We start from the raw sequence: 121,896 nt of genomic DNA, 5'->3' as shown, positions 1-121,896 counted from the left end.
AAAGCAAAAGTGAAGCTAAAAAATATTGCCTGTCACTGTTGAAGATATAGTATCACGTGGTACCACTACCATCTGCGAGAGAAAAATACATTCTTTGAACTTTGTGTTGTTTAGGTTCCCATATCTCCTTGTGAATGCATACCACACATTTTAAAAATGTTATAATAAACTACTAGTTGTCTAGTTAGCTAGCTGGCTACATATCATTTTTTGAAACCATGGAATGTGTATTTTGATTATTGTTTTTACATACTCTTGTATACACCTCCCATCTAGTTCCATAGTAGAGGGGCCTAATAATTGAATCTGATTAATAATAATCAGATACCCTGCTGGGATGGCAAAAGGAGGAGATAGAAACCACTGACATCAAGAGAAGGAAGCTCCTTACTATGGAGGGTTTCACTCCTATACCAGTATCCTGAGACTGTACTGTAAGCGGAAAGAAGGAGGCTTACAGTACAGTACTAGTGAGTGTCAGAACGACTATCCAGGATGAAACAAGAAAGATCATTGTGACAGCAATCATGGCAGTACTGGATGTATAAAGATGCTTCTGCGACAATCAAGCATATAACAGCTGAGTGCAAGTGCAATGCTAGCAGGCAGGGCATACATGGAGCACCATAAAAGCTGTCTATCATAGTATACAGGAACATCTGTGCCTGGAAGTCCCAAGGTCAAAATAAGATACGCTCTCTAGGGTGGTTGAGAATGATGGAGCTAAGATCCTGTGGGACCTCCAGATACAGACAGACAAACTGGTGATGGCTAACCAACTGGACATAGTAGTGGTGGACAAGCAGAGGGATATGGGCACAGTGACAGATGTAGCTATAACAAGTGATAGCAACATTAGAACAAAGTACCACAAGACAATAGCAAAATACAAAGGCCAGAGAAAAGTGCTAAATAAGGTGTGGAAGTCGAAGGCAACAATAGTCCCCATGGTAATGATTGCAGTCAGGGCTTTAAGCCCCAAACTGGGTGAGCAGCTACAGCAGATCCCACAAATGATATCTGAGATCTGCACAACAGAGGACCTGAGCTTGAAGGATGAAGACTGCCCACAGGACGAGTGGGGAATTTACACACACACACACGCACACGCACGCACGCACGCACGCACGCACGCACGCACACGCGCACACACACACACACACACACACACAGGCACTGTTTAGCTAAAACTGAATTTAAAGTTAAGTTACAGTCGCCACAGCATGCAGATTTACCTTTTTTTTTTTTTTTTGATCAGTGCCCAAATCTGCTGGTGTTAAAGTAGCATATAAAAATGTTAGCAGTAGATGTATGCATACTATCAGCTAAAGTAATTTAAATGTGTTTTTTAAGTGAAAAGGCTTAAACACAAAGATTGTTGAGTGGAATAATTAAAGGTAAGGAGACATTTACCTCAAATGTTGACCAAAAACAGAGAAAAACAAAGCACAACACATGATATGCATGTTTCTTTATTTCTTAAAGAGAAATGGTGTCTAGACAAAAAAAAAATCATTTATATAACACTAGCAATAGAAATGAATGAAAATGGGGTTCTCACAATACCGTATTTACAATGGTTATTAAGTCATTTAATTAATTAGGGTCATGTAGCATTTAAAATTAGGTAAGAACTCTTAGTAGAGAATAAGCAAATGACAGTAATTTCAAATTGACAATATTAACACAAAACAGTCATTTAGAAAAATGAGAGAAAAAACAACACCTACAAGCTTAAGAGCTATTACATTAAAAATGATGCACCTACTAATACAATAATCCATATAATCTGTGTAAAAAGCATGTAGAAAAAACACCTGATGCAGTTTGCTGATACAGTCATTGACCAGTTATGAGAGGTATGAAGGATTTCACAGGTAGATAAGTGTGAGAAAGTCCGCACTGGTGACTAAGGGATGGGGGCTCAGGCCCTTGCATACACTCGCTTCACTTAAATGTGAACTATGGCCTCTGCAAGTTCTAAGGCAAATATTGGAGGTGCACTTGTATCCATGTAATGCTGACCCATCCCAATAGTTGGATTAAAGACAAGGTGAGGAAACTCATTCTGTCTCTTCCACAACACCAAGAATCGGTTCAACTGAACCGAGCAAGTTTTACATGGCAAAAATTGATCAAATGTGACATGACACCTATTTGTAAACATATTCTATATTTATACTCTACTCAGTGATCTCAACCTGTGCACTCGACCAGGAAACCAGAATTTTTTTCCTTTTTTTTTTTTTCAAGAAAGTTGAACAATCTGTGAGAAAGGCATGTTTTTGTTCGTATTCTTCAATAGAACAACCTTTGGAGTTAAAAAGCCAGTGTTTGTTTCAGAGAAGCAATGACAACAAACCCCCAAAACAAAACAAATCCAAAATTAAAAAACAACCAAAAAGAGCTACAACAACAGCAAAATTGTGCACATAATTAAAAACTGATGTAATGGCAATAAACACATTGTTTGACTGTAAAAAATATACAGGAAAAGTTCATTTAGCAAAATATCAAATTCATAATTCATTTTACTTGTGTTCAATCACTTTAAAGCTGCACTAATTCATATTTTTTGTGAACATGCAGAGAATGATCGACTGTGCATCTGCCTTTGTTCTGCATAGTTTAATTCATTGTGTGCTATTAGCCACAGAGGGCTGAAATAGACCGTTGGCCACTAGCTGGACAATGGAGCATCAAAGAGAGTGGCTATGTGTGTGTGTAAGTGTGTGTGAGTTTTTAAATTGTGGAGGTGGCGGGGCAGAGTGGTGTGGGTTTCAATTAGCACTGAAGGTTAAATGATATCAAAACCGCTTGAAGGAAATTTTGGTTTGATGCACAAACAAAGCAGGTAAAAACAAACAAAGAAAAAAAAATAGTCTGCTTCAGTACAATGCAGAGAGCAGGTGTAAATGCTTGGCACCCTGAGATATTAAAGGGATGGTTCACCCAAATAACAATAAAACATTTCCCAATTCTACAGATAGCTTTGGTTTGACATGTCAGTGTTTGAGAGTTTATCATCGCATTATTATCATGCAATGAATGACTGAAATTTTGTTTCCATTATAGTTGAGTGCAGGAAAAAGCACATGCACTAAAATCTGGACAAAATTAAACCAAAACCATCTGTGTGGGTTGATACCAGTAGAGGCAAGACAGCATTTTTTTTTGTTGTTGTGGCATTTTAAACAGCAGTGTTAGCGATAGCAATGGTACAAACTGTGCTGCGTTGATGTTAAATAAAGATGTTTAAATTATCTCACCATTTTTGCTGAGGATGCCCATAATTTGGACCATGCACGGGGAGTGTTGTGTCATCATTCATTTTCCCTCTATGGGAATGTCAAGTTAAATTAATAACACAGAGAAATTCTGTGATAATATTGGAATTAATCGTCTCCCATGAGACAGCTGTTTGAATTCATTGTGTGCAAACAGCAATATAAAGAGGTTTCCTCAGTTTCTAAACAAATCAAAAGAATTAGAAAAAGAGTTGCATAATGTTTGTAGAAAATGTCAAAATGTCGATTATTTCGCTTTAGTTCTCTTGTTTGAATGTGACAGAATGCTAACATGGGAAAATACTGCTCTGCTTTAGTAAATATGTGCACGCAAATAAAAGAACAAATTAGAAATAAACTGTTCAACAAACAAGAAACAAGCTCAGTTGTAGAGGAGTCACTATTGCTCCACACTCATTCTGTGCCAATACGTGTACGTGTATGTGATCATATGTGTGCATGTGTGGGTCTTTGTACAAAACAGGGACGATTGAACAATTTTAAAACAGGTTTTTAAACTACAGTTACACTTTCTCTGTCTGGCTGTGAAACAGAAATTATCTTACAAACAAGGTCATCATTCAAACTACATCTAGGATTTACATCAGTAAAGGTCATGGGGAGAACTCCGAAAAATGTCATGCAATCTTTAAAGCCCCAATCCTCGAAACATTTGGGTAGAAAACAATAAAAAAACCCTCAAAATCAGCAAAAAGGCTAGTATGGCTAATTGCTATGCTTGGTATATTAACATCCCCCAAATGTCATGCTAAAATTCTGTTCACTAAAGTAAATTAAAGTGACATTAGAAATGACTTTTGCGATTAAATGAATAAATGAATGAATTTCCTGTCACCTCTAAAATTGAAAAAAGAAAAAGGTTAAGAAAATGAATAAATCACTTTAGTTGTACAAATTTAAATGACATGTTTTAGTCAATTCAATTATTAATATTATTTACTTTTCTTGATGTCAAATGATATATTATTACAGTTTACTCTTCCCCTTTCTGTGTTTTTATTTTATATTGTTAACTGGAATATCTATCCATTCTCTCAACTGGTTAGCCCATTCATTGTTGCAGCAGGGCTGGAGCCCATCTTAGCTGTCAGAGGGTGAGTGGGATGTACACCCTGAAAAGGTCACCAGTCTTTAAGGGCTTTCACAGTTCATGCCCACATTTTAACTGAGGAGGAATCTAGAATACCTCAAGAAAACATACGGAGCCACGGGGAGAACAATTGAAACAAATCGTTAGAAACATGTCGAAGCCTTCCTGATTTTCTAGTGTTTTACATATTTGTCACACTTGTTTCAGATCATCAAACAAATTTTAATATTAGATAAAGATAACCTGAGTAAGCTGAATGATGATTTCATTGATAGAGGTAGAAAAGTTATCCAAAATAATTGCCCCTCTTTTTAAATCATGAATTAAAAGTGATTTACCACATTTTTTGAAAAGCTGAATTCAGTTTCATTAAACACACTCAGGCCTGATTACTGACAGACCTGTCTGACAAGGTGAAGCTGGCTAAAAGACTGTCAAGATCTAAAGAAAATGGTGAAAAACAAAGTAACTGACGTCTGTCAGTCTGTTAAGGGTTACAAAGCTATTTTGAAGCCTTTGTAACTACGGTGAAAGCCATCATACACAAATAGAGAAAACATGGAACAGTAATTAACTGGAGTGACAGGCCTACCAGTATGACTCCAAGAGCAGATCTGTGACCTCCCAGCACTCATCCAGGAGGTAACAGAAGAACCCAGAACAACATTAAACATGTCCATCACATGTTCATGATTCAATAAGAAGAAAGAGACTGGACAAACATCTCATCTTGTGTTATCTTTGTCTAATATTTAAATTTGTTTGATGAGCTGAAACGTGTAATTGTGACAAACATATATAAAAAGGAAATCAGGAAGAGGGCACCACTGTATAACCTGATAAAATACATTTCATATACCTTTTACAGCACTATCAAAAGCTACTGGCCCACTTAAATAGGTTCAAATGATCATATAAAATGGACACTAATATTTATTTAATTTTTGATAACCTAATAAGGAAATGTTTACGGATGGCAAATTAGCTATAGATTCTTAAAACCTGGAACATATTTTTATTAAGTAAAATTATAATCTATTTCTTTAGCATCTTGTATTACAGGTTATTTGAAAAAAACAAACAAAAACAAAACAGAAACACGTTTTATTAATAAAAATGTAAAGCTTTAAAGTAAAGTTTTAAAATGACTTAATTTACTTCTTACATAACTATTGCATTTTCACACATGCATGGAGGAAATTAGGTTTCTAGTATGACAAAGCCAGCTGAATGGCTTTCAGCTAGCCTGGAAGCAGTAAAATAGGGCAATACTGTTTAGACAACAGAGAAAACTTGAAAACGTGAGAACATCAGTGGCTCATAAAAATTTCAAACAAGTATATTTTGTTCAAGTAAGCTATTAAATGCAAATAAGCTTGTGTGTCTCCATAATGTTACTGATTGTACATTTGCGTGAAAGGTCGCTGGCCGGAGACACGGATCCTCTTTGAGGTTGTGTGCGGCGCTACCTGTTATGGTGACCCCTTGTGACAACAGAGCAGCTTTTCAACTATGCTAATAAATGAGTTTAACATTAAGGTTTAGCTTTTAAGGAATTTCATTTTCAAAGTACTGTATTAGATACTCATCTGTTTTAACATAAGCATAGCTTTTTTATAGGAAACATTTGAAAGAAACTACAGTAAAAACATGAACTTCAGCCCTGTTAGGCTAATAGGGAGTGCCAATTTGGATTGGAGCTTTAAAGTGCAATGAACATTTTCATTCAACCTTTGCACTGGAGTGTGGAGCTCTGCTACTTCTGCCTCTAGCAAGGGTTGACATATTTCAGATTCTTTATATATAGAAATGTGAAAATGCATTTTTATAGCAGAATGTTCCAGAGAGAATGCACAAAGCAAAAAAAAAAAAAAAAAGCTAAACCAACTAACTAGGTTTATAGCTATTAGGTAGCATGCATGCACATTACAAAGTAGGGTGTTTAAAACAAATGCACAAGTAGGTTAAACACTTTACTATCTTATATGATTGCTACTCAATCATCTGAACAACACACACACTGCTTTCACGTCAAAGGAACTGAATTAGCTTATTCAATTTCTAAAGAAATAAAAATGTAAGATGAAATATTAGCTTCCTTCGGCATATTTTCATATTCTTCATAGATATTTTTTGCCAATTTAAGTGCTCCAGTCTCTGACTTTTAAGCAGTCTGAAGTAAAGACCCTTACTTGGGGCCAGGAAAAAAGTGCGTGATTTATGTTTGTATGCTTTTTCATTTTTTCATTAGTCAATTTTATCGTAATCAACATAAATTTGAAAAAAAAAAAAAAATCGGAGAGGCTTTTTGCTGTCTCCTATCATCAAATGACAACATTGTGTATAAACAAATAGGATATATTAAAGTTCTGGGAACAAATACGTTTCCTTAAAAAACAAAAAGAAAACACAAGGATTTTTTTTTCACATTTAAAGAGGTGTCGAAGATTTAGAAGAGCCAGCCTGAGCCACGCTCTCGAAAACACATCTTCAATTATACATGCAAGGGGCTCAAAATGTGTGTGTCGATGTGTGCGTGCCTGTGTGTACTGTGTCTAAATGTGTATCGAGCTGATCTCCTGAGTATAAGAACGCTCCCCTCGTTCGTTAGGCAGGACAGGAAACAGCAAAGCAACAATTTTTCCCTTGTTATAACCCCGGTGAAAAAGAAACATCTAGGCGTCTAGCTGTACAAAATCACTGTTACAGTCATCATGCTATATACACTTCTGCCAAACAAGCACTTGAAAGTCACCAGTACAACATCCAAATACAATGGTATTGCTGATGAGTGGGAAATAAAAATAGCCATTTAACTGCCTGCAAAAGCCTTTTTTTTCTCCTTTCAATTCCACGTGGAAGGCATAGGAGGAATGTTTTCGGTTACAATCTGTACAAATTTCTTCTGTACAGCAATACAAATGAGAGACGTTTGAAGACATTTTTGCATATGAACATTTTACAGTTTGCAACTTCCGTGTGTACAGAAGCCGTTTTCTCATTTTTCATGAATTAGGTTGAACATTCAGAGGATTTTTTTCTTCCTGAGTTTGAATTGCTGTGACCAAAAGTGTCACTCAGATATAGTGAAAGAAGAAACAGACAGAGAGAGAGATGCAGAGTGAGACAGAAAGAGGTAGAAGAGATTGAGAGAGACAGAGTGGCAAGGAGAGAAGAGGAAAAGACAAAGGCAGGAACTGACATACTGCTGGTATGCAGAGAGACAAAGCGAGCTGCAGTTTAGGTCCAATGAGGTTTGACTTTGAGTTGTGATGTGTGACACATGAAGAACAAAGTCTCCACTGTAGAGGTTGCTGCCGGGGCAAGTATAGCACCATCGTAAGGGTTTGGTGAGAAGTTCCACTCTGTCACGGTAATAGGAGAATTCCTGGAGAACAGTATTGCTGTTGTTAAGACAACTTTAGTGTCGACCGTCAAAAAAGATATAAATACAAACAAAGCTTGTTTTTCACTGAACACTGGCAGATGCTGACTGTCTCAACAACCCTGAGAGAGGGTTTGTCAGAAGAGCAAAATTAAATAATGAAAAAGAAAACAAAACAGAGAACGACCACTACTGAGTACAGTCCTTCCTCGGCTGCTCGTCAGTTGTACATTTGTCAGTCATTTCCTGGCAAAAATCCACCGTTACCGTCTGGTTGGATTTTTCCACCGGTGGCCCTGACTTTGTATACAAGCTGGTGGCGTCTTGGCCGTTTGTATCTTTGTCTGCCCTGTTTCTGACAGCCACGTCACGGTCGCTCTCCGAGGGCCCGGGTGAACCGTGAAAGGTTGGTTCTGGTGTGGCTGAACCCGAGTGGGTGGTAAGGTCAATGCTGGTGGTGGTGTTGGTGCTGAGGGAGGCCTTGGGCTCGTGGGCAGTGTTGTTGCTGGCAGTGGAGATGGCGGGGCGCAGCATGGGACAGTAGTGGTGTAACGACTGGACCTGCTCGGGGCTGAGCTGAACATCCCTGCACACCTCCTGTGACAGGCAGGAGAAGTTCTCCCACAACTCACCCATACATGCCTTTAGCTGGTTCCTCTCAGTCAGCAACTTCTCCTTCTCACACACCTACACACAGACACACATACATAGGTTATGACTCATTTCAAGATGCAATCGATAAGTCTGTGCACAAGAGTATAGCACTACAAAAAAGCTTTCCACTCATTGCCTGTTGAACTTTCCATTCATTCTTGTGCTTTTTACAAACTACTTTTTTCTCTTCTGTGCATTTTTGCCCAGCACTCCTCTTAGGATTTCTGTTTCAGTAAGGCAAATAGATGACAATCTCAGCCAAAGTCAGTCACTTAAACCTACAACTACAGCAATGAAAGACTGTGTCTTAAGTCAACCCCAACTCACCATGGCTTTTGGGCTGCTCCAGTCAGGCTTGGGAATGTTAACACTGATTTAACGCAGATTAGTGTGCTAACACAGAATGAGTGAAGAACAAATACACACTCTGAGACAGGATGTTTCTAATTCTAGAGATATTGCCAAAATAGAAGAAAGCAGTCCTACATATTTGTTTAATATGCACACTGATGGACATATCCATATGGTCCCCTCAAAGTCTTCTTTTTGTGTTTCTTTATTTTGATCCTCAAACAAATCCAAGATTCCTCACGGTGTTCCTGGAGGCCAAGGTACTGCCATCCAGAGTAAGCCTGGTTAGATATTTAGGTACAATAACCTCAGTTTTATCTGAATTTAGATGCAGGAAATTAAAGGTCATTATGTGTGTTATCTGGCTTTGTTGATAGATACTCTGCACAGCAGAGAAAATGTATGCTATGCCTTCTATTGATAGAGTTTAAGAGAAGCATTAACGGAAGTCTATCATTAATTTTAGTATGTAAAGATAACACTCTATTTCTATGAAAAAATATAAGTCTGTTAGATAAGTATGATTTAAAACATTGCAGTCTGGTACCTTTAATACCAGCATGCTCTAATCACTCTAATAGGATATTATGGTCAATAGCATCGAAGGCTGCACTGAGGTGTAGCAGGACAAGCACAGAGACGAGTCCAATGTCAGGAGATAGATATCCTATCTGTTTGTGTGCGGCTACATTACATGATTTTGAACACAAGAAATGGTATTATGTGTTGTAATAGATGAACACAGAACCATAATTCATCTGTGATTTTGCTGATAGTTAATTATACTTCATTCCGTAATACTGATCTGGGGTGTCTGTAGGATAGCAGTGAGCGACACCAAAGAGCCACTGATCCAAAAGAATGTCTGACCTAAATGTATGATTTAATAAAAGAAATTGCACTGAATACATTGTGAACAGCAAACAAGGAGTTTTGAAGAGAACAATGTATTTGAATCAAAAGAGAATATGTAAAAATCAATGTAAGAATTAGCTAATGAAATCTAAGTAAGATTGCATAAACTGCATGAAAAATGAACTATATTGATATGTGACTGAATGCTCATATGTAACGGAATCTATAAATTTGAGAATAACATAGAAAAGATAAAAATATGATAAAGTGGTTTTCATGAAGTAACCTTTACCCTAGTTAAAAGTGGGTGAAAGGTTGGAGATGGAGAAGCTGATAAGGTGTGGCTGGACATCAGGTGATTATATGTAAACAGCGTGATTGGATGTCCAGAGAGGAGGAAAGAGAAAGGGAGACAAATGGACAAAAAAGTATAAAAGAGGGTGCCTAGGAACATCTTTTTTCGGGGAGTGGGGTGGGGGGGGTGGGGGTTGTATAGTTAGTAAGTCAACACAACAAACATTGTCGTTAGAAGTGACACCCAGAAGGATGGCTTCTGTAGAAGAGGGATCCCTTGCAGAAGAACAGGATCAGCTCAGTTTAAGCATCAGAATAAATAAACAGAAAGAAGACGGGGGACCACCGCAATCTGACTGCACAGAGAGAGTACAGCAGGGTTAGGGCTCCAGTGAACAGTCATTGGAGAGCAATGGTTTGAAAGTGCTGAGGAGAATAAAATGTTACTGATTATAATGAAATGGTTATAACTAAGGTGAGTCCGTGTCCAAAGAAGAGAGCAGCTTCTCACTGGGTGACGGCTAATGACAGTGTGTTAGAACAATCAATCCACTCACCAGCTTTCTTATCTCGCACTCCAAGTTGAGGATGCAGTCGAGCTTCCTCTTGCGACAACGCTGTGCTGCGATGCGGTTCTTACTCCGCCGCCTGATGTCATGAATAAACTCAAGTTGCTCTGAAGTCAGTTTGTGCATTTTCACCAGCATTTGGAAGTCATTCCTTGGAAGATTTGTGATTTGATCTACAGGAAAAGGAAGCTTGACCTGGCAAAATAAGGAAAATAAAAACACTGCGTAAAGGATAAGCATTTTTTCAGCTTTAAGACCAAAGACTTTCCAACTGTTGTATGGAGTCTGATATGTACCAAATTAATTATTTAACATTAGTTCTACATTCAGTTTTATTTTAAACTAGTATAAACTGACTGAATACTTTATGACTTTAATGAACTCATTTTAAACAAATAACCAAAATAGAAGAAAAGGCACAAAAAAAGCTACTTTCAGCTGCTTCATTGCGACAGATGTTTGATTTGAGAGTTTTTACACCGAATGCCATTACTGATAAAACTCCAAAGGGGATTTATCTCGCTGGCTGGAATCAAATCAGCAACCTTTGCTTGCTAAGCAAACATGTTAATGACTACACAATTAAACAAATAACTAAGATTAAAGACTAAAATGAATGGATATGGGCAATGTTAGTTTGAAACAAATGAATTGTGAAAGAATATTATGCAGCCAACCTAATGAGTGCCATCTACTACAGAGACATTATATATAAACAACATAAAAAGTGTTACAGAAACATGCACCACTGTGGTAAAAAGGAGAAGAAATGAATGCTCTAGCAAATCGCTGTCTGTCTGAGTGGTGTCCAAAAAGCGATGTGGGCTTTATAGATAATTGTGAAACTTTCTGGAGGAAACCTGGTCTTGTTAGGAGAGACGGCATTCATCCATCACTTTGGATGGAGCAGCTCTTATTTCTAGAAATCTGGCCAAATTTATTAAACCCCCAAAACGTGACTATCCAGAGTTGGGACCAGGATGCAGAGTTGCAGCTTCTCTCCTCCTGTTATCCCCCCAAACCCCATCCCCTTAAAGACTGTGTCAGCTCCCAAACAGACAAAAAACAAACAAACAAAACAACAACAACAAATGATTTAAAGATTAATAAAAATCACAAAGAAAGAACAATACAGTATCCACATCTGCACCACAGAGTAAAACAGTGAAATGTGGATTATTAAACACTAGGTCTCTCTCTTCCAAGTCTCTGTTAGTACATGACTTAACAATTGATCAACAAATCAATTTATTCTGCCTTACAGAAACCTGGTTACAGCAGGGTGATTATTAGAATTAGAATCAACACCCCCGAGTCATACCAACTATCAGAAACCTCGAAGCACAGGTCGAGGTGGCGGTGTGGCAGCAATTTTCCACACCAGCTAATTAATCAACCAAAGACCAAAACAGACTTTTAATTCACTGGAAAGCCTGATGCTTAGCTTTGTCCACCCCAGCTGGAAAACTCAAAAACCTATCGTCCACCTGAGCATTATTATTAGGATGTACTAAAAACTCCTTGAAAAGCCTTCAGTTAATCCAAAAGGCCGCAGCAAGAGTCCTGACAGGGACTAGAAAGAGAGAGGATATTTCTCCTGCCTCGGCTTCCCTTCATTGGCTCTCTGTTAAATCCAGAATTGAATTCAAAATCCTGCTCCTCACATACAAGGTCATAAATAATCAGGCCCCATCTTATCTTAATGACCTTGTAGTACCACATCACTCCATTAGAGCACTTCGCTCTCGCTCTGCAGGCTTACATGTTGTTCATAGAGTATTTAAAAGTAGAATGGGAGGGAGAGTCTTCAGTTTTCAGGCCGCTCTTCTGTGAATCCAGCTTCCAGTTTGGATTCGGGAGACAGACACTATCTCTACTTTTAAGATTAGGTTTAAAACTTTTTGCTTCCTTTTTGCTAAAGAATATAGTTCTCACTCACTATGTGTTAACAGACCTCTGAATCACTGAATCATACTTGTTATTAATCTCTGTCTCTCTTCCACAGTCTTTAATCCTGTCTTCCTTCTCTCACCCCAACTGTTCGCAGCAGATGGCCCCGCCCCTCCCTGAGCCTGGTTCTGCTGGAGATTTCTTCCTGTTAAAAGGGAGTTTTTCCTTCCTGCTGTTGCCAAAGTGCTCACTCATAGGGGGTCATATGATTGTTGGATTTTTCTCTGTATGTAATATTGTAGGGTCTTACAATAACATTTTATTTCTAGTTAATTATATCAATAATAAGGGCGCCCTCTGTGATGCTGTTTGTTTCTAAGGTGATGGCTTAGAAATATGACTTAAAGCTCTGAAACTTTAAAATGGATCCATTGAAACATTTAACGTTGATGTGTCCTAGCCTATTAATGTAGCTGTGGAAATTGCTTGCTTGATTGTCCCAGATCAAAGTGTTCTTGCTGTCTTCTGGATTTGAGGAGCCGCAGCTTCGGCAGTGTAAAAGGGACTTTCCAACAGATTTTCTGTTTCCTTAATCACCTAATTAGTACATCCACATTTCCCTGACAATGTTAAAGAGATCTCAGATGGGATCCAAACTAGAGCAACTTGATGTTTCTATCACTTGGTATAGTTAGATCTGTCACTGGTCCTCTGCTTGTCCACTATCACTATGTCCAGTTAGTTAGCCATCAGCAGTGTTTCCTTCTCTTAGCTTGGTCATTCTTGGTCATGACCTCATCTAGTTGCAATAACAATTGCTTCTTTAACCAAAGAAACAATCAGAATCCTCAATGTGCAGCAGTGAGCTTTAGTTGTTTATAATATTTTTCTGGATGTTGGGTGTCGAAAAATCCAAAGATGACATCGCCGGAGCTGCTCTCGTCCCCAAAATAAAGGGAGTATTTGGCAGACATGACCTCCCAAAAACAGTTTGAAGTGACAACAGGGCACGCTACAGCTCATGAGAAGTTTGCAGAATCATTGGATTTTCAGCATGTCACAGCAAGTCCTCAAAGCCCCCAGACCAATGCTTCAGCTAAAAAGACAGTTTAAACTACAAATTGGATATGCACAAAACCCAGAGAGGACAACAAAGACCAGTGAAATACCTACAATCCAAGAGTGACCCCTAGAACAAATTGCAAGCAAAGAAAGCGGCATGCCAATGATGCCAGAGGTTTCAGTACAACAAAGATACCAAATCTTTGTTGTACTGAAACCACAAAACTACATGCTGGAGCGCATATCTGGGTACAGGAGCTCCCGCAATGCTTGTCTACCTGGACCCGATCACATCAAGCCCTAACAAGATATGTAATACAAGTAAATAAGTCCTTGATCTATAAATCACTGAAAGCAACACATACACATATAATACATGTTCAAAAAAGGGGGAAAAAAAAAGAAATCAGTTGTATTTGCATGTTATGTTTTCTTGTGATATACTAAGATCAGTATCTGTGCTATGGTGGATCTTACTGTAGCTTGATGCGATAATATAAGGCTGGGTAAACAAAAATGTGTAGGTGTAATAAAAGCTGGACCTGGATTTACTGGATAGACTAGAAGTCATGATACTTGGTGTTCAGTCCTGATGCCAGTCACTGGGACCCAAACCACCCTAAGGCTCCAAACCAGTGTCTGTCTGTGCCTATTTCCTGGAATATAAAACCAAAGAATAGCAAAAAAGCCAAGACTCTACAAAATGGGAGAAGAAAGTTTGTGGATCAAGAGTACCTGACCAAATCTCATGAAAAGAAAGACTCATACCAGCATAAAAAAAACCACTTAAAGAAAACGGACTCCGTTCCCAGATGCTAGGGCTCAGAGTGTTTTTTCATTTACATTGGCACACCTGAGCCAATGGAGGAAAAAATGAAAAAGAGGGGAGTACCTTCAGATTGTCTAGGCGTTAAGAGCAACGTAAAAACTACAACTACGGGGAAACTGAGATATCACTCCTGGGAAACAGAAGATTTGACATCACGCCAGTGCTGATAGAGCCACATCAAGTAGAAGTTACGGGGATTTCAAAGAAACAAAGACACTAAGTGAGTGTTCCCTGTGTCTAACTGACACACCAATCAAGAAGGTTCGACGATTGTAATGTAATGTCAAAGAACATGATCACAAAGAAAGAACGAGAATAGCCAACATTTTCTGCTGTACTTCCCATGGTTTCATAGACCATACTAGACACTGTCAGTGCTACTCCTCAGCCTCCTATTAGCCATATCTATGGTATTAATTTCAGAATTCTATGTCGCCTTGTTCTCAAGTTATCACACTCACAAGGTTTTCGGAAAACTTACCCTGACCTTGAGGTCAAGATCACTGAGATTTGAACGTGTCCAGGAGTTTTAGTAAATGCAACTATGGTATCAATTTGAAGTTGAGTTATTACAATCATAAGATTTTCAAAAAACTTGACCTCTGACCTTTGACTCTTATTTATTTAGTTTTGAACTTGTGTAAGATTTTTTTGTAGATGCACCTATAATAGATGATGTTACGTTGTTCTCAGGTCATTGCATTCACAGAATTAGGTGCCCACGCTGTCCACCCAGCAGGGTGACAACAATAACTCATTAGCCTTTTATGGCTGTGAGGTAAAAATGAATACATTGCCTACACTAATATTTCTTTTTTAAATCATGATTAGCTAATAAACCGCTTATCAGCAATAATTAAAGGAGAAATGACAATTGCGTCCTTTCTGTTATTGTAGGGTCTTTACCTTGAATATTAAGCATCTTGAGGCGACTGCTGTTTTCATTTGGGGAGAGCAAGAATCAAGGATTAAATTTCAGGCATTAGGGCTACATACGGATACAGGGGGGATGTCTGTGCTTTTCATGGAGGATTAGCACAGAGAAGCACAGCTGTGCATTTTGACTCACTGGTGTAACCCTAATTGTGAAGTATTTGTCATGGTCCTGGGCCATGTGGGCCCAGTATTCTTAGTTTTCATGTATTTTTGTATTTTGTTCTTTATTTAGGCCATGCTTCCTGGGTTGATCTGTTACGTTGTTCCTTATGTGTTTTCCCTTCGTGACTCTTACCCCCTGTGTGCCCCTCTGTGTATTTATGAGCCCTCGTCTCTCTTTGTGTTTTATTCTATGTTTTCCCCAGCCCGTTATGTCTGCGTTCTCCCCGTGCTCTCTCTCCTCCTGTTTGAACCTCTGTGTACTTCCTGTTTTACTTTGCCCATCTCCCATCAGTGTTACGTTCACTCCTGCCGTGTCTTGTTATGATTATCAGTGTCACCTGTGTTCCCCGTGTGCATCCACTTCCCCTGATCATCCCTCATGTGTATTTAGTCTCTGTGTTTCATACAGTCTGGGTCGCGTCGTCTGTGTTCCCACCCCCTGTGTTCCGTATTTCCAGCCATAGCCTTTCCATAGTTTGTCCAGTTTAGGTTTCTGTTGAGCTACTACTCATATGCTGCCTTCACTCTGTTTTGTTCCTTTCATCAGCCATAATAAAAGGCTCGCTTTTGTTTAAATCCACTCCTGCATCCTCGCTTGTGTTCGCACCTGGGTCCACCATACACATTCCCGCACGGTCTGCCTCCGCAGACCGTGACAGTATTTAGATCAAAGATAAATAAATATACCTTTCCAGTCTTTATTGGGACTGGAAATAAAAGCTTCCAAGAACTTATCTATCTCCACTGCAACATCTTCAGGCATCTAGTAGAAAGAATTCAATAACTTAAAAGCTGAAAGAAAAGCATGATAATTCCACTGGGTGGCATTTGACACAGTTTACCAGTAAAAATGCATAGATGGGTATTTCTTCACCTAAATGTATAGTATTACATAGTTTACGGTTAACATGGAACACCGGACTGTTTCCTCAGGAGACTTAAGACTGCAAGTACGTGAAAGTACTTGGATATCATACCAGTCTGGGACAGAATACTTAAAAAACTAACTTCCGCTTGTTTGTTCATTATGAATACTATCACCATCTTGTTCTACTTAGGGGCTGGCAATGAGTTTCTGGATAAGAATATTGCCTTTCCCTCTTGAGAGACTTGTCTTTTGATATGACTTATGAGAACCCTCTGAATATCAAAAACAAACAAACAAAAAACGAATGAACAATAAATAAATAAACCAAAGGTGGACACAAATGAACCGTAAACCTTCTGTATAGTTATTTGACTGATGTGACTGACGTTTACTTTCTCTTTGAAAAAGTTTATAAAAATAAAGTAAATACAAAAACAATACAAAAATGCGGAAGAATGCCTTTAATGTTTACGTATGTTAGAACTACAAAATAATATATATCGTGTAGTTCCTAACTTTGCACTGTTTATTTTCTTTAATGATTTAAAAAAAAAAAACAGTTTCAAAATTTTAAAATTGAACGTAATTTAAACCCCACAACAGTTAACAATAAAATCTTTATTAATATCTTAAAACTTGGCTTTTGTTACACATCACGAGATTAATGAAGGATTACATTTTAATTTACTGGTAATTTTGAAATTAATCTACCAGGTAAACGATTCTCTCTCTGGGTTTGCTTGCTGTCAGACAGTTTCTAAATCTGACCACAAGATGGCAAAAAAGCCCCACTCCACACGCCTGAGAATAAGCGACTTGGTGAGATTTCAGCTCTCTGTGCCTCATATTTAACACACAGCACATCCTCAGCAGATGGGGCAAAGGTGATCCAAGAAAAGAGTCCCCCTCCATCTGTCCCCTAGTACCTGGAAGTGTGCCAGTTTGACAGATTGAGAGGGGCAGTGACTTGTCAACCTGATCTAAATCAGTATCAGGTGAACTGTGGGTGCATGAGTATCTGCACTACTTAGCAGCAGTCCTCTTATGCTGCTGAACAAAAGAATTAATGTGCTAAATAGATCTTTAAATAGGCCAGGAGAATCAAATCCAGAAAGCCACCAGAAGCTTGGTCGCTGATATGACAAGAAATCAAGGTTGTATCTGTTTATTCTCTTTCTCTCAGTCTGGAGAGCAACAATAAGGCAGCCTCTCTCTCTTAGGTGATGGCAGACCTTACAATAAGCATATCACAGGCAGATCCACCCCAGTGGTATCTGTCTGCACCAGAGAGCTGTAGCTTTAGGCAGTGAGGGAAAGAGAAGAGGCATAACAAAGAGCCAGAGGAAGACAGCCAGAGAGCTTGGCAGGGATGAGAGGAGTTGCAGCTCTCCCTTTCTCCTCTCCCCTTCCCTTTCTCTCTCTGTGGCTTCCTCAGTGGAGCACAGGAAGAACAAAGTCAAACAAAGGAGGAAGAGACTAGATAGAGATGCAGCTCCATGCTTCTACTATACTTGGCCGATGGGGCTCGTCAGATGCTCCCTTGAGACCTTTGGACACTTAGATGACTACAGACAGAGGTACGGCAGAGGCAGCTCACCTCTGTTTCTCCACCAGATTGTGTACAGCGGTGGCTGAGGCATCACCTGGTGCAAGTGCTGCACTCAGGGGGATAAAGCACTGTGCCTACCCATGACAGAATCAAAGTGACTTCTCACTGAAGAGCAAATTTAGATCTCAGTCTGTCTCTAGGAGAGGAAAAAGGTTTGAGTTTCCTCATTAGAGGTAGAGCCCTCTGAGCTGCCAGGGACCCTCATCTCGACTCGACATCTGCATGCAGACACATGAATAAATAATAACGCAAGCTTTCAAGGCCACACTCAGCTCTGTGTGCTCCTCCAGGGCACGACAACGCCTCAAAGACAAAAACAGACAGACCTATGAAACATCAGGAGCAGCCAGGTTCACACAAAGCCAAGGGCAAGATGACTCCTCGTCTATGATTAGAAGGATTATGTACCATAATGTGGAACGGACTGATATTTCTATGTGGCACACAAGCTATTTAAACTACAAGCCTAATTTAACGATTTAGTGAATTTTTCTATGTTCTTTGTATGTAGACTCAATAATTAACCTGACATTCATGTCTTTGGACCGTGTGCTGATTACTCTAGGATCTTTGGCCAAAACAGGCGAAGAAGAACAAGAGGGAAGGGGATGCCATGACCTTGTAATACTTTCTTTCTCGACTACTCACTAGTACACAGGGGATGGATAAATATAACCACTCCACCGCACTAACGAGTTCAGCAGCACAGCCGGGATGACAGAGTACGCTTCAGCCATGGTCATAAATTCACAGCCAACTGCTCTGGATTTACATTTCTTTGCAGCTCTCCTCCCCACCCTTAGTCTACTTCTCTGGGTCATTATGCTGGAAATGGGGTACAGAGTGAAAAGTAGGGCTCATCTGTTATCAGCAGCGGTGCGGTGCCAGGCATGGGCGACGTGTGCTGTTAAACAATAATTGATGTTCCAGTCTCAAATTCAGGATACAAATATTACTTATGTGATGCTTTCGACTAGAGAAGAGACAAGTTCTCTCACAAATTTGGAGCGTCTGCACACCATGCACTAAAATTTGTCTGACTGCTTATACTGTTGTCTTCAGTGCAACATCACCCTATCTGTCTGCTTCTCTGAATATGAACAATCCAGAACATGAAAACAGCAAGATGAACATGACTCAATGTCTTTTTAATGATGTGAAATGAGGCAGATAAAAAAAATTTAATAAAATAACAATGAGCAGGTGGGTACTCATGTCAGCCTAACAATACTGCCATACAATTGCTGTTGTTTTTTTGTTTTGTTTTTTACATTTGCTACAGATCAGTATCAGTCTCATGCCAGTGCCTTCAGTGTAAAGCAGGATGTGGTAATTTACTTTTTTAATGTTGCAATGTTGAAGCTCTTCATTTGAATAAACACCCCCAACTTCTTAGAGAGTTAACCAGCTCTGTGCCAATGCCAGAATGATAGAAGAAGACAATTACTGTCTGGCCTGTAATATTAAACTGCATTTCCTTTTGTCTCCACTAACTACAGATGTTGCCAATTAAGCTATTTGATTCAATTCGATGCAATTTCATTCATACAGTGCCAAATTACAACTGCCACCTCGAGGTTCTTTATATTTTCGGGTAAAGACCAAACAACATCAGTGGGAAAATCCCAACATTCAGATGACCTCCTATAATGAAGTAAATGACCACAGTAAGAAGAAAAAAAATCCCTTTTAACAGGTGAACGTGAAACATTACACACGCTAAAATGCAATCAGTAGGTAAAATTAGAATTCTTCATTGGTGTGAGTTGTTAATTTTTCCAGAAATCTCTTTGGCTGTAGTGATCTGGACTGAAATAATAATATCTGTATTAAATACATGGGCACGACTGGGGCTCAGGAGGAAGAGCAATTTGTTGGATTTTATCGAGAGCTCAGTGGTTTGGTCCCTGCTTTGTTCAGTTACACTTTGCAGGTCAAAATGTGAATGGGCAAGATACTATACAACAAAAAAATGTCCCCAACGTGTGTGTGTGTGTGTGTGTGTGTGTGTGTGTGTGTGTGTGTGTGTGTGTGTGTGTGTGTGTGTGTGTAGGGAGTTAAAAAAATGGTATAGGATAAAGTTGATTTGATTTCTTTAGTTTCAGCAACACGCAGGTACCATGAGGAGACCTGCCAGCCAAGCTTGAGTGGGACACCTCGATGGATGATCCCCAGTGGGACAGTTCACTGTGGTCTGCGTTCCACCTGCAGAATCCACCACAACCCTCACTTTACTCCTACACAAATGTATTTGCTCTGGAAGTTTCTTTAAAAGATAAAGCAATTTCCTAAAATTGTCTCTAGTTGATACCTCTGGCATAAGTCCGTGTAATATTTGCCTCTCATGTAATCCAAATTAAAATTGGATTTTATACTGGAATGTGCAGTTTATAATTCTGCATGCGTTTAATTAATCCCATCTCACATGCTTATAAATTAGATTGTAGAGTAGAATTTCCCATGCATGCCATTAGTCAGCATTTAATGAAGATCATGATAATGTTGAGACATTCACTGGTAACTGTTCTGCCCCACTCTGAGCACTCTGCAGTGCCACTGCAAATTAAAAACAATATCAGACATTTAACTGTCAAAATAATGAGTTGCAGAGGAAACAGATATAAAGAAATGGGTTGGCAAATAAGAAAAGTGTGTCAAACTTCATCACAGAAAATCCAAAAACAAACCTTGTAGTACTTGACACTATTACTGGGAATGTGGGTACAAAACATCACAACACTGGTTTGCCAGTGGCTAACAAGTCAACATTGCAAGAATTCTGCAGTTTACCATTGGATGCTAAATGTCTCTGTGCTTCCAGGACCTATGCAAAGCCTCAAAGACGAGAGTCACTGGAGTCATTTCTGTGTCCCAGACAGCCCTGTGTTTTTAGATGTATTGCCCGTATGAAGCATGGAAAGCAATAAACAAACATCCTCCTAGTTGAAACAAGGCTCTCCCATTTTTGCCTACGTAGATGTTCTTACCATCATATTTCTGATTCCATTACAACATTAAACTATAATTCCAAAGAGTACTTTATTTCCAGTTGATGCTAATGTACTGCCTACAATTGCCTGGAGATGGTAAGGTAACAAAGGCACCAGTTACAAAAATTTAATGTGGCATCTTATTCATGTACTGGTATCACTATTGCATGCGCCTAAAAAACAGCTCCAAAGATAACATTATGAATGGCAAATCTTTATTTAGACCACAGCCACATCATATCTAGACTAGAGTAAAGTTTCTTTGGCATTTTGCAAGAGGAGCGGAACTGATATTAAGGTCTGTGCATTTCCTGTCCTATTTTATGTGTTGCCTGACAGGAAAAAAAATATCAATGTGCTGATGTATCAGGACTACTTCCTTATTCCTCCCACTAGCTCTGAGATCAATATTTGCACTGCTGTGGCCAGACTATACGCGAGAATGAGCTTTACGCCCACACCACAGCCAGAGCTGGAGGTCTGACAGCTACAAGGAGACAAACTGGGGTACTAATGCTGCTTGCGCCAGATGCATGATACATGCTCAGCTTAGATAGTGCTGCTAGTGGAGATTTGCCTGCACTGTCATAAGCAAGTAGGACTGTGGCAACCAACACAGCATTAGCTATAGATTTGAGTGATCGAAATTCTCAGGTCTCTTTATTAACTCAACTAGTGACTAGTCGCGTGGTTCTGGCACGCATACAGCAAAAGAGCTCAAATCAAGACCACTAATGTGATCGCTGCCAATAAATGCAACAATCAGTGACACAATTTCATTTATTAAATATGCTACGAATCTGGCTATGTTCTCCCTGTGTTTGTATGGCTTTTCTCCAGATCCTGGAAAAAGTGAGTGGTCCTGTGAGAGGCTGGCAACACTGTCAGGGGTGCACCCTGCCTCTCGCCCTGTGGCAGCTGGGACACTTTTGTCATAGATGTTTAAGATCGAGCTCACTTTAAACAGTTTGTATTCTGTTTAGTCTACAGAAATGCATTATATCTCTTAAATGATATGCTTGTAGCGGCTGTTATATGTGGACATCAGCTCAGAAAGACAAGCCTACATCTTGATTTCAAAAGTATTTAAAAATACATTAAAAAATTATCTTGATCATTTATTTCAAACATCACAGTTGAAATAAATGGATTGTGCCCTGTGTGATGTGGTTATTACACTGGACACATTATTAATGAAAAAAAAAAAGGCAGAGTAGTAGTGAAACTGCTGGTTAAACTTTGTATATTTGGTCAACCAAGATATTTTTCATACTTTTGCCATTTTTAATTGATGTTGATTTTTTTTATTTCACTAGATAATAACTGCTTGCTTTGGTTACTCTGATGGTGACAGAGCGCCACTGGTGTGTGGCTAGTTGTGTAGTGCGACTTAAACAACGCCGTACGCTGTATGTTCCAATTTACCATTTGGAATTGAAATGTAATTTTTAGGCTGTTCTTCTGGTTTTATAGCTCAGTGCTATAAATTAATCCCATGTTACAGTGGCATATTTAGCAGGCCCTTCAAAGGCCCATAAATCTGATGGTAGAGGCTGGTATGCATCGTGCAGTGAATGTGATTAACTACTCATAACTGCCAAGCTGCTTTATCTCGCAGCTCTGTTTGTGCAGCAGAACAAAATTCTTTCCACAGTAAAGCACAATCCTGTCATGTAGCTCCAAACCTTGCAACGCACTATCTCGCTCTGTGAAATGAATCACCATGGCAACACTCCACTATCTCTCTCTCTCTCTTTTTGCTCTCAAGTTCAACAAAACCAATTCTGCCTACACTTCAAGCAAATATCAGTGAATGTCATATCATAAGACATGTGCTCTTTTGGAGCCTCCTGGAGCCAAAAGGTCATAAGTTCAAACACTGGAGCAAAAAGACTGTACAATCCAGCTGTCTGGGGAGTGTGTCACAGCTTATTTGAGATATATACAATTTAGTGCTATTAACAGCTACTAATCAAAGGTAAAAAAAAAAAAAAATACAATACAATACAACAAAATATTTAGAAAGAGACACTTTGGAGATGCAATGTTTTCACCTAACACAGACAGACAATCATTTGCACTCAAATTCACACCAAACAGCAATTTGGAATTACCAATTAACCCAACTCGTAACATGCATGGCTTTGGACTGTACCCAGAGCCACGCTAACACGAGGAGAACATGGAAAAGGCCCTGACCACACCGTGGATCTAAGATTCAAAGCGAAAATCGAAATTTTGCTTGTAAAAAACAGCATTTTTAGGCCATAAAGTTTTTCTCTGAGAACTGATTTTATTATCTTTCTCTCAGATGGGAAATCTCCTCCATGTTATTACACCAAGACTGGACTTTTTCTGAGAATTAAAGAGTCTATGAATGATCTTTACCGGGTAAACAACAGTTGTCTACATTTAGGAGTCTGGTAGACTGAGGGAGGAGGATGTGAAGGGATGGGGTGGGGTGATTAGAGGATTTGCTGTTATGCTTGTCAGCACTGTTGAGCTGTGTTACGGCTCCATCATGAATGTCACACCTACTCACTTCCAACTCACTGCAACCCCAGACAATTAAAAATTTACTGACACAGGACATTGTTGTCACGGTCCTGGGTCTTATGACCCAGTGTTTTGAGTTTCAGTTCTTTTGATGTTCATAGTGTATGTTTAAGCTTATCAGGTTTCCTAAGTTTATTTGTTATCATGCCTAAGTGTTTCTAGTTCTTATTATTTCCCCCTCGTGTTCCAACTATGTTAAATCTCCCTTGCCCTTCGTGTGTTTCATGTCTGTTGTCTTATGTTGTTATGTCTGCCTCTCATGTTCCTGTTTCATTTTGGAGAGATCTCGTGTTTTTATATTATGGATTATGTTTTGAGTCCTTTGTGGTACTGTTTCGTGTTTCCCTAGATCTCAGTTATGGTTATCTTAGGTTTTGCTCTTTGGCTTCGTCATATGGCTTCCCTGTGTTCCATGTTATGTCCACTGTGATGGTTTTGTACCATATTTCAGGTTCCTATATTCTGTCTCCCCAGTTGCTGTTAAGTTTGCATGTTTAGAATTCAGTCAGTGTGTTTCCTGTTTTACTTTGAAGGTCCATGTCTCATGTGAGTGTTTCTAGTTTTGCTTCCCTTGCCTCGTCCTGCTTTATTACCCTCAGCTGTTCCTCCATGTGTTCCCACTTCCCCTAATCACCTCCTGTGTATTTAAGTCCTCTGTTTTCAGTGTGTGATTGTCAGGTCGTCTGTTGTCCACGCCATGTTTCCCATGCCATGCTTCCAAGTTTCTTGCCTAGGTTTTTCTTATTGCTTGTTTAGATTCCCCAGTTTAGGTTTGTGTTAATTTTGCTTCAGTTTGCCTTGCCCTTTGTTTGTACCTCTTCTACTAGCCTTATTAAACGGCTCGCCTTTTGTTAACATTTCAAGTTCTGTTCCCTGTTCCTTGGCGTCTGCGTTTTGGGTCCTTTTTCAATTCATACAGTCTGCCCTCGCCAGACTGTGACAATTGTAAAGTAGTGGTTGAAATTACTTTGCAATATGCAAAGCTTGGTAGAAGTGTGGCCAAAGGGGGCCAGGTGAGGGTCTCTCACTAAACCTTTACTGTCCGCTATCGTTATCATATCAGTACCATATCATATAAGTGGGTAAAATTACAGATCAGACAGATCTATAAAAAAACTATTCTGTCCTTACGTAAATGAAACTACAACAAAATAACAATTCAGTTTTAGCCTTTGGGGATGCACAATAGCAACTGGCTCAAGGCCCCTTATAGGTAAAGACATTAATACAGAGAAATCCCTAACAATGGGAAGACCTCCCTGAGAGCAAGCACTTTTAAATTTCATCTGGATTAAACAGGGAGCAAATGCAGAGAGTATGGGAGAAACAAGCTCTCTCTTTCAAGTCCCTGTCAGTACCCTCACTCTAGCATTTTGGATCAACTGAAGGCTTTTCAGGCACTTTTAGAAGCTCTTGTGCTTGTTAATAGCAGATGCAAAACAAAATATCTTTAGTTTTGAATATGGACTCCCTCAAATCTGCCTCAGTGTTAGTACCACTGGTGGTTACTCACTAGACATTGGACGTCGGCTAGATGTGCGGACTTGTCTATATATTGGTTCTGTTGGACTACGACCAATTCTGGACATCTGTACAACATCCAAACCAGGTCCACAATTTGGACGTCCAACCATGGCCCAACTTTGACGTCAGTATAACGTTAACCATTTGAACTTTATACCAGGCCATTTTTTTGGACATCATCTGGACATCCATGATAGATGCAGGGAATTTACATGATTAGTAAATATAATATTTTTTAATTTACAAATATTAACAATGTTGTTATCAACATGATACATATGAATATGGATTATTTATAAACAAACACAATTTATTATGTGTTAGCCTGCTAAATTATTCAGTACCCATGTTTCTTTGTTGTTGTTATTTTACATTTTCCTGTTTGTCTTTAACTGGTTTATTTTAATTAATAGTCCAGTATGAACTGGACTATCTGCTCAACAGTCTTGTTGATACACACATTTTTCAAGCTGCCTGTGAGAGGCTGAGGAGATTTCTATTTGAAACCCACTGTGGAACTGCTCACTTTTGTTTTTAGCTCAGGTGCCTGCCGTATCTTGGAGATGTCCGCTGATCACACCTTTACACATAACTGTTTCTTTACAGAAAACATGCCCTCCACCCTCTGGAAACATGGCACTACAGAGCCTATAGAAGCAGTACAAAAATGACGTCTAGAATGAGTCTGTTTGACTTTGAAAAGACGTCCACAGCCACACTTTAGCCTGTACACAGAGGTCGTACAATAGAGGCACTTTGGACACTAATTCCCCCACCTCTCCCCCCTCCATAGAGCCATCACCACCTTCAAACTGTTCACCTACAACACCCCCCTCCTCACCCCACACAAAAGAGGATTTCACACCACCTCCTCCCACCACAACTCTTCATATTCATGAAGCAGATGTGAGGAAGCAGTTTAAGAACCTGAATGCTCGGAAAGCTCCCGGCCCAGACGGCGTGTCTCCTGCCACCCTCAGACACTGTGCAAATGAGCTGGCCCCAGTGTTTTCTGGCATTTTCAACTCCTCACTGCAGGCATGTCATGTGCCTGCCTGCTTCAAGTCCTCCACCATAATCCCTGTCCCCAAGAAACCTAGGATCACTGGACTAAATGACTACAGACCCGTGGCTCTGACATCTGTGGTCATGAAGTCTTTTGAGCGCCTAGTTCTCTCCCATCTCAGGACCCTCACGGCCCCCCTCCTGGACCCCCTGCAGTTTGCATATAGAGCCAACAGGTCTGTAGACGACGCCATCAACATGGCCCTACACTTCATCCTGCAGCATCTGGACTCCCCAGGAACCTACGCCAGGATCCTGTTTGTGGACTTCAGCTCTGCCTTCAACACCATCCTTCCAGACCATCTCCGAGACAAGCTTTCCCAGATGAATGTGCCTGATCCCATCTGCCGGTGGATCACTGACTTCCTGACGGACAGGAAGCAGCATGTGAGGCTGGGAAAGAATGTCTCGGACTCCCGGACCATCAGCACCGGCTCCCCTCAGGGCTGTGTTCTTTCTCCTTTGCTCTTCTCCCTGTACACCAACTGCTGCACCTCCACCCACCAGTCTGTCAAGCTAATCAAGTTCGCAGATGACACCACCGTTATTGGGCTCATCTCTGACGGGGATGAGTCTGCCTACAGGAGGGAGGTTGAACGTCTGGTGTCCTGGTGCAGCCACAACAACCTGGTGCTGAATGCCCAGAAGACAGTGGAGATTATTGTGGACTTCAGGAAGCACACAGCCCCACTCCCCCCCATCATCCTGACTGACACCCCCATCACCTCTGTGGACTCATTCCGCTTCCTGGGTACCACCATCACCCAGGACCTGAAGTGGGAGCCCACCATCACCTCCGTCATCAAGAAAGCCCAGCAGAGGATGTACTTCCTGAGGCAGCTGAAGAAATTCAACCTGCCAACACGGACGATGATGCAGTTCTACACTGCAATCATCGAGTCCATCCTCACCTCCTCCATCACCGTGTGGTACGCTGGAGCCACTATCAGGGACAAACAGAGACTGCAGCGTGTTGTGCGCTCTGCTGAGAAGGTGATTGGCTGCAGACTCCCATCTTTGCAGGACCTGTACACCTCCAGGACATTGCGGCGTGCAGCTCGGATCTCAGCTGACCCTTCTCACCCTGGACACAGTCTGTTTGACCTGCTCCCCTCAGGCAGGAGGCTCCGGTCCATTCGCACCAGAACCTCTCGCCATAAGAACAGTTTCTTCCCCTCTGCTGTTGGACACATGAACAATAACCATATGACTGTTCCCGCCACTAACACATGACCCTACGCTGTGTTCACTGCAATCATTCCATGTTTGGCACTGATCACCACCTGCACTCATGTATATATCTTTCAACGTAGCACTCTTAATTCTTATTCTCATGTATATATCCCATGCATATCTCATGCACATATCTTTCTACGTAGCACTTTTAATTCTTATCCCTACTTTTATTTTTTTTCATGTCTATTTAAGTGCTATTTATGACACCATGTTTGCACTGAAGCACCGCAGCAATTTCCTAATGTTGTAAACCTGCTCAACATTTGGCAATAAACCCCCTTTCTGATTCTGATTCTGATTCTGATTCGTACAGACGACAACACTAGACCTTCAAGAGATGTTGAACGAAAAAAAGACCTTGCCTGGTGTTACAAAACAACCTCTTCAGTGGACCAAAATTGGATGTCCAAAAATGACTTATAAAAGATGTCACTCCAATGACAGCTCTAAATGTTAGACTCATGACACACATCTCTGAAAATGCATAAAATGCATCTATAATATCAAAGCACGTCTAGGTCAGAGACCGAATGATTAACTAAAGGTGGCAGCTTTATTGCTGGAGAACATTCGAACATAAAATACAAGAAAACTAAACTAGGAACTCAAAACAAGAAGCTCAAACTAGAAAACTGGGAAACAGAGAACCAGAAGCACGGAGGAAAAACACAGCATGGTGAAGGTACAATGCAACAAAGGGCAAGGGAAAACACAAGGCTTAAATATACAAGGGAGTAAAGAGGGAATGGGAAACAGAAGGGAAACACAGCTGAGACTAATCAGACATAACGAGACAAGGGGAAGCAAAACTAGATACACTGACATAGGGCACAGAATTTCAAAGTAAAATAGGAAACACAAGACAAGGACAAAGATGCAGACTAGACACTGAGACAGACACGACTGACTGGGAAGACAGAAGGAACATGGAGACAAGAGTGACAAGACGAGGAACACGAGAAAGGCAAAGGAACAGAAATATAACACAAGCAGAACCAAAATCCGTGAATAACAATAATCAAAGAATACAACTAAAACACACAAAACACTGGGTCACAGACCCACTACCGTGACAGTTTGTGCTGCTGTAAATCTTGCTTGCAACATTCCTTTTACTACACAATGATTTAATGACCGCTAATGGAGAGCAGGTAAATGCAATATAATTAGTGTTGGTGGACTTGAGTATAATAGTTACACTCTGTGTTAGATGTGAAAAACAATGTTTTATACTCACCTCTGATCCTTGCTCCTGCACGTGGCAGGACTCGCTGTCTCCCTCTGAAAAGGAGCCCGACTCGTCACTAGAGTTGGTGCCATAGGACTGCTCACATTTGATCTTGGGCCTCACCTGGTTAAAAACAACCTCCCCTCCTACACTTTGCTCCTGCTGGTCCACATTGAGACAGCGAGCCACATTAGAGCATGGCGAAGAAGAAAACTCAAACTGGGGCAGGCTGCAGGGAGACCCTCCGCTGCCATCCTCTGCGTAGGAGTATGAGGAGCAGGAGCTGGAAGTTCTGGTGCGAGTCTCACAAGGCGGTGAGCGCGGGCATACTTTGATTGGCACTGGGCAGCTGGTGTTGGGCCTAGGGCGGCACAGGACTTGGGGCTCAGAAGAAGTGGTGCTGGGACAATAGGACTGGGAGGTGGGTAGGGAATGGCTAGCTCCAGCCCACAGCCCCTTTGTCATGTGCTCAGAGAGCTCAATCTCCAAAGAGTTCCCAACAGGGTAGGAATGCGCTGGGTTTCCCAGGCGATTGCAAGCCCCTGAGGAAAATATGACACTGCGGCGGTCGATTTCAACTTCCTGTTTGCAAACCCCATCGCAGGAAGTTGATTTGTGGGACAAACTAGCAGGAAAACCATCCACCTCTTTTGGGGATACAACAGATAGAGCCACCTCCCCAGTGAAAGGGCCTAAGTCTTTTGTATGATCTCCCTGAGAGTTTCCTTTGTCCTGTGGGCAGATAAGTCTGTTGGCGAATAGCTGCTGTGACGTGTTGGGCAGACTGGAGATGTCAACTCCTTTCTTGAAGAAGGCTCGCAAGCAGGAAGGGGACTTGGGTCTCTTGGTTCTTTCTACAGATATAGGGTTATCCATCTCCATGGCTATTATGACATCCGTATCCCTGGCGTCCTGCTCATCCCCTGACAGGCACAAAGGAATGGCCTCTTCCTCTGCCTGTGGTTCCACTTTGATCTGTGCCAAAGGCAGTGTGCCCTGATTTGCCACTGCCCCACTAATGGTGGTCTCCTTTAATGTGCTTGGAAAACCTGAGGTACTGGTATGTGAGGAGGAGTCATTATTGTGCTTGTTGCAAGCCCACTGGTATTTCCGGTACTTGGGGCATCGCGGCAGATCCGATGCTCCATGGCGATCGAAATCTGACCGGCTATCTGTGAAGTTACCAGGCATAGCCATCGTTAGCCGATCGTTGTCGGGGTCTCGACACGAAGTAAGGGCATCTGCACAATGTCGGGCCATGGGGGAGGTGGGCCTTTCTGCTTCTGATTGCATGTTCTCATCCTCCAAGTTATTTGCTTCTCCTGCCACCTTGTGGCAAAGCAGCAAGCCGTCCTCCTCACTGCGCAGCTGAGCTTCCAGGAAGCGAAAGCATGAGTCCTCGAGGTTGTGCATGCGCAGGAATTCAGCACAGCGGATGACCTCCTGAATGTTTTCTCTGCTGAGTAACAGCTTAGCAGTGTAGGCAAACTGCAACAATGGGGCGAATCCTCTGGCAGTGACCTGCAAAAAACAGGGAAATTGCCAGCATTACTATCAGCGCAGCTATTGTTCAGAGCACTTGGAGTGTGGTGAGACAAACTGACAGCTCCAATGACATACAAAAACACTGCAAAGTACTGGTTAATCTTTTTATTGGGCCAGCACTGAGCATTCTATACAGAAGTAAAAGAAGATCTGGTGCTATACTGGACGTAGGTACGTTGTGTCCATCTTTGTGCTCATAATACCAATCTGTGGGACATTCCAGCATCAACACGTCTGCTCCACAGTCATACAGAGTTGGCTTTGCCTACAGTCCTGCTACTGCTGTATTTGCAAAATTCTTATTTGCATTGAGATGTATAAACACATGCAGTGGTTTATGTTTAGTTACCTATTTTTACCCTTGACATGAGAACTATAAAACAAAGAGATAGCTGTACTTCAAAGCTATATGATAGTAATTTTTAAAATAATTAGCAATGATCTTCACAAACTGAACAGTAGATCATAGCGAAAGTTTCAATATTGATAATAAATTAATACTTTTTGGATAATAATACATAAAAACACTTTTCCTTTCACATTTTGTATGATTTCCGCCTATTCCCATTGTCACTATGTGGCATTGGCTAATAGAGGGAAGCTTTCCATTCCATGTTTGTATACTTTATGGAGATCAGCATTAGATTCACACTAGGTTGTGTTCAGCTCTTTACTCTGGCTCTACCAACCAATTCCTGCAGGTTTATCCCAGGTTAGGTTAGGTACATGCAGGTTAGGTTACTTCACTGGTGACAAACACAGTGAAGGGAATGTGATAGAAGCTACTTTTGAGTGTCCATTAATGTAAAGTCTTTAGCAGATGCTTGTAGATGAAAAGCATGAGTAACATAATATGGGTTTAATAAGCCCAGTGTTTAGTTGTTTAGCTGTCTTTGCTGGGGGAAGCAAGAAGCTAAATTACCCATGGTATTCGGTGTGCTCGAATAGCAGTAGCTTCCAAAGGTGCTGCAGTCACTGTCAGACACCCCAGAGAGCAGCAGCAACAATCTGTTTTTTATAAGGACTGTTGGGGAAACTGCTTTGACTACCAGTGGCTTAACACTTTACACTGGACTGGTTTTTATATGGCACTTTTCTACTCTTCCTAGCATTCAAAGGGCTTTATACAAGACACCTCATTCACGCCTTTAACACAAGAACCTTTTTTTCTCTTTTTTTAGCTTAAATGCTTTCTAATATTCACACACATTCACACTCCGATGGAAGCATCAGAGAGCAACTTGGAGTCAGTATCCAGCATCTAAGGATATTTATTAGTAGAGTGGAGCAGCCAAGGTTTGAACCACCAACCCTCCGGATTTTGGCTTACCCAGGTAACTTCACCCTGGGTTTTCTGCACTACAAATGTGGTTCACTTCTTACAAGGGTAGATCCCCATGGATTTTTATTCTTTGTTTTCTTTTTTCTTCTGTTGGCGGCGAACAAATTTATAATAATTTTATTGTTCGTTATGATCCAAAAAAATGACTACTGTACTTGCTGACCTCACATCAAATTTGTACTAATTTGGAACTTTATATTTAGTCTTTACTCTCAAACCCTAAAACAGCACATAGTCTGCAAATGAATGAAGAAGAAAATAAAAACTAAAACTGTCCGGAGCCGGTCATGTTCAGAATTTGGATTTAAAATCAGCTGAAAGAACCAAATTTTCTATGATTCTTTAAAAAAAAAAATAACAGTATAAAAATACGTTGTTGCACTTTACCAAAACCACAAAGTGCACTAAATGTGGTATATTAATGCTGTGTTCTACTGAATTCTACTTACCTCTTTCATACTCCTGGCAACAACAATACAGCAATACCTAACCCTCCTAATCAGTCACATTCATTTCACTTTGATGTGCGACAAACCGAGGTGATTTCCATGTCTCTTTTATCAGGCTGTGGGACAGTAAGCTTCAGTGTTTCAGTGGATCCACTTTACATTTTCAGAGCACTTTACATCACCTAAGAACCTAAAGCAACTAAAGCTGTTCATAAAAAGTAGTTCAAACAACTGTAAGAATATCAAATTGACAATGTACTTGTAATATAAACTAGATAGATAGATAATATAATACAATAAATATAATTTACCAGCAAATAATGCCACTCAACTGAGTGTATTTCAGACTAAAAGAAAAAAGACACATAAAACAAAAATATTTAACTTTAGTTGTTCATTATGTCCATTACTCAGTTAGCTACTCTGCAGAAAGAAGTCCAAGTAGGAGCAGTGTAGTATGTACATGTACATATATCTTGAGCTCATTTGTTGTATGGAATGAAGAAGATACAAACTGCCATGTATCGGGGTTTTTATCAGTCCAACAAGTACGAGCTAGCAGAACAAATGTCAGAGAGAGTCTTACTCTTGCTTTGGATTATTTCTTGTTATACTACAGACCAACATATTTACAATTTAAGAACTTCCTAGAGTTTTCTAGAATTTTCCACTGCTCACATCCACATAGTTTAAATTAAAATTAGTGATATCTTTGGCACACATCAGTGATAAATCAGTAACTATTTTAGGTTTCAGGTTCTTAACTAAGGACACTTTAGCATATAGACTGGAAAAGGTAAGTCTACCTCATGAATTACAGCACAAGTATGTATTTTTTTTATTAGTGGGCTATACAAACTTGTAATCAAATGTAATCAAACCTGTAGAAAATATAGAAACCATACTAAATAAAAAAATCAAATGTTTTGCTGGACTTAGTATTGTATGTTTGATTCTTTTCTGTGCTTATTGCTTAGATGGTCAAGTTGGTGTATTCCCTCCGTGTTTTCAATTTTGTTTATTTAGTCTCAGTGTGTTTATTTTATTTACTCAGTGTTCCTGACGTTTCCTTCTACGTCATTCCTCTATGCTAAGATTAGTTTTGCGTCTGCGTTCTCCTGTTTCATTATTGCTTCTTGCTTCCTGTTGTATTTTGGTGCCATTTGTCATTTTTGCATTGTGTTTATGGTAAATGTATGGGTTCTTATACTCATACTTCTCTACTCTACTTGAGACCACATTAACCAGACCACATGCCCAATTAATCCATTCATACCAATTTATACAAGCGCTTTTTTCTACACCTATTTGCTTTCTATCTACATTTATACTCTGATAAAACCATTGGGGAGCAACTCGGGGTTCAGTACCTTGCCCAAGTATACTTTAGCATGCAGACTGGAGCAGCCAGATACTGCACTGCTTGTTACTGGTTTGCGATTGATAACTAAATTTTATATTTAAAAAAAGATTGTAATGAAATGAAATACAGTGTAAAATGTTTATTTCATCACTAAATATATTAATGCAGTGTATGTTTTCAATTAAAGTTTATTACAGGTTTCCAAAAGATAATCCTTATTTGGGATTTTATGGAAGTTACATTTTGACTATTATAACAATAACATTTCATCTTTCATGGATCACTCTTCCTTAATTAAAACAAGTCTCTCTTACGACTAAATGACTTCACACTGTAAAAGCTCAACATTCTTCTCCAGAATTTTCAGCTGCCTTTTGCAAGTTTGACTTGCATAATTAGTTTAACTGAGTTTCTCTGTTGCTGTGACATGATTACAAATAGTCTTGTTTATGATCGATAGATATAAGTGTTTAGAATATGAATACCCATTACTTAGGTTACACCAATAATTTATTTTTAAAGTTTTTTTTTTTTTTTTAAATGTGCACATTATCACAGTTTGCAGAAAAAAAACACTGCCCCAATGGTAAAAATTAGGACCAATCATTTAACTTGGCGGCTCTGCAGCTCTTAAAGATACATGACCAGCTGTCACAAAGTCAGTATAGTAACACATTAAAGCAGCACCTGGAGTATTTTCCATCCACCTGAGGAAGCCTGTACTGAGAACAAGCACAAGTACAATCAAAAGAAAGATACATATACAAAAGATGTGTGAATTCTATAATATTTTAGTTTATCTGGTGACTTCTAAGACAGGTAATGGATGATGGTTTATCCTTTTCAAAAAAAAGGTGTCTGCTTATCAAAACTTCAGCACAGTCCCAGAGTTGTCACAGAACTTTCAAGGGTCCTCAACACTGGATTAATGTAAACAGTTGGTGTAGATGTAGTAATAGTTTTAATAGTTTTAAGAAACAAGAACACATTAGTCAGCATATACCCTTAGTTTAAGAATATATCCTGTACCTGCAGGGTACAATGCAACTGCGTCTGGAAGCTATCCCTGTTTATCCAGTCTCCAGATGCCTCTGCTGCAATGCGCCTTAAAGTGGGTTCCTGCTCAACAGACTTCTGAGCACAATCACTGACATCAGTCATTGTTAAAAGCAAACTGCTGATGCTGTATCTGTGATGGTGAGTGTGCCTCTGCTAGAGTAAGTGTGAGTGCGTTCAACTGTGACAGATTGGGGTGGAGGGAGGGGCTTTGACTAGACTATCTGCTAATAAGCACAGCACAATTAATAAACAACATACTTCTGTATTTATCCAATAATGAACTTCAATAATGACAGACTGTGTGTCTTTTACACTGCTTCCGTTCTTGTTGCATCTTAAATCATCTTGATGACAGTATGTTAATTTCTGCATTATAAGGCTACTTTACAGATTTATTATCATAAAGTCACAATTCTGTAGGATAAGAACTTATCTGCCATTGCAGTGAGATAATTACACTTGTAAAAACTTCAAGGCAACAAAAACAAACCATGAACCCTACTCAAACCTCAAAAAGTAAAATAAAGTGCTATATAGATGTATTGTTAAAATGTTGGTGTACCTCCACTTTTGTGCTTGCTGTCTGCTCTGGATGTGGCAGGATTGATTTCACTTTTGGCCAAATAAAAGGCCAGTTTTTTGTTGGAACAATCTGCCTCTTGTGTCCTGCACCTTTACACTCTGCACATCTGCTGTGATAGTGGCAGCCTAAGTGAGGCTGAGTGGCCGGCCTGCTGCATTAACAGCAAAGTTGCTGGAGGAAAAGTGCTGAGTGAACTAGGAATCTATTTTCAGCTAGTATCAGCAGCTGCTGCCTGCAGGAGCACATCTTTATGTGTGCCCTGCACCATATGTGATTACTCCACTGTTACAACCAGCACAGCCACTTAATGAAGGAATGTGTAAAAGGAGCAACAAAGGATGGATGGAGGGAGGGAATAGATACTGAAGGTATATAGAACTAGCACAGAAGAAATGAGATAAAGAGAGACTGTTACTATTGGTAACTAGCTGTTAAAGGGAGAACAGTAGGGGAGGGAAGAGAGCTTCCTTCTCACTGGTGCTGCTAGCAGCTGAAAGTCATGGTAAGTGTACAACTTAACACAAAGAAACAAATTAATCAGTGCAACAGACTGGGCCCATTTTAGGGTAACAGCCCTGCTTTGCATCAGAAGTGGATAGATCATACATTACAGGGCAGAAAATTACAAGCAGTGACAAATCATACACACACGGACAATTCACATGGCACCTTTAGGAAACCTGCCAAATATCCTTTCATAAACTAACAATAGTACACCGGCTCTCTCTCCTTCTGCCCTCACCCTGCACTTGCTCTTACTTTCCTATAATTTATTCAAATGTCCTCCAGTGAATTCCTGCATGTCATGCATGTTAATGAGGACATGGCATAGCATCACAATGAGTGTTTCCCCTGCAAAAGAGAAAAACACTCCATCTCTATTGGTGACAGTAGCTTTTGAAGGAACCTGGCATTATTCTCTGTGTGCTCAAACAAACAGTAAGAAGCCCTAATGGAAATGAAACAGGCCCTTTACTGTACGCTGAGATGACATAAGATAAATCTGAGAAGTGGGAAATTGAGATGGAGATGGAGCACAAAGCTGCAGCATAAACGAATACAATAAAACTATGCTTGTACCTTGCTTTTAGTTTCACTACCCCTTGTCACATTATGAGATTTAGTTCAGCTGTGTCTTGTTTTCCCACTTCCCCTGATAGTCTGCTCAGAGATACTGAGTACAGCATCTCTGTAATTCTGAGACAACTGGTAGCATAAGGAAAGTGTCATCCTCAGTGGCAACAGAAGCTCAGACGTTCCTGGTGCTGAGCTGTGGGGAAGTATACCTCCCCTGACACTGGATTAAATCAGATAGTGTATGTCTAATCTGCTGCCAGTACAGCTTACAGTACAGGCCAGACACTGGGAGGACATGACCTCACCTCCACTGTTTAAGACACAGCAAGATTGTGATTATAGTGTTGTTTTCTAAAAAAATGTAGAAAACCGAAATAAAATGCTAGGAACATGACATTCAGCAAATGTTGTTTATTCACTATGCTTCTATAGAATACTTGCTTAGCCCAAACTGATGGAATGCCTGGTTATGGAGGTTAAAAACAAAGACCATAAACGTGGGGATTATACTCCTCTACTCTCCCTGGCACACTCAAAACAGCATCTTAGGAATGATACGTCTTTGCTATATCCTTTCTCGTCCTGGCAGAGAAATTGCCCAAAGTGCCAGTGTAGCTTTAGTCCCTTTGCGCGTGTTGCGATGCAGTTAGGCAGTATTCTCCTGAACAATAGGTGTCATCACTCTTTGCTACCACTAGCACTTTGTCCCGTACTGCCTGGCAAAGGACAAAGGACAAAGCTGTTGGCATATTGACTACTTCTGCCGGTTGTGCACCTCTTGATTTTTGTAACTTGACACATTGTCCTGCTGCTATCGTAGCTGGGTTGAATACATGTTGATTTTTACCAGCATTTTAATGATATGTCAATACCAATTGCGATCGTGGCTCAAGAGTTGGCAGTTCATCTTGTAATGGGAAGGTTGCCAGTTCGAGCCCTGGCTAGGACAGTCTCGGTCGTTGTGTCCTTGGGCAAGACACTTCACCCGTTGCCTACTGGTGGTGGTTAGAGGGCAGCCAGTGTCCGGCAGCCTCGCCTCTGTCAGTGCGCCCCAGGTGGCTACAATGTGGCTGCCATCACCAGTGTGTGAATGTGTGTGTGAATCGGTGGATGACTGAATGTGTAAAGCGCATTGGGGTCCTTAGGGACTAGTAAAGCGCTATACAAATACAGGCCATTTTACCATTTACCAAAGCTCAGAGATTCACAGATTAAACAGAGTGAGATGTTGCAGCAGTTTGAAAAGATGAACATTTGTGAATGGTGACACTTCTTGTTGAGGGCAATACTGCAGTGGCTACCTGTGGCACAATGGCGAGCTTAGATTGATTTGTCTGGGTGTTGATGCCTCTGGTGGCATTTGAATACAACGGGGCCCAAATAGAGGCTCCCTGCTGTATCGAGGGGGTTGGGTGAGCACTACTCCCACTGAAGCTCATTCCCGTAAAGCCGCCTCTTCATCTCCTAATCCCCATCTTTAAGGAAGGCAGGGGTCTGTCTCTGGGCTCTTACTACCACCATCTGTCTAACAAGCTATATATGTGATTGTTCAGCGCCGGTGCTTGGTATGGGGTCAGACTGTGTGAGGCACCTTCAGATGCATTTTGCAGATGGAGTCCTTGATCAAGCTGAGTTGGTGGATGGAGTACCTCAAGACATTTTGCCTTGTAAGTGATTTAAAAAAACAAACAAACTGTAGGCAACAACAACTACTTGGTAAAGCTTGGAAAAAGATGACTGAAGAGCTATTTGTAGTCTTATTCATAAGAAGCAAAATCACAGTGGAACATAATGCTTTTCTGTTCCAGAAGTCACACAACACTGATTTCACCAAACATCTGTCTTTGCTTTCATACCAAGACAGTCAGTTATTGGCATTGCTGCAAGAAGTTGCTTTTAAGGACCAGGTGAACAAGTGTCATCTTAGAGGTGGGAAAATACTGTAACAACAAAACATTAATGTAATTTTCTAGCTGATCATATACTGGGGCATAATTATAATGCCATCTTGCCATAGGCTACAGTAGAGGATGAAATATTCTATGAATTTTGATGCGTCCAAAACTCTCTCAGCCACAGACAGAGTCAAATTTAAACTACGCAAATTTATAATTTCTACATTTATAAGCAAACAGACGCTGCTAATTCATTTCATTCATGGCTCAAAAATGACAGAACCAGTAATGTACTTGGTATACTGCTTGTTTTGTTTTTACTCTCCCCTTATTTTACCTTGACTTGCTGGTTAGGTTTAAGTATTAAATTTCAAGTGGCATAATGTGATTTTAGCCAGTGGTTCTTTGGGAGTTTGCATGTGCCGTCCAGGTACCCCGGCTTCCTCCCACAGTCCAAAGGTAGCCGGGATAGGCTCCATTGCCCTGTTTTCTAGTGCTCTATAGGTGGAAATGTGCAATTGAATAATACCTATTTCCCCCCCAGAATTATAATACTGCATTAATCCCAGAGGAAATGATTCTACCATTCTAGCAGAGGATGGTTTCCATCAATCGACCTCTGGGTTATGGGCCCACCATGCTTCTGCTTTTTTATCCCTATGATAAACTAGAGTCACCCATGCAAGCCCACAGTCACATTATTTATAGATGAGAGACCTGGCTACTCCACCTATCATTGGCGGTGGACTTCAATAGCTGAAGAAACACCTGACTGCATACACCTGAGTGTCAGTTAAGTGTTGAACATATGCAGCTAAGCTAAAGGCTGCTGCTTACAGCTGACACAGACAGTGAGGGTTGAGCTAGCAACTCCAGCGACAGAGAAAATGTGGCATTTAAACTAGAGGCAGAGGTGCCTCAGCAGATTTCAGTCACTGAAAGTAAAACAACAGTAATGTAACGTCAAAAAACCCCTGATGTTACATTACAGGAACATCATGGCTGCAGTGTTGGAGAGATATATTAAAGAAGAACCACAGAAAGCTGTTAAAATAAAAAAAAGATGAAAAGACTAAAAAAAAAAACCTGACAAGTGACATTTTGATCTTTTATTGTATACCATTCTACATTACAAATGTGTGTCTTATATCAAAAATACTATAAATACACAAGTTCACAAGTTGACAAATAAAAGAAAAACCTGAAACCCTACAGCGAGGGGATCACCTTTATTCTATAATATTGTCTGATGTTTATATCCTTATTCATAGATTCTCCAGAACAAATTAATGTTCATATATATAAGATTATTCATATTCATGTGTTGTCCTGCCATGTTGATTAAATGTGAATAATATACGATGCGTTATCAAATGAAATAAAAAGGAACAAATTCCCAGTGAGACTCACTCTTTGTGGCACATTTAAGACTGCATTTGAAAGATATTACTTTCTACACTCTGTGTCACACCTGAAACACAAAGCAGCTGGTACATCATTCAAGCATGCAATCATTTAATTACAGGGATGCTGATTTGAACACATGTGAGCTGTTCTCTGCAGTCTTTCTTTGAGTTAAGCAGATAAAAAAAACACAGCTCATTTTTCTTTTTCAGTAAGTGCAGGAACAAAGTCATTTGGCAGGCATTACTTTATTAATGCACGCTAGCACCAGTGAGGAGCTGCAGCACAAGTGGGATGCGCCCCAGTTTTCACAGCACCGCATGTCTATAGGAATATGAATGTGTGACACCAATACATCAGCAAGGTGCTTTTATCATGTGTTTGGCTGAAGAGCTCTGAAGTAGCTCTGTTTAAAGCGACAGTGTGAGATCTGAGGTGAGGAAGAGTGAGAAGTGTTGCTGAACCTGATGAGCACAGAACCCAAGGTGGCACTGATCTCACCTCAAAGTGCTACATGCCTCTAAAATCAGTGCCAGCAGCAGCTGCCAGGTGATAATTGGCAATATCAGCACTTTGTACACCTTTCCCTGAATCTTTATCCTATAGCAGGGGTGATTCTAGGTTCAAACTTTTACGGGGGCTCTGCTTCCAATCATAATGTCATGCATGCAGTGCCTTGTAATTAATATTAATGTCTTAGGCTGTTTGCAGATGTCATCAACATGACAATGGTACCTTCAAAACCAAACCTATTTAGCTGGATGACCTATTGTAGTGTCTACAGGGATGGGTATTGAAACCCGGTTCTTGTTGAGAACCGGTTCCCACTGTTTCAATTCCTTGGAATTGTTTGCCATTTTTGCAAACGATTCCCTTATCGATTCCAGTCACCCGAATGAAGTCACCACGTTGCGGAGCGTCATTTACCTGGCAGGAAACATGGCGACTCAGGGCAATACTTGCAAAGTAGATACTTCATTTAAGGGAGGAAACACTACGAATATGCAAAAGCATTTGCTCACAAAACATGCGATGACCTTAAATGAATGTCGTGTTTTTAATTCTGCTCTGGACTCGTGAATCTCAACCCAGCAGCAGCGGTAACGTTTGCACGTCCTCTCCCGTTAATGCGGCAGGTAAATAATCAACTAACAGTGCATATTATGTTAGCGCGATCTGCCTTATTACAAAACCTGCCATTACTGTGCATTTAGGTGACCATGATGAGTCTGGCTCAGATGCTGGCAGTTCTCGCTGCAGTCTACCGGTAGCGTCTCCTTTCAGGCCAGGATAGATCAATGTCACCAAGCAGAGACTAAGTTTGTGGTAAAAGGCTTGCACCCATTTGCCACAGCAGATGCCCCCGATTTTCAGTAAGTGAATGTGTTTAATTGTAGGCAGGGACATTACTGGATATTCTTGTGTAATTGCTACAGAATAATTTGTTATACTTTGTTATTGCTACAGAAGAATATTTATTTTATTGTTTTAAAATTAACAATTTTTTTCCTGGGGACCCTGTGACACCCCATTGAAGAGCCGTAGGCTGTGGATCTCTTAAGATCTCACTGTTGGGTTTGTAAGGCCATGTTGCTCCTAAATTTCTATCTTGTTCAAAGAGAAGATATAAAACAAAGTTCTAAGCTAATCGACCTTAGTGCTCTCCTTTTTAAAAAAAAAAGAATCCATAAAGAATCGAATTGTTAAACAGAATCGAAAATGGAATGGTGAAAATCTTATCAATACCCATCCCTAAGTGTCTAAGAATAATAATTCAGAGTGAATAAGCAGACATTTAAATCTAATCCAGCCTTTCGAGGGTGCAGCCTTTAGTTATCAAATGCGAGGCAAAGACGCAGTCTTTAAAGAGGTTAATTAACTATTTGCGGCAAACCCAACAAGATGAGAAACATGCACAACACGCTTTTGAATTCATGCAAACTCAGACTCAGCACAGAGCATTGTGTACCCTAATTTCACAAGTGAAGAATAGATTTGTAGTCCATCACAGCAATGTAGTGGCAGCCATGTTTGCAGTCAATCCTGTAAAACGCTCCCATTCATATCAATGTGTTCTCTTCAGAATGGCCAGTGGCATGTTTTAAGTGTGCTACTGGAAAACACACAAAGCATCTGCGAAATACATAAAAAACGACTTTGTGAAAAATAACTTTTGTTTTTCCACCCGACTTCTCTATTTCGTGTATAATCTGTCCTTTCTTCTCCATCCTCATCACTCAACTAGAAACTAGAAAATATCAAAAATATAATCTTACAATAATTATTATAAGCGCAAGCGGGGATTGCACAATCGTTGTGGGTAAAACAGAAGCCAAAGCTTTATCATTTCTGGTGATTTTGACTACGTGTCCACTCTCGCCTGTTTCTTTTGCTCTCTCCGTTTTTTGTGGCATCACCCAAAAGTTAAATGTTACAGTGAATAAAAGACATTAACTGATCCATATCAATTTATAGCTGAATGCAGGCTGCTGCTGGACATAGGTAACATCATTGTGACTTGCTGTCACCTGGATCTGGAGCTGTACTGTAAACAAATGCTGAAGCCCAATTTGATCAGAAAAGGAAGAGAATTTTTTTTAACAAACTAAAATAATAATGTACATCAGTTCCTTGGCTGGCAAATAGCGATGTCCTAGCAGAAGGTTACAATTAGCTAATAATCTCTAGTGATTTAAGCTAAACGAATGTTTAATAATGTTTTTGACGTTATTTTGAGAACAAATAAAAATACGCAGTAATATCTATGTTGCCTATGTTCTACAGCAACAGAACACAGTAAAAAAAACAAGCAAAACAAACAAATTACTTGAAGAGAAAATCAGTACATGTGGCCGAGAAGTAATAAATTATTAAAACAGAAGCAGATGGATTTCAGGTGAAATTCTGGGATATTTGATAGTACCACTGTGAAACCCGAAGGGCTGGCCAAGCCCCTAGAGAGAGGGACCAAGATGAATCCAAATCAAGTGACTACTTCTGATTTTATCTCAAAACATAAAAGAAACCTTCCCCAGACCTCTGCTCTGTCATAATAACTTCCTTCTTTAAATGGCATAAAATAATGCTTTGTTTTTTCCTGTATTTAAACCCAGATGCAACATCTTAAAGAGTAATATCAATTTTTCCTGGAACTGCACTAGAGATCTCCATATTCCTTACTTTGCTATTTGTCCACATGTGCAGCTTCTTTACATGTTTCTGTCATGGAGTCAGGTTTGAAGTATTTTCATTGTGTTTCCTAGTGTTTTACCCTGTGTCTCATGTGAATCTCTCTCTGTGGTCTAATAATGTTTGCCTATGTCAAATTCTTCCTGTTTTATTTTTGGAGTGACTTTCTTTGTGCATGACCATTTGTTTTGCTTCCTTTAGTAATTATCTGCATCAATACAGTCGTGTCCTTTTTTTTACTTTCCAGGTTTCCATGTGAATATTTCTTCAGTCCTTTTTTTCTTTTTGCTTTCCTAAAGTTTTTTGCTTTTGTTCAGTAAACTTTCTTGTTGTGTTTGCATTTGTTGATAAATCTTGAAACAGTATGATTAGCTAGCTGTTGTAGCGTGGCTGTGCTAGACGTGCGATAGCAAATGTTGCATTGTGATAATCAAATACTTCAAACATATACTTTGTGTTGCAATTGAAATGACCTGAATTCAGACGTTAAGGTCACAGACCTCAAGTGTCTTTAAGTTTCCTGACCCTAATAAGTTGCATTTTTCTTGAGCACAACAGCTGAGCCAAGCCACAAAGATGAGATTAGCTCATCTGATCTTGATGCAAGCCTGCATCAGCTGATTCCTCAATAGGTAACAACTCTCACAAAATATGTGCTACTTAAGCGCACATTTGCACATCTGCAAGCCACTTTGCAAGCCACGTCCAGATGCAAGCCACGTCCATATGTCATACTGAGTCTTACTTTGGGGTGGCTGTGGCTCAGAAGGTAGAGAAGGTCATCAACTATTCAGAAGGCAGGTGGTTCAATTAGGTGCTCCAGTCTGCATGCCAAAGTGTCCTTGGGCAATTGCTCCTGATGTATTCATCGGAGTGACAGAAAGTATTTAGATGTTTTCCATGTATGTATGTGGAAGGGTGGGGAGGTCCTGGGACAGATTCGTGTTCACAAAAAAAATGATATATAATGTATTACATAGCTGCTGTGACATATTACAATATGTTTTAAACACGTAGATAACCTGCCCCCACCCTAGGGTCCTGTTTGAATTTATTTAGCATATTTATTTAGCTTTCAGCTTCCTCCTCATGTTCTGAGGGAACTCCAAAGCAGCTCTAAGTGATCTAGATAAGCATAATTATCCACTATATACACACTACAACATCATCAAGATCAAAGAATGGTTTACTGAACGAAAACAGAATCACACCTGGCCATAAATGACCCCTCCCTCTATGAAACACAGTGGTATTCCTAATGAGCCATGTTGTATATTTTGTTCCTTGTTTGGATCTATTGTGCAGGCATAAGCCATATTTGAATAATAACCATAGAAAATCATCACAGTAGTACTCATGTAAGATTTTGTCTTTTATCAGCTTTATTGACAGAGACAGTGAAGAGATGACAGGAAAGCAGAGGGAGACAGAGAGACGGGACTTGAACCCAGGCCAGCTGCTCAACGCACTGAGCTAAACCAGCAACCTTCCTTGTTGATTTTTACGTGATAAAAACACATGAGTTGTTAAGAGCTGTGTGTTTTAGCTTGAGGTGGGAGTAGATAGAAGGCATAGTCAAAGATTGTCTGCAAGTGTGCAAAAGCTATTGCTATTGTTTTTGTATTTGCACCAGCAAGGAGTTTTTATTGTTGCATTGTCTAAAACGCAGCACCCTTTGCACCCTTGCAACCAAAACCTGTCAGGGGAAACAATACGATAGATACACTTACCTCTTCAGGAAGGCTAACAACCAAGCCATTCTCTGCCTGGCCCACCAACGCCTGGAGGAAATACTCGCTGCATGCAGCCAGCACAGCCCGATGTCCTCGGAATTCCTTGCCTTCCACCAGGACAGTCACATCACACAGGATATCCTGCTTCCGCTGGTCGTTGAGGCAGAGGAGGATATTGGTACAATGAACTGTTGACTCATACACATACATGGGGGCTTCAGACTTCTCATCCACGGACATTCCGCTCACGCCCTGGAAATAGAAGCAAAATAGAGGGGGGGTCAGCTTACAGCCAAGCCCGGCAGGCACATACCGCAGGGCTGACATCAGCCCCAGTGGTCTGCTGTAGCCAGCCTCATGACTGACTGCTGTTTCACGTGCTCACTCCTAGTTCAACATTTAAAAGCCAGTGATTGTTGTTGTGCACGTTTCAATACAAAATATGCATATACACCTGAAATTCACAGGTATTCCCTACATTACTGCTTGTCATGTCACATTAAAATCATATCCAGTCAATAACCAGGAAACAAAACCACACTGTACACTTTGATGCATTTACTTTTGAGGTCTATGAGTGTTTGAAATTACCCTTCTTGTGGACATCCACATGCACACCTATTTTTTATGAAGACACTGACTTAAATTACACTGCACAACTAAGTGTACATCTTTCAGGTGGACTCCAAGAAAACTTGAGAAAAGTAGAATAACAGACATTCATCTAATATTTGTACGACCAAACTGCTCCTATGGCAAATGGGGACAGTTTTATTATCAGCTTTTAAAGATTATTTAACACAATAACCTGGCACCAAAATACTACTTTTCTAGTTTAACTGACTGCACACTTTTAACTACAAGGCACATTCACACAGTGCTTTATTCTATACAGTAACCGGGGGAGGAAAACCAACACAGTCACAGCGAAGAGCTCCACACAGAAAAGCCTTGCTGTCCAAGAGGTTTGAACCCCAAACATTTTCGCTTGTGAGAGTGTAATGCTAATGATCAGGTCAAGTCGACCCAGTAAAAAAAGTTGGTTAACTCATTATTGGGGCAGGTCTGTTGTCCCCCAGTCCAGTGTTCTTATTTACCACTACTGGTGGTGCTCCTGTTAAAAAACCTTAATTTATACGCCTTGGAGAGAAAAAATAAATTAAAACATTAGCAGAATATTGTTCTTAATTAGTATATAATGCTATAACAAACAAATCAGTGAACCTTAACACAGTTCAAATAAAAATCCTGGTTCTTTCCCAGTGCTTTCAGTCTTCATTGCTCAGACTGGGTAGATAAGTCCTGATTTCATGCAATAACACAAGGATACACAGTAAGACAGGATTGACTGTCTGACCCTTACAGTTTTAGTTGCCTTTAATCAAACTACCACTAATGTATTCACACAAAGATAACCTGGAGGCAAAGTGGACAGGACAGTCATCCACTGAGCCTGGTTGGTAATCCACGCTTGGATTTACGGGAATAGTTATAAGGGAAGACAGTTACTAGGAAAGCTCTATAGGAGAGCTAGAGAGAATCAGAGTCTTCCACAATGGGTCTTTTGGCCTATCCTATCGCAGTTGCATTCTTAGGTGTGTAAAAGTAAATAGCATCAAATGGGCATGGCCTTTGAGGTTTTGTGCCTGACTGTCATGGCAGTAAGTCTGCCTAATTTCCTATTCAGACCACAAGAAGTTGAACTCTGGGAACATGCACACGCAGCACGTGCCCCTGTGGAAACGTTTTCATGTCAAACGTTCCATTCTGGTCACTCGCCCCAGTGACGACAGACCTAGAGGTATCTTCCTTCACACACACACACAAAAGCAGGAAAGGTGAAAAGCTATCAGACAAATGTCTAAAAAATCTGATTACAGAGAGAAATGCCTTTACGCCTCTGTGTGGAATTGTACTAATTAAAGAGTAATGCATGGTGCTGGACGCTGTATACACTGAGATGCTTTTGACTGACAGATAATGTGCCACAGGGCTGTTTTTACAGAAAAGGGTGCTCAGTGGACTTTTTGCTTCTTTTTTAAAACATATACGTATAAAATATGGGAAAACACACAAACTCCTACTGTTAAAATGGCCAAATAATCATGTAAACACAGAAGGAAACTCTAAGTGCCTTACAGTTTTACATATGAAGACATTTTCTGGCAGAGAAAAAGCGCTAGTGGAGAAAACACAACTAGCATCCTGTAACATTAAAAATCTGCTGATGAGCACCTTCACAATGATTTTGTCTTCAATCACAAATCAGTTTTCTGAGCCTGTTGGATCTTCCCATTCTTTGGGTTATCTCACGGAAAGTGGGAAAGGTGTGGGCAGGTGTAGCTAATTTTACTAGACCTAGCAAGAAAGCACTTTTATGACTTACTCATAAAATACCAAATAACCTATAAACCAACAAAAACTCTAATTGACTTACAGTTTTTTTGAATGAAAACGCTCTCTGGAAGAGGAATTCCACAAACAACTCCTTCTAACCTTATTTATTTTCTCCATTAACATTCTCAAAGCAGCCATCATATCTATCGCTTGCTCTTTCTTGGCCTGAAACCAATAAAGGTAAATGGTAAATGGACTGGTTCTAATGTAGCACGCTTCTACTCTGGTAGAGCACTCAAAGCACTTTACTTTACTAACATGCCTCATTCACCCATTCATAGAAGAGACCTACTCTACCTCCTGAGCTACAGCGATACCTATGCCTATATCATCACCTCACTTCATAACTCTTTCCCACAGCTTCATGGTATGGCTCATGAATGTATTGTTTTGTAGTTACTACAACTCTCCATATCACCCTGGATCTTGAAAACTGGTACGAGTACACAGTACCATTTCTAAAACATCCTCTCACTCTCCAAGAGTGTGCTATACAATCTGTTCCAAAACCCCCGCTCACTTCCGTCTTCTCCATACCTCTGCAGATATGTAGTTGGGACTACAATCTTCATCCTCTTCTTTCTCCAACTAGCCAACAATAAATTGGGCAGTTGAATTTGACAACATAAATAAAGACATAAATAAAAGGGAGGAAGTATTGCAATTATACAAATGAGTTAGCAACTGCATGACCCGTTTTTGACCTCTGGTTTATGAAGAAACTGATTTTGCTTTAAACCATGTTTGAAAATGAGAAATCACAGCCTGGGGTTCTGGTCTTTTGTGCAAGACATCTGAGGACAAAATACTTGTCAATCACCTATTCTATACTTTTTTAAAGTCTATTAGAAATATCTGATACAAACAAATGCATACTGAGCATACACCACAAATAAGGGAAGTGAAAACTGTGAGCTGCCTTTGCAAGAAATCGTTGCATTAAGGTTGTTTGTGGCCTTTGTTGTGACTGAGTTGTAATAATGATTTGACTGGGGTGGTCAAAGCACACAGTAAGATGTGACAGCTGTTCTTGTTGTTGAAGTATGTCAGTCTAGTCTGGTCCAAATGATATATAGTTATGATACTTTCACTAAACACTTCTCAGTTAGTTTTGCAGGATCATGATCTGTCTTCCAAGAATAATGTTTTCAGATGTAGCTGCAAGGTTCAAGGCCATGTGAACGTGATGTTTGCACCCTAGAATTCAATTCACTTGCAGTCGGAGGAAAATGCAATGATAACACAACACAATGATGCAGCATAACACACGTGTCTGCGCGCACACACACACACACACACACACACACACACACACACACACACACACACACACACACACACACACACACACACACACCACAAAATAGCAGTTTGTGGCAGAAGTTTGATTAGATGCACAGATGGATGTAAAAGATTTCTTCCCTTCTACTTAGCTTAAATGTGTCAGTCACATCTATTTTATAATATTACTGGTATTACTGCATTCTTCTCTAACATTAGCAAATGATTATTCTGCTAATATACTACCAGCCAAAAGGTTTTTAAGGCCTGTTTAAGGCTTCCTGCATCATTCTTTCCTCCGTCACACACATCAATTGTAATCTGTTCAGTAGGTCTCATGATTGTTATGGAGAAACACAGCTAAGTTGAGTAACGTTTAGCCCCTGAAGAGAAAAATCACATTTGCATAGAAAATCAGTGAAGTGAAAAGGGAAAAACAGCAGAATGTGTGAGTCAGCTTCAGCTTGATTGTATCACATGACAGGTTTTGGTTTGGGGGATTTAAGAAGGTGGAATTGTAATGTGTGACAGTGTGCTATAATGTGCTCTATAAAGTGTTCCCCTTTCTCTCAGTGTCTCAGCAGACTAGCTAACATGCAGTGTGGGTGGAAGGAAGGAGACGGACTAAGTTATGATTAGACTGAGCCCTAGTGGCAGATGCATGTTTTTTCCTATAATAAAAAACATACTGTTCCAGAGAACACTATGATATCAGTGCACTCCAGCATTTCATGTGAAACTAGCCTCTTTCCTCTTTAGCTGAGTCTCAAACCATGAAGGAGATGGGGAAATATCATCCATTAAGTCCTAGTTTTAAAACATTCAATTCAGTCCTATTTCAATTACATTTCATTATATAATGCCAGTTCATAACAACACAACAGTCACCTAGGTGACTTTATATTGTAAGATCTCTATTTTAGCAGGACGGCAGCTCCAGAGAAAGCAGAATCAGGATCAGGGAGGGGCAGTAATCTGCTACAACTGGTTAGGAGTAAGGGAAAAGAGGAGAGAGCAGAGAGAGATGGGACAAAAGGCAAACTATAGGAGGAAGGGCCAGTTTATTAATTGCTCCACTACTATATTTAGACAGAGAGTGAAAAGAGGTAAGTGAAGAAGAAATGCTCTGCATCGTGAGAAGCCTAAGCCTATTGAGGCATAACTAGTGCATGGTTCAGGATCACTAGTTATCACTAGTTATATATACAAGGGAATCAAGCATCTCTGATTTGTTGCCTTCTTTCTATCTAAAACCGCACACGTTCTCACAGGCCCCATCTTATCTTAATTAAACACCTCATTCTACCACATCACCCAAATTCAGTCATTTGCTCTCAGACTGCTGGCTTACTTGTAGTTCTAAGTAGTTCTTAGGGTTCTTAGGGAGACTGAGCCTTGAGTTTTGAGGCCCTTCTTCTGTGCAACCAGCTCCCAGTTTAAATTTGGGAAATAGACACCCTGTCTACTTTCAACATTAGGCTTGAAAGTAGGCAGGGTGCCCTAACCATAAGCTCTATGTGCTTTATCCTTTTTTGATAAAGCACATAGTTAAGGTTAAGTTCCTTAACTCACTATGTGTTTATACACCAGTCTGCATTTAATCACCTCCACAGTTTATCCCGTCTTCTCCCATCAACCCCAAACGGTTGTAGCAGATGCAACCTCCCTAAACTTGGCTCTGCTGGTGGTTACTTCCCGTTAAAAGGCAGTTTTTCTTTCCCACTGTCGCTAAGTGCTAGCTAAAATGGGATTGTTGAGGTTTCCTCTGTATGATTGTAGAGTCTTTATCTTCCCAAAAAAGGCTTAAGACTATTGTGACTGTGTAAAGGTGACTGTTGTTGTGATGTGGTGTTATATAAATAAAACTATAATGAATTGAATTGAATAAAAAACATGTCAAATTCAGTCAGTAATGGTGCCAAAACTGTACAAGGAAGGCATGGGCAATTTTTATAGTATTAAACCTCTCTGGAATTTACCTTTAAAGTTATCATAACAATTGTCAAGAATATGGAATCAGCCCCACAGGCATGTTCATTAACACCTGCTACAAGTCTGAAAGGAGGCATAGTAGAAAGGCTTTCCCTACAGCTTAGTGTAGGAAGATCATGTCTAATAGGCATTGAGTTGTTGTTTTCTTTCTTTTTATAAAAAATTGTGACCAAGGATGTAAACAACATGACTGTGTCTGAATCCATGTGAGTCTGCACACTGTGGCGTCTTGTAATAAATAAGATTAGTCTCAACTGCTGCTACTACAGTCTAACAGCATTATCTACTGAGGCAGTACACTCAGAGGGAAACTAACATGAAAGCTGTATCATTGTACACAATTAGTGGGGAGCACTCGAGACAGATGACTGTAATCACACTGAGGATAAACACAGTTTTAATTGGAATTATCAAATTAGGCAAAGCGACGGATGCCCCTGGAACTGTTCAAGGTGGCAAATGTCAGCAAGAAGTGTGATGATGATGTTGAGGTAAGTAGAAGCTTCTAATCCAGAGTATGACTATGTCATTAGATAGTCATACTGAGTAAAGTACAAATTAAAATTGCATTCAGTTCTCCTGGAACTCGCAACACTCATCCACATATAATGTCGTTGAATACAACATGCTGATTATTATTGTTATTATTTTAAGAAAGGCTTCACTTCCTTAAATGAAACAGTTTACTTCTCTTTACCCTCATAGCAATAGAGTTTCACTGTCTTAGAAGAGCACATCCATCTATCTGATTTTTAAATACTTCAATTTCTATCTATATCATAGTTAATTGAAGTAAAGGGCAGGGAGGCTGTACACACATTATATTTCAAACGTGATCTATCTGACTGAAACTGTAGATGTTTAACGTTTCCAACCTTTTGTCCTGTTTTGTCCTATTATCATCATTGGAAAATTTTATATAAGATTTTATATAGCTTTTAGAATCTGTTTTAGTTTTGGTGTCACATTAATGGAGTGCCAACCAGGTGCAGTTAGAGTGGATCTAGGATAACACTACAAGCTAGGTTTGGGTCTCAGTTTCAGGCCAAGGCCGATGGCTAGTCTCTTTCAAGCTCCAGAGTGGTCAACCTGCGCACCACTTGAACCACTTCAACACTTCACACATGGATCCTGAAATACTTTGCACTATACAAGCTCAACAGAACCCTAAGAGCCTTCATTGGGAATTAAATGGGGATAAGGAGAACAACCCTAGAGGCCAACTTCAAGCCAGTTGCACAAGTTACCATCGAGTGCAGGATTTATCAAGGAGTGCTCTTTTCCTACTGAACCCCCTTGGCCAGATCATTAGCATGACTGGCTATGGATACTGCCTCCTCTACATGGATGACATCAAGCCAGGAGTGAACAATACATCAATTTTGCTGATCATTCAATGCTGAATGGGAAGAACAACACCTATGCCCTGCCAGTCATCAGATACCTTGCTGGGATAATAGGGCGGTAAAAGCCATTGACATCAAGACAAGAAAGTTCCTCACCTGGTGGGTTTCATCTCAAGTCCAAGACCCTTGCCAAGGGCTGGTGAGTATCAGAACCACTACCCAGAATGAAACATAAAAGATCAATGAATACATCAGGAAGATGGCCACAACCAATCATGTGCTTAGTGAATACTTCACACAGCACAAACCGGGTGATGAATAGAAGCAAGAAGAGGAACCATCGTAGAAGGACAGGCCCCTGCATGGCATGTATGACCAGAAGATAGATGAAGTGGCTGATATTGAAAAATCGTACCAATGACTGGACAAAGCTGGACTGAGGCTGCTACTGAGACAATCTAGCACATAACAGCAGGGTGCAAGATGGTAGCAGGCAGGGCATGGAACTCTATAACCAAGCGGCTGACATAGTAGGTCCCAAGGTCCAAATCGGATATGACCCAAAAGATGGTGTTTATATGTATTAAAAAAATCGAGCCACAATCTCACTGTTCACAACCCACAGAAATGCTGAGATTTTCCTCCAATTTAAATCTTTTTATGAAAGCAAAGGGGCTTAATTAGGATCTCACTACAACAAAGTATGTTGCAGGTCTGCCCTGCGATGTCCAGGGTGTACCTGCGATGAAAGTAAATAAGTGGTCATGGATGAATAGATGAAAAAGTACGCATGATGAGGTTAGAGAGAGCAATTGATCATCTAAAATAAAAGACTCCGCATCTGACCAACTGGACTTCTGTGTGGAAGTGCCTGAAATAAACATTTAAAGTGAGTAATAAGAATAAGATAAGAAGAAGTGCACCAGAAAGGAAACTCCGTGCTCTTTCATACAAATTCCAAATCTCTGGGATTGAACGATTAGGTAAAGACTATAGTTCCAATATGAGCCACATGAGGCCAATTTATTTTGGCTTTAACAGATAGCTTCCCCCTATGTGACATCACAATGTGCTTGTCCATCCAAAAACTCGGACTTGAAGGCTGCAATTTGTGTAGTAGTTAAAACACATATTCAACATGCTCCCTTGATCACAATGATCTGTGTTACTTATGTTCTAACTTCAGTAGGGCTAATCTATGAATTGATAAAACTCTCTGACCTCTATGGCTCATAAGCCTGTTGCATAACCCGTTGAATGCCATTAAATGGTAAATGGCCTGTATTTGTATAGCGCTTTACTAGTCCCTAAGGACCCCAAAGCGCTTTACAGATCCAGTCATCCACCCATTCACACACACATTCACACACATTAAATTCCAGAAATAGTTCAAGAAAAAATACAAATTTATAATTACTCATTCCGTCTTTGAGCTGTTAGTGTCACAGACAAAACATGCTATCTTATGTACTCACAGTAGTGTCTAAACATTTTAAATTGCACTCTCAGTATTCAGCCAACACTGTTAAATCACAAGGTTGATAGCTTTGCAAGCAAACTGCAACACAGGAAGGAACTGAGCATTTAAATGCAAATCCAATTTTTCTTCACACCTTCAAGAAAGATGGATGATTTTAAACAGAACATCCTCTGCATTTTTCATTTGAACACCAACATAAAATCATCCCAGAAGTGAATTGCTTCTATTAAGACTATGAATTGAGATTCTTGCCAAACTGTTTTTTGGGGGCTTTCCACTCTTACCACAGAAAGTTCACAAACATCCATGCCTGAGGTACTGATAAAGCGAACGGCTTTTTATAAGGTCACTAGGCTGCTGATATCGATCCTGAGATAATATATGCAAGACATCCATGTCTGAGACATTCTGCTGATACATACAAATGCTGAGGTATGTGGAAGCGTAATCAGAAAGAAAGACACTTTGCCCTGCTTCCTCACACCTCAGATGTTTCAAAAAGTTGTTTGTGAAATGAATTGATACAACCAAGACAAAAACTGTGGTATTTTACAAAAATAATAATAATGTGTAATTGTGTAACTCTATTAGCAGTGTCCTCCTGAAATGTGCCAACAACATTGAGATTAAAATCCTCATCTCTGCCCTAAATGCTCTCTGGTCGCTATGGTAACACGTAAATATGTCTTTCAAAATAAGACACACAACTACAACACGGGAAAAGACCCAGGGAAACCGAGTTAACGATAAATACCCCGAAAACCATAAATTTCACACCCGATCATCAACTCTTGCGCCGTGGCACCAAACGACTCAGTCACTGAACTAGACTACATCTGCTAGACTACTGATTTCATTTTCTGGGCTGAGGATGAACCTACTTTGTATCCTTCCATTAAACGTCCTCAACAGCTCTTCATCCCAACCCAAGCTCTGCGTCCTCTTGAAGTGTTCTTGCTGTTGAAACTGATTATAGACTACAGACCATAAACCTGCATCAGTCTGCAAACAGCCTCACTAACACCATGACTCTTATCTCTCAGTTTTGGAAAGGTCCTGACAGTGACCTTAGCCACATCACTGAAAAAAACAGACCTTTAAAAGGCCAATAATGTGGAGCCCGAGCTGAATGGAAATCATCAAAGACAATGAGAAGAATCTGATAAGAAGGTCAGCATCTAAATAGAAAGTGCACCGACATCGAGAAAATATTATGAGTGAAAGCTTGAAACATTTGTCTGCTGCATAAAGGCATCTAAACTGATGGTTAACAGTGTTAGCCACATGTTTTCTAACCATATTCTAGACTCTTCTTCAAATACTCTGTGACATTTTGGTTTTATATCACATAAGAATCAAGAAGCTATTTATAGTTGTATTCCACTACAATTGGTCTCGAAAAATCTGCTGAACAAAGTCGTGTAAAGCAACAGAGAATATTATCCAGAGTTATGGCTGCATTTCACCAAAATACAGCAACTTTCACTGAACCAAACACCTGCATAAGAGTTTACTTACTTCTTCTGTCATCTTTTCATTCAACACAAAGACAGAAAAACAGATAATATTCATAACAATAAAGTGGTGCCAGTTGGCATTACCTCAGAAAGGCATCAGCATACATCCAGTCATCTTGTTATTCCACTCTTTGCTCTGACAACTTTGTCAAGTCTCTCACTGTGTGTTACCAACAGAATCTGAGCCTATCAATGTTTGTGGGAGGTGAGTATGACTGAGCAAGTGAGCTATGCGTAAGTGTGTGTGCGTGTGACAGTTGTGTATGTGTTTGTGTGATGGCATGCTAGAATATTTTTGGACTCTGCCTGCTTAAATGCAGCTTGCATGAATCATGACTTCCCACATAGTAGGTCAGTGAGTGGGGTGAGTCATATTGCTGTCTTATATGGTAACACACTGCACATGTGATAGCAGCGCTGGGGTTATCTATAGACTCAGCTTACTGCCTCAAATGTCTGAAGCAGAGCTGCTGCGTCTCAAACCTAATCCCAAGTCTAATCTTTTCTTTTATTGTCAACATTTCAGAATTCTAGTTTTGAGCAATTGCCAAGTATTTTGGTGTGACTCTGACCCACTTTGGTTTCCAGAGGCACAGCTTTATCCTTAAATCTGACGACTGCACAACAAGCACAACAGTTGCCACAGAGCATGTATATGTATATGCACTAAATCTAGAAAGAATATTGCATCTTATGACGATGACAAGGTACACCTGCGCACCCAAAAAATCTGCTTGTCTTAACCTCTTCCTGTGTAATTGAGAAAAACAACAAGGGAACAAGTTTGCAGACTGCTTGCAAGTAACTGATGATGGAATAAAACACCCAAAAAGTGCAGAAAAGAAAAGCAGCCTGTGAGAGATTGGATTAGAGCATGTGCAGAGCTTTCCAACATACATTTTGAGAAGGAACAGATGCACTAATTATGCCAGTGATTGTCAGGAAAAGTGATTGCCCAGAACCAGCCTGTGTTCTGTATTACTAAATAAGCCCAGAAGAACAGATAGAGTGAACAGAAGTGGACGGGCTACATGATACAATAAATTCTATGCGTGCACAAAGAGAAAAAATTCAACTGTCAGGTTCACAAAGACTCATGCGCAAAACCCTCATGGAAATAAAAGCAAGTGGAAAGTCTCCCCACAGGAAAGAGTTGACACAGATGCTTCACCCACGTCAAAACCTTCAAAAGCCATGGCTGGATGCATGTGGATGTGTATGTGGGCGTGTGTACATGTGTGAGTGGGCTAGAGGGCACAAGCATGCTGAGATAGCAGAGAAAAAACATTTTTTCACACATTGCTCTCGCATGTGTGACATCTCGAGCTTTAAGAATACACATAAGTGATGTTTTATAAATGTTAAGCACGGGAAAAAATGTGCAAAACTATAGTGGTACAATGCAAATATCCAGCTGAGATCTGAGGGGTGAAGAAATGAAAGACACCATGTTAATCATGTGACTGATCACTAATATCCTGCTCAGTGAGCACAAAGAAATGTCCGACATTGCTAAAAAGGAGCTGGACACCATATTCTTCCTTGATTATCTACTTTGTGTCATCATCTTGCTTTTGCAATTTCTGAGTACTCAGAAAAGACCACAGGTAAGCGTGGGAGTAGGCCCCACTCAACTGTTGATCATCCATTCACTCAGTTCATTCGTTTCACAATGCATTTTGCAGGTTTTGTATTCATCCAAATTCTTGTCCAGAGCATTAATTAAACGCATTAGAATTCTGACTTCTTTCAGTCCAGTCCATTTAGGGTCTTGCAGAAATAAATTGCTGTGTTTCAAAAGCAATCTTTAAAGCAGGTAATAAAAATGAAGGCCATCCTTTAGCATCTCTGCTCTGATGTCCAGCAGCTCCATAAGACAATTCTGCTTATTCCAGTGATCTGATCTTGTGTCACTAGTTTTTATGCCAACAGAAATATGATGCACATTACTGCAGTGATGTAACTGAGGTGTTAAGACTAACTGGTCTGAATTGTCCACATTAGGAGGCTGCAGAGATTTTGGACTTGTGCACATCAATCAGGAAGCCCTCAATTTTGAGTTTTGTAATAACTGTTTGTCTTTTTTTCTTCTTTTTCAAAATTGTCAGAAGTCAAAACCCAAATTGAAAGTAAAACTAAGTTCATTGCACAGCAAGACTTATATAAACAATAAAAGGTCCAACACAGCTAGCCTCCATATGTTTGGAAAAAGTCATATTTGTGTCACATGAAGACATTACACCCCGGACTGTCTTCTAACCATTTTCCACAATTCAAAGTGACATTTCAGACAGAACAATAGTCTGGAGATTCTTATTATCTTGTGCTTACTTCTTCGCCTTTGACACGCCTACTTCTATGTTATTGGGGTGATCCCTACAAATCTGCTGAACAACCACTGCTGCCAGTTTTCTCTGCCTGCAGTAAAGTCAGTGTGGGGGGAGGCTGCATAACATTCACACACCCACCCGGCGATTGGCCATACCAGGTTAGATGACCTCTGCAGTTTTGTGTGGGAGAGCTAATTTGGGAGGTGATGTTATCCTGAAAACATATGCGCACAAACACACGTGTGCACACGCGCCTTCATGTGCACAAGCACCTTCATGTGCACACACACAAATAAAATTACCACAATACCGCTTACACACAGCTTCTCTGTTGTTAGAGGAGATTCCTTTTTTCTCAGTATGTCTACACAAGAGGTTCATTTTGACTTGGACAGCAAACCACCACTCTTGGTTAGTAAACTAGCTACTTTTTCTAATACTTGTGGTGATAAATAGGTTCACGGACGCACGTCTGAAAGTTGACTTCTTTGATTTTCTTTAGTGGGCTGTGTGCAGACCGATATATTGCGTTTCCTTTACCTTTGCGTTTCCATCTCTGATGTTGATTTTAGATTTTTTTAATCACACGAGTCATGAAAAATGGAATTGGAATTCATTTTCTTGAACAAAAGGAAATGGTACCTTTTGGATAGATCCTGGATTCACTAAACTACTTGATTAAGTTTAGGATTCGATCATTGTTTAGCATAGCAACTCCCCCATATTCTTGGTGCTCTGAAAAGTAGCTGCAGTGGGAAAACAAGAACTTAAAAGAAAAGATTTATTACAAATGTATTTGTGAGTAGTATAAAAAGTAGAAGAAAAAAAAATTTTCCCCTAAAATTTATAAAATAATGCTTTGTTGTATGGAAATGTACTTTTTACACTGGATCTTTTCAGTGTTATATGAAAATGAAAAAAACTGGATACTTGGCTGTGATAAAAAATACGTGTAAATACCTCTGTGGGAAACTCTTGACGCACTCACTAGTGCTTTTCCTTTTTGTTTTCACTTTTAAATGTTAACACGACTCCGCCTGAGTAATCACCATGTGCTGATAGTAGTCTGTCAGAAAACATACTGTGATATTGATGCCACTGCACTGAGTGCAAATGCATTGTAATATATTATAGTATCAATCAGACTGTAGCGCTCACAGCCACTATAGTGCTGCGAAAGTATACTTTTCTCAGTCTTCATATGCAGCATGTATCTGTGGTTTGTGTAACCGCTGATCATATTTCACAGCAATCAGTGATGCTTGGCTGTCTCAAACATATGCAAGATATTGCAGGTTTCACACAAAGCAATCATTAGTCAGCTGATTTGAACGAGTTAAGCTAAGGCATCTCTAAACATGACTGTAAAGTGATGCTGTTGCAGAATGACTCAAAATCTAGCACTGTACTACTTTAGCCTGTGCATACCAAGTAAAAACTAGTAGATACCACTAACAATACAGTATATCCATCTATATATATATATATATATATATATATATATATATATATATATATATATATATGCATTTAGGCAAGTGCAGAGGTGTAACATAGTTCAGCCAGAACTGTCAAAATACGCCAACTCAAGTCCCAATTCCCTCACATCTAATGCTATGGCACAGACTGAAAGGTTATGGTTTGAAGTGTGCGCAGATGTGACACAGAGTGCGGTTTAGTGGCTTTTGGGCAGCAGTATCGATGACTCATACTGAGAAGAGAAAGCAGTGCTTATTGATTAGACCCCTTTGCACAACCAAGCACCACAAGTCACAGTGGAAATAGTCATAGGCTGGAGGAACTGTATCTCCAGCCTACTGTGCGTGTGTGTGATGTTTGAGGTGTTATTTGGTTTTCATCATTTGGTTATGAAATGAAAAAGGGAGATATTGGCAACACTGAGTTATAGATATATCTCTAAATCATGGAAATAAACATAGCCCGTGTTTGTGCAGTTGTGCCTGTGATGTTGTCTGTTTGATAGAGACATTTGCACATTTCAGATCTTTCATAACAAACAGGAGGTAAAGCAGTGGCCTCAGTCATACACCCGTTCCAGAGCAATTAGTGTGTTGGTACCAAACCTGTGATTTATCTGCACAGAGGTGGTCCAGCTGTGTCATGGCGCCATTAGAGCAATCTGTTCAAGCAAACTGTAGCAATCTGACTGCTAATATTTGCTGTGCACTTTCACATTATGTTAGTACACAGTGTGGGTATAGAAAACTGACTGCTACTGTGCACTTTTTCATACAATCGCATAGCATTCAATAAAAAAAAGCCTCTTTGATAAGACATTGAAAAAATGTCAACGTAATCACAATCTATTATCTGAAACAATCTATACAAATAATTATGAATTAATTATGAATTAATGAACCACACAAATTATTAGAAAGTAACAGACTACTGTGTGATTTCAGCTGACACAGTTTTTGTTTCTAATTTTGTTTATATGAAATGACATATTGAAAGCTTTGTTTGAGCCCTTACAAAGACAGATGTGTGTCAAGTCATTGAATTTTCCACAGGTGGACAACAAGTTGTTGTAATATCTGACAGATGAACAAAGGAAACAGGAAGCGTCTGACCTCAGTTTTAAGTTTCATGGCAAAGGTTGCGAATACTTAAATACATGTCATATTTTCTAGTTTTTAAAAAACTAAATTTGCAAGGATTTCACTTTGTCATTATGGGGTATTGTGTAGAATTTTTTAATCCATTTTGGGATAAGGATGTAAAATGACAAAACCTGGAACAAGTGATGTGTGAGTTTTGGGATGCACTGTATGTGGCCTTATAGAAGCAACAGCAGGCTAGATAACTTGGTTATAGTCTTTGCTCTGCAAAGATCTGTTTTAATCTCTATAACTATGAATTTCTGTTTCATTAAACAGGGCTTTGTAACAAGTTCAAGAAGAATCACAGGCTGCAAAAGCAGGCAGGTATATCGCTTGGGCAGCACTTGAGTTCACTACAACAGTGTACGCTCTGTCCACAGCACAGGGGCTGATGGCATATAGGTTGCACAATAAGTGTGATTGATTTTTCCATCATGGCTTGAAATTACTAATCCAATAATTTGTTGAAAGAACCACATCCAGAGGAAACTGCAGAGCTGTGTGTTTTCACACATTGATCATCTTCTGCTGTAATTTTATATATGATGCACTTTTGTTCTCCAGTATAACATAATGCACCCATACAGCCCCAATGACTCTGCAGCTTGTGAGGGTAAATAAGCCAGTGCTATGTCATTTGTTAGTGTTAGTTTTATAGCTGAGAGCAGCAAGGCTGACTGATGAATATCATGTCAAGCTTTGAGTTCACATCTCCACCTGTCAACACATCCCTATAAAAACAAACACAAAACTATATAATAAAAGAAATATCTCCTGATACGAGAAAACACTTACTTTTCTGGCTGTAAATATTCCTTTCACTTTGATATTAATATAATTAATGTATATATAATATTAATGCCATACTATATAGCATTTTGCATTGTTGGAATGGTGACTATAGTGTTTCTAAACTAATGACCAATGGCTCTAAAATAGGTAGCCAGCTAAAGTTAGCTTCAATTAACTTTAACAATCATTTCAATTTCAATTCAATTCAGTTTTATTTATACAGCGCCAAATCACAACAACAGTCGCCTCGAAGTGCTTTATATTGTAAAGTAGACCCTACGATAATACATACAGAGAAAAACCCAATAATTATATGACCCCCTATGAGCAAGCACTTTGGTGACAGTGGGAAGGAAAAACTCCCTTTTAATAGGAAGAAACCTCCGGCAGAACCAGGCTCAGGGAGGGGCGGGGCCATCTGCTGGGAGATTTGTCGTCCTTATTAACTATTCTAGCTAAAAATACATAGAACTGCATTGCTTTGTATGCTTTCAACCAGTGTATGAGGTGCTATTTTCCAAAATATATAAGGTTTGTAAAACATCACCAAAGAGCTCTGGTAGGAATTCTGGTGTTTGTGGTGTTTAAAGTATTGCAGTGTGCGCTGCCACAAATGATAGTGAGGATGATTTCAAGTGTGTTCACATATTTTTGTTGTCTTCTTTTAAGAGATAAGGGCTTAAACATATTCAGTTCAATGTAGTGTCCAGTACTGGAGGAGTTGTTTCCCCCTTTAGAATGTGCAGCTTTTAACCTAACATCCTATAGTATTATGAAACCCACAAAGCTAGCTAGCTGGCATTTGTGGCTTCTGTGCAGATGTGCTGTGGCTGATTTGTGCAATATTGTGTTATATTGGTGCTTTTTCAGTCTGAGACAGTTCTGGGTTAAATGATTCATGATTTAAATTCACATTAAATGACACACATTACACATTAAGTCCACCAGCTTTACACTTAAATCTCTTAAGACTATTCTGTTTCTCAGTGGTCACTCACAAATACTGAAACGTACTGTCCTCCATCTTAAAGGTCACCTTCTGCTGCCACTCCCACTCAGCCTCAAGTCAAGTGCAGAGCAAACACTACACTGATTGATGGAGTAGGAAAGCTTTCCTCCCAGATCAGCCCCGTTGAACCTCTGGGGAAGAAAATGCAGACGCAAGCTGCTGCTATTTGTGGATGAGAGACAGCGCTGGCTAAAATGACATGTTGGACCACAGTCTGCGGGAGGAGGTTAGCTTTTCTAGTGGCACACAGTTCTTGGAAGGCATGATTGATGCACATCTCTGCTCGACCGTCTTAATCGTTTTAGCCTGTCTGTGGCTGTGTAGCCATAGTGTCCATGTAGCCACAGTGTCCATGGCCTGTGAGAAGGCCACTCTTAAGCTCCAAATGGGGCTAAATGGCCCTTCTTTATTCTGCTGCTGTTTCCTGACTGAGGTCAGCCTCTCTCCACACCGCAAATTACTCCCTAAAAAGCTGGCAGACAGGGCTGTGCAGAAATTGCCATTTATTTGTTTATAGGTTGAACTGTGCACTAAGACCCCTATAGTAAAGGCTATTTTTAGCTGCCTAATCCTTCAATAGATTTATAATCACTCAGGCTTGGCCAAACAGCAAAAATAAACACAAATATGTAGACTGGGTTTGTAACTGACCTGTCATCGTTTTTGCACTGCTGCTTTTATTCAAGAAAAAGACCCTTTGCATCATATAGACCTACTTATGAACTGCCAGATGTCAGCCTTATTGTGGAACCCGAGATAATTTCTGGGATATAAACCATGATTCTGAACAATAAGTAACTGGGAAGAGTAGCAGTGTTTGTAATGGAGAGTGCAGACTGTATAAGGTTTACAACTGTTTCATTTTCTCTCATTTTAAATGTATTTGTGATAGATGGAGGCAGTCGAAACCATCCAGTAAAAAACTTAAATACTACTGACTACTGATGCCTTGAGGCACAATGATTGAAATGTAAACTAGTGATGTCATCAGTCAACTCTTAAAGGGAACCCCGACTACTACTAAGTTACTCTAAATATGTTACAAATGATCTCCACTACATACTTGAGAATAACTACAATTTTTTTTTGTTATTCATTAAATCTTTGTTGTTTAAAACTATTTTGGAGCCATGGGAGTGGCCATGTTTTTTCGCACACAATGCATTCTGGGACGATGACGTGTTTTGGTTGTCGGCAGTATAGGTGCTTTCGTTCAGATAACCGGTTTTGTTTTTATAGTGTAGCAACCGTATTAATTAACTTGCCTATTAGTGACCTGGTTACGACTTGGTAGACCAGCACTATCCGGTCTTTGAGTTTGACGTTATTAGCCATGTCTGGGCCCAAACTCCGCTGCAAAAGTCAAATGATCACTGCAGCATTACTGAGAGTTGAAAAACTGTCTAAATGTGTTCATTTGTAATAAAATGATCAGTGTGCCTGCTCTGCCAGGTGTAACAATTAAGTTTAACATCCAGGCATCCATGAAAACTGAATTTTTGACATTTAACTGAGTTAGAAGTTAGCAGGGAGTTACCTCATTTGCTTCCATCTAAATATAATATACCATGTTCTGACTGAGAGATTTATTAAACAAATTAAAACGTACAGCTCTGCTATCACTTCCAACATAAATGACGACAGGAAAGTAAACAGCAGCGACGTTTGTAGGGTTACTGAAGTTGGGCTAGCTGGTATATAATGATGCGCATTGAGCATGCGACTAGCATAACATAAACAATAAAGCTGGAGGACGAATGCTAACGAACGGAGGACTTTTTCCACTCGATAAAAGTTAATGTGAGCGTCCCCACATTAGGGGCAAATGCAATCGCATGGCAGGATGCTGTAAACGGACCAAACGTCAGTCAGGAGAACCACCGAGATAATCCATCCACAATACAAGGTTAGTCATTAATATACTGCTGCATGACTGTAGTTACATCATAAGGGTTTAAAAACTGAGCTTTAAAATGATTCGCGGTAATAAAAACCATGAGAAGCCAACAGTGATCACTGACTGTTTTTAGGGGCTTGTTGAGATTAAATCGAACAAGATACAAAGCATTAAAACATGTTAAAAACACAAAAGTCTTATTAAATGCAGAACACTTTGGGCCCAGAAGCAGGATTCATAATGTTATCACTTAAAGACTGGATACCGGTCATGGAGGCTAACAAGGGCTGCCCAAAGAACATCTGGATTAAGACATATGGCTTCAAAAGGTTTTGGTGCTTTACAACAAACCTTCTCAGTCGTCGTTGCCATTGGCAAGCAGTAGCCGCATAGATACCAGTAGTTTTCCCTGACTCTCGCATCCTCGTGTGACGGATTGTTTTCATCTTCATCTAAACTAAGTACTGATTGACTATTTTCATTCTCTCTCTCGGATTACTCTGGTTCAAACTGGAAAGGTTGAACAGAAGCCATTTCCAGTGCGCTGCTAACTGTGAACTGGATGCGGTGCAACCGTATGACGTCACTACCCAGAGTGCATTGAGAAGTAAATAACAATGGTGGCCTACTGGTAAATCGGTTTTATATAAAATGTGCTTAAAAGGAAAACATTTGGCGTATTTTAATACCACATATGTGTTATTGAAAGCACAGTACATATTTTAGCACAAACATGTCTTAATAGCCGGTGTTCCCTTTAACCTTTTTCAGCCTAGGAGTCCCTACACCAGTCCAGACCAAAAAGTACTTTAATGCATCTGCAGGCCACTACCAAAACAGACATCTACACTAATGATCTACCCTTTTTTGGGTGGATGAGCAGGTCAGAAGAAAGAAGGCAGCTCAAGTTTCACTGGAACTCGAAAGAGGTCATTCATTGGTTTGTGCAGCACACTTTACGGCAAGGTGCCACTTGAAAATTACAAAACCAAACTGTTTGTTGAAGAGATTCTGCACTCAGTCGGTGATTCCAACTCTTCCAGTGTCTGATGGCGTCATTAATTTGCTTGTGCAACTTGTAGAAATGTCTCTCCTGCTTTGCACAAACTATATGAAGCACATTTTCTCCTCTGTAATTGTAACTATTTATCTATGATCAGATATAGACTGTACAAACTTTTATTAGCATCCAGTTTTATCCCTAATTAGTCAGTGTCATCATTCACTGTCAGGAACATTAATCTGCTGGGTATGGTCTGAAAGGACATAACCATTTAAAATTTCCTTACAATGAAACTCCAAAGATACGAGTGTTGTACTGTTGTTTTTCAAGGATGAATGTGTGAGCAAAGTTTACTGCTCACATAGTTTAGCAGTTCCTCACTTGCTTTTTGAGGAATTTTCCACACCCCTCCAGACTATACCTGTCAGAGTAACAGCCCTGAGTGACTCAGAGTCTATTCAACAGACCTCCACTGACTTCAGGTTATTTGAGGGAAGTGCTAATGTGACCTCAACAATAGCTGGAACATTCCATCTTAAATCATCAAATATTTAGAACATGCTTTGCTTGAAAATCTCAGATTTGTCAAAAAATGTTATATTACATAAGTTAAATTATTTATAAGTTTTGACACATGAAATTGTAGCTTCATATATAAAATACTTAAAAAAATGCTACTTCCACCCACTTTGAGAGCAAGTCATGATGCTACAAAAATTCAACATGAACATGACTACTCCTGGATTAAATATGATAACTTGTGCCTGATTCCTGCTTACCTACCTATAGCAGTCACTGCATTATGTTTATACTTGGCTGAGGGAATTCCTTAGTGTGTGTCTATCTATCTATCTATCTATCTATCTATCTATCTATCTATCTATCTATCTATGTATATGTATATGTATGTATATACAGAGGTGTGGACTCGAGTCACATGACTTGGACTCGAGTCAGACTCGAGTCATTAATTTTATGACTTTAGACTTGACTTGAAAAAATGTTCTAAGACTTGTGACTTGACTTGGACTTTTACACCAATGACTTGGGACTTGAATTGGACTTGAACCGGTTTACTTGAAAAGACTTGATATTTCACCCCAAATATAAAATTTAACATGCATATTATATAGAGATTGAAAATGTGACGTCATTCAGGGATAAACCGCAAAGGATTCTGGGAACTCGTGGCAAGAGGTACTAGCGCACGCAGGCTTTCAATTGAAATCAGTCACACAGCGATAAAAAGAAACACAAAAATGTCAAGAAGCTTTTGTATTATTAACTGCAATAGCCGGTCGCATGACAGCCACGGGAAGCCGACGGGTAAAGAGATCGGTTGTTATCGGATTACGTCGTTGAAGAGAAATTGTTCAAGCCATGTTTCCGAAGTGACAAACAGGCGACGGATGGCCTGGATTGCAGCCATTCAAAGATCAAATATAACGTCCCAGAACACTCCAGCTCACAGGTTAGTCTGCTCCAAGCATTTACACGAAGGTCAGTGTTTTTTAGTAGTTAATACGTCATTTTCATAACATAATTGGTGATATAGGTTACAAGGAAGTCTGGCGCTGAACAGAAATTGTCGCGCTATGCTCCTTTATTTATTGTGCATAAATAGTGAATTGTCCTGACACAATATTGCGTTTCGCTTCTGTTATTATGGTACATTGACAAAAACATATACTTTTATTCACAGGATAAAACAGGTTTTTTGTATCACTAACTGCCCAGTACGATTACAGCATACAGTATTATTGTCACTGCTACATTTCTGTGATGGGTACCAGAAATTATTTCCACTACTAATTAATTACCCTTGAGCTCAAAGGTCCTATTAATAAACGGTTAACGAATGTGTATTTATGAAGACAATTTGTGAGACTGGTAAACTTATGATAGGTACGATGGTCTTTCGTTCTACACGGTGCATTTCAAGGTCCTGTACCCATCCGGCGGTAAACTGTACCTGGGCTTGTTGCAGTGACCTGAAGTTACTAAACTTCATGAGTGTATGCACTCACTCCAAGAACCATATAATTATAAATATGCATATAAATATGCTACAATGAGATAGCTGACTTCATCTAACTAGCAAATGTTGTCCAGGCTACGTTGGTGATGCAGTTTTTTTTAATATGTATGATATTTTTGTCATGCGATTTTAAAGCCGGTCCTACAACCGCATCCAAGAATAACATGCAGCTTATCTCAGAACTGTCGGTGAAAATTATTCTTGGAGCTAGGTTTAATTGAGCTGCATTTTAAAGAGGTGCAATTTCACAATTTGTGTATATTTTCTAAGTTCACTATTTTGTCATGTGTTGAGAAAAACACAGATTTAAAAATTACATTGTCTAAGATTTACATTTAGCATATAACTGCAACATGCTTTTTTCGGGGTTTTTTTGTTGTTTTTTTAAAGACTCGAAAGGACTTGAAATTCAAAATTTCAGACTTGTGACTTTACTCGGACTTTTACACCAGTGACTTGAGACTCGACTCTGACTTGCCTGACATTACTTAAGACTTGACTTGAGACTTGAGGATAAAGACTTGAGACTTACTTGAGACTTGCAAAACAATGACTTGGTCCCACCTCTGTGTATATATATGTAGACAATACATATTCTGTTGTATTTTTAAGTTTTGCTATAATTATGTTTACGTGTGAAAACATTTACATTTTAATGCTTTAAAGTATATTTTAACTGGAATGTTAACCTGGATTATCAGACACTCCAGGACCGTGTGTCTTGAAAAGGCTGATAGATTAGGTCTTGGAAAAAAAATATGAACATTTTTAACTCATATTTTCTCAATTATAGTTGGAGTGAAATCTGAAAACTCTAGAATTTTCTTCTATTTGATAGGGCAATCCACTGATAATGTATTTTTTGCTCAGTCTAGGATGACAGTTAAAACATGTTTTATTAACTGTTGTTAGCAAGAATTCCAAGTTAAAAGGTATTCTATATGCTGTATCCCATTAAAGAATTGTCATTGGTTGTAGAGTGACTTTTCTGACTGGTTGGTTGGTATGGGCTCAAAATGTGGTCATAAATATTTTGTACTTGTAAAAAAGATTTGTATGTGTAAAAAAGATTTGTGTGTGCGTAAAAAAGATTTGTATGTGTAAAAAAGATTTGTGTTAGAAAAAAAACCCCTGCAAGTTACAAGTACGGATTTTTGACCCTATTTTTCTTCCCTTCATCTGATTGGTCAATGTCATGTCAATCACAAATGTAACAATCCAATCAGAGAGCAGATGGGTTTGGCTGTCGGAGGGGCGCTTTTTTGAACTGCAGGTCCTTGAAGGGTGATACCGTTTGAAGCTGGAGGATCGCTATATAAATATCCGATAGTAGCTAGGTCCCCTAACTTTCAGTAGCTGTTGAAAGGAAAAAGTTGTGGTATATCAGTGGTTAGAAATAACATTATTACTTTAGGATTAGTTTAACACAAAGTCAGGGCTGACCCAGGACCATTGCTGTGAGTCACAGTGCGCAGCATAAAAGTCCTTTCACATCGGACGCAGGATGTGCTGCTAATGCTAACTGCTAACTAAAAGCAAAGGATCCAGAATTTGTTATGCTGGCTGCTGGGCTCTGTGGGTTTTTGCAGCAGCTCTACCTGTACTAGATGCACCTGCTCCATGTCTTTTCTATCTCTGACTTTATGTCCTCTACAAGACTTTGTTTTTTTTGCTAGTTCTGCAAATGTTCAATAAAAACATGTATGCTAATTCATAACGAAGAAAGCTTTGTAATGAAGACTGTCATTTCCAAAACACTGCCCGCCCCCACCCCGCGGTCCGCAGCGCTGTTGAAAAGGCTGTGGAAGTCCCTGTATTAAACATGTAGACCTGTGACATAAAAATCACCAAACTCGTTTTCCTTCGTGGTGATGAAGGAAAACGCTGGGTTGGCATGTAAAAGGGCATTTATTCCTTTCAAAGACCTGCAGTTCAAAAAAAGCACCCCTCGACAGCCAAACCCATCTGTTCTCTGATTGGATTGTTACATTTGTGATTGACATGACATTGACCTATCAGATGAAGGGAAGAAAAATAGGGTCAAAAATCCGTAATTGTAACTTGCAGGGGTCTTTTTTCTAAGTCCACACACAAATCTTTTTTACACATACAAATCTTTTTTACGCACACACAAATCTTTTTTACACATACAAATCTTTTTTACGCACACACAAATCTTTTTTACACATACAAATCTTTTTTACACACACACAAATTCTTTTTACACATACAAATCTTTTTTACGCACACACAAATCTTTTTTACACATACAAATCTTTTTTTACCAGTACAAAATATTTATGACCACATTTTGAGCCCATAGGTTGGTTCAATGATTGATTGTAATCTGCAACCCACATGGGTACAGAGCCCATGTGGGTTGCAGGGGATCAAATGCTTATTTCAGTCAATGACGTGTGAATCAATTTATAACTTTTACGCAATATTTTTTCCCCTGTACTTTTGGTCAATATTTTGTCTTTGTATTTTAAAATAAAACTATCATAAAAATTACAAAATGTCCATTTCTGTTTCTGTTTCCTTGAGCAAACTCCCCTTCCCTCACTCTATAACTTTAATACATTTTACATCAGATTATTCTGAAGTCTTTCACGTCCTTTGTGTCAAGTCACAACAAACACTTTATTGCGAGGTGGTAGGGCTGGGAGGCAGGGGAGGGCCTTAAAGTTGACTCATAAAACTCACAAAGCACCAGGGTTGCCATATGACATATATCGCCTACCATTCTAACACACAGAGAAACACACATTCACACTGCTCTGAAGGAGGTGGAAGCTGTGGCAGAGGAAGATTAGTTCGTTTGGACTTTATTTCACTTCCCCATTCCCACACAAATAGCACAGTGCAGTTTGAAGACATTTCTACACCCATGCAAGACATCCCTACTGCACTGCAGGAGCAGCCAGTGCAATCAAATCTCTAGGTTTGCATGAAAGAGATAAAATTAACAAATCAATTAAACTTAGTCACTGGAAAAAAAAGCCTTCCAGGTCATTCTTGTACTGTACTTACACAAGTGTAGTCAAATTTTTGTCCATTTCCAATGCAAATCAGCTGGGTTCAACAACTTTGGGAAATAAATGTACATTTCCTAAAATAAAATTGGTTTATCGCAAATAAGGAACACACATGCAGTTCAAAAGAGAAGGTCATAACAAAAACAAATATGATAGAGCTGATTTTTATCATAATGTTGCAAATCACTTTTTGTTTCTTTTCATTTTACATGGCATTGAACAATTTACTATCATAAACGCCTAATTGGGTGTTTATGATAGTAAATTAACACTAGGTGCTAATGTTTAACGCCTAATTAGGTGTTAAACATTAAACATTAGCACTAACAAATATTTATTTGGATATGTCCAAATCGTGGTATTTACAGTATCAATACTACAGTACATAAATTGACATATTAACTCTTGAAGCCAATTTACTGTATTTGGAGACTATATCAAATATTTAATATTGTATAAATGACTTTATAAATGTACCTGAGGTGATTTCCAGCCATGTGAATGGCTTTACACCCGTTTTCTTTAGGTGACAGCTGACATGTTCCCTCAGTCATACATAGATTTAAATGCATTTGCTGTATTTAAATATAAAGTGAGCTCTATGGTTGTTCTTACAGCAAGGGGATTAGGTACATTCAGAAATATATCTTGGGGAGAATGAAGTTGCTGAAACTCTGCATTCCTCAGCCAGTTAGATTATTCTGTAAACTAACCAGATTTTATATCCTCTATTACATGTCTTGTGAAATTCCGAGGATCAGAATGCTGAAAAGAGTGCACACAAATAGCGGAACACACACACACACACGCACAAACACACGGACACACACACACACGCACAAAGAATGCTCTAGTGTCTGAAATGTTTTTTTCACCCTGTGCCTCTGAGTCACAATATGAAGGAGGAAGCCAGGAATGAGTCAGAAAATGTTCCACAATCTTAATAGTACATCTCAGAACTGCATGAATGATTGTTAGGGACTGTTTGTCTCTAGATACAATAAATAACTCCAGTGACGAGACAAAAACTTGCAATCTGTTGACTGGTCATTTTCATTCTTCACTAATGAATGTTGCATAATGCAACAAAAGACAAATACAAATTAGACATGTTGTACAGTGGGATAGAAAAATGGAGAGTTTACAACCATCTATAGTTTAATTGAGCAAATCTGCAGATACAAAGAAGATGCATTGTCTGATGCTAATCCTAAATCACTCTCTTGTGAAAAATCTGCAAAATATATATGGCCCTGTGCGCAACCGCTCTTTGAAATTCTACTCTATGCCATAAATTAATTGGCTTTGCAGATGAAAGAAATGTGCATTGTTAAGTGCTAAGTGCTGAATTGAGAGGCTTAGCAGAGCAGCCCCACTTCAAAGCTCCACCGAGTACATTCGGTATCCTCACTCCGCTGAGAGGGCGAGGCATGCTTTGAGGGGGGATGGAAGCAGGCTTTGACTCATGTCTGTCTGTCCTACTGACACGTCACTTGAGAATTCCTTTTGTGTTTGATTAGATTTCAAAATCACTTACACCTTTGCTATTTTAACTGAATTGCAGTGCAAAATTCAGAGCTAGGAGCTGTTGTTCGTCTCTATACTTAAAGATTAGCTTTACCAGATATAGATTTGTATATTCTCTAAATGTGGTAGAAACTTTGCTTTATAAACGAGTTTAAAATGTGTTTTGTTTGTTTTGTTAATTTTGTTAAAGAGCATTGTTGGGGGCAACACAAAGTAGCGCATAACTGTAGTGACATTACACTTTTAAGTATCACAGTAACGTGATTGGTAATTACATTATGGTTACAATTATGTCCTTACTTACGTCACAAAGGTAAAAGTTGTCTATAGCTAAGCTTGGCACTCGCTTTCAGTTCATGTACAAGAGGACGAAAATGGTGGTGTGGTACAGGAGCGGAGATAAGGACATGACTTTTTTGCACAAATGGACAAGAGCACAACGGTAAACTGGAAACTGCATCGATGACAGAAACAACCAGATTATACTAAACCCAAATAAACATAAAACCACTGAGGAATTTATAAACACAATGCACTGTATGAACCTATTCCCTAAAATTACTAGACCTACCAGGATTACATCACATTGTGCAACTCTCATAGACAACATTTTTACAAATGACATTGAAAATAAGACTGTAAGTGGACTCCTGATTAACAACATAAGTGACCATCTTCCAATTTTTACAATCTATGATAGGAATTACAAGATCAATAAAATGGACAGTAAAAAAGAGTACAGACGAGTAAGAACAGAAGAAAGAATGAATGCATTTAAAAAAGATTTATTGAAGGAAAACTGGGGTGAAGTATATCAGGAACAGGACGTTAATAGTGGTTATAATAAATTCCTTAGAATATTTACATTACTGTACAATACCAACTGTCCAATAAAGCAATATAGTAGGAAACAGAAATATATGGACTGTCCATGGATAACAAAAGGTCTGCAAAATGCATGTATAAAGAAAAATGCTCTATACAGAGAGTTCTTAAGAACGAGAACTAAAGATGCTGAAATCAGATACAAAAGATATAAAAATAGGTTAACTAATATACTTAGATTTAGTAAAAAGGAATACTATAAGAAGCAATTAGATATAAATAGAAATAATAATAAAAGATTATGGGAAATCCTGAACAGTGTTATAAAATGTGGGACTGGACAAAAGAACTATCCCAAGTATTTCATTTGTAATGACCATGAAGAATACAATATGGATGTTGTGGCAAATAGTCTCAATGAATTCTTTGTAACTGCTGGACCAAATTTAGCAAGAACAATCACTCATCCTGGGAAAGCACAGGAAAAACCCGATACACTGATTGACAGAAATCCATATTCTATGTTTCTCACAGCCGTTGATGAAAATGAAGTTCTTGAAATTGTCAAAAAATGTAAAAATCACAAATCTTTGGATTGTAATGATATTGATATGATAGTGGTTAAAAGAGTCATTGAGGCTATTATAAAACCATTTACATACATCTGTAATTTATCATTTCAAACTGGTCGATTTCCAGACAGAATGAAAATAGCAAAAGTTATATCTCTATACAAATCTGGAAACAAACACCATTTCACAAACTACAGGCCTGTCTCTTTACTACCTCAATTCTCAAAAGTTCTTGAAAAACTGTTTAAAAACAGACTGGAAAAATTTATAGATAAACATAAACTACTCACTGAGAGTCAGTACGGATTCAGATCAAGCAGATCAACATCATCGGCACTATTAGAGTCAATAGAATACATCACAAATTCCACAGACAAAAAGCAATATGTGGCTGGGTTATTCATAGACTTGACAAAGGCATTTGACACTATAGATCATGATATATTAATAAGAAAACTGGAACGTTATGGTGTCAGAGGGGTAGTTTTAGATTGGGTCCGGAGTTATTTAAGTGACAGAAAGCAGTTTGTGAAAATAAATGGTGGTTGCTCCTTATGTATGGACATTGCTTGTGGTGTACCCCAAGGGTCAGTTTTGGGTCCAAAATTCTTCAACTTGTACATTAACGACATCTGTAAAGTGTCCAAAGTATTAAAAATGGTTCTCTTTGCTGACGATACAAACATTTTTTGCTCTGGTGATGATCTGCAGAATTTATTGGAGGATATGACTAATGAAATAAGTAAAGTGAAGTTCTGGCTTGATAAAAACAAATTATCATTAAATTTGAATAAATCTAAACTGATGTTATTTGGAAATAGTAGTTTAAATACAAATGCAAAGATTCAAATAAATGGTGTTGATATTGAAAGAGTCAGTGAAAATAAATTTCTGGGGGTAATAATAGATGAAAAACTTAACTGGAGAGCTCACGTAAGATATATTCATTCCAAAGTATCACGAAGCATTGCAGTACTAAACAAGGCAAAACAGGTATTCGACAGAACATCACTTCATATTCTCTACTGTTCACTGGTTTCACCATACTTAAGCTATTGTGCAGAGGTCTGGGGCAATAACTATAAAACCACATTACATTCACTTTTTACTCTTCAAAAAAAAGCAATTCGAATCATCCACAATGCAGGTTATAGGGAACATACAAACTCACTATTTTTGCAGTCTGAAATATTGAAAATTGACGATATAGTGAAATTCCAAACAGCACAAATTCTATTCAAAGCAAAAAATAAAGAACTGCCAGGTAATATTCAGAGTATGTTTTTTTTGAAAGAAGGAAGTTATAATTTAAGGGGTTTTTGTAACTTCAAAACAATGAAGGTACGTACTACAAGAAAAGGCTTTTGTGTTTCTGTTCATGGAGTGAAACTATGGAACAAACTGAATATGGAATTAAAGCAATGTCCAAACATAAAACTGTTCAAAAAGAGTTATAAAAAATATGATCTTCTCGATCTATAAAGAAAAGGAAATTATTTAAATTAAGTGAATGTCTCTATTTAAAAACAAACAAACAAACAAAATATTCATGATGTGATATTATAGTATATAGTATATCAGAAATCTGTTCACTATTTTTATTACAAATTATATCAGTAAGGAAGCTGACTAAATATTCACTGATAATTTATGGCAAAGGGGTGGGATTAAATAAGTGTATACTTCTTCCCACTCCCTTTCAACATGTAAATTAATCAGAATGGTTTTTTGTATGTAATTTGTATAGTATTTTTTTTCTCTCTTATTTCTTTTCTAAATGTACTTGTATATTGTTCACATGTTGAAATAAATTACCAATCAATCAATACTGCTACCAGAATTTAGGCTCTTTGCAATCATCTGCATAGACAGCATGTTAACAGAAAGCTAGCCAAGAACCCAGAGTGATTTTAAAGCTGAGTTCATGCCAACCCCTGGCCCAGCAGCCAGAGCCTGATCTTCAACAGGTAACAAAAGCAGCGATGAGAAGTCAGACTTGTAGCCTCTGTTTCTACCGGTAGGATCACTATGGCAACTGCCTTGATGTTTAATCTTTTCTTATTGTTGTCAGTTTTGTGTTCATGCATAAAAACAAAAACAAAGCTTGTATGTGAGTCCTCATTAGGATAGGGATTTGTGTTGGCGTGTGGGACTGTAGCCTCAGGTTTATATTTTTACCTGGTAATTATGTGACAATGCGCTTCAGCTCATCTTATACTGCAAGGAGAACGTAATGTAATGTAATGCGTAATGAACTGCCAAGGAACTGTCTCTGGTGAGTAATTAAGTAATGCATTACTTTTAAGAAAGCAATGAGTATTATTTAATACGCTACTTCTTGAGTAATGATAACAACAATGTTAAAGAATATAAAACATTAAAAAGTTATAAGAATGAGAAGCAATGCTAGCAACTTGTGGCTGTAATTGAGTGAAATGCTAACGTTAACATGCTAACATGTTTGTTATTGGCAGTGTTAAAATACTAACAATAATATAAAGCTTGAAGTCTCAAGTTGTTACATGTATTTGCTTGAATGGGACCCTTGGCTTTGCATTTTAACAAGGTACACCTAGAGGAATTTTTTTCATAGTTGGTGTCTCATTTGCTGACTGGCATATTTTGCTATTATTATTCTAGCACCAATTAATTATGTTTTGTTTCCAAAGATGTAAGAACTTTGATCAAACTATTCTGTTTGCTGCCAAAACACTGGCCCCTTAGCAGAAGAGACAAATCCTAAATTATTATAATGCAGATAATTTGCAAAACAGTGTCAAACAGAGGTCTTTCACAGACACAGGGATCAACAAATTGAGCACTGATACTCAGAGTATTGGTTCAAAGTGAGTGAATTTATCTACAGTATCTATGTTGGGGACATGGCTGATGAAAACTTAGATGTCAAAGGGTTAACAGGGTATCGGCTCCACCCTTCATCTAATCCCATCCATCACCAATAACCACAATCCGTCAAATCTTCCTCTAGATATTTTACCAAAAATCCAAAGCCTGAACCTTATGATAGAGTTTCAGGGGAAAGAAGTAAATTACTCGTATGGGATGCTCAACAATGCACACTGGCAATGCAGCTGAAGGGACCTATCAATGAGTTTCTTTCTCCCCAGGGAGCTACTGTTTACTCAGCACAGGCTGGGCTGCAGAGCAGCACAATAGGTCTCTGAACCAAGTATTGATGTCATACTACTCATCTCAACATTATCCCTGCTATTGATTAGTCTGATCTCAGCCTGGAGTGCTGGGAAGCAACAAAACACACAGTTCTTTCTCTTCTTTTTTTCCATTGACATCCCACTGACTCCCACATAATCTGCAAAAAACAAAAAATGCTGTAACCCAGCCTCCCTTCTCACACCCCACATTGATCAGCACCACACTGATAGAGCTGAGATTCTAAAGTGTGCAATCACAAAGAGTAAGTAAAAGCTTTTCATCCCTCTTAGCTGAATTGGTTTTGCTGCAAAGCAATCATTAAGGAGACACAACTTGCAGCTCAGAAAGCAGTTGCTCTCAGTCTGCATCATGGATTTTAGAGTAAACCCCTTGATAACAATATTGACATGTTACTGCTTCTGTCAGATTTGATGTTGACTTGAGAAATATAAGTTTGTGCAAAACATTCTAACGGCTTGCAAATTACTCACAGAGAACAGTGAGTTGCCAGAAGATTTACAGTAAGTGGAAAATGTGATTCACCCACTGTGATGCTTCAACCCCTAAAAAAATCAGTGGAAATGTAGGCTGCGCCTACTACCAATCATTGTTTCCACACAGGAAAATGTACAGGGGTTTAACCTATTTAAAAAAAAATCAGTCTGTATCACATGCCTGACTGCAGGATATCTGTCTGTGCTGAGGAGGGATGTGGGCAGAATGATGCTTTCATCTAACTCTATGGTATTTGGTGAAAGGATGTATTGATAGACAACAAGGTTTTCTGCAAATTGTCCTTCTAGTGGCAATTTCTGGATTTTATTTTAACCAGAAAGTGGAGAACAAAATGTCATGTTTTAATAGAGGGAATGTTATTTTATGAGAGATGTTTTGTAGTGTAACATAAAGTCAAATCAAGAGCCATGTTCATTGGATTGTGGAGCTTAGATTCTAGAACCTGTGACATGGGGTAACTATTCCCCAGCTCCTCCACTCAGCTGGCTCTCTGCCTGGACTCTGTCACTCACTCAAAGACAATCTAGGGCGGTGGTGTCGAACTGCAGTCCTCGAGGGCCAGCATCCTGAAACTTTTACAACATGTGTCCCTGCTGCAACACACCTGACTGCATGCTGAGGTGGCAACCCTAACCCTACTCGAGTCAATTTAAAGAAATGCAAGTGTTTGGAAAAGTACTTGTTCATTCACTTTATAAATGTGCTGCTGTATCATGAATCAAATGGCTGAATTGCCACCTCAGCATGCGGATGATCTGATATCCTCGTGTCGGTGTTGTTCCCACATCAACATAATAAATGTTGTTCCAGGTTCAACATTGCAAGTGACCAATCACATTGTTGTGACGTCCCCCTTTTTTGCCTTTGAAAAATACCCCCTTAAAAAAATCGACTTCACTTGTGAGAAGAGAAACCGCTTCTGTGCCAATCCAGGAACTTAAATACTTTGCATTTCAGGATACTTTCCTTTAATAAACGGTAAGCATTATACATATTGTCCTTACAGAGGCGGTTTCTCTTCTCGCAAGTTAAGTAGGCGTTTGTTTTTTTTCAAGGTCGCGGATGACGTCAGGAGAAGGTGATTGGTCACTTGCAATGTTGAACCTGGAACAACATTATATATGATGACGAGGGAAAAACACAGACACGAGGATATCAGATCGTCCCTAGCATGCAGCCACGTTCTACGGAGTCTTGCTAATGACCTACTAATTGTATTCAGGTGTGTTGCAGCAGGAACTCATGGAAAAGGACTGGAGGTTTGAATACACTCATCATGGACCTTCAATGAGAATTCACAATGAGTTTCTTCATGATGTAAGAACTAACAGGAGCCATCTCTGAGCTCCAACCCCAAACTTTGCTACTGTGACGTTGGCTTGTTTGGAGAATTCCTCAAGCAGTTTTCTCTTCCAGATCAAGTTTCCATTTAAACTGCACTTTTTGAGCAATTTTAATTTTGAAACGTCAGAATGTGTTGTCTCGTCTCCTCAAATACCATATACACCTGGCTCACTATTTACATCCCCGAAGGTGGTCTGCAGTCTAGTAGGGGTGCCTGCGTAAGAACCAGTCTTTCATGATTTTATCACTCAAGAATTCGTTTTTCTGGGCACAGAATCAACATCAGACACGTCATCACAATCCTTTTTGGTTTTAGAGGAAGGGAGGGTAGGAAAGGGCTCACAGAGCAGTTCAACTGACAAACCTACTTGGGAGAAGGGGCTAGGTAAAAGAGGCCTCTGAAAGAGGGGTTGGGGTTTAAATACTGGTCTACAAGGTTTGATGGAAACAGATGTCAAACAGGAACTTGTGTGTTTAACGTCTCCTCTGCAACAAGCTTCCTGATCTGCCTCGACAGGCGCCGGCCTGCAAACTGCTGCCTCATACTTCACCTCGGACCGTCTGTGACCTACTTTCTGCTGGGATGTGGAAAGTCAAAACAAAAAAGTAAGAGAAACAAAAGGCTCACTTGCTTGCAGGACGATTTGGACTGATCATTTTAGGGTAGCGTCTTTTCTAGCTCCTCTGTGCCACAGTGTAAAATCACAGCGTTTAATAATGATTTAGGGGAAACACGTAGTACTGAGTAGCCACAAAAATCAGCACGATATCATAAGCAGAAGAAAAACCTGGTGTACAGTAATACAACATCACATCTTGGAATAAGTTATAGAAGTAAAAAGTTTTTCTGCCGTACAATATTCAGCATACTTTGTTTGTAATCCAAGCTAGTGTTAGATAATGAACTAGCTTGCTAAATTTGATATAACGCAAAATCAACTGCTCTGCTAAAGTCTCAGCAAACAGCTTGATTGAAATCTAGATATTCCCTCAGCTCATGACATTTATCTGAGAATTAGGGAGAAGGTCCTATGGGTAAACTTTGATAGCATTTGTGTGGATAGTGTATTCCATGTGTGCATATCTTTCCCATCAGCTCAGCTCCACAAGCTTTTTCTGACTGATAACAGCTGGACAAGCTTAAAGCCCATTTCTCTGGGGTGGTAAACATCTGGGCTCAGACACACCTGGGCCCGGTGAGGCCAGAGGCCAATCTACCGATCTATCTGTCTATCAAATCTGAACACTTTTTGTTTTTCAGAATTCCTCGTACTCTTCTACTTCCAGACAGACAGAAAAAGCACACTATGGAAAAAAATGAAGATGATGTTGTGAAAAATGACACAGCAGAGTTCCTAGCATGGATTGCTTCAGCAATTAACCTCCTGACATAACTCCCAGAAATATTTCTGTTTTCATGTTAGAACAACAATGTTAGCATTAATATAAAGGCTAGTAATGTCACTTTTTCCCATGACCAGACACTCAGCTAATATATTATATTTTCAAGTTGAGACGTCCAAACCAACATAATCTTCTCAAGTGGACAACATTTGTGGGAGAACTTCTAAAGCCACTTACTGTTTTAATACTAACTTCAAAAAATCCTAAACATTTGTTTTATACAGCAGGTGGAAGATTTGCTGGTCAGTTACGAGTCTCTGAGATAGTATGGGTCCCTCATTTATTGCATATGCATTATGTATTCAATCAGCATTTTTCCTTTGTTCTAATATAACTCCTAATGTTTGAGTGCCCCCAAGTTTCACACCAGCAAAGTTCACTTTACATTGCTGTTAACTTTGATTATCTTTATAGACCATCTTTACTGTGCCTTTTACATCTTATGTAAACAGTTAAAAAGAGAAATTTGTTTTGTGCCCACTATTGTACTTGTTTTGTTTTTTTTTTTAATTTAATGAATTACTAAAGTTGTGTGGGCCTGTGTATCTCTCTCTGTGTGTGTGTGTTATAGTTATGTTTTTTTATTCTGTTTTTAAACATGCTTTTTTGTTCAGCAATTTGTGACTGTATGTCTGAAAAGCACCGAAAAGTGAAAAGCGCTATATAAATAAACTTACTTAAAAGGGGATTTTATCTGTCAGTAGGAATAATAAACAGGAATTCCTGCAGAAATTTACATTTTACAAGAAGATCCTGTCTGTAATACTGTTAATTATTGTTCTCTCACTAGATCAGTGGTCAACAATAAATCATAACATCTCCTCCTATGATGTGATGCTTCTCTGTGTCTAAAGACAAGGATTACTTCATTTTATTTAAAAAAAAAAATTCATATATACATATATGGACTTTTAGCCAAAAAGTCTATTGTGCACATGAACCTGTTTGAAAACACTTGGAGGAAGGGGTGAGGTCAGATTCCCTGAAAGCTAAATAATATTTTTCATGGAGCTCAAGTGCGAGTGGTACTTCCTGTACCCTGGCTGTAGTCCACGCACTACTGCTTGACTCACACTCCTGCTGACATTAGTTTTATTACTCATCATGGGATTGTGACCTGAACCTCTGCAGCCTGAGGGAGAGCAACAGGGTGACAGGGGTCAGGTGAGGGCATGATTAGGCTGCTTGAAGCACCTCCAAATAGGACTCCCAGTGAGGAGCCAAAAGCATTTGTCATTAAGGGGCGTGTTGTTGTTGGGGGGTGGGAAAATCAGGAGCATTAGGTTAACAAACAAAACAGAGAAGAAAGTAGGAGGGAGAGGTGGGACAGACTGGCCAGGGTGGAAGTGGCTGACTCAGGCAGGGTTCACCGAGTTCAGCTAGTAAATAAGTGACTGACTCTTCCAACTGCATTCCAAGGCTCCACCTCACCCTCCTTCCCAGCGTCTTCTCGGGGGGATTCCTGGGGTTTCTGGGGCTGCTCTGTATGTCAACATTTCCAGACCCTGCTGCCAGCAGGGAAAGGGGGTGGGGCAGCTGCTGCGTAGCTCATTCACTTTTTGTGTGTTTACAGATGAAGAAGCGAAGGTACACAACTCTTGTCCCCTAACAGAAGCATTTTAACAGCCCCAGTCATACGAGGTTGTTCTCTCAGAAAGCTCTTGTAGTGCTGCTGCTGACTGGCTTTTGAGCTTGTATTTGATTGTGTACCACAGCTCTGGTAGGTAGACGTGGCTGTCAGTTGTGATTAGAAGTTTACGTACACTCATCATGGACATGAATGTTATGGTGATTTGAGGCTTTTAATGATTTCTTTGAACTGTTAAAAAAATATAAAATGAAAAATATCAATTCAAATCTGTCCTCCCGATTCTTGCTGCCATTAAAGATGTACGCTCTATAATCATTCCATCCTGGAGAGAGAACAGTTCAAAGAAATGGGTAAAACCAATAAATACATGTCAGGGTGTACGTAAACCTCTGACTACAAGTGTACAGATTAATATGCCCCCGAAGCAATTCAGATTCTGACTATGGAAGCATCTGCCTCAGCTTTTACTCATCATCTCATCCAGATGAGTTAAAGTTGTTTTCCCATTCAAGTAAGACACAAATCTGCACTCCTTTAAAAAAACAACAACAAAAAACTATAAACAGAAAAAGCAGTATCATGGTCAGTGATCCCAAATGACAGAATACAATTATGCTAAACCATTTGGAGAAACCTATGCTACCATTAAAACACTAAATGGGAATGCGTTTGAAGAAAAAGAAGGAGATACTGCATTGTGAATGAGCCTCAGTTTCCTAATGAATGAGTGTCAGCATAACTGTTCCATGTGAACTCATTTGTTTGTTTTTCTGCCACATAACTAAAAGAACAGTATATGGTTCGGGTTGTTTACATACACTCATCATGGGCATGAATGTCAGGATCATTTGGGGGCTTTGACCCTGGTTGGATTTGAGAAAATCCAAAATAAATTCAAACTTGTGCACCCAATTCTTGCTGTTTAAAGTAATACACGTTGTATGGTTATTCCGCCCTGAAAAACCCCCCAGTTAAAAGAAATCACAAAACAAAAAGCCCAGGATTACCATGACATTCATGTCCATGAGGACTGTATCTAAACTGTAGCTCCATGGTGCAAATGGTTTGTCTGAACACAGCTAAGGTTTGAACGAGTCAACAAAATGACTCATTGTAATTAAGTTTTTCCTATATTAAAATAGAAAATTCAGGGGCACTGGAACCTTACCATTATCACGTCTGTTTATCTGAGATTTCCAGCCTGAGCATCTTAGTTATTGTTTTGGTATCTCTGTGTGGAGAAGGTCTAAAGGTTGAATATTCTTGAGTTCAAGGGCTGAAATCCTGAGAAAACTGCCTGAAGTAAACTAGCTCAGAGACAATAACAACAGGCTGAAGGTGAGAAGAGTTGGGCCTTTGCATCTAGTAATATATTCCAAGGAGATCTGTAAAGTGCTCTGCTGCCAGTTGTCCCACATAATGGTTTCCATGGTGATAGGTCCTCAGAGCTAGGCCTGCAGTACAGAAATGAACTGACAGAACAATGACCCCAACTTTCACCACGTTACAGACTATTTTTCAGAGGGCTCGTTTTCCATTCTGTGTCAGAAGGTAAGTAAACTTTACTTTACAGAAAATAAATTCTGCTTTTTTTCCATCTCTGTTGTTCCCATTATTTCCATGGTCAAAGCACAAACACATGCTAAAGCTTCCAGAGCCATCCTCTCAGCCTATAGTCTTGACAACACAGTTGGAATTTGGGATTTGTATGCATCAATAGTTTAGAAGAAAACAACATTCTTTCCCCAACTCTGAAGAACCATTTCCCTTCAGAGAGTCAATTTCCATTTTAGATAACTGGGAATTTTACAATGTTGATTTGAAGCAGTGCCTTATCTTCCCTATAGTGCAATATAAACTTATTATGAACAAATTTCATCAGTGAACTTTGATAAAGATATTTGTTCACATAGCTGAGCAATCTACAGCAGAAAGAGGAAAAAGCAAATGAAATAATCACACTGAAGAGAAAAGCTCCATAGCTGGTGGCCTATCAGCATGAACATGCGCTGATGTTGGGGTTAGTGTCATGCCTTCTTTGTTTATATTTTCTATGAACAGAATTGACAGTGTGGGTTGACATCACAGACACAGGGGTGCACTATAAAATACGAAAAACCTTTTTCGTATTTTCGTAAATTTTTAAAGTTCTCTACTGTTCTCTGCTGCACTTGTTACTGTGACGTACCATAAATTTTGGGACTAAACCATTCTAGAGACATGAGTGGGTACATACCTAACTATGTAATCATCTACCACATACCATTATAATATTCAAATCTAAATAAGTGTTTATGCAGTTTATTAGGTATAAATGTATTACACCTTCTTAAATGTTAGGTTTTGCTATTAAAAAACAACAACTAATTATTCAGCTATGAAATTAATCATTAATTGCAGCTTATGCCTCAGAGTCATATTAATGATTCAACAATTATTGACAGCCCACCAAGTTTCTAAATGCTCCACTTGTAACTTGCTCGGGTTTTCAAAGGCAAAAAAACCCCAACAAAAAAAACACACAAAAAACACCATATGACAACTTAAGGATACGACAGTCAGCAATTGAATTTAAATAAAAATCTTGCTCAGGACTCCTTAAAGTTGCACTGTGAGTTTGCTCATTAACTCTCCTCTTGAGTGACCTTTGTTGCTCAAGGTGGGCTGGAATGAATTGCAGCCGTGTTTCTGACATCCTTCCAAAGACAGACTGTGCTGATTTATATCCAGTGAGAGCAATGCAGATTTTTATTAACCCACCGAATGTCCTCTAAACACTTTAAATCCATCCACATCAGATAATACCTACTAAGTAAAAAGCCACGGCCTCTTCCTGTTAAGGTAATAGTGCACAGGAAGGAAGTTAATCTATAAATGTACTGTCCCAGCTACCAAACATTAAGTCAACCTGATAGAAGCATCCAGTGACAATTCAACTTCAAAATTACCTTAGATGCAATATTGCTGCATAATAGGTACGCCTGTTCTTTTGACTTGTTTAAAACACCGAAGCAACAGTAGCACCTCTGCAAGCTCTGAGACACAGTGGTGCTTTAAATTCTTATCCCCGATACCCCTTTTTTAAAGCTGAGGCTGTTAGGAAATGGGAATCCCATTTGTGTTGTAGGTTTCTGATCAAAAACCAAAGAACTTTAGGAACTAGCTGCTAATGCTTTGCTAGAACACTATTACTCAGATCACATGCTCTGAGGTACAGAGCACCCAAGAACGTGGTGCTTCAGTTTTGGTGACTGTTCCTTTGCACGAATTGTAGAAAAGGAAATAATTTTTTTTGATCTCCTGCTGAACAAAGAAATTAACACAGCGAAACAGAAGATCTCGGCTCGACCTCTAAACTGAGGATGATTGATAGTCATGTTATAATTCGTACCAAGCTTCTTGCTTCTTGTAGCCGATTGCAGTCTATAATATTGTGCATGATGTCCTTTGAGAGCTGTGCTTGATTGATTGATTGTAATCTGTGCGTCCATGGCTAAATTGTGGGAATGGAATTCTAGCTGGGTTGTAGAGATCAAATATTATTTCACTTCATGATATGCAAATTAATGTATACCTTTTATGTAATGTGCTTTTTTTCTGGATTTCTGTTTTCATATTCTGTCTCTCCTCTTTAACATAAAAATTAAAGAGTGCTTATTTCTGTGTAAGTGAGCAAAAAAAGGGGATCAATGATTATTTCCCCCACTGTATATGTGCGCATTGCAGTACAGTTTTTTAATCCAGCTCACTACCCTGTCAAAATATGGTAACTTCTAGCTCCAACAGACCAACATGGTGTTTCCAAAAACATAACACTATGGTTTCACTATGCAGGTTCCAGAAACAAATGGGTGACATGGATGTGTTTATCTTTTATATAAACCCTACATACTTTTTTTCATGCAAAAAATGATCAGGAAAATTGACAAAGGGAAATGATAAGCAATTTGAACTATACGCATAATCAGTAATGACATTAGCACCAAATCCAGACCTTCCTGTAGTGCAGTGAACACAATGACATCTGATACAGGGGCTATTCTAGCTGTGCGAAGACAGCATGAGAAGAACAAGTGCAAAGAGCATTCGGCACATGGTAAAAGCAATCCAGTCTGATCATGCAGATTAAAAGGTCAAACTCTGCCTCAAACTTGCCTCTTTTCACTGTGTTTTTGTTGCCAGTAGTGGGTTTGCCTACTAAAATGTCCTGTCTTGTCCAAAGTGTGACAGTGGTCCTGGGATAAGCTGGCAGACTCAACACCCCTCCCCCCGCTGGCAGGGCCAGCTGTGTATTAAAATAAATCTGTGCACTTGTCCCACCCCAACACACTCGCTAGACATTACCTTATACAAAGCTAGCTCCAGCATATTCTGCTGTCTGGTGGCCTGTGATCAGATTTTAGCTTCTCCTGCTGCCCCTGGCTTCAACTCTCCAAAGCCCCCCTCCATGTTCAGCCCCACCTCTTGTGTGTTTCTGTGTACACGATCTCACATGACTCAACAAAAGCCCAACCTTGGAGCAGGGCTGTCCAGAGCATTTTTCCTAAGAGGGGAGGAGAAGACTTAGTTTGTGGAAGAGACCTGGAGTGCTGCCCTCAACTTGTCAGGCCTGATGGATTTTGGCTAAAAATAAAAGAAAGAAAGGGGCCCTCGAGATGAATGAACTCAGTAGTGCAGCACTGTTAACCAAGAAGCCACATCATGCAACATCTCCAGGTCCGTGGTGCTTAAAAAACAAGGAACGTTTGCATGGTGGCGAGAGCGCTGGATTTCACAAACAAAACAAACACAACAGCCCAAGAAGCATAGCTAATACAAGATGAACCAAGTCAGTGGGAATTCCTGAGCTCCCCTCTGTTACCCCATCCCACGCACATTCCCCTGCCACATTCTTAACAGCAGAAAAATCAGAGCAAAAAGGAGAAGATAGAAGGATCATAACTGAAACCAAAGCAGGCAAGCCTGCAGGCTTTTAACTCAGGGAGAAGCCCTGATCACTTACTACTACTACTTTTTTTTTTTATCAACCCTTTAACAACATTTTTCAGTTTTTATTTGTCTCAGTGCTTTGCCTGTACAGCAATGCAATGTCACCATTTACAGAACAGCTATTCACAAATGCTGCCAGTGTGCTGTAGACTGTTTTTATCAAGAGAAAACATTAAAAAATAGAGTATTAAGAGTTGGATACAACAAGGAGTTCCTGTTTGCTCTGTAGTGGGTTTACAATTAACAACCATCATTATATTAGATCTGACAAGCCTTAATTAGAGGACAAACAAGCAGATAATCTCAGTTCTGACTGGATTTCTTAGCTAATTATATGCCAATCTTTAACCTTCCTTCCTCCTCCTTCTTGAAAGAGTAGTTATAAAACAGCTAAATGATCTGCAAATGGTTTATTTCAAGAGTTTTAGTCAGGATTCAGAATTTATCACCATTCAGAAACAGCACTAGAGAAGGTTACGGATGATATTCTTAGGGTCTCTGACAGTGAACCCTATGAGAGATGATATTTCTCCCATATTAGCTTCTCTTCATTGGCTCTCTTTTAAATTCAGAGCTGAATTTAAAGTTACCAATACAATAGGCCTAGACTGCCACCAATAATGCACTCAGCATTACACATGAGTGAGTTGGTAACTTTTGAAGCATTTATAAATGAATTAAACTGACACATTATATGGGTTGCTCTTCAGTATTTCTTCTATTTGCTATATGTATGGCCGTGTGTAAAGCTTGTACAAGGACTGTATTGTGTTCCAGACAGACATCTGGATCCTATCAAAGACCACAAATGCAGATGCAGTGAAAGCAGTAAGTACCAACATAGGCAGATCGGGCTAATGAGTTAGTGACAGAACATTTTCAACCCGTGCAACAGATCACATCTCTCCCTCACACACACACTAACAGAGGTTCTACCTTACCTAGCCTGCCATGCTATCCCTCCCAACTCAACAAAGGAACAAAATGGCAAGAAGGGATACATGATACAGCAGGGTTAAAAATAGCCTGCTGACGGAAATAGAGCTGTATTTCATGACCCCTGCATAGTGCTCTTGGTTTACACTTTGGCTACGTTCACACTGCAGGTCTTAATGCTCAATTCCGATTTTTTGATCAAATCCGATTTTTTTGTCTGCTCGTTCACACTACAAATAAAATGTGACAGCAAACCTGCTCTAGTGTGAATCCTCAAAGCGGCCCGCATGCGCAAAAGAAGACGTCACATACAACGCGCTCTGTTTAGACCCAGACCAAACAGTATTGTTTGACTGACGGCCCTTAATATAAAGACTTGTTTCACACTTTACGTTTCCCAATTTTGCTTTAAGTTATAAAATTATTTTGTTATTTACATATGGCCTAATAATGATCCTTATTGCTGTTTTAGAGAGGAGCGGTGCTTCAAAGGATAGTTGCAGATTTCTGTCAGAATCTGCAGATTATACAGTACAAATAAAATGTTCATGTTTCTCCAACGTTGTCTTCCCAACAGTTACGCTGGGTGGCCAGGAAGCGTTCACGATGTCTTCTCGGGCGCTTCTCCGGCACTGATAATTGGGGTCTGTCTTGTGTCAGTGACGTAAAAGACGGATTTAATGCGACATGACCATTCAAACAGCAGTCGCTTTCTAAAGCGTCAGATATGTATCGGATTCAGTACCACACACGAAAGTGACCTGGGTCGGATTTGAAAATATCGGATCGGGTCAAAAAAGTTGGATTTGATCCGCTTTCGCCTGCAGTGTGAACGTAGCCTTTGAGTAACTGTAGTGAAGTGTCCTAAGATTTTTTTGAAACGGTTTTGCTGTTCTTATTGTTTTTTGCACCACTAGCAGAATCAAACGTTTTCACGCAGGTCAAAGCCAAGAATGCTCTGTTTTGAGGACTCAGAGCCTTATGGTATGTGAAGAATAAATGATCTGCCTGAGAAAACTGAGAACTCTACTTTCTGTTTTGAATTCCACTGCACAGCCATACTACTAAAAAAAAAGAAACAATTACATCTTCACAGAAATATCCATGAGCGGAGCAGCAAATTTTCCCAGCTGTGCTTTGATACACATCACTAAAGCTCAGTAAGAAAAGGAGGGAACTCAGGAGAAAGAATGCCCAAATATCAATTGTTTTCTTGTACAATGTTACCAGTCATCTTAATTCAAAATATCTGAATGTGGTCTCTGCTCCAGGTCAGGGTATGGATGAAAAATGGTCCATGAAGAGGGAGATTAAACGGCGTTTTGCTTTTGATTCAAAAGTTGCACTACTGTTTTCTTTATAATAGTTTTTGCACAGAAAAAGTTGCCTTTTGTTAATTTCACCATTTAATAGGCACCATTTCTTTGTAACTGCTAAAGAGCAGCATGTATTCATACAAACTTGATTGATTCAAAGACATTCCAGGGGTATAATGGGAACAATTTCTCCCACTTGGTGTCATAAGTGCATGCTACATGCCTCAGAGTGTTAGGAACAATAGCCTCTTTCACTCGTAGTGCCAGGCTGGGGATGGGGAGGTGCATCACTGGAAGCAGACAGGGCTGTACAGTTGAGTGCAGATACTTCAGAGGGGCCTCACACAAACCCAGGCAGCAAGTTGTGGCACTTAAAGCCCAGACATGGGTCGTGTGTGAATTACATGCTGGGATTAGTCCTGCTTTCTAAAACACATGCATGACAAAACTTTGTATCTGGATTAGAACTGGCTATGGCAGCTAAAATATCAATTGTTATGACATGCTTTCCCGTATTAAGGATGAACTGCATTTTAGCTTTAGTGCATGGATTTTCCAAATAGTGTTGGAAGGGTCTCTGGTTGGGGTAACACGGTCAGGTTTAGAGTTAGGGTTGGAACCGTGTTGCTGCAGTTGAGGAAAAAAGCACCATCCCAATTTTACATTAGGTTAAAACCCTGTGAAATAGCACTGATGTATCCTTGAAGCTGTTTCAGCTGTAGCTCATTTTATGACACTTGACCTTTGCAAAGATTGTGCAGTTCAGTTTGTATTAGTCTTCCTCCTTTTTGCGTGCTAGACATTTGGACCTACAGGGAAAATGGTGTCACACATTTAGGACTTTGGAACAAATCCAGCTGAAAGGAGCGCCTTTAGTTTTAATGTAGCGTAGTAGTAAATGCACAACTGCGCCTTGAACTGCTGTGACAAGTCAAAATGCCTGCTGTGAAACATCTGCTGAGTCAGAAGTGCATTGTAGAGGGGTAAGCTAATCTAATTGTGTTAGATCCAGATGTGACCTCGGCACTGTTTGTTACAGAGTAGCGTAAGGTTCAAAAGTATATATGGTACTTTTACAGTTGAGAATTGCTTTATAGTGCACGTCTCATTCAGCTAGTTACATAAAGTGCATTTATCCATGCCTAAGTGTTTTCTAATATTCACATAGAAACTCAAACTCTTATGGATGGATCTCGCAAGAGACTCGGGGTTCAGTATCTGACCCAAGAATATGATCGATCCACCGACCTTCCAATTGGTATATATCAGGCTACCGTGGGGAAAACACACTAACAAAACCACAATATACAGCCATCTTTTAAAAATCACTAAAGATAACTTAAGCTGTCTGAAATAAAGTCACACACACACACAACAAAAGAAAAGAAAAAATCCTAAGAAAATATGTTTTTCACGTCTGTCAGTTATCTTTACTTTCTCTTTTCTGAATGCTAAGACTTCAGCCATTAGAGTACAGAATGACATTAGTAGAGGGTTAGGGTATAGCACTTTTCTATTCTTTTGAGCCACTCAGTTTTTACTAGTACTTTGCGTACCTCACATCCATGGCCAGTTTAGAATTACTGAATGACATGCATATCTTTGAACTGCAACCCAAGCTGGAGTTTGAACAAGGTTCAAACCTGGCGTGGCTTGTGTTTTTCTGCAAAGGACAGCACATATCTTGCAGGTAATAATGCCTCAGTGGCTGGAATTTGTAAAAAAAAAAAAGATTTATCCAGCATTGCCTCATTCACCCAGTCATACAGAGTGATGGCTGTGAACTACCACCCAATTTGGCGGTATGTCGATATAGGACGTAGTTTGGGGTTAGGTATGTTGCGCTATAGAAACATAAGGAAGCAGTACTAAGGATACAGAGTACACTTATTTTAGCTAGATTTTCATCGTCAAATGATTTACAGCAGGAGGTCCAGGCCAGGGAAGCATGTCACTGCTGCCAAAAGTAAAAGTATTCTCAGGGTGTGAAACAGATGCCAGAGCTCCACGTGGTCTGGGCTGAGCCCTCTGACAGTCTGTACTATTACTATAGCAGCTTTAATGCCACCATTTACACTAACCAATGACACTCAAAGAACACATTTGCATTTGCTTGAAGATTGTGAAGACAAACTGGCATAATTGTTCCGTCTTTATGTTCATACGCAAAGCACGTGAGAGCTGCAACATGTCACTTCAGAGTTACCATTTCCCTTCTAACAAGCATGTATTGAGAGGGAAATTGGACATAAATCAAATTTGCGAGAACAAGGTTAAAGTAGAGGTTTCTTTGACTTATTTTATAACCGGAGTGATCATAACGATCGTTGAAAGACCGACTCCAGCACAGGAGAAAAAGTTGGATTAATTATCACTGAATATTAAATCTTCTACAGCTGCTACTCTACCACCTGCAAAGGAAGTCAGAGAAGGAAGCTGCATTTCCTTTGCAATAGTTTGTTATAAATGGAAATATGAACATTGTAAAGAATTTATTAGTTTTGAACCGTGTGGTTTTCTTGTTTGAGAACGTCAAGGCAGTTCGTAAGCCTTTCTGAATGGTCTGATTTAAAGCAAGGTTTTCGGTTTTTGAGTCCAAAAACTCTGTGTTCAAGGGCTAGACGTATGTTTTTGTTGTGTTTCTTTTTGCTTTTGAGACTCTAAATTATCTATTGAATATAAAAAAGGTAGGAAGTAAACATAAACAACTACAAAACAGCTCCGCCTGAAGTTTTGTTTTTGTGTGTATCACTATGACAAATGTTTGCCTCGGCTTCAGCAGCTTAACCACAACAGGAAAAAACAGCCTTCCTGCCAGCAGAAAATCATGTTTTGACATATAAAACCAAAAGGTGAGCGTGTATGGTAACAGTTCTACTTACAAAATTGTCCTTCATCTTCTTTGGCTGATTAGTGATCATTTATCCACGAGCAGCAGACGGACACATCTACATCACTATCAGTTAGAAAGGTGCGAGGTCAGAGAGATGATTGGCAGGTTGGTGGAGCGTGGGGAGGGCGTCCCTGCAGCATGAAGACAGACCCTCCTATCATCCACAATTACTCATTTTTTCTTTCTACGCAAACATGCGCACCATTGTCACGTCACACACACTTCGGATACAAAGATTACAGAAACAGAGACTATTCACAAAATGTTGGACACAATGGCACATTTACAAGAAAGCTTTTTTTAGAATGTTGCAAAAAAAAACTGTTTTAATACGAGAAAATTCAAGAGAAGTCAAGAAATCTGTTAATTAAGCACAAGTTTAGTTTTTCAGGATTTATAATAATAAACAAAATTTATTGCAAAAATCAAAGTAAAAGAAAGCGTACTCTTACAAATTAAACCACAAACAGGAAAACTTTAGATGATGAACAAATGAACTTTTGATTTTTCCTTTCATTACTATTTGGGCAAAGCGCTTAACCCTATAATCCCCTTTGTATCATATTTGATACATGAATTTCTGAGACCTCTATCTCATCAGCGTGATAAATACTTGCCATAATTCCAAAAATGTTATGGACAAAACTTTTTTTTTTTGTCTAAAATTAACATTGTTGTTAACAAAAAGTTGCTAAAACATCCAATGTATCAAAAGCAATACAAAAAACATATAATAAATATATAACAAAAATATATCATACACAACATGATATAGCAAAAATTTTGTGGATTTTGTTATAAGGGTTAACAAAATCTAAGTTCCCCAAAATCTGAATTTTCTGGCTATTTTTTGATGGGTTGGGTCTCACAGGGCAAAGTACACAAACAAATCATATATTACTTTTTTTTTTTTGCCTGACTGATGTAAAACCTCGGTTATGTAAACTACATGAAATCCCTATTTTACTAATGCTGAGAAAATAATAGCAGCTCACAGATTTTTTTTTTTTTAAAGTAAGCAGTCTCAAATATTTAATAATTAATTAAAGTATATGGATTTTCAGCCTTTGGTTTGGCTATTTAATAATCACTCCAGGTTTTATGTTTGTTCTGCTCTTGCCGTGCTTTCATTTGTGCCAGGAAAAAAAACATCTTTAAGAAGAGTCTTTCAGCTCTTCATCATGCTGCGCAAATTCAGTAAAATTGCAAAATTTCACCCCTTTTGCCAACAGGTAGATAATAATCTGCATGACAAATACTGCAAAAATTGGTTCACCCCCATTTCCACAATACATGTTTTACAATGTTTAAAATTTAAAAAAAATCTTGATTCAGAATTTTCTGTTTTGCTTCACATCATTAAAACAGTACGTTTGTTTTTATACTGCAGTGGTTTTATGTCACCAGCACAGCAATTTTATATTGCATCCTTCATTATTTCATTATTTTATCTGGTTTTACTATTAAACACTTCATATTATATAATTTCATTTAACAAACACTAATTCCTATTGCTTTTTAATTTTAATAAAATAATACAACTGTACTGATAGTAAAACTACTCATTAGCTGCAATCACATATAATAGTTCTGAGATCTTCGAATAACGTGCCAAATCGAGCAAACCCTGGCCAACTGATGGGAAGAAGAGGATTTCTGACTCTTTGATAATGTCACATTACAAACTAACCAGAGTCACATTGCTGCCATCACACAGCTGCTAAAACCCACTGGCTGTGTTAAATGGTAATGTCCTGGCTGTAAGAGTTAAAGGCACCGTGCCTGTAAAATTTTTCACTTTCACGTTCACATCAATTGAGAAAACTTTTTTTCTTAGCATGGCCAAGTGTGTTTGTCACATAAATATGATAATGATTGTGCACAGAGCAGAGAACGAGAGATTAGCCAATTTGTTACTATAATCCATCTAAATTGCTAACTGCTTTACAGCCTTTCATTCAGCTGCTCTCACTATCCCACAGTAACTCTGTCCTCTACTTTTGTTTCTCAGACATCTTCTCTGCTTTTCATGGGAAAATCTATGTAACTTTAAAAACGTGCAGCACCGTCTCCATTAGGGCTCCCCTGAGTTTTGCCTCTCACTTAACCTCTGAAAAGCTGGAAAGAAACATCTGCAGAACTGAAAAGCCGCCAGGATGTCGTTTAATTTATATTATTATTCTCTAGTCATTGCGTAAAATAATGATATTCAATAAAGACAAAAGGACTGAACATCTGACCAGGATTAGTCAGGAGAAGACACAGGAGCACCAAAGAAAATATGTCAATATTAAATTAGACTAAAAATTTAAGTAACACACGAACACGCAGCATTTCACATAAATGTGTGCAGCTAGAAGATGGCACAAAGTGTTGACCAACTGAAATTAAAAAAGTTTTTAAAAATCATCATTTACAGTAATTTTATAAAAATAGAAAGAGAACAGCATATACTGTTGATATGCTCAACAAATTAATGTTAAAAAATATATAAATTAAAAACTAAAAAATTTAAAAATCCTTATTAACAAACTCATACTGAACTCATATTTTTACCTGTCAGGAGTAAAAAGGAACCTTTGCGCTGCGCAGAAACAGTCATTTGATTCATATTGCTATATACATCGATATTACCTGTAAAAGGAATTACAGTGAATTTTTTTTTACACCAAAAAGCCCTAGGCATGTAGACACTCACACGTATATCGCACACAATCAAGCTGGTATGGTTGCTTCAAAACTGCATGACTGCAAGAAACCAGTCAAGACAAATTTATGTGATGTCTGACCATCGAAATGAACTCTTTCCAGTAACAGAGGAACATATTCTTATTAAGAATAATATCCATTTTTTTAACCTGTGGGGAAGCATTTAATGTGTGTTGTGTTGTGTTGACATGCTGATGAACTGTGTTGATGATGATGATGATGATGACAAGATGATGTTGTGTTGTGACTCAACCGTGGAACAGCTCTGCCTGGCTGACCTTTTGCCATCTGTCCTTAATGACAGAGTCTGGCTGGTGGACTGCAGGCAGGAGCATGTGACTGCTGCAGGTATACAGCTGGTGCCTGCTTACTCACTGTAGACCATGGGGAGACACAAGTGGACAACCACTGACACCTGGACCGTGAACTCAAATCATACCCACTTCTGGTTTCCCTTGCTGGTTTACAATTAATTTGGGTCATTGATGCTGAGGCTTGGAGAACAGACTAACCAGAGCTTATACTCGTGTGGAAATTTTTTTTTTTGCCATTATTTAACTTTTCTGGATGTCGTATAGACTATTTTTTAGACTTTTTTTTTTTTTTAACTTTTCAACAACGAGGAACGGCAGACTATCAGATGTCGACATCCGCTTACGTTGAGGTCATTTCCTCTAGTTACCCTGGATTATATTGTGTCACAAGTAGGGAGTGATAATGATTTTTGCATTGTTTTTTTTTTTTATTACAAAATCAGAACAGTTAGTAAACAAAAGAAATTTTAGCATGTTTTCTTATTTTCTCAGACTCCACCAGGTTTGCTTTGCATGATTCATAGTTGTAAATCATCCTTTATCTTACACTGGGCTTTGGTGCAGCCCTGCAGTTCATCCCCAGTCTAAAACAAATTATTTTACCACCTCTGATATTAATGTAATTAACCTTTCAAGCCAAAGAAATTTGGGTTGAAACGTTCTTCAGACTAGCTTGTAGAGACTCATAAAGAGAAAGTCAGAACAGCAGGTGGGTGGGGCTGCTGTGCCTGAGATGATTCATTTTTGGGATGTCGGTGCTCTATGACATCACACGTGTTAAAAACTTGGTAAAGAATATTGAAAACTGAGTTTTTGACTTATTTACCATATTTTTAAACGTTGGCCCTTTTAAGATGAACAATCAGTATTATAACAGAATGTATATGACAATACACTAGGAAAGGAACAAGAAGAAGAACTATCCAGTTTAACCTAAATCAAACCTAACCTTACTAACATCATAAGTTTGTATGTGTTGTAGCCTGGCTGCCCTGTGAAATGAGCACATCTCTAAAATGAACCCATAACAAAAACATTTAATCTTTCTGGTTATCGGAAAAAGGTAAAAATCAACACATTTCGACTTGTAAAGCTACGAGTAACTCAAAGCTGTCAGACAAATACTATATTGTAAAAAAAAAGTGAGAGAAATATTAGTCTGCATAATACATAAAAATGAAAAACTACCTACATCTTCTACTTGTTGTTGTTATTACTGTAATTTCTAGCTCTCTTCCATGGTGTGTCTTTTGTCCTGTCTTCCTTCCCTTGACCCCAAACGGCTGCGGCAGATGGCTACCCTTTCCTGAACCTGGTTCTGTTCTGAGGGAATTTCCTGTTAAATGGGAATTCTTCCTTCTCACTCTCGCCAAGCACTTGCTCGTAGGGGGTCATCTGATTGTTGGTGCGTCTCTGGTGCTATAAATATAAATAAATAAACTGGAGTAAAAGAACTCAATTACTTTATTATTAGTGGAAGCAGCGTCCATAGGGTGAACATCACGTTTTCAGTTTCATCGTGTCAATTCTCAGGTTTCTCTCGCTGTATAATTTCATCTTTCTCTTTTTTCGCCTCCCTTTTATGATTAGAAAAAAAGTCAGCCATGACTGCCTGCTGTTAACTGGAAAAAAAAAGGCCAAGAGCAGCAAATTGTGCTGATCTTGTTGTAACCTCATGGTTTTTACAGTGCTGCGCAGGGGTTTGATGCAGGAAGTGGGCACATTACTGCACTTCCACGCCCACAGCAGCCCTATTCCCTCCCTCCATTACACCAACCCCCCTCCTAACCACCTGTGCTGGTCTCACAGGATGAACCCCCCTCACCCCTAAAGCCTTCTTTCCTCCGCAACACAAACTCCTTTACAGCTGCACGTCTTTGCCAAACCACATACTGAATGTGCTCTGTTGTTTTACACTCCACTGCTTCAACAACATCAGTGAAGATTTGGTTTACTGTAAACTGTCTCCAAGTGCAAGCGAGCACTCGTTAAAAGATTGGGCTCCTCCCAAACTCATCTTCTTCTAGAATTTTCTATACAGACGTCTGCTTCAAAGATACCCATGTTCATCAACAATATTTTTTGTACAAAAGAAATTCAGTGTACGGGGATTACCCATCATATTGGGATCATAATTTCGGGAAAGATATTTTTTGCTATATTTCTTTTGATATGTCAGTATTCTATTCTGTGAGTAGCTGAATAAAATAATTTTGGCAATATAGATTATCCAATTAACCTATCCCCACAAGCTGCATGTCTTTGGACGGTGGGAGGAAGCCAGAGTACCCGGAGGGAACCCACGCAAACACGAGGAGAACATGCAAACTCCACACAGAAAGACCCCGGCCTGATGGTGGAATTGAACTCAGGACCCTCTTGCTGTGCGGCAACAGTGCTAACCACCGTGCTGCCACCTCTTAAATTTACATTTTGATATAATTCAGTTCACTTTTATTCATACAGGACCAAATCACAAAAACAGTTGCGTTGAGTCGCTTTATATTGTAAGGTCAAGACCACTATAATAAAGTATTAGACTAATACACACAGAATCCTTAAACTATACATAATCATTTAACCATATATCCATTATATTGGCAGAAATCTTCAACGATATTTTCTGTGTTGTTACATCGTTGCATTTAGGTGAAATGACAGTTATTTTATATTGTGCTTTGTGCCAAATTAATATTATTCGTGAAGATATATATTAATTATTGAACTGAATTGAACTATATTGCCAACACGGGAATCATTTACATGCTTGAATACAGCCTAAGGTCCTATTGGTTGGTTTATCATCTAACAAATGGCTGTTAGATATGTTTTAATAACATATTAATGTTGCAGTCCTGAGTATTTATCAGGAACTAGTTTAATGTTACACCAATAACTGGGCAGAAGGAGGAAGGCAGTGTTGCAGCAGCACTGGCGAGCTTTTCAATGTGTAACCTGTGATGTCAGCGTGTGGAATAAAAGGGTGCTACACAGAACTAAATGACCTCAGGCTTCAGAGAAAAAAGCACACAGCAGCGTTCTTCTTCTAACGCGGGAGCACGAATAACCAGCCAAAACCAACACGTCTCATTGAGACATCCTTATATTTCTAACCACAAATGTTTGTGGTCAACAGCCAATATCAAATTCAGGAGTGTAGAAGAACCTTTATAGCTGGAAAAAGAATGAGTTAACTCTCATTGTGCAGACTGATTCTTTTCTACTATACATAAAAGCAAAGCAAGGTCATTTTACTGGATTGATAAAATAAGTATAATTAATTATAATTAACTAGTTTTTTTTCTGTTAGCCGCTATGTTAACTATTTAGCAGTTCAGCTCAATATCTTAATTTGGTGGAATATTTACTGATGATAAATTTCATAGTTTCAGGCTTAATTAAGTGAGCCTTTGTAAGATTTAAAGCTTTCCTTTCCCTGATATATTTATAACGAAGCTCCCATTTGACGTGTTTTCATTGTGTGAATCATTAATATCTGTTGAAAAAGTATATTTTTATGAATTTACAAGATATAATAATTAGTAAGAAATGTTAAGAAAAGTTTATTTGGTTGATTCTGTACTTATAGAGCCATTCTGGATCTTTACTCCACATTGTAAATAAATTATGGACCTTTTGTGGTTTAAAAAGGTAATTTTAAAGCTTATTGCCAAATCGAAAAACAAAATCCGTATGCTAATAAACATCAGGGGAACAAAACAGAAATTAGGTAAAATAGTTTTGTCAACCAGAAATATAGGCTGGGACAGCGAAAGTGTAATCATCAGATCTGCCATGAAGAACATCCTGATGAGTCAAAAGAAAACAGCAAAGACAACGTATATATATACTGAATATATACACTTCACATGTGACTCAGCAGCTCCAGAGAGCAACCAGAAGACTACTTCTGTGCTTCAGTGTTCCCCGGGAGGACTACGAGGGGGCCTAACCCCAGAGAAATTCTCTGTCTACGTTGCCTCATTTTCACCACAAAGTGCTCTAATGTGATATGGTATGCATAGCATTTCTATGGTGGCAGCAGGGGGATAGGCTCTGGGGACCACACAGACAACAGTCCTTACTAAGAATAACCCAAGCAATGCTGAGAAAATCCAGCATTCTTATATGGAGGAGCTGTTTAAGCTGGACGCATCCATATAGGCTCTGTTATCGTCACCGTGGTGAATATCCAGACGCTGCAAAAGCACTGGATGAGGCTCTCTAGCCGCCATTTTGCCAGTTGGCCCAGGGGAAGAAACACTGTAGCGCACATGTCATTCACATTTAGTGATGCTTGGAAAAAATAAAACAAAGACCACACACAAGTCAGTGGAATTGAAAAACAGCGTGCAAAAGCTTCATCAAAGAGCTTGTTTAAATGTGGAGGCGTGTGTTTCACATGTGCATAAATGAGAATGCGTCAACTGTAACACATAGCTATTTTTATCAAACTATAGGCGCACTCGTAAGTGAAGTCTCTACATGAGAGCAACAAAATGAGACTTCTTTTCCACAAGAAAAGGAAAAAAGGAATATTATTTAATAAAATCTACAAAGAAAATTTGAGAATTGCCATTAAATAGAAAAGGAAAAAGCTGAAAGAAACCTGCAACTAAAATATCTGTTTCCCTCCCCCCAGAATTTGCTACACATCCTTGTGGTTTTGAATGGTTTTATGAAACTATTTGATATTTGAAACAACTGCTAGGTTATTTTAGGAATCAAGATGTGAATGAAGCTAAGTTTATGTAAGTGTTACGTCCCTCTGCAACCCGTATTCTCTTAAGGTTGCCTGGGCTTCACTGCTAATTAACCATATTTGGTAAGGTGTGGATAAAGGCAAGACTGAGGGTCACTCTACAGAGACACACACCAGTTTTGTCTTTTTGGGGTACCAGTTGTTTTAGCTAAGTTATGATGTCATTTAGAATAAAACTACACTTCTTAAAACTCTAATGTCAGTTTCTTGTTGCTTCTGAGCTGAGTCGTAATGTAAATGGGCGTCTGGGGCGTAACTGTAAATTTTGTCTCATATTCTCAATTTATGTTTAAACTTGTGACAGATAATGGAACACATGTACGTGAGAGAGCTGAAAAAGTCAAACTGTGACAAGAAAATAAGATTGAACAATTTCCAATTTACAGTTTTACAAAACTCTTTAACTGATCAATGGTGAAATCAGACTTTTAAGGAAAGGTTAATGGGTTTAAATCTAGGTTTTTTATTTATTTATTTTCTCAGATTGGTTTCTGAGATTTAAGATTTCCAGAATTAGGTTAACGTGAAAATTAAACTTTAAATATGATTATAATTTGAACTCATGCCACTTTAATCAGTTCTTACAAATGCAGATAACACATACAGTACTAGTTAAATGTCTGAAGACTCATTCATTGATATGAGTGCATGACTGTGTCCAAACTTCTGACTGGTACTGTTTAACGGATGAATTATAAATATACTTGGACTTCTCTGTTGGGAAATGTCTTTTAACAGAAATCAGAAAACTTTACTATATTACAACCATTTTACTACACTGAGGCTAAGTTTCCTCCCTTGTTCAGAGCACTTCAAGGTTTTCTCTAAAGCAGCTTTCAGCCTCGTTCTGATGAGTCAACTGTGCCAACAGTAACAGTGCTGCAATAATCTAATATAAACAGGTTACGCTAAATGATTTCTTTTTGTTTACTGAATGCTACTTTACATTCTTCTAAACACCAAACCTCCCTCCTTTCCCTTCACTGAATTGAGTTTTCATTCACAGCTCAGAAGGTGAAGTCCTCCACTCAGGGAAGAGGTCATCAAATAGGTGGGTCATTTACTCCATCGTTTCTAACAGGCACACAAAGGCACAAACACAAACCAAAACAACCAGAAAATTGACTGTGGTGGTTTAGTTTTGCTAGCTTCTTGGCAAGAGTCAAACACACACAGACAGGCCCTGACTCTGCAGCCGCAGACTGATGGCAGCTGGGGCTGGGTGTATAATGCAATCTGATTTCACACAAGTGATGAGAACACCAGTGCACATCACTACTGAGAAAAGTGGGAAAAGAGAAGAAGAATGAGCAGCCATGACATGACACGGGGAAAGAAGGGATCACAACAGGGAGAAAAGGAGAAGGAAACAATAGCTTTTGCTGTAATGTACAGAATCTGAGATTTCTCCAAGCAGTGCTTCTCCAGCTATGCCATCACTGGCAGATGCCCAATCACCTGCCTTTGAGAGTGCAATAGCAACATCTTTTTTTTTCCCTAGCCAAGGCAGTGACTTGGGATATTCAACTGAGCCGGTCAGGGGTACTCAGATACCCTTAGTGATGCAAAGAAGACTTTAAAGATGCAAAGAGAGGAGAGATGGGACCTGCTGCATACACTATCTGCTTTTTTCTTCACATAAATCAGAAATAATAGACCTTAAAAGGCTGCTGATATTGTGAATTTGATCACTTCATGTTGTCCTACTCCAGCTGAAATTTCATGAATCAATAACCCACCAGTACTTGGTTCATTTGGAACACAAGCACCTTCTCCAGTCATTTATTTCCAGTCATTTTTTAATTAGCTGAATAGCAGGATGATTACATGTGGCTCAGCAGAAACAATGAGGAGCTAGCCCTGGATGTTTTAGACTGTTTTAGTCTTCAGGATCCCTTCATGGTCACATGACAGGAACTTGTTGTTATTCGGAATTTTAGCTGTCGAAGACAATCCTGAGGGACTCGAGCAGATCCCCAGAACAGCACTGTTCACAGTGAGATGTTCTGATATAATACCAGTGAGATGGTCCTATGTATTTTTAAACAGATTTCAGAAGGGCCTTCTTCATTTTTCATTTGGATGCACATAGAGATAAAAAAAAAATAGAAAGTATTTAAAAGTCCAAAATAAATCTGGAAGCTTTAAGCAAAGCACAAAAATTCAAAAATCTAGCCATTTGGGGGTTATGGCAAACTAATTCAACTATTCAATTAAACATTTACAATGGTTTAACATCATGATACCAATGTCCTTCTGTTTGCTTTGTTTTTGTTATTATTTATTTCCTATTTCCTATTTAGTGCCATGGAAAGGAAGGGATCTTAATATAAAAATAAACTATTTACCCTTTGACATCTGAATATTCCTAATCCTAACCCCAAAGCACCTGCCATTGTAGTGAGCTGACTGTCCATAGGTAATATGCAGAGCTTTTACTAACCCACATCTATACACTGTGCTGTAGTTGTGCACTGTCAGTAGTGGGAAATACCTGAAACACAACTTTTCAGTCAGTCAGAAATCTACCTACATGTCATGTAGCATTATCAACATGAGGCTGCATGCTGTTGACTTTTTAAAGAGGCTGTACACAAGTGTGTCTCCTTTTTTGGGCTCAAACACAGAATTAGGTTTAGGTTTAGGTATCATCAGTGATGTCATTGTCCTCACAATGTTCTTTCAGCTCTTAATCACACTCTGAACAATTAAGAAGTACTGCATTGTGATGACATTAGCCCCATCTAACCACTATTTATTCTACAGACTCTTTTCAGTCCTTTTGGATTGAATACAAAATTTGATGGAAACAAGGATTACAATAAAACAAGTAACAACTGATCATAAATTACATCTCATCGCATTACAGAAAACATATTACTGAACATATGACTAGTTTGTACTTTTTGTTCCTATTACAGATGTATTATATCTATAATAGCAACCCTGAATAAACAGAAGAAGATGGGTGGATTTTATATATTACTTGCACATTAAAATAGGTAGAAACAAGGCTTGCGGTTACAAGCTACAGCCTGTGCACTGGTTTGACTTTCAAGCTGCAGGTTTTTGGGGTAATTAAGGAGGCAGAAGGGAGAGAGAAATTCAAAACGTGATGCAATAACTGTGCAACAATTCAATATTCCTGTTTTACTGTTGTCTGTGGGAATTACAGTGTGACAAGACAATTCTAATTTTGTGTAGTGATGCTACCAAAATTAGAAGAGAGTTTAATAAAGAAACAAACAAGATATGGTAGTTTTTCATCGCAGTCATTATTGCTGGGTTTTGTAAGGCTGCAGATAATTGATAAGCATTATTGTAATCTTCCAGGTCTATTGTGACTGTACTACTGCTCTGATCTGTTACGGACACCTAGTGTAAGTATATTTGTATATATTACAAATAAATTGATGCTTATGCAGTGCAACTTATTAGCTGTGGTAAAACTCGTCTGGGCAGTTACTATGAATCATTACTTAAATGTAAGTTGTTTTTGGGACATAAAAACTACAAATATAGAATCACAAGCTGAATATAATAATAATAATAATAATAATAATAATAATAATAATAATAATAATAATAATAATAATAATGGCTTTAAAACTTTGCAAACACTGCCCCATCATAAGGTTTTAAAAAGCTATTTCACCATCTCTGCTGTTGTGAAATTTTCCTCTAGATTTCATTCAAGGATCTTGAATTCTTTGGTTCTTATAAAGTCTGTAGTTTTTTCTGAATGCACAGTCACTGGTTTACACATATCATTCCACATGGTAAGAACACGAGACTAAACGCTGGTCAGAGAACAGACCAGCTGGAACTGAAAATCTTCTTGCTGTTAATGATTGTTGAGTGATGTAATAAAGAGATTTCTCAGTGGTGATCTATTAAACTGATCGTGCTTACAATAAAATGTGACACGCAATTATGAAAGTATTATTTTTATGCGATTCGCGTGTCTTGTTTATACTAATGAGCAAAGAAACCAAAGCTTGACGTAAGCTGACAAAGTCACTATGAGGTTTACAGTATGGACTCCACCCCCTCTCCTCCTCACAGTACACAGAGGACTGCCATGCCTGGGAAAAGAAAGGCAGGGGGCTACTGTAGAGAACAAAGGGTTCCGTGCGTAAAACTGCGCATGAGTGCCACTGCCGTGCACGCGTCGCCAAAGCAGCGCGTTGTCTGTGAAAATGTGAGTTCACGTCAGCTGCCTTTACACCACCAGTGAGATCCTATTAGCTCCTATTACCTATGCACCTGCTCTCGGCACAGCTTAAACCCATCCCTGTGGCGGCTGCGTGGAGTCAAGGCGTTTCGGGCGTTTCAAAAGAATGCGCGACGCATCATGACAAAGGTTCTTGATCATGATGATGGAGGATCCATCCATGATGCTGCGATCGTTCCGCCGTTTGCTTTGCATCAGCACTATCAGACAAAGAGGATGGTATGCTTCCTTGAAATGCTGCATCACCGCATTTATAGCAGCATCACTCCGCTCCCTTATGATTCCAGGCTCCTCCGCTGCCGAGGCAAACACATGGCCATCAAACAATAGTCATGACGAAACAAACACTATTAAGAAAAAGCCCTGCCTGCCTGCACACACGCGTCTCTTTAACGACAGAGGGAAACAATGCAAACGCGAGTGCCTGCAGCCACCGATATGAAGCCAACTAATCTTACTGTAAACACAAACGAAGCACATTCTCATAAATCTTTTAAAGGTCGTAATGCATGGCAGCACGTGAGACTACACTGTTTATATATATATTATCCACGATCACAATTTTTTTTAAGAGTCACCTTAAAAATGCCCCTTTTTATCGACTGAGGTGCATCTCAGCACATTACTGACTCAAGATTGAATAAGACGCGATTGCAGCATCTCCTCACATGACAATGCAGCTCCGCGCACAAGGGTGCAGTTTGATTTAAAAATGCCTATTTTATATTCTCGAATATGATGGCAGACTAAGAAATATATATGTGTAATAATGAAATATGGGTTTAACGTCAAACGAGGGATTGACTGTTATAATGTGGATTAATGATAAGGTGTGCTTATTTCAGTTCAGTTTATTTTATTTATATAGCGCCAAATCACAACGCCCAATGGGCTTTATATTTTAAGGTAAAGACCCTACAGTAATACAATGATTTCACACAGAGTGAAATAAACTGGAATAGCGGTAGTAACAGTTCTAATGAGCTCCACATGAACTAGATGCACACGTATTGAACGAGGAAGGTGTTTAATGACTCTGCATGTGGCAGCTCATCCTGACGGATCACCACCGACTACTTTACCATATTGGATAAAAAAACAAAAACAAAAAAACAACAGTACAGAGGAGCACACAGAGAGCGGTGACTCAAAGCATAACAGGATGCGGTACAGAGTTGTGTTTCACTCCTGAACCCGCGTTCACACCCCATCACATTACAGGCTTCAATATTCGTACCACGCGCCAGGCTTTCAAGATTCATGCGTGCGGTTCTGCTTTTTTCCCCTATAAAGTCGATTTTTTATGCATCTCAGCAGGGGGCTCTGTTGGTAGTAGCCCACTACCACTGCGTCACTTATGCAAGTTTGCGTCTCGGTTATGAGAGCATCAACAATAGACCGAGATTGAAAGCTAACAAAAAGAACAGCTAGAGAGCGAGAAAAGGATAGAGAGAGAGCGAGCGAGAGAGAGAGAGAGAGAGTGGTCAGAGAGGAAAAAGACGTGCACGCCAGCTCACCTTTTCCGTCCTATTCTGCTCGTACTCCAGCCCTTTTGTCCGTTTCCCACAAGTTCTTTCACATGATGACTCGGTTTGCCGTTTCCTCAAACCCTCCTGATTGCAGATGGATGACTTCTCTCGCTGCCGCAACTCGGTTCTTTGTCACTTACAAGAATGTTTATTTAAAACACACACACAGACAGACACACACGCTACAGTGTCTGTGATTTTACGATTTGTTGTGTACGTGTGCGCGCGCGCGTGTGTGCGTGTTGATCCTGCACGGCGTGCCGCTCCTTCTCTGCTGTTTGTTACACTCGACTGGAACGCCTACTCTCAGTCGCTACATTGTTGACATTCGCCCGCTGACGTCACTCATCCTCTCATTCACAACATCGTTAGTGCGACGCGGCGTTGCGTTGAAGCCGGCGGGAAGCGGGTGCGTAGTCCTTCGAAAGTGCGCAACGGAGCTTGGAGAATCGCACAATTCTGACTTTCTAGCTCAAATCCCTCCCCCTCGGCTTTCTGGACTCCCTCCCTCCCTCCCTTGCACACCATGCTTTCTCCTGGTCCTCCCTCCCCCCTCTCGTGAATGCAGCGGGAAAATTACGATTAATGATGACACAAGGCATTTTTTTCGCATGTGAGAACAATTAAAGGGGATGTTTAGCTGACTTATTTTCCGATCGCATTAAAAGCCTGATAAGGGAACACTGAAACCTATCTATTTTCTTTTCAAGTGTGGGAACTATTTTCTTTAATGTTTTTATTATTCACACGCTCCTCTACCATTTCTATTTATTAATGTGTTTTACTGAACTCATTACCTGACACACATTTGCAAAAAGAATAATTAATAGTTTCAGCTCCCAACTTCCACGTAATTAACAACACAAACGCCAGTGTATCAGAAAATATACTTAAAAGTACCCAAAGTAAAAATAATCATTAGGCAGATTCAGCCTTTTCAGAATCACATATTATTTATTTATAAATTATTTATTTATTTATTTACTTATAGCTATAATGTTATTAAATTACTTGTACATGGGATAACTTTTAATTCATTTAGAATTTATCTGTACAGTGCCCAACAACAACAACAGTTGGCAAAGACATTTATCTCTTATAACTTATATTAAGAAGACTGATATTTTTAAATGTGGATAATAATAAGTAAGAATAATCTTAGAAAATAAATGTTGTGTAACACAAAGCTCACTGGCCACTTCATTAGATACTTGTTCTACTGTTTGTTAAAGTAAATATCTAATCAGCCAATTACATGGCAGCCACTGAATGCATTTAGATGTGTAGATATGATCAAGATGACCTGTTGAGGTTAAAATTGACCATTAGAATGGACCGGAATGGTGATTTAAGTGACGCTAAAGCTGATATGGTTGAAGGAGCCTACTCTTAGTATTTCAGAAAGTGCTGATCTGCTGTGAATTTCCTGCGCAACTATTGAACAGTGTGAAGGAATAGCAGATATTCAATGAGAAAGCAGTTCTTTGAGCAAAAATGCCACTTTTAATGTCAGACATCAGAGGAGAATTGTCAGACAACTCAAATAACCACTTGTTATGCAGAAGAGTATCTCTGAACACACACAACAGTAAACCTTGAAGCAGATGGGCTACGGCAGCAGAAGAATACACCAGGTGCCACACATGCCAGCTGAGAACAAAAAGTGAGGCAACAGTTCATAAGGACTCGCTAAAATTGGTTAACAGAAGATTGGAAAAAAATGCTGCCTGCCATGACGAGTCTTAAATTGTACTGCAATATTCAGTGCTGGTGATGGTCTTTTGTCATGGCATGGTTGATATTTTTTGGCTATTTCCATTGCCTTTAGTACCCAGTAAGCATTGTTTAGTTGCCACAGCATATCCGAGTGTTCTTTCCGACTATAGCCATCCATTTATGACCACAGTCAGAACAAACAGACATTTGGGATGTAATGGAACAGGACATTCACATCTTAAAAGTGTCGCCAACAAATTTGCAACAACTGTGCAATGTTATCATATCACAGAAATACAGTAAAATAGCACTACACTAAAACTTTACTTCAATAAAGTGTTTAAACTTTATTAAAAGTTATATTCCATGTCCTGTCATGACAACAGTTTGACAGTACTGTAGCACTCTGGCTAGTGTAAGTTCTTAAAAAACAAAAATGAAATCATGAAAAACTAATGAAAAATTTGTCACCTAAGAAATTCAGTGTTTTTATTCTGTGATCATTTTAATTAATGTTTATAACGCACATGTTTTGTGTGCAGTGTAAAGTGGGTCTCTACTAAATAACTTAGCTACTAAATAAATAAATAAACAAATAGATGTAAGCATCTAAGGGATATTGTGCAAATGAAGTTCAACTATGCCAAGCTTTCTTTGCATTAGCTGGCTTGAAAAAACCTAAAACTCCAGTTGGAGATAACAGGTATCACAGCAATTAAGAGAAAGTTATTAACTTTCCATCCTACTCAAAGGAGGTTTGGCTCAGCATGTGAAGCAGGACATCTAGTAGTTGTAAAGTTATTGGTTTGATCCCTGACTAACCCAAAGTGTCCTTAGGCAAGATAATGAACCCCGAGTTGCTCCTGATGCTCCTGGAGTTTGAATCTGCGAGAGAAAACACTTTGACATAGAAAAAATTGGGTGAATGAAAAGCACTTTGAATGCTAGAGTAGAAAAGCAGTATATGCGGACCAGTCTATTAACCATTTTCAAATTCAAATTTTATTTGTCACGTACACAGTCATACACAGTACGATATGCAGTGAAATGTTTAGACAATTGCTCGTGACCTAAAGAAAAAAAAGGGAAAGGCTATGAATAAGATAGGAAATAAATATGAAAAATTAAAAAGGGTAAATTTAACTAGGAAGGAATAAAATATAAAAAATTAAGGTTAAAAATGAAATAACTGTACAACAAAAAACACAATACACAGTATAGAACTATATAAGAATGTATGAAGAAATATATATATATATATATATATATATATATATATATATATATATATATATATATATATATATATATATATATATATATATAAAAACACCCAGCACGCCCCTGCGGGCGGTTTATCCTTCAAGCTCGGGTCCTCTACCAGAGGCCTGGGAGCTTGAGGGTCCTGCGCAGTATCTTAGCTGTTCCCAGGACTGCGCTCTTCTGGACAGAGATCTCCGATGTTGTTCCCGGGATCTGCTGGAGCCACTCGCCTAGCTTGGGAGTCACCGCACCTAGTGCTCCAATTACCACGGGGACCACCGTTACCTTCACCCTCCACATCCTCTCGAGCTCTTCTCTGAGCCCTTGGTATTTCTCCAGCTTCTCGTGTTCCTTCTTCCTGATATTGCTGTCATCCGGAACCGCTACATCGATCACTGCGGCCGTCTTCTTCTGTTTGTCTACCACCACTATGTCCGGTTGGTTAGCCACCACCATTTTGTCCGTCTGTATCTGGAAGTCCCACAGGATCTTAGCTCGGTCATTCTCCACCACCCTTGGGGGCATCTCCCATTTTGACCTCGGGACTTCTAGGTTATATTTCGGCACAGATGTTCCTGTACACTATGCCGGCCACTTGGTTATGGCGTTCCATGTATGCCTTGCCTGCTAGCATCTTGCACCCTGCTGTTATGTGCTGGATTGTCTCTGGGGCATCTTTACACAGCCTGCACCTGGGGTCTTGCCTGGTGTGATAGACCCCAGCCTCTATGGATCTTGTACTCAGAGCTTGTTCTTGTGCTGCCATGATTAGTGCCTCTGTGCTGTCTTTCAGTCCAGCTTTGTCCAGCCACTGGTAGGATTTCTGGATATCAGCCACCTCCTCTATCTGCCGGTGGTACATACCGTGCAGGGGCCTGTCCTTCCATGATGGTTCCTCGTCTCCCTCCTCTTTCTTGGGTTTCTGCTGCCTGAGGTATTCACTGAGCACTCGGTCAGTTGGGGCCATCTTCCCAATGTATTCTTGGATGTTCGTTGTCTCATCCTGGACTGTGGTGCTGACACTCACCAGTCCCCGGCCCCCTTCCTTCCGCTTAGCGTACAGCCTCAGGGTGCTGGACTTGGGGTGAAACCCTCCATGCATGGTAAGGAGCTTTCTTGTCTTTATGTCAGTGGCTTCTATCTCCTCCTTTGGCCAGCCTATTACCCCAGCAGGGTACCTGATCACGGGCAGGGCGTACGTGTTGATGGCCCGGATCTTGTTCTTACCATTCAGCTGACTCCTCAGGACTTGCCTGACCCTCTGCAGGTACTTGGTGGTTGCAGCCTTTCTAGCAGCCTCTTCATGGTTCCCATTCGCCTGCAGGATCCCCAAGTACTTGTAACTGTCCTCTATGTCTGCAATGTTGCCTTCTGGTAGTTCAATCCCCTCAGTTCTGACTACCTTCCCTCTCTTTGTTACCATCCGACTACACTTCTCCAGTCCGAACGACATTCCAATGTCATTGCTGTATAGCCTGGTAGTGTGGATCAGTGAATCGATGTCTCGTTCACTCTTGGCATACAGCTTGATGTCATCCATGTACAGGAGGTGGCTGACAACTGCTCCGTTCCGTAGTTGGTATCCGTAGCCAGTCTTGTTAATGATCTCACTAAGGGGGTTCAGGCCTATGCAGAACAGCAGTGGGGACAGAGCATCTCCTTGGTAGATCCCGCACTTGATGGTGACTTGTGCTATGGGCTTGGAGTTGGCCTCTAGTGTTGTACGCCACATCCCCATTGAGTTCCTGATGAAGGCTCTTAGGGTCCCATTGATCTTGTCCAATTCTAGGCATTCCAGTATCCAGCTGTGGGGCATTGAGTCATAGGCCTTCTTGTAATCAATCCAGGCAGTGCACAGGTTGGTCAGTCTGGTCTTGCAGTCTCGGCTGACTGTTCTGTCTACCAGTAGCTGGTGTTTTGCGCCTCTGGTATTCTTGCCAATTCCTTTCTGTGTCCCGCTCATGTATTGACCCATGTGCCTGTTCATCTTAGCCGATATGATGCCTGACAGGAGCTTCCATGTAGTACTGAGGCAGGTTATTGGTCGGTAGTTGGAGGGGACCGGTCCCTTCTTGGGGTCCTTGGGGATCAGGACCGTCCGACCTTCGGTTAGCCATTCCGGGTGTCTCTCGTTAACTAGCAGCTGGTTCATTTGTGCTGCCAGACACTCGTGGAGTGCAGTCAGCTTCTTTAGCCAGTAGGCGTGAACCATGTCGGGCCCTGGTGCTGTCCAACTCTTCATACTGGAGACCCTTTCTTGGATATCTGCCACTGTGATGGTTATATATATATATATATATATATATATATATATATATATATATATATATATATATATACACACACACACACAATAACAGCAGCTGTACAAGTATTAACTGGAAATGAAGAATATAGTGACCAGTGTTGTGCAATCCACATTATGTCTTGTGCAGTGCAAATATGCTTAAAGTGATTTAAGTGATGAAGTGAAAACAATGTCCAGAAAGTCCAGTGTGTGTGTAAGAACTATATGTGTGGGTCAGTACTGTGTGGTGGTGTGATTGAGAGACCGTATCGCCTGCGGGAAGAAGCTCCTCCTCAGTCTCTCTGTGTTGGTCTTCAGGGAGCGGAATCGCTTTCCTGACCTCAACAGAGAGAACAGTCTGTTGTTGGGATGGCTGAGGTCCTTCACGATCTTCCTGGCTTTGGTCCAGCACCGCCTGCTGTAGATTGAGTGCAGGTCAGGGAGCTCGGAGCGGATGGTGCGCTCAGCTGACCGCACAACCCTCTGTAGAGCTCGTCTGTCCTGCATGGTGCTGTTCCTGAACCAGGTTAAGATGTTTCCCGTCAGGATGCTCTCTATGGTGCACGAGTAAAAGTTCCTGAGCACCTTGGAGGAGCCATTTATTCTTCTTCACACAAAATGACCCTTATCAGTGCAGCCTTCTCAAATCAGAGACATTATCAGATAGCGATGAGAAAATGGTGATTGGAAATCTCTAAAGAACATACAACAGTAAAAAGCAGTGATGTTACAAATAAGACAAAAGATTAATGCTGCAGAAAATTGTTGCTTTTAGAATTGATCAAACATAGTGGTAAAAAGACATCTTAATTCCAGTTAATTATTTTATAGTTGAGTTTACTCTCAGTGCTACTGTTTGTTTCGAACATGTGGCTCTGAAACTTCATTGCGTGTCTCATATTTTAAATATAGTTAGTTTCCTGGTAACACATTGGCATTAAAAAAAAGATTGTACAATAGGACGGACAGAAGACAAAAGAATGTCTCTATTTTCTCCTCAAACAGCTGACAGTATTATTTCATATGTTCTTTAAAAACAATTCAGATGTATTCAAGTTGCTCTTTTGTTGAACTGCAGTCAACTGTCAGTTGGGCCACAACTTATTACAAAAATTCGATCAACTCCTCACATCTGACACAGAGGAGGTCTTAGGAACCAAAAAGCGTCAGGCTGTGGGGCTGTTGCCAGTTTGCCTTGATGGTGGTGAATATGAGTGCTCATATTTCTCTTTAAGGAATATATTCTAATATTGTAATGTGCACACTCAAACCTGGAGACTGTAATTAGTGCAAAAACCACTTCGTTTTTTCTCGCGAACGGAAATGCAAATGAATGGTGCTTTATGAGCTGAGCGAAGTTGTGAAAGGGGAGTAAGCTGAAGAACTCTGCTCAGCTTAAATACCTGGAAGGCACTCGCACCCTTTTTGGACAAGTAAACACTCACTGGAGATGTTTTAATTTCTAACGGGAGAAATGTCCCCTGGGGAGTTTGCATATAATTATGAATTATCATTGTAAAACATACAGCCCCTTCTTTGTGGGGCTGTATGTATCCAATATCCAATTTACTTGGATATTGGATACTGGATATTCCACTGAGTGGCATTCAGAGAATAGCATTGAACCAACAATCTGAAATTGTACTGTTCCTGACATCAAAATAAAAAAGCCAGCAGTTTTTAAGGTGTTCAGATAAAAGGCAGGGAGATATTATACTTTTGTACAGTATGAATAGGGAGGTGGTGATAATAATTCATGACTGTGAGTTCATTTTATAAATTTTCTTCTAGTATAACTCATAAACAAGAATTTGTAAATAAGTAAGCCCTGATCATGAACACTGAACATGCAATTAACATGTAGAGAATAATGAAACAGTCAGAGATGAAACATGGACTGTCTTAATTAAAGGATATGTCAAGAAATCATCCTTCTGATGATCAAAGCTGCAATGCCTAGATAAGAAATAAATATTTTGGCGGGCTTTCGAACTAAATAAAGAAAAAAATCATAAAATTAACATAAAATGTCAAATAAATAATCAAATAAACAAAAACCCCACATACTAAAAGCCACTCCATCTACCTTGTTAGGTTTGGAGGAAAATCACGTTTTAGCATGCATTACTCATAATTTAAACGTCAAATGTGGAAGAGGAAAATGAGGGCACCCATAAATAAGGAGCTAAATGACAACTGAAAAGCAAAGAAGTCTGTCAAAGGGTGATTTTGGGAGTCTAAAGACATTGTTTGACAATGCAGCAGCTAATCCCCCAGATTAGTAAAGATATTCATATTCATATGAATCTTTGCAAAAACCTTTAGGACATATGAGGATTTTTAGCTCCTATATGCAAAGCCGTGGGCCTTCAAAGCCGGGCCGGGGGCCTTCAGGAGGTGGGAGCAGCCCTGTGTCTAAAGGGTGTTGGGAGATGAGCGTCACGTCTTTGTGTCTCAGTGTGCATTTTTGACAGTCATCCATATGCTCATTCTCCCAATGCATACAGAGAATTTAATTATAGAGTATTAATTATAGAGTACACACACACACACACACACACACACACACACACACACACACACACACACACACACACACACACATTGCCATTCCTGCACCCAATGACCCGATCTGTTCAGGACAGGCAGATGACTGAAATGGGCTGAGTGGGGGAATTGGAGGAAACCGTGGCAGATTAACGCAGGAGTGGTAGTGGAAATGTTTACAATGTACTAGCCTTACCACACAGAGCCTACACAGGAATAATCTAGGAAGTCTAAGTGTTAGACCTAATAAAAACAGCATGCCGTTTTTTCATGACAGAAAAAAGAAGGTCCATGCAGTGATGTGTAGTGAGGGGATGCTAGTGGAACCTTTGGAACCCTCAGGCCTGATCCGTAATCCTAAAACACAAGAATACCGTTCAGGCCTGAAGGTAACACGAGCCTGACGGGTCGGTCTGTGGAAGCCCCTGTTATGAATGGTGGTTAGCTGGGTCTTTGGGTCCCTCTCAGACTTGCAGCTATTGATGTAATCAAAGGCATTTGGCTTCAAGGCATGCTTGCTGGCTGACAACAGCACTGCATTTACGTGATTGTGCCTCTGTCTGGACTTGCCCCACTCCTTATCCAGCAAATTCATGGAAGTTCTTTTTGGCTGGCGGTCGTATTTGGGTGACCGCAAAAGTCTGATGAATCACTTAGAAATGAGTCACCCCAGCTCTCGAAGTAATGACTCTTTGACCGACATGTCTTTCGTTCTGAGCAGAGGCTTTTTTATGTGCTTTTGGATTTGCTTTGAACACTTTTCTTATGAGTCATTGCTTTGAGTGCATGCAGGACTGTACATGTACCTGTTTTGCTCATAGTGTAAATTTACTGAACTGCACTAGATAAAAACCCTCGACTATATAGCTGGTATTGGACGAAACACTTTGTTGAACAAAAATACAGAGATTTTCCAAACTGTCCTGTGTTCTCATTTAACAGTTTGGCCATCATGGGTGTTTTCTGCAAACAGGCCCTTGAAGAACCTGACTACTGATATCATTTATGTGTGATTATATATGCATAACTAGAACACTTCTGTTATACAGCTTGTACCTCCTTCAAATCCAAATCTTTCTGAAACAGCAGATTTTTTTCTGGCCTTGCCACGTTAAATGTGCATATAGACTTAGCACAAGCGTGCGAGTTCTGCAAAAATTATGTTTTAAGGGTAATTTTTCTTTTCTTTTCATTGTAACATGAATTCAAATTCCTTTCCCAAAATGCATCTTAAATGTGTAAATCATAACTGACCTCAGTGGTGTGAATACATTATTTACAGCTGCTTTATTGGTCAGTTAAAGCGTAGCGATAAGGACAGTTTTGCAAACAGCCATCATCAAAGAAATGATGTTTTATGCAGATCAAGTATGTATTACCTGCCTCTAAGACTTTATATATTTAAATGGAATTATTGTTTATATCACTAAACCTCTTTGCAGACTTTATGATGCTGACTTAAATGATGCTGACTTAAATACTCCTGAAGGAAATCTGTTGGCAAATTCTGTAGCACAAGAGATGAAGCATATGCCTAAGTTCAGTAAGGAAGACCTGTAATCACCAATCCGCCTGCTTTACTGGATGTTTAGTCTATTCTTTACATCCATGCTTCTTGACTACCTTCCCTATCATTTTGTCTTTCAGTCTCTTATATCTGCAACCTGCTTCTTCCCCAACTCCACTGAGGCAAAATAAATTAATTGAATTTTGTTTCTTAGAAAATTATGTCCAGTTCTTCCAAATGACCTCTCCTCATTAAAAGGCAGTTATCTGATATATGCCCTACCAACAAGTCATGTTGTTGCAAGTTAGCATCTTAACTTTTAGTTGTAGGTGGTACTGGTGTCAATAGACTTTCTAGACTCTGTTTCAAAAGAGCATGAAAGAAGAGGACATCAGAGGTCAACAAGGCCTTGACTTAAATTTACTTGCCTCTGTCGATACACTATATCTACACTTTAGGGATCATTTTAGACATATGTAGACACTGAACCTTTTAAAAAACACATTTAGATCTTCAGTAACACACAAAAGGCACAATATAGCACATAATGCAGCTGACGCACTGAGATACAGTTTGCAGGTCTCTCAGTTTCTCCCAAATTAAAAGGTAAAAATCTGAGCCACCACCAATGACAGGCTGTCAGTGTGTGTTTGTCCACTGTCTATGAGTGTGCATTGCATGCATGCATGCATGTGGGCGGAGAGCTGGAGAGTTCACATGGGTGGGAAGCCAGTTTCTTGCCACATAAACACAACAATTATAGTTTCCCACCATCAAAAATGGGCTTACAAACTAGAAGTACAACAGTCTGTAGCACAGCTTTGTTTGCTGGCTGCTTTTCTAATGGTTTGGCAAAATAAGAACTTATAATATAAATCACAAGAAATAATTCAAACAATAATAATTGCACAAGATCATGTCACAAATTCAAGTTACAAGTTTTCAGAACTTTTTCATGTGAAGTGCGTTGGCAGCCTGCACCCTTGTTCACAGCACGCCTGTTAAATATGTCTTCTACATCCTGCAAAAACCACAGAGTTTTGTATCACAACCAGCAAAAAGTAACAATATATTATCTTAAAATCATATTGCCAATTTCTATTTCTGTCACATATTTGCAGTATTAATCAACATTGCGTGCTAATCAGTATCATTAATCGTGTATTAGCAAGGTGGAAATCACATCCTTCAGGTAAAAATATAGTGGGATTTAAGTTCCGTCGGGCTTTTGATAATGCTCCCTAAATTTGATCTCATATACATTAATTTCTCATCTGCTGCGTCAACAAACACTGTACTGTAGCCACAACATTAAAAACAAAACTCAGTGGAATGGAGTCAACAGTATTCAAAGGAACATATAAATGTCTTCTGGACTTGTCTAGAAATCTAGGAGTAAAGCAATACATACACTCAACAAAAATATAAACGCAACACCTTTGTTACTGCTCCCATTCCCCATGGGATGGACGTAGAGACCTAAAATTCATTCCAGATACACAATATAACCATCCCTCCCAAACAGTGGTCACAAATCAGTCCAAATGTGTGGTAGTGGGCACATCTGCTATATTGAGATAATCCATCCCACCTCACAGGTGTGCCACATCAGGATGCTGATCTGACATCATGAGTAGTGCACAGGTGTACCTCAGACTGCCCACAACAAAAGGCCACCCTGGAATGTGCAGTTTTTTGCGCTATTGGGGGTCTGGGGACCCAGAACCGGTCAGTATCTGGTGTGACCACCATTTGCCTCATGCAGTGCAACACATCGTCGCATGGAGTCTATCAGATTGTCAATTGTGGCCTGTGGAATGTTGGTCCACTCCACTTCAATGGCTGTGCGAGGTTGTTGGATATTCGTGGGAACTGGTACACGCTGTCGTATACGCCGGTCAAGCACATCCCGAACATGCTCAATGGGTGACATGTCCGGTGAGTATGCTGGCCATGCAAGAACTGGGACATTCTCAGCTGCCATCTGCCCTGAACAATGTGAACCATGATTCATCCGTGAAGCGCACACCTCTCCAACGTGCCAGACGCCATCGAATGTGAGCATTTGCCCACACAAGTCTGTTATGGCGACAAGCTGGAGTCAGGTCAAGACCCCGATGAGGACGACGGGCATGCAGTTGAGCGTCCCTGAGACGGTTTCTGACAGTTTGTGCAGAAATTGTTTGGTTGTGCAAACCAATTGTTCCAGCAGCTGTCTGGGTGGCTGGTCTCAGACGATCTTGGATGTGGAGGTCCTGGGCTGGTGTGGTTACACGAGGTCTGCGGTTGTGAGGCCGGTTGGATGTGCTGCCATATTCTCTGAAACGCCTGTGGAGACGGCTTATGGTTGAGAAATGAACATTCAATGCACGGGCGACAGATCTGGTTGACATTCCTGCTGTCAGCATGCCAATTGCACGCTCCCTCATTGCTTGTGGCATCTGTGGCATTTTGCTGTGAGACAAAACTGCACATTCCAGGGTGGCCTTTTGTTGTGGGCAGTCTGAGGTACACCTGTGCACTACTCATGATGTCAGATCAGCATCCTGATGTGGCACACCTGTGAGGTGGGATGGATTATCTCAATATAGCAGATGTGCCCACTACCACACATTTGGACTGATTTGTGACCACTGTTTGGGAGGGATGGTTATATTGTGTATCTGGAATGAATTCTAGGTCTCTACGTCCATCCCATGGGGAATGGGAGCAGTAACAAAGGTGTTGCGTTTATATTTTTGTTGAGTGTATATTCTAACTGGCCACATTATTAGACACACCCAGGTTGTTGAGTGGTTCTAAATTTAATCTAATCAAAAAACAACTTGGGCGCAAACCAGTGCAGGTATGTAGACATGGACAATTTGAACGCTACTTGGTTGTGCCAGATTGGCTGGTCTGCATGTTTCAGAAACTGCTCATCGGCTGGATTTTCCTACACAACCATCTCTAGGGTTTACAGACAAAGGTATGAAAAAGAGAAAAGCTCAGCGAACCTGAAAGGAGATGGGCTACAGCAATAAAAGACCACCCTGGGAACCATTCTGGGTACTACTAGAACTGGACAATAGAAGACTGGTGCAACCTAGTACTAGCAAGGTATACCTACTAAAGTGGCTAGTGAGTGCAGCTGCCAGGCTTTTATGAACACAAACACCTTAGAATATCCATCAAGATTAAAAGTAAAAACCTTAACAATACTTTGTGTGTTAGTTGTGGAGTAAATAAAAAATCCAGGGGTGAATAAATATGATATGACCTTGTCAGAGTTGTGTGCATGTCTGTGTGTTTTAAATAAAAGTCTTCTGGCATGTTTTTGTTTTTACTATAGGAAATATGCTTGTAAGTCTTGTGGGGAATTTGTCTTCGTATTTCACTAACACCAAATGGCAAAAATAGCCCCCAAAACATACATAGCGTCACTTGAGCTGGATTTTAGTGACCTTGGCTATTCTGCAATAGGCTTAGGCTGCTGGGGGCTTCACATAATGCACTGGGCACTTCTCCTTCTCTTATAAACTCGAGGGTTTATACACCTCTGTGCATTTAGTAATGTGTTATTATTAATCTCTGGCTCTCTTCCACAGTGTGTTTTTTGTCCCATCTTCCTTCCCTCACCCCAACCAGTGAGATGGCTGCCCCTCCCTAAGCCTGGTTCTGCCAAAGGTTACTTCCTGTTAAAAGGGAGTTTTTCCTTCCCACTGTCGCCAAGTGCTTGGTCTTAGGGGGTCGTCTGATTGTTGGAATTTTCTCTGTACAATATAATGAGCCTTGAGGCAACTGTTGTTATAATTTCGAATTTGAATTCAACTTGAATTTAATCTTTCAAATAGACAATCAGACTTTATAATCTGGAGAGTAGTCAGTCGCTGGGGTCCCATGACCTTAAGTTTCATGTTTGTTTTATTTTTGTGTTATAAGCACTGCTTATGATTCTGGATGACGATTTGCTCCTCTGGGTCATAAACAGAGGTGGTTGATATCCTATGTGAGCCTCTACAGGGGACACGGTGGCTAAAGAGATCATTCAGTTGTGTGTATACTCAGCTAAAGCCAGGTTTATGTGGACTAGTTTAGCTGGACCACACACTGTAGTGCAGACTCCAGGTCATGGTAAGTCTCTCAGTTTGGCTGTTTGATAGTGGAAACCAGAAGACAGACTTACCTTGTCTCAATGGAGCAAAACTCCTTCCAAACTTGAGAGGTGAACTGCTCAGAGACAAAGTCAGAAACAAAGAAAAATAGTACGCTGTACAGCTGAAAGACATGGTTAATGAGGAGCTGGGAAGCTTGGGAAGTGCATTTAAATGTACAGCTTTGGAGAAACAATCAACTACAGTCAGATTGGTTGTGTTGCAGACAGTTTCCTGTGACAATACTTAATAGTTGGGTCTCATCTGCATAGCAGTAAAAATGTATGCTATGCCTTTTAATGATGCCTAAAGCCTAAACGAAGAATGCATAATGTAAATAGAACAACATCTTTAATACGGACAGCATGCTCTCATCACTGTAATAAAATACTATAGTCAGTGGTATTGAACGTTGCAATGTGGTGTAGCAGCATAAGCACAGAGATCATTCACAGCATTCACTAAAGCTGTTTGTGTACTGTGATTAGCTTTAAAACCTGACTGAAACTCTTCAAATAAATCATTCCTTCGCACATGATCAATTACCTGTTTTTTTTCTCCACAGGTGATGCTTAGGAGAAAAGAGAGTGGACTTTTTGACCAGACTCTATAACACAATTCCAGAGACTGAGAACTGGTATCTATTTTAAAGAATTCTACTCATTTTTACTGATATAGAGCTGTTGATACCAACAGTTTCCTTAAGGTGCTTTATATTGTAATATGAAGAACCTTCAACCATACAAAGAAAACTCCAACAATCAGACAACCCTCTATGACCAAGCACTTGGTGACAATGAGAAGAAAAAACTCACTTTTAACATGAGGTTTTTTCACGAAAAACCAAGCTCAGGGAGGGTCAGATGGGCAGGAAGGTAAGTAACTACAGGAGGACAAAGTTGATGAACCATATTATGAAGCTATACTTCAGCTGCTGAAGTTAAACTGAGAAAAGAGTGATGATCATTGAGCGTCAGTAGAGCAGGTCATCTACTGATCGGAAGGTTCGTAGTTCAATCACTGGCTCCCCCTAGGCTGCATGCCAAATATCTTTGGGCAAGATGTTAACCTAATCTGACTGGAGTATGAATGTGTGTGAATGTTACTCAGTAAGCACTTAAATCATAGAAGAAAGTGCTTGTGTCAGTGGGTGAATGTGGTATGATGTATTAAGTGCTTTGAGTACTCGGGGAGAGTAGAAAAGATCTGTATATTAGAATCAGAGAAAGCCAGAAGGGGTTGCACTGGGGTGGGATTATATAGGGATCAGCTCTGACTCCCTTTTTTTGTGACGGTGTTAGATGACAAAAGTATTGGAGATTATGTATCGGAATTTCAGGAGCAGGACCACGCCTCCAACCACACTCCTTCTGGTTGTCCCAGTTCTGCAAGCTGTTCATTCTCGTTTACGTGCCCCACCCTCCCTCCGTCACCCTACTATACTGCTGAGTGACTGTCTTCTGCTCTTCAAATACATTTCATTGCAATGTTGACCCTGTGTTAACTTGCATATGACAAATAAAAATGATAAAACTGAAACTGAACTGGGGAGCAGGTGGAAGAGTCTGGAGAGGTGGAGGTATGTCCTGGAGAGTAGGAAGGAAAGTCACTAGAACCAAGACAGAATATCTGTGTGTGCATGAGAGGGAGACAGGTGGAAATATGAACATACAAACAGCAGAGAGTTTAAATACATGGTGTCAACCATCCAAAGCAACGGACACATACAAGACAAGTAAAGAAGTGAGGGGAGGCAGGGTGGAGTAGCAGGAGATAAGTGCCAGAAGTGATTTGTGACAGAAGGATAGTATAATGCAAAAACACAAACAAACAAACAAACAAAAAACAGGATGCTGACCTGGAGAGAGACAACTTAGGTTGAGTGGTTTGAAGACAAAGCTAGAGGGACAAGGTTAAGATTGACATGTGACATGTAACACTGTGACATGTCACTGTATCTTTTCTGCACATATCAGTGACATGTGGATAGTGGATATCAATGAGAAAACATGCTGAAGATGGAGCTGCCGAGAGGAAAACGGGAAGACCTCAGAGGAGGTCATGGATGCAGTGAAGAAAGACATAGACGGTTGGTGTGAAAGAAGAGGCAGATAATCTACTGTGAAACCTAAAGGAAGGAGCTACAAGATGATGATGATAATGATAATTATTATTGCTCTTATTATGAACAGTGTCTTTATTGAGGATAGATTAAAAATGAGGGGACACTTCTTAGGGGTGTCCATCGTAGTGCCAGTTCATTAATTGAAAGCAATGCATATACTTTTAACAGTATAGTATCCACAATGAATAAAAAGCTTAGCATCTGGCAGTTTATTTTAGGAGCCCGGTTAGTAGATGCAGACACGACTGACTCTCTTTCTCAGTGCAGTAAATAGAAGCTTAGAGTCTGCCAATTCTGGAGGCTGTTTACACGGGAAGCGGACCTGGATCTAAATAAGCCGCTTGTCCTGAAGTCTAAACAGGTGAAATCCTTTAAGACGGCCCAGTCACTGGGTGACAGTCCCTTGTCTGTCAGCACTCTTACTCAGGCTGCAGAAGAGCAGAGTAAACAAACAAGAGGGAATGGTTTGTGAGAGATGAGTCATCAGTTCTGGGCTGCCTGCACCTTCTCTGTGCGTTCTGTGTGCCTCAGTCTGCTCAACATCCGCTCCCCTGAAGGCCCTCGTCACCACAGGCATACTCCAGCAATTACCTTCTCGCCCACACACTGTCAGTCACATGGACTGTAATAACAGGCTGTTGCCAGCACTCTGCAGCTCAGCCCAACACGCCCCCCCCGAACACACACAAACACGCACATATGTGTGCACCACTGAGAGCGCTCACACTGTATGCATCCTAAAAGTAGTCATTCTACATTTGAAATCAGTCTTACTGAAAATCTGACTACATGTTGGAAATATGAACCAATACACAGTTTTAAATTAACTCACTACCTAATTTTAACCTCGCTATATATTTTAAAAACTACAGTAATCAACCTTTTTAGACAACCAGTGGATACATGATATGTTGCTTAAAACAATGAATTCACGGAGCGGTCCAGCAGTTTTATTTGATCTTTTTTTTTTTCATTATTTTAAAATGTCAGATGACTTTCTCAAGAATTGGTGGAAACAAACAGCTAAAAGTAGAGTGAATTTTGTTGCACTACTATACCAACTTTACACCCAGACAGAAATAAAACATCTACCTTACTGCAGCTTTAAATGTTTCTGTGCATTTTTTTCTGGAAAATAAATTGTAGTAAGTAACACTACCATTTCTAATGAACTGATCCCTACTATCAGAAATGCAAACATTCCCAGAAGACTGAAATTTACATTTTTGGACTACAGCTTCATGGGACAGTGTAATAGTCCTGGACAAGTTCTTTGGTATTATGTTGATATCTCAGTGAGATATCAACATATATTGTATCTTAGCATGCATCACTGACATGCTTTAGTAAAAACTTGTATAAAACTTGTATAAAACAGCATGTCTTTTATCCTGTCTTCCTTGTCTCACCCCAACTGGTCGTGGCAGATGGCCGCCCCTCCCTGAGCCTGGTTCTGCTGGAGGTTTCTTCCTGTTAAAAGGGAGCTTTTCCTTCCCGCTGTTGCCAAAGTGCTTGCTAATAGGGGTCATATATCAGGCACAATAGCGGCTAAGATGAGAGAATAAGAGACAGAACATCATCCACTCTGGTCCTGAATACAGTACTCTTTTCACACTATTCACTAACGACTGCACAGCTATCTGCTCATCAAAAACCGTTCTGAAGTTTCCAGACAACACCACTATAGTCAGTCTTATAAAAAACAATGATGAAATCCTCCACAGGGAGGAGATCCAGCACCTGCCCCAGTGGTGTTTACTGAACAATCTGCTGCTTAACACCAGCAAGGCCAGTAGACTACAGAAGGTTCAGGAGGACAGAGCAGCCACCTCACCTCATCCAAGGGGAGGTGGTGGAGTGTGTGGATAACATCAAATTCCAGATCTGACTTGGCCACTGAACACCTCCTTTCTGGTGAGGAAGCTTCCACAAAGACTCTTCTTCTTCAGGAAACTGAAGAGGGCTGGACTCTCCCCCCAGTTGCTCAGAACTTCTACAGAGCTGCAATCGAGAACATCCTCTGCCACAGTACGACTGTGGTACAGCAGCTGCATCTTTTTTTTTTTTTTTGTATTTTCTTTATCACAGAGGGCACCACTGTAATTTTTGTTATGTTCTAGCAACATCCATCCATCCATCCATTCGCATCCCCTTATCCTTTTCAGGGTTGCTGGAGCCTATCCCAGCTGTCATAGGGCGAGAGGTGGGGTACACCCTGGACAGGTCGTCAGTCTGTCGCAGGACCAACACACAGGGACAGACAACCATTTGCACTCACATTCACTCCCACATTCACACCTGTGGGCAATTTAGATTTTTCAATTGACCTATCCCCACAAAGCAACTATTGACAATAAATAAATAAATCTGAAATCTAAATATGCAACATGAAATCTGTACTGGGGGTTAATTGTCTTTGCTTGCCTTTCTGTACATATATTTACATATCAACATGTCACATTGCATACATGTGCATATCATGCGTCACAGCAAACCTACTGGTGAATAAAGCCCTCTTCACATTTGACTGCTTGTTTCTATTTTTCCTAGACCTCTGCTTTTGGAAAACTGTGAGGTTTTGTGTTTACATGGCAAAAGTTCACTTTGAACTCCATGGCCTGTCTCCTACATTTAGTTTCACCTGCCACCAAACAGATGCTCTGTACTGAAATGTTATAGTCACAATGTCAGTGGAGAAGGAAGGTAAAATGTGAGCATATTACTGCATCCCAGCTTTATGTTGAGCAAGCTTAAATTATGAATAAGCTTGTGCACTGTGTCAATCAAATGTGTGCAACGGGCAAAAAGATGTTGTAGTGATCATGTATTCAGGAATATTTGC

The 121,896-nt window shown here is 39.6% G+C and overlaps 1 protein-coding gene and 1 long non-coding RNA gene across 4 annotated transcripts; one reads left to right on the top strand and one right to left on the bottom strand.

The window, feature by feature from the left end:
• Positions 1–1,456: 1,456 nt before the first annotated feature.
• On the bottom strand, positions 1,457–103,940 carry bach2b (BTB and CNC homology 1, basic leucine zipper transcription factor 2b). Of its 3 annotated transcripts, XM_082506854.1 has the most exons (6): positions 103,465–103,940; positions 89,918–90,059; positions 44,098–44,352; positions 28,471–29,982; positions 10,495–10,701; positions 1,457–8,470 (listed from the first exon to the last, which is right to left on the bottom strand). In XM_082506854.1, the coding sequence occupies exons 2-6, from the start codon at positions 89,954–89,956 to the stop codon at positions 7,973–7,975; spliced, it is 2,511 nt and encodes an 836-aa protein (XP_082362980.1). In that variant the 5' UTR covers positions 89,957–90,059; positions 103,465–103,940; the 3' UTR covers positions 1,457–7,972. The 3 variants fall into 3 exon arrangements, with proteins under 3 accessions (XP_082362980.1, XP_082362981.1, XP_082362982.1); XM_082506855.1 differs by lacking the exon at positions 89,918–90,059; XM_082506856.1 differs by lacking the exons at positions 89,918–90,059; positions 103,465–103,940 and adding an exon at positions 54,198–54,278.
• Positions 76,522–79,030, top strand: LOC309689554. Its single transcript, XR_014271440.1, has 2 exons — positions 76,522–77,405; positions 78,061–79,030. It is a non-coding gene; the product is annotated as an uncharacterized lncRNA (long non-coding RNA).
• Positions 103,941–121,896: the final 17,956 nt, after the last annotated feature.

The sequence above is a fragment of the Aulonocara stuartgranti genome, assembly GCF_965226115.1.
Source record: "Aulonocara stuartgranti genome assembly, chromosome: 15".
Lineage (NCBI taxonomy): Eukaryota > Metazoa > Chordata > Actinopteri > Cichliformes > Cichlidae > Aulonocara > Aulonocara stuartgranti.
This window is presented reverse-complemented; position numbering and strand designations above follow the sequence as displayed.

Excerpts from the sequence above, each read along its gene's own strand:
- bach2b (XM_082506854.1), bottom strand. The coding sequence starts at position 89,956 with ATGATCACTAATCAGCCAAAGAAGATGAAGGACAATTTT. Across the intron at positions 10,702-28,470 it reads TGCAGGAGCAAGGATCAGAG|GTCAAGCTTCCTTTTCCTGT; the intron begins GTGAGTATAAAA and ends TTATTTTGCCAG. Across the intron at positions 8,471-10,494 it reads AGTGCGAGATAAGAAAGCTG|GTGTGTGAGAAGGAGAAGTT; the intron begins GTGAGTGGATTG and ends GTCTGTGTGTAG.